The following is a 142,056-nucleotide window of genomic DNA, read 5'->3' on the forward strand; positions in this document are numbered from 1 at the left end:
CGGGTGCACCTGACTTCCAAATGACAGAGACAGAGAAAGTATGGGGCAGGAATTGGGACCTAAATCCTTTTCAATGATGCCGATCATTTGTCATAGAGGGCAGGACTTCCTGGCAGGAAAAAGAAGGGCTTGAAGCCCTTGGTATAGTGGAAGTTTGTTCAGAAAGTGTTAGATCAGGGGCCATTGCCATTTGAAAAAAAAAAAAAAAAAAATTGGCAAGGTGAGTCATCTGTTTGCCCTCCTTCAGCGGGACCCCTGACAATTTCGGTCCCTAGGCACGTACCTACTGGGCCTATCCATTAATCCGGTCCTACCCCTAATTCTGTAATCTTGGTTTCACCAGCCAGACTCTGAATTGATTGAACATTTTGTTTAATAATGAAGCAAAAACCAATTTATAGTCAAATGAATTCAATGCAGTTCAAGCCTGTCACGTGTTTTCATTCTCTAGCAGCACATCAGAGTTAAGCTCTTGTGGAGGTGACACCGTTTTCTAGACTTGGATAAAAACCTAAGTTATTACCAATGACAAGAGCAGAACCCATTCATTATTGATTATGATACATGAATTGTAGCTCATTCACAAATAGTTATCCTCTTCCTCCTCATGAGCTAGTGCCTCAATGTCATGTGTAATGTCGGTAATTATCTTGCTGAAGGATTCTGATTCAGAGTGGAGAGACCAACTGTCATAGCTGCGCACAGCAGAGGCAGATGTATTGCTCATGCTTCTTTTTATCCTCCCAAAACTATCCGTCAGGATTCCACATTCCCGGATGCCAATGCTTTCCAGAAAGCTCTCAAAGTAGCCAATGTCCTGATCAGGAATGAAAGGTCTCATACCTAAAGGAACATAAATGTATAGCTATAAAACAGTCAAATTAATAGAACAATGTGACAATTATGACAATATATAGTAATTATTTAAAGGGCTGTCAATTACATGACTCAGAGATAAACCAAAATATGACTTGGGTGCATGAGAGCAGGGTATTTAGGGCCATGATAAGGACCATACAGAACCCTCGCTTGCGGCAATAATAGCTATGTAACCTGAGTGAAAGGTTGCAAATAAAAATATCAGTAAACTAAATAATGTTTATGTTTATTAGTACTCATAGACCGCCCTTCACAATAACAGCAGAGTGATTTATAAATTTAAAAACAAACTGAAAAGGAAAAAAACTCCATTGTCAAAAGGAAAGATAAATTAAATATAACATTATAAAAATAAAATCACAATTAGATAAAATGCTTAGAGGATTTCTTTGGCAAGGAAAACAATCTCATGTTCCCTTATGTAAGATGACTCTACCAATTGATAGGGGTGGTCTTGGCTTGTTGTCTTTGAGAAGATTTGTAGAATCATGTCATATGAGACATATTCATGATTGATTCCTCTCTGACTCAAGTAGAGCTTCAATTATGGAAACCTTATCATTTTAGCTACCTTTTTCATATTCATGGAGTGGAGGCTGCTGTTCTGGGAAATCCTTATTATTTTCTACTTGCACCTCTGAGATCCACTTGGTGACAGGTTTGCATTTAGATGAAATTAAAATCTCAAATTACACCTTTGTTGCCTGTTAATGGTAATGGCTCTTTTCTACCTGGTATGATTGTGGCAGTTTTTTTGAAAAAAATAAGAGAGAATCTTATTTTTTTTATATCAAATTCTAACTGATGAAGGTACATTACCTATGATCAATCAGTTACATACTGATTATGGTTGGTGTAGTTTAGATATTTTTTCTTATTTGCAACTCAGACATTGAGGCCCGGATTCTGTAAACTGTGTCCCGATTGTAGGCAGCTATAGATATCCTACAGCTGTCTAATCAGCCAATTGGGATGCACGTTTTTTTAAAAAAATGCTTCCCAGGCAGGCCGCCTATATTGAATGGCCCACAATCCCGCATAAGCTTGCCTAAGGCCTTAGGTGAACCTAGGCAGCCCTATGTATCTCCCTAGTAGAGCGGGAGATGCTTACAATGTAGGCCAACAAAATGCTGGCCTACATTGTAAATAGACGCGGCCGCTACACTTATTGCAGCAAGGGATCTCCCTGCTGTGATTAATATAGCAGCCATGACTGTGGCCACCAGTCTCCCCCACCCTGAATGAACTAGGCAGACCCCCCCACCCACCACTGATGATTGCTGGCAGGAGGGTGTCCAATCCCTCCTGCCGGAAGGCCCCCCACCCCAACAATTGCCGGCAGGAGGGAGATGGTGAGAAGACCCATCTGGCCAACTTTTTAAGGTTAGTGGGGGGTCCGGGGGGCTGTTAGTGGGGGTGGGGGGCCTACAGGCAGGAGGGGTTGGGCACCCTCCTGCCAGTGATTGTTGGGAGGTGGGGTTGGGAGGCCTATCGGCTGGAGGGGTTGCAGGTAAGTCATATACAATGCTTTCTGAAATTATTACATGGTCTCATACTGTAGCATTAAATGATTTTATAATTCTGCTTGGAATTAAAATATGTAGCAAGATATATTTAGTTTTATTGGAGGTAAATTATTTAAGTTTGCTGGAATTATTGCCTGACCCAAGAAATTATTAATTCTGAGGGACATAAAATAAACATGATTTTGCTCTATAATTCTGCTTGGAGTTAAAATATTTTTATAATTCTGCTTGGAGTTAAAATATATTAATTTGATGGATTTAAAAGTGAATATCTGATGTGGTCTCTGTTAAATGCCTCATTCAGTAGAGCACAAAAGAAAGGACTGAGCCATCAACCTTCAGAAAGTGTTAAATGCACCTATTCAATGGAGAACAAAAGATGTATCAGTAGAACAGGATGTAGGCCAGCATCTCTTTATACCAAACTACCCTGTTTCCCCGATGATAAGGCAGGGCCATCAAATAAGACAGCCCCCCCTTTTTAGAAAAAAATGTAAAATAAGGCACCCCCCCGCAAATAAGCCACCCACCGATACCTGCGCTTACCCGAATCGGGTGGTACGGTGGGTGACTCCGTGTGGTCCCTCCGTCTACCGTATTTGCCTCCATGGCTGCGTGCCGCGCCTCGTCATGAAGTGAAGAGGAGGAAGCGACAGGACTGCAGCGCGCGCACGTGACTCCGCGCCAGGAAACACAGGCAGCTTCCCTCATCCCTCCCTAACGGAGACTGCAGGAGTTTGTTCACGGCCAGAACATCCAAAAGTGAGACACACAGACAGGTTTCTTTTGCTGTGAGCAATACCACTTACTGTATATAAAGCCTGTTTAAAATGCATACGGTATATAAACAATGGTTTCACATTGTCAAGTCCCCTCTGATGCTGCACTACAGAATAATCTCTTTACTGTGTTTCCCTGATGGAGAACATTGGGGACATTAAATGGTACAATATATGGTAGGATGGATAAAGCTGGCCATACACGGTACGATTTTTCGGCCGACCGATTCTTCAGCCGTCAAATAAGACAGCCCCCCCCTTTTTAGAAAAAAATGTAAATAAGGCATCCCCCCGAAAATAAGCCCTAGAGCATATTTTGGCCTTCCAAAAAAAATAAGACAGTGTCTTACCATCGGGGAAACAGGGTAGCTGATGCCCCGGCGTTGCATGGGTATTTAATTATAGCAATAACACTGTAAATGGATTCAAATAAAGATACTTTATAGTGGTGAATGAAAGTATTTTTTTACAGCTTAATAAAAAGTACAATATTCAAATAATAATGTGAAATATTTGACAAAATGAATACAATACAACTAACGCAAAACGTGATTATAAACAACAATTTTAGTTTCACCTCCTGGAGCAAGAACATATAAATTCTTGGGTGAACCCACCCTTGAGCAAGCAACATAGAGTTGTGGGCCGCGAGACCCCCAGAACATAACCCAGGTAGTGAGGGATCAGCATACCAAGTTTCGTTCAAATCGGTGAAGCCGTTTTTGAATTACAGTGAGAATGGCAGCTTTTTACATATTTTCCATTGACATGAATGGGTGAAATCAGATTTTCTGTTTGTAGCTCCGCCCACGTGTGCAGGTGGGCCGCGAGACCCGCAGAACATATCACCCCAGGTAGTGAGGGATCTGCATACCAAGTTTCGTCCAAATCGGTCAAGCTGTTTTTGAATTACAGTGAGAATGGCAGCTTTTTACATTTTTTCCATTCACATGAATGGGTGAAATCTGATTTTCTGTTTGTAGCTCCGCCTTATTGCAGCTGGAGTTGCCTAGGTCCAATCTATCCCCGGATAATTGAAATCACCCATGATAATTGTGTTGCCTCCCTTGCATTCATGTTTAATCTCGCCCGTCATTTCTCCATCAGTCTCTTCGGACTGCCCTGGAGGTCAGTAGTTCCATTTGTTCCCGGTAATGTGGCCCTTGTTGTTTGTTTTCAGCGTATGCTCCTTGGTAGATTCAGTACCCCTGGCATACGTGACGACAACAGGAAGTTTCAAGTCAGTATGCCCAGTATGCGAGATCGCGTACAGACCACAGGCTGCATAAGACCTGGAGGGCCGCATGCAGCCCTTGGACCGCAAGTTTGAGACCGCTGGTATCAACACAGCTAAAGAATGAAGACAATTCACGGGCAAGAACAAAAATTAAAATGTAGTGTCTCAATACAAAAACAGATAATTTACCTATAAAAAGGAATTTTCTCTTGTCACCATAGAGCTGCAATAGATCCTTGCAATATTCTTGAACTGATACTCCTAGCCGGTACTCTCGAAGCAGCAGGGCAAACTGTTGAATCTCCTGAGCATTCAGCTTGCTTCTTAGCTGTAGAAATATTGATTGCAGGCAAAGAAAGATCAAGTATTATAGCAGCTACACACCAGAGATAAATATTAAACAGTTCATAGCCACATAGCTGGAGATCATACAATCAAATTTCACCCAAACACGCTTTGGATCCCTCAGTTAAGAAACATTTCCAGACTCCTTCTACAAACCTATCCAGATTCACAATGGGTTCTATTACATATTTCACTTACTGCTTGCAGTTTTTCTAGGAAACTAGTAGATGGCAATTCAGTTTATGATTGGCTGGGGAGGGGGGGACTTTGATGGGAACTCCAGTAATTTAGAACATGAGGAGCTGGTTTGGACTCTTACCGTCTGTATTACCACAAATGATGTAATGGTTTGGATAGGCTGGAGTAAGCTTTGATGGCAACTCCAGCAGATGGAATCCAAGATATTGAGCTTTGACAGTAACTCCGGTAGTTCCGGGCAGACTTCTATGGTCTAGCACCCAGTAACAGCAAAGAAGAAAGATGATTCAATTTAAGCATGAATTTTTAATCAGTGGAATTTTTGGGCAGACTGGATGCACTATTCAGGTCTTTATCTGCCATCATCTACTATTAAATTAAATACTTTGCTAATCATCTATTACTACTATCAAATACTACTGCATACTACATACTACTATTAAATACTCTGCCATCATCTACTATTAAATGAAATACTCTGCTAATTTTCAATGTAGATAGATATCTCAAAATGCCTCAAAAATGTCCATCTGCCAAAAATGTCTGAATTGCTGTTTGGAACACCCAAACAGAAAACATCAAAGTGTGCTTGGCATCTCAAACAGGACATTTTCTGAATGGGCATCAGTGGTATAGCAAGGATAGGAGGCACCTGAAGCAGTGGTGCCCCCCGCTCCTTCCATTCCAACCTCCACACTTCTTCCATGCCCTCCCTTCCCATCCCTGTACCTCTTTAAATTTGTGCCAGGACAAGCAGCTTCTTTGGCCAGCTGCTCCGAGACCCAGAAGTGATTTCAGAGGGAGCCAAGCAGGCACAAGCAGCAGGCTAGAGTCGTTGCTTGCGCTGGTGAAGATTTTAACGAGATACAGGGGAAGGAAGGGTGCTGGAACTCCTAACAAGATGGCGGCAGCATTCCAGAGGGTGGACATTCCAGAGGACATGTCTGAGGTGTGCCTTGCTCTTTCCTCATGTCCAGTCCTTAAATCTTCTTGTAACCCTTTGATTCCCCCAATTCTACATCCAATGTACATGTCCTGATCTTAAATCTGTTGTAAACTGCAGTGAATCATAGTGGAAAACTGCGGTATAGAAGAAAATGTATGGTATGGTACATCTTCATGTACTGATAGCTAGGCGATGTCTAGGGCAGGAAATAAAAATATCTAGCAGTAGTCAAGCCATGACTTGTTTGTTTTGATCCATTTGTGTTGTTGCTGAGTTGGAAAGTGGGGAGGTGGATTTTTGTTGTGTGAAAGAGAGTGGATAGTTGAATAGTTGGTTGGTTTGCTGTTTTTGTGTGCCCTAGTATGAAAAGTACAGTTATTTACCATAACAAGTGTTATCCATGGACAGCAGGCAGATATTCTCACATGTGGTTGACATCATCCACGGAGCCCTAGTATGGACTTCTCTCTCAATGCAAAGCCTCTGTTCCCCATTAAGGGGAAACGGCGGAACATAGGAGAAATGGACAGGGTGTGGAGAAAACTCATGCGCCTGTTCAATGCCAGTGCCTTGACACCGTGCTCAGTAAGTACTTATTAAATACATGCGTGGTTTATATATATTTATAATATGCATGTTTGTTGCGCAGAAGCCTATTTCGTCTGCGTTCCATGAAATCGCGCACTGTATCATCCATCCGCTGGAAAATTGCGCAGTTCATAATTATTTATAATATGCATGTTTGTTGCGCGGAAGCCAATAATATGTATGCATATTTCATCCGCATTCCATGAAATCGCGCACTGCATCATCATCCATCCGCTGGAAAATTGCACAATTCATAATTGTGTCCCTACATGTTTTAGTTCTTTGAGTTAATTACAGGGATAGGCAACTCCGGTCCGCAAGAGCCATATTCCAGTCGGGTTTTCAGCATTTCCCAAATGAATATGCGCGAGATCGATTTGCATACACTACTTTCAATGCATATTCATTGGGGAAATCCTGACAACCCGACTGGAATACGGCTCTCGCGGACCGGAGTTACCTACCCTTGCCTTAATATAATGTTTAATATAACCCATATATATCATGCCTCACTCATTTTTGTCCATTATATAATAGGTGGAGGATTTGAAAAAAAAAAAAAGCGCGAGAACTCAGGCTCTACCATCCTGCCTGGGTTTGTTCAGTGCGCCAGAATTTGGATAATACTCCAGGTATGTTACCGTAACCTAAAGGTGGGGTGTAAGGTGTGAAGTCATAATATCTCTGTTGACTAATAATTTGTTGTAAGCATTAACCGTTCTTCATATACTTCTGATACTACATTCATTTATGTCTTCAGATGACAGTGAGGAGGAGGAAGATGCTGCCACTGCCCCTATCCCTGACCGCCCCTTCATTATCCCCCGCAGACGCCCCACTTCCCAACACCCTTCCACCTCCGCCCAGTCCCGTCCCACTTCCCAACCCCCTTCCACCTCCGCCCAATCCCGTCCCACTTCCCCCCACCGATGCCCTAGACCACCCTCATCCATGATCCCCCCTAAGAAAATGCCCCAAACATAGCCCTGCTCCTTCATTCCCAATGCCAGTTCCCCCTCCTTCTCACGCCCTACCCCCCGGTTCACCATCGAAATTTTCCCCCGCAATCATCCTTCCATCCTCAGTTCTCCCTCAGCCCTCCCACATCCCTCCCGCAGCCCTCCCTCATCCACCCTCAATACTCCCTCAGCCCTCCCTCATCCCCCATTCTCGAAAGATTCAGCAACCTCTCTGTCGAGACTGGTAAGTGTTCTGATATTTTGATTATGTAATTGTCTTCAATTTCCAACTGCTTATAATGCTCTTTTTCAATGCAGATATATTGGCATCCCCCTCTTCTCGCACCCTATCCCATGTTTCAACACCCCCTCCCCATTCAAAGCCCCACCCGTTGTCCCACCTGTTCTACCCTCCGCCGCTCCACCCGAGATTGTGGGACCAACCCCTCACCACCAACTACCCTTGTTGCAGCGACCACTATTGTGGCTCACGTTGCCACCAACACTGATCCTCCGCCCAGTTCAGTAATAGTGGAGGACATTCATACAGTGGTGGGAATCCTGAATGTGGGTGTGGAAACCATTCAGGACCTCTCCCAGGAGGCGGTCACAACGGTCCGTAACATCACAGGGGCACTACGGACCTTCATGGACACACTTGATGGTGCCCCTCCCACCCTGTGAATGTCTCCTGATGTTACCGAGGGAGCTGCACCCTCTTCTCACCCCTCCTCCCTCCCCCTTCCATACTCCCTCCCCCTCCTGCCCTTACCCCTCCTTGAAAAAAAACAAAAAATTTAAATAAACAAGTCCCACCCCTTCTTCCTTCCCCTTCAGCAAAAGCTCTCGCAGAATTTTTCATTAACAAAGTTTAAAAAAAAAGAGAAAAAATTCCAAACAATGCGATTTCACGTTCTTCCGATGACTGTGCAGACTCTACTATATCATCCATTTTGTCTTTCTCTAGATGTTCACTCTTCCTAGTTTGGAGGAAATACAAAAATGCATTAACACACTTAATATAAAAGGAACTAGCTTAGAAGTAATTCCTCCTTTCTTATTAAAACGATTTTATTCTATTTTTGGTCCATATATCAAAGAGTTAGTCAATTCAAGGCTATCCTCCAGATCCCTACCCAAAATCTGGAAACAATCAATTATCCACCCGATTATTAAAGATAAATCTGTTAGTATGCTAGATCTTTCCAATTATCGCCCCATAGCAAATATACCATTTATGGCCAAACTCACAGAAAAAATCGTTTTCCAACTTTCGGATTTCGTTGAGAAAACCAACGTTCTACACCCTAATCAAGACCGGCTTTCGTCACTGTCATTCAACAGAATACTCCCTGTTAGGACTTACCACCAAAATACTCTACCATCTCGACCATCATAAATCTGTTCTACTCTTCTCTTTGGACCTTTCCTCAGCATTCGACACCATCGACCACTGCTTACTTTTAACAAGGCTTCGGGAAATCGGTATCTCAGACCAGGTCTTGAAATGGTTCACATCCTACTTTAAAGATAGATCTTCTAAAGTAGTCCTCAATAATACCTCATCTGAATCCTTCCCATGTAAATATGGAATCCCACAAGGCTCTATACTTTCTCCTTTACTTTTTAACATTTTTTTAGCACCTCTCCTGGCGGTTTCACAATCTATCGGTTTCACTACATTCGCATACGCGGACGACGTTCAACTTCTTCATCCTATTGATTTAAATAATAAGGAAGAATCAGCTCTCATTAATCACAAATTAGAAAAAATTAAATCTTGGTTGGATGTTAACAAACTTTCACTGAACATTAATAAATCTAAATTAATGATTTTTCCGTTAAAAGAAGGTACAACACTTCAGGCTCCATTGAAATTTGAATCTTTCCCTATTAAAATTGTTCCAACTTTAAAGCTTTTGGGCGTTACCCTTTATAGTAAATTTTCGTATCATTCTCATATCAGCGCAGTCATCCAGAAGTGTTTCTATCGATTGAGAATGATTCGTTCCCTTTCTAAGTTACTGGAACCTGCCGCACTGAAAACTTTAATCCACTCATTGGTAATTGCGTGTCTAGATTATTGTAATGCCCTTTATAAGGGTATTACAAAAAAGGAGATAAGACGACTACAGATCATCCAAAATACCGCTATTAAGATCATTAGCGGGGCAAAGAAATATGATCACGTCTCCCCTCTCTTAATCAACGCTCATTGGATGCCAATCGAACACAGGATTAATTATAAAATTTTACTTTTAACATTTACAACCAGAATGAATAACCAACCTGATTTTATTAATAGCCTTTTAATCCCGTATGTTACGTCAAAATCCCTCCGCTCAACTTCTCAAAATCTTTTAGTTATACTATCATTAAAATCAATAAATACTTTACGCACCAATAACTTTGCAGTTACTGCCCCTTCTCTCTGGAATGTATTGCCTATATATCTTCGTAACGAATCGGATATAAAACAATTTAAAATAGAACTAAAGACATTTTTATTCCGAGACGCTTTTTGCTAAAATGCCCTTTTAAGGGCTAAGCTTATAATCAAATTTTAATCTTTCTTGACAATTTATTACCTATCCTATACTGTTTTGCCTATCCTATACTTATTGTAGTTCTTCCCCATCTGCCCTCTTGTAGTTGTATGTCAGTGTAAGTCACTCATTTTCCTTTTTTTATTATAAGTTTCAACGTAATTGTTTAACTTGTTTTTATGTAATTTTACTATGTAAACTGCTTAGAAATTAGATTAAGCGGTCAAACAAAAATTTTAATAAACTTGAAACTTCCACACTCTCTCCCCCTCCTGTCCTTACCCCTCCTTGAAAAAAAACAAAAAATTTAAATAAACAAGTCCCACCCCTTCTTCCTTCCCCTTCCACACTCCCTCCTCTCTTCATCCACCCCCCTCCACACTTCCACCCCCTCCATATCCGTTCCCCACTTACCGACCCCTTCTCACATAAAGTCATCAAGTCTCCAGCATCAGGACTCCCCTGCCTCCTACCGTCTCAACGGATCTGCTATCCTCCTGTGAGTGGCTCTCTCTCTCTCGCTATCTCTCTGTCCCGGGCCCAGACTGTTGCTTCCTATCCCTCACAACTGTGTTTTCTTTCCCCTCCAGCCTCCTGTGTTGCTGCTGCAATGACTACTACCTGAAGAATCAAGTCTCCAGCATCAGGACTCGCCTGCCTCCTACCGTATCATCAGATCTGCAATCCTCCTGTGAGTGTGTGTGTGTCTCTCTCTCTCTCTGTCCCGGGCCCAGACTGTTGCTTCCTATCCCTCACAACTGTGTTTTCTTTCCCTTCCAGTCTCCTGTGTTGCTACTGCAATGACTATTACTTCAAGAATCAAGTCTCCAGCATCAGGACTCGCCTGCTAGAGAATGACACGGGGAGCGATCCCCGCAGCGAACCGCTGCGTGGCTGCGGTTTGGCTGCGGGTTATGGTGACCTCATTAGCAAATCGCCGCAGACGCGGGGACAAATCCTTTCACCGACCGCAAAAACGGTGAATAGATTTGTCCCCGCAGGCCAATGTCCCCCCCTCTAGGAACCGCAATTTACCTGTGTTTTCACCGTGCTCCTCATTTGTCAGATCAACCCTTCCTGCCAATAGAACCCCCCCCCCCACCCCGACGATCGCCCTCACTGGTAGGAGGGTGCCCAACCCCTCCTGCCGGCACCCCCAACGGCCCCCTATATCACCAATAGGAGGGTGCCCAACCCCTCCTGCCGGTCCCTCCCCCAACAAACCCCGCCATCCCGAAACACCACCCTTAGTCTTACTTTCCAAGTTGGACCGGACAGCTCCTCGCTCGTCTGGCCAGCAGGCCTGCCTCCGTCCAAATGAGTCGGGCCCGCCCCTCCCCTCCCCTGCCTAACCCACAGGATCCTAGGGCCTGATTGGCCCAAGCACCTAAGGCCCCTCCTATAGCGGGAGTGGCTTTAGGTGCCTAGATCAATCAGGCCCTAGGATCCTGTGGGTTGGGCAGGGTAGGGGCGGGCCCGCCTCATTTGGACGGAGGCAAGCCTGCTGGCCATACGTGTGAGGAGCTGTCCGGTCCAACTTGGAAAGTAAGACTAAGGGGGTTCCGGGGTGGGAGGGTTCGTTGGGGGGGGTGTCCAGCAGGAGGGGTTGGGTACCCTTCTGCTGCGATTGTCGGGAGGGCCGTTGGGGGGGTCTACAGGAGGGGTTGGGTGCCCTCCTGCCGTGATCGCTGGGGGGAGGGGAGACTTGCAGCCGTAGCCGCGGTCACTATGCTAATCACGGCAGCATTTAAAGTACATGTCGTGTTTGTTTTTGCATTGCTAGCCCCAGGGGTGGTGGAAGATTAGTGATTGAAAAACTGTATGAAAAATAACTATTTTAAATTTAGTGATCAAAATGTGTCAGTTTTGAGAATTTATATTAATTAATTTTTTCTCTGCGTGTTTTGTTTTTGTATAGTTATTAACTAATATTTAACTAAGTTTTAAAGTTTTAAAGAATGTTTCCTTTATACGTAAATAAAGAAAAGTGAATGGGATTGCAGTGGCGGTGACGGGGCGGTGAAGAGGATGGTGAGACGGGGACGGGGCGGTGACGGGGATGGTGAGACGGGGACGGGGCGGTGACGGGGATGGTGAGACGGGGACGGGGCGGTGACGGGGACCAATTTTTTCACCGTGTCATTCTCTATCGCCTGCCTCCTACCGTCTCATCTGATCTGCAATCCTCCTGTGAGTGTCTCTCTCTCTCTCTCTCTCTGTCCCGGGCCCAGACTGTTGCTTCCTATCCCTCACAATTGTGTTTTCTTTCCCCTCCAGCCTCCTGTGTTGCAGTATCACTCAAGCCGCCACTAACTAGTACCTCGGCCATCTGGTCTCTAGCAACAGGACTCGCCTGCATACCACCATCTCAGCTCCCATGTCTGGACTTGGCTTGCCAGCTCTTCTTCGATTATTAGAAAAATATGGTATCATGTCTATGATACTTTTAAAAAGACATTTTAATATACTTTATTGAAAATGAGCCACAACTGCGTACAGGATAAATGCAAAACCTTATCAAACATAAGTGTTCAGTTTACATGGCTGTCATGCCCAGAGACAGCAGCACAGCACAGAACTAGGTAGAATTTGTAAAGCTACAAGTTAGACGGCTTATCTTGTTTAGAGAGCTTTTGAATAGAGTAGAACACTTATCATTCCTAATCATTTAAGTATAAATTAGATGAAATGTATAGAGGTGATATGTTAACATCTTTCCTTTCGTGCCCACACAATGTGATTGCTGTATGTAATGTAATGTAATGTAATGTAATGTAATTTATTTCTTATATACCGCTACATCCGTTAGGTTCTAAGCGGTTTACAGAAAATATACATTAAGATTAGAAATAAGAAAGGTACTTGAAAATTCCCTTACTGTCCCGAAGGCTCACAATCTAACTAAAGTACCTGGAGGGTAATAGAGAAGTGAAAAGTAGAGTTAGAGGAAAAATAAAAATAAAATAAACATTTTAACAAGACAGCATTGATCTAAATACTTTGGAAGGTAGAAGAGAGGAGAGAAAGGAATAGAAGCAGAAGGGGGAGCCGTTGAACAGTAGAATTCTGGAGAAATTTAAATGATAGAAATAGAACAAAACAAAGACAAAAGGCAAAACAATAGATAAGATTAAAGATAAATCATAAGCTGGAAAGAAAAATAAAATAAAACTTTGTCTTCAATCCACGGTTTCAGCGTCAGTGATGAAGTGGAGCAAGTAAGTTTAGGAGGAGCGATATATAAGAACATAAGAACTGCCATTGCTGGATCAGACCTTCGGTCCATCAAGTCTGGCGATCCGCACACGAGGAGGCCCAGCCAGGTGTACACCTGGCGTAATTTTAGTCACCCATATCCCTCTATGCCTCTTGTAAGGAGTTGTGCATCTAGTTTGCTTTTAAATCCTAGAACTACTTACCATTAATAAAACAGGGAAACAGGTCTCCTGAAGTAATAGTATGAGAATAATCTTTTTTAGGAGGTATAAAATCCCTCTCCACAAATGCCCTCCTTCATCCCCTCATGCTGCTATGCTCACTGATCCTCTTCCCAGGTCTGTAACAGCAGAGGATATTCAGACAGTGGTGCAAATATTGAATATGGTTGTGGGCAACATACTACACCTGTTCCAGGAGGTGGCTGGGATTCTTATGTACATGACAGGATAGTTGTTATGTGATCATCTTTCCTTTCATAACCTAACAATGTGATTGCTGTATTACCATTAATAAAACAGATAAACAGGTCTCCTGAAGTAATAGCATGAGAATAATCTTTTTCAGGAGGTATAAAATCCCACTCCCCAAATGCACTGCATTATCACCAATATTGAAGGGGTTCAAAGACCTCACAGTGGAGCGTGATATGTGTTCCCACTCCTATATTTTTTACTATGTAAATGTAATAGGTACTTACTGAGCGAGGGGTCAAAGCACTGGCGGTGAACAGACACTGGAGTTTGCTCCACGCGCTGTCCATTTTAAGTATATTACGACATTTCCCCTTAATGGGGAAAAGTAACTTTGCATTTAGAGAGAAGTACTCCATCATGACTGATTGAGAGCGAGAGGTCAAAGCACTGGCTTTTCGAGGGGTCAAAGCACTGGAGTTTCCTCCACTCCCTGTCCATTTTAAGCACAATGTTCCTGTGCTTGCCCTTGCAGTCATAATATCTCTGTTGACTAATAATTTTTTTAGCATTAACAGTTCTTCATTCAATAAATATATTTCAGACACTACATGCATTTATCTTTTTCTTTCTTCAGATGACAGTGAGGATGGGGAACAATACTTTCTCATTGAACGAGAAGTACTCTGTTAAAATACTTCTTTTTCAGCAGCCTATATTTTGACTATGTAATTGTCTTTTCAATTTCCAACTGCTTATAATGCTCTTTATCATTGCAGATATATTAGCATCCACCTCCTCTCGCACCCTATCTTCTGTTTCAACCCCACCTCCCCATTCAGAGCCCCACCCTGTGTCCCACCTGTTCTACTCCCCTCCGCCGCTCCACCCGTGATTTTGGGACCAACCCCTCACCACCAACCACCCCTATTGCAGCGACCACTATTGTAGCTCACGCTGTGGCTCACCCTGCACACACAGACTGAGAGCGAAAGAGTCAAAGCACTGGCGTTGAAAAGGCACTGGAGTTTCGTCCACTCCCTGTCTATTTCTACAATTTTCCTGTGCTTGATGGGGAACAATACTTTCTCATTGAACGAGAAGTACTCTATATGTAAATATGTACAGTGGAACCTCGGTTTGCGAGTAACCCGGTTTGTGAGTGTTTTAGAAGACAAGCAAAACACTCAGTAAACTTTTAACTCACAAACCGAGCACTGCCCCAATAAGCGAACACTTACAGTCCAGGAAGTGCTGCTTCGGGGGATTCCTCTTTCGTCTTCCGGCCAGCCTTCCACGTCGGGTGCCTTCCGCAGGTTGGAGGACCTCTGTCTGGGTCTGCGCGGCCGGGTGCCATCCCTCCTGCGCGTTGCTTGTGATGCGCACAGCGTCAATCATCGGCGTTGTGCGTGTCGTGCGCGGCATGCGGGTGGGGCAGCGCTCGGCTGCGTGGGCTCGGGTGGGGTTCTTGCACTAGGGGCATCCTTTTTCCTACGTTATTCTTGTAAATGTGCGATTCACAATTCCTCACAAAAGTATGTATTTTTTGAACCTTTCCAATTAACTGATTTCCTTTCAATGTTGCGATTGGAGAAGGATAAAGTCATTACTTAAATGCCCTAATTAAGTTTATTGAGGTGTTATGTCAACTAGATATCACCATGATTAGTCATGTAATTTTCAGTTATATTTCTTTTTTTGCCATTCCGCTATCTACCTTTTGGATCTCATTTATTGAGGACTAGAGTGATTAAGGGGAACATGTTTCTTCTTATTTTTGTCATGTATTGATCTGCGCCTATATTGCTATCTGTACAAGTTTATACTTGAAATGTAAATATGAAAATGATAAAAAATAAATAACACCCACTATTACTAATCTTATCTTCTTCCAACCTGTAGATTTAAAACCTTAGTATAGTATTTAATCAGCTCACCCGTTGGTGGGACTCCCACCCGAGCAAACTGGCAGCTGCAGCTACTCAGCCAATTTTTGCCTTCACTTTCCAGCAACAGCAGTATACTTGGTGTAGAATGGAGTTCCACCTTACACTGAGGCAGGAAATACTGTAATGTGGAATGAATTGCAAACAGAGCTCAATAGCTGTTTTAAGTCTAGGACCTCCCTTTCTACTGCAGTAGCTTGTAAACAGAAACCCAGTGAAACTGTTGTGGATTTCTGGAAGAAGTTTAACGAAACCTGGACCCAAGAGGCAGGTCTCAGTGCACATGCAAATATGGATTCACTACTCATTCAAACCTTTCTTTCTAACCTCCGCCCTTCCTTACAAATTCCCGTTCTGATTTTCAGAATAAATTAATGGAAAAAGAAGCCACGGGTTGCTTTGAGATCTCTAAACCCTGGGGAACCCTGCATTACTAGGGTCAGTCGCCTCACCCGCCACCCGCCTGGGGGCCACAACTGTCAGCTCCTTGCTTCCCCATCTCTTTGCACACACCCCACTTTCCCAATGAAGGGGCCTGGAGGTTTACACCCCCATATTCACTTTGGTCTCTGCCTCCGCCAAGGATTCCCCCCTGATATCTCTTCTTGTCCAGGGGAGTCCAGTGCCTTTCCTTGTAGACTCCGGTGCCACCTGTAGCACCATCAGTGAGGACTACTATCGGGGTCCGCGCATGAATGCTGAACCTTCTATGGGAATTAATGGGGTTTTGACTAAATCTTATCGTATGATACCCCTGTCTGTAGCTCACCCAGCCCCACTCTATTTCAGCACTCTTCTCATAATTCCTCACTGCCCTGTTAGCCTTCTTGGTTGAGATCTTTTCTTCCCTCTCCTCATTCAACTCACTACAGATGATGCGGGAGGCTTGCATGTCCTTTCTCCCGTCATTCCCATTCGTCCTCCGTCTACATTCTATTTCTCCACTTGTCTGGATATTCCTTTGCCCCTCCCCTCAGTCTCCCCAGTTTGGGCTTCTGATGACACTGATGTAGGCTCTATTTCATGTACTCCTTATCGTGCTTCCATGAAATCCCTCCTCCCCGTGTTTATCAAGCAATACCCACTCTCTCGGGAAGAGGAGAGGGCCATGACCCCGTTGATTGCTTCCTTCCTTTCCTCCGGCATCATTAAATCTACCATCTCGTCCTACAATATGCCCATCAACCCTGTCATCAAAGCCAATGGCACCCCCCATTTTGTCCAGGACCTTAGGGCTGTCAATACTTTAGTAGTCCCCATTGCACCCATTGTCCCTGATGTTTCATCCCTGCTCTCTTCCATTCCACCTGCAGCCACCACTTTTTCTGTCATTGACCTTAAGAATGCCTTCTTTTCCATCCCTGTTGATGCAGCTACTCAGGCAATTTTTGCCTTCACTTTCCAGCAACAGCAGTATACTTGGTGTAGAATGCCCCAGGGCTATGTTGACTCCCCTGTGGTGTTCTCCATTGTCCTTCAGGCTACTCTTCAGCCATGGGAAGCCCCTCATGGTTCTGTCCTCATCCAGTATGTGGACGACCTCCTTCTATATTCCATAACTCAGGAGACCAGTCAGGCCGATAGTTTGGACCTTTTACAATGGTTGTCTGTGTGTGGTCACAAGGTGTCACGAAAGAAACTGCAATGGTGTAAATCTGAGGTGGAATACCTGGGTTTTGTCCTGTCTCACGGTCAGAGGAAAATTAGTACTTCTTGCATTGCTGCTGTTCTGGGTCTGCCCCACCCAGCTACCAAGAAGGACATGCTCACTTTTCTTGGTATGATTGGTTATTGCCACCAATGGATTCTGATTGTTCCTTCTATGACCAGATTTTGAGACAGGCCCTGGATCCTGAAATGACTGATCTTATCAGATGGACTAAAGAGATGTTGGATGCTTTAGGCCATTTGAAATGTGCTTTGGTTTCTAGCCCGGGCCTGGGTCTTCCTGCTTATGACCAAATGTTTCATCTCTTTGCTCGAGACAATTGTAAAACCATGGCGGGAGTCCTGGCACAAGATCAGGGCGGTAAAATATACCCTGTTGCTTTCTTTTCTAAGGTCACTCCTGTCCAAGTACAAGGCATGCCTGCCTGTTTGAGAGCCCTGGCTACATATGCTATGGTGGTAGAAATGGCCACTCCTCTGACCCTTGGTCATCCCACTACCTCCATACCTCACGATGTCCAAACCCTCCTTTGCAACATCCACACCCAGCACATGTCCACCCAGCACCTTAGTGGTTATGAGGTCATCCTCCTTTCTAATCCCAATCTCTCCATCAGATATTCTGCCCCAACTTCGGCCCCGCCCTTCTTTTAAATGGTCTCTTGGGCCTCAAAGGTGAACAAGATTCCCTCCCCCTGACCATTCCTGTGTCTCTCTTATCCAGCAGGACACTTCCCCTCGTCCTGACTTGTCCTCCACCCCTTTCCCTGATGTCTCCTCCATCTTTGTCGATGGTTCCTGCTCCCGCCCCAATGACAACACCTTTCACACGGGATATGCTGTGTTTGAACTCCCTTACATCATCCATGAGGCCCTTCCCCTTCCATATCCCTCAGCACAGACTGCTGATTTTATTGCCCTCACTCATGCCTGCCAACTTTTCTCTGGTAAATGCGTTAACATCTACACTGACTCCAAATATGCCTTTGGGGTTGTGCACGACCATGGTGTTATCTGGCGGCGGCGTGGCCTTGTGGCGGCCAATGGTAAGCCCATATCCCATTCTTCCCTTGTTTCAGACCTTCTCTCTGCCTTACTCCTGCCCGCTGCAGTCGCTATCATTCATTGTCGCGCCCACACCAACCGGTTGCCCGAGGTAATGCTCTGGCTGATCATGCTGCTAAACAAGCTGCCTTATCCCCCCTTCTACCCCGTTCTCCTTCCTCTTCTTTCCCCTCCCTCTTTCCCCCTTCCTCTCTTTTTTTCCAACTTCGATCCTTTGCTCTCTCCTCCGAACTTGATGCCTGGCACCTGGCCAGTGCCCACAGCCATCCTTTGGACGGACTTTGGTGCAAAGAGGGGAAACCCTGTATACCAGCCGCTAGCTCCCCTTTATTCATTGCCCAATATCATGGCATTGGTCATTGTAGTGCTCGCTCAACATTTCAACTTCTTGCCAGCGACTTTTTCATTCTTGATCTTCATTCCCCGATACAGACATATATAGCTCGATGTCTAACCTGTCTCTGTGCTAACCCCAACATACCCCATAAAGCACCACACCAACACCTTACTTACCCCACCTCTTTTACACACTTACACATTGACTTTACTCATATTCCTCATGCCACCGGGACCCGACAGGACTATGCCCTTGTTATTGTTGACATGTTCTCCCGATGGCCTGAAGTTTTTCCCACCACCAATGATACAGCCCAGACCATGGTGAACATTTTACTTCGCAAGATCATCCCTAGGTGGGGATGCCCCACCCACATTAACTCAGACAATGGTCCTGCTTTCACTGCCAGAGTATGCAAAGACTTAGCTACTGCACTCCGCATTGAGTGGAAATTTCATCTCCCATATCACCCACAGAGTTCCGGTATTATCGAATGCATGAATAGGACTATCAAGGAAAAAATCAGGAAAGCCACAGCTGGCACATTTGTAAATTGGAAGAAATTCCTTCCTATTGTTTTAGCTGAAATTAGGATGCAGCCTCACTCCACAACTGGCTACCCTCCCTTTAAGATCCTCATGGGATGACCTTTCCCTGACCCATGGGTCAATAAACCCTCAATAGTTGAGAGTAGTGATCTCCCCTTGATACAGGAAGAGTATGTCCGAAAGCTCATAGAAACGTTAGGGCATGTTGAAAGAAATGTTGCTTGCACTTCTTCTTTCTCTCCACAGACTCCCACCCATTCCTTTCAACCTGGTGACACCGTCGTCGTCCAGAAGCTCTCCAAGGACTGGAAGCAGTCGGACTTTCCCTTTGGAACTCCTACTACTGTGATCGCTGCAACCAGGACCGCTGTACTCACGGAGCAGTCTCCTATTTGGATACATACCTAAAACCCCAGAAGCAAGCCTTCCCTGTGCAGATCTCCTCCTCTCCAGTGGAGCAGCACGATGATTTTGCCGTATCATTCCAGCAACTTTATCATTCTTCTCCTAACAGGAGCCCTGCTAGTCTTTCTTCCTGTATGGATCATCACCAACTGTGTCTATCAGGATGATGAGTCTTGGGTCTACGTGACTTTCTGCCCATACCCATCCGTAAATGGCACCCCTTCGCGACCACAGCATCAAGCTGGAATACCTCCTCCCACTGGCTGCCCCCCAGTTGGAATCCAAAAGGATAAACAGCATATCACCTTCTGGTACAACTCCAGCAGTGTGCATGTAGCTACCTTCTCCTTTGATTATTGTGACATTATGGACTGTTCACAAATTGATGCCATGTGGCAGTGCCACTAGTTCCGCGATATCCCTAAAACTAAAGATAAATATATCTGTGTTACTGACTCATATTGGGGGGATATGTGTGCATCCTGGGGCGCGGTAGGGTAATTTTGATCCGCATGTCTACATAGATGCAATTGGGGTCCCAAGAGGGGTCCCCGACGACTTCAAGGCTCGAGATTAGGTTAAAGCTGGTTTTGAGTCCTTTATTCCCTTCATCACTATCAATAAGAATGTTGATTGGATTAATTACATTTATTATAATCAGCAACGCTTTGTGAACTATACCAGAACGTGAACTCGCAGGCCTTGAGCATGCGCAGATGCTCAAGGCCCAGCAGAAGAGGATGCCGATCTTCGGGCACCGGCACCAAGCACAGGACATGCCAGTCCCAGATGATGGTAAGAAGCGGCGGTGGTGTGCCGTATCGTGGCGGGTGGGTGCCCAATCGCGTCGGGGGTTGCCATACCACGGCGGGGGGGGGGGTGGTGGTAAGAAGCGGCGGTGGTGTGCCGTATCGTGGCGGGTGGGTGCCCAATCGCGTCGGGGGTTGCCATACCGCGGCGGGGGGGGTGCCAAATCACGGGGAGGGGCGGATTGCGGAGCAAGGAAGGGTGCTGGATCACAAGGGGGCCTTCGGGGGAGCAATGCCGGTTCTCGGGGGGGGGGGGGAACCTATCAAAGCGAGTTTCCATTATTTCCTATAGGGAAACTCGCTTTGATAAACTAGCATTTTGGATTATGAGCATGCTCCTGGAAGGGATTATGCTTGTAATCCAAGGTACCACTGTATTTATTTGAGATGAGATAATCCTTACCATCACCATGTAGTCCTGCAATTGATCCAGCCCGACACTGCTTTGGTCACTGTCACTATAAGTGGTCACCACAGTATGGCATGACTCTTGGAATGAGGGTGAAGACTTTCCACTATAATAAGCTTCAAATGTATCATGGGACTCCATACTAAACAACAAAAAAAGGAAGTGCATTAGATGCTATGGGCTCATAATAATAAAAAAAACATGTCCAAAAAGTGGCCTAAATCGGTACTTGGACAATCAAAAAGACAGATCGTCCAAGTACCGATAAACAAAGCTGGTTTTAGATGTATCTAAAACCAGCTTAGGCCTTTCCCCTGCCACTGAACGCCTAGAGTGAAAAGAGGAATTTTTGGAGGAGGGGAAAGGGCGGGAGGTAGGCCGACCTAGACTTAGTCGTTCAGCAAGTATAACCAAAAGTTTAACGAGGTTGCTCAGTCAGAACTTATATGTTTTGACTTAGACCAAGTCAAAACAGGTATAAGTTCTGAATAGGGGCCACTGAGCTGATTGTGGCGGGGGTGGGTGGTTCGGGGGTGCTATCTTCAGTGGGAGGGCTTAGGATCCCACTTGCCAGTTTGGGCTTTTATCTGAGGGGGTTTGCAATCGCGGCTGTGATCGTTGAGGTGGGCCAGTTATAGGATTCTGTAACCTGCGTTATTTTTTGACAGACGCCGGTTACAGAATTCTGCTCTTAGGTGAAGGACTGGCCCCTCCTTCGCCTATAAGATCTAGGTTTGGGCGTTTGGGACTTGGGCAATTTTTTGGTTGGGAATGTGGTGTAGGGATAGACATAGTGGTAGTCTGGGCCAGTAGTTTGCTGAACGTGCAGGTAGGCTAGTCTATTTGGAGGCTTAAGGCTTGCCCCATCTGTCTTCAACTTGCCAGTATTAAGGAGGAGCTCTGCAAACTTAAACAGGAATTGAATATAATTAAAGCAGCTTCCATCACTCCACAAAATCATACCAACTTACCACCTCTACCTCAAAGAATAAAACAGCCCAGGAATAAATGGGTCACAGTAGGCTCAGGAAGACTGCGACATATAACACAGAAACATCCACCTTCACTAATATTACCTCTACAGAATTCCTTCGCTCCACTAGTGCACTGCGATACTCAGGAAAACAGAAGGGAGGTGGGACTTGAACCAATGAAGGAAACTCAAGAGAACAAGAGCACCCTAAGTACAAATAAAAAAGCCAAAAACAGAAAACTATTACTGTTGGGGGATTCCATTATCAGAGGCATTAACCTTGGAACACAGGGCGAGGAGACCAAAATAGTGAAATGTCTTCCAGGATCCTCAGCTACCAGGAGTTCCAGGCAAATACTGACTATAATTAAGGAAGAAACTAAGGATTTTAACACTGATGTTGTTATCCATCTGGGAACAAATGACCTGGCCAACAACTCCACACTTGTAGCACAGAAAGCTTTTCGGGAGCTTGGTGAGGGCGTGAAACCTTTTGTAAAGACTTTAGCTTTTTCAGAAATACTGCCTGCATATGGAAAAGGAGAGCAAAGAGTGAAAAACACAGAGGACTTTAATAGATGGCTCAGAGCCTGGTGTCATCAAGAAGGCTTCAGGTATATAGGAGGATGGGGAAATACATGGAAGGACAAGAAGCTATATTGCACTGATGGGCTACATATTACTACAGCAGGAAAAAGAAACCTTGCAGAGAAATTTAGACAATATTTTTCTAGGCATTTAAACTAGAAGGTGGGGGTGGTGTATGTACGAAGGACAATTATAGAGACCACAATAAATCTTTTCCACTTAAAATTTCCAGCATTCAACAATATAAAGTCTACAAGGCAAATTATCTTATCCATCAAATATCAATTAGCAAAATGCTGGAACCAAATACCACTCACACTACAAACTTGTGACCAATATCTCAGATTCAGAAATCTTTTAAAAGCATTTCTGTACCAAGAGTGGAAGCCAATCCGGAAGTAACTAAAATGGTAATTATAAAAGCCCATTTCTAATCAGTCCAATGCAACTTCTAGGACATAATGATGAGCAAAAGATGACTTACTTAAACTTGTTACTATGTATTTGTAACTATCACCTAATTGTATTAATAAATGTACTGATCTACTTATGCAGAGGAAAGGCTAGCTGCGTGCAGGAGCACTGCTCGCAGCTTTGCGAAGAGAAGTATGTCTAGGAGGAGGCAGCTGGACAGCGGAGGTAAACACCCGTAGGAGGGAAGCATGAATTTGGGACGCAGAAGAGAGGGAAGGATGATGAGGGGCATGTTGGGACATGGAAGAAAGAAGGAGGGTCGCATGTAGACAGGAAGGGAGGAAAAGGGGGCACATTAGCACAGGAAGGACCCCGGTTCGTAAGTATGAGTCTGACGTAAGTCAGACATTCTTAACCCGGGGACTGCCTGTATCAGCAACTCTATTGAATATCTGTGCCAAACTGTCCATTGTAAATTCCCAGGTAACTGATCTCTTATAATGTAATCTGACCTTGAACTGAATAGGTAAAGAAGGAATAGAAAACCTGATTAACATAACATAACTTAACATAACATCTTTTTCTTGGATACTGACGCCTAAGGTGGACTCTAGCATCAGTAACTATGATTTGGATTATTCTTCCTCATGTTCATCACTTTGCATTTATCCACATTAAATTTCATCTGCCATTTGGATGCCCAGTCTTCTAGTTTCCTAAGGTCTTCCTGTAATTTTTCACAGTCTACGTGTGCTTTGACAACTAAATAATTTTGTATCATCTGCAAATTTAATTACTTTACTTGTTCTGATTTCCAAATCATTTATAAAACTGTATGTTAAATAGCACTGGTCCCACTATTTACCCTCCTCCATTGATAAAAATGGCCATTTAACCCTACAATCTGTTTTCTGTCCAGTAATCAGTTCCTAATTTATAATAGAATATTGCCTCCTATCCTATGACTTTTTAATTTTCTCAGGAGTGTCTCATGAGAAATTTTGTCAAAAGCTTGGTCTTTTTTTGACAAATTAGAAAACACATAACATTGACCCAAACTCTTTTTGACCTCTTGTGTCACCAATCTTTGCAAAACATCCATCACTGGATCAAAAGATCCTGGGGGAACCCATTGTGAAGAATCTCTTAACTCTCGAGGTATCTGATGCTATGTCCACCCTGTGATGAGTAAAAAAGTTTTTTAAATGCAAAGTCCAGAAGAATTTTTGTAATAATTCAACACTTGAAACTTAAATGGTTTTACAGTTGGTATAAAGATAGATGGTATAAAATAGATGGAATGATTAAATATTGATTACTACATCTGCCATTGTTGCTGAGACTGGGTGAGGGGACAAGAGGGCCACAGAGGAAAATTGCTATTCAGTGAATCTTGATGCATAAGTTGATGTCTTCCTTTTGATTGTTGCTCCAAAAAAAAAAAAAAAAGAAAAGAAAACAGAGGTTCCCAGACTGAAAATCTGTGGGAAACACTGCTCCTGGGTTATGGAAATTATCCTCTTCTTCAGAACTTCTGGAGCTATCATCAAAGGTAACCCATTTAGGCTTCAGTACAGTGGGATGTGTACAAAACCAAGAGTAAACTTGATCTTTTTGATAAACATGCTCATCACTCAAAAAATTTTGTCAATTTAACCTTTAACAGAAACTCCATCAACTGTAAATTCAGTGCTTCAGTTTTAGTAGAAGATTCATTTGGAGGACTAGAGGAGGAAATGGTGGATAATACTTGATCAGTTTCCCTTTTAATCACATCTGACATCTTCTGAGCCTATTCTACAATAAGATTCATTAGATCCATTGAATATTGAGAATCCTATACCGGTTCTGCACAAATGTCGGGTCTTCGGCGTCTTCTCTTTACTGCGGTCCTCCATTTCTGACAACTTCCTGTTTCTGCTAGGGCTGGCCGCAGTAGAGAGAAGACGCTGAGGACATCGGCAGGGTGGCGCAGCACTTTCTAAAGAAGTTAAACGCGGCGGGTGGATGAATGGGTGAGAGGGAAGAGGGGGGAGAAGTAGATGCCGGCAGGGTTGCGGCAGAACGCCGACCAGCAGGCATGCTGGCCGATAGCTAGGCATAGAAGTGAGGAGCACATGGGAAGGGAGAGATATTGGACCCAGGTGAGGGAAGGAGGTAGAGATGTGAGGAATGGAGTAAGGGAGGGAATGATGTCAGATGTGTGAGGGACAGGGAGAGATGGATTTGGGGATGGCAGAGGGTGTAGGAGGAGGACAGGGAGAGGTGGCAGAGGGGGGCAGAAGAGGGACAATAAGATGGATTTGGAAGACAGAGGGAGTAAAGAAGGACATGGACATGAGGGAAGGCGGGGAGGTAGGAAGGGAGAAAGGGATATGGAGGGGACAGAAGGGGAGGGAGAGATGGACAACTCGGGGAAAGCAAAGAAGGAAGAGAAGACATGGCTAGGGAAAGGTGGAGGCAATAAGGACCAGGGACTGCATAAGTCTGAAAATCTGTTGGAAACACTGCTCTTGGGTTATGGAAATTATCCTTTTCTCCAGAACTAATGGAGCTATCATCAAAGGTAACTCATTTAGGCTTCACCAAAACAAGAGAGAGATGTCATACTTGGGAGCAAAGCAGGACCTCTGGCCATACTCTGCTGCTGCTGCCTGTGGCTTTGTGAAAGAAGAAGTGCAGCTGGAAAGAAGGAGGATAAGATCTACTTGGATGTTTTAGAGCAAGGCAGAACACAGATACACACTCTTGGGAGGAGGCATGAACTTGGGACACAGAAGGGAGGGAGGAAGAGAGGCACATTTTATCTGCCATCATTTACTATGTTACATTGGGTCACAGGAGGGAGGGAGAGGGACATGGGACACAGGAAGGAGAGGCACATTGAGACAAGGAAGGAAGGGAGCATGAACTTGGGACAAATGAGGGAGGGGGCATGAATTTGGGACACAAAATGGAGAGAGGAGACATGTTAGGACACAGAAGTGAGAGAGAGGGCACAAACTTGGGACAGACTGAAAAGGAGGGCGCACTAACTTGGGACACAGAAGGGAGAGAGGGGGCATGAACTTGGGACATAGGATGGAAGGATGGCGGAAAGAGATGCTGAGGTAGGGGAGGGAACAGAAAGGGAGAATTGGTAAGCATGGGTGTCAATCTAAAGTCATTTTTAATAATACCTCATCTGATCTCTTTGCTGGTTTAAGTGGAGTACCACAAGGTTCTATTCTTTCCCCATTACTGTTTAATATGTTCCTCTCTCCTCTACTTACCTTATGTCAATCAATTGGGTTTTCAGCATTTGCTTATGCAGATGATATCCAAATATTACATCCACTAAACCCGGAAAATACCAATGAAATTACTGAAATTAACAATAAACTCAATCAGATTAGATTATGGCTGAAAGAAAATATGCTAGCCTTAAACGCTTCAAAAACAAAAGTAATGTTCTTCCCCTGAAAAGAGGGAATAGCGCTAAACTTTCCAATTCTTCTTGATACCTCTATGTTGACTCTATTAAAATCTTAGGGGTTGTATTTGATAAAAAAAATTAACCTTCCATAACCATATAAATTCTGTAATTAAATCATGTTTATTCAAACTGTGACTGATTCACTCAATCTCTAAATTCTTAGAACCAAAATCCATTAACATTCTGGTACATTCATTAATCATTGCGAAAGAATTAAAACGTTTAATTCAAAATGCCGCAATAAAATTAATAACAAAATCTAAAAAATATAATCATGTTACCCCCTACTTTGAAATGCCCATTGGCTGCCAATTAATCAAATAATTTCTTAAAAAATCTCTCTCATAACATTTAAAACAATTCATTATAAACTGCCCCAATTTATTGATAAATATCTTATCCCATATCCCAGTCTTAGATCATCTAATCATAAATTACTGACGGTCCCCTCCCAAAAAGGGAATTACGAAGGGATGAGACTCATGGTGGGGAAGAAAATTAAGAAAAGGATAAGCACTGTAAAAACACTAGAGCAAGCTTGGTCCCTTTTTAAGGACAGTCACCGAGGCACAAAATCTATATATATAATGTATGAACAAAGGATCCAAGAGGAAAAAGAACAAAGAACTAGCATGGCTCACTGTAGAGGTGAAGGAAGCGATCAGAGACAAGAAAACTTTGTTTAAGGAATGGAAAAGGTCAAAAACGGATGAAAATTGGAATAAGCACAAACAACATCAATGCAGGTGCCATAAGGCGGTAAAAGGGGCCAAAAGAGACTACGAGGAAAAAATAGCCAAGGAGGCGAAAAACTTCAGGCTGTTCTTTCGATATATTAAGGGGAAACAACCTGCAAGGGAAGCAGTGGGGCTGTTGGATGACCGTGGAATGAAGGGAGTGCTAAAGGAGGACAAAACAATCGCTGACAAACTGAACACATTTTTTGCGTCTGTATTTACCGAAGAGGATATACACAGCATACCGGAACCCATCAGGCTATATGCTGGAAACAAAGATGGGAACTGACAGGGTTGACAGTCAGTCTAGAAGAGGTATGCAGGCAGAATGATAGGCTTAACAGCAATAAATCCCCGGAACCGGATGGCATCCATCCGAGAGTCATTAAGGAACTGAAAGGGACTATAGTTGAACTGCTTCAACTAATAGCCAATCTGTCGATCAAATCGGGATAGATTCTGTAAGACTGGAAGGTGGCGAATGTTACGCCGATCATCAAAAAAGGTTTTAGGGGAGATCCGGGAAACTACAGACCGGTGAGTCTGACCTCGGTACTGGGAAAGATGGTAGAGGCGCTGATAAAGGACCGCATCATTGATCACCTTGACGGACACAGTCTGATGAGGACCAGCCACCATGGTTTCAGCAAAGGCAGATCTTGTTTGACAAACTTGCTGCACTTCTTCGAGGGAGTAAACAGGCAGATAGACAAGAGCGACATTGTATATCTGGATTTTCAGAAGGAATTCGATAAGGTTCCACATGAACGACTACTTTGTAAAATTGCAAGCCATGGAATTGAGGGTGAAATACTCATGTGGATTAAAAAATGGCTGAAGCATAGGAAACAGAGAGTGGGGGTAAATGGACAATATTCGGACTGGAAGAGCGTCACCAGAGGGGTGCTGCAGGGCTCGGTACTTGGACCCGTGCTCTTCAACATCTTTATAAATGACCTGGACATTGTTACGACGAGTGAGGTGATTAAATTTGCGGATGATACAAAGTTATTCAGAGTAGTGAAGACACAGGGGGATTGCAAAGATCTGCAACGTGACATAATCAAGGTCGAGAAATGGGCATCAACATGGCAAATGAGGTTCAACATGGATAAGTGTAAAGTGATGCATTTCAGTAAGAAAAATCTCATGCACGAATACAGGAAAAGACTTGGGAGTTCTGATCAACAAGTCGATGAAGCCATCCACTTAATGTGTGGCGGCGGCGAAAAGGGCGAACAAAATGCTAGGAATGATAAAGAAGGGGATCACAAACAGATCAGAGAAGTTTATCATGCTGCTGTACCGGGCCATGATGCGCCCTCACCTGGAGTACTGCGTCCAGCACTGGTCGCCGTACATGAAGAAGGACACGGTACTACTCGAAAGGGTCCAGAGAAGAGTGACTAAAATGGTTAAGGGGCTGGAGGAGTTGCCATACAATGAGAGATTAGAGAAACTGGGCCTCTTCTCCCTTGAAAAGAGGAGACTGAGAGGGGACATGATTGAATCATTAAAGATACTGAAGGGAATAGACTTAGTAGATAAAGACAGGTTGTTCACCCTCTCCAAGGTAGGAAGAACGAGAGGGAACTCTCTAAAGTTGAAAGGGGATAGATTCCATACAAACGTAAGGAAGTTCTTCTTCACCTAGAGAGTGGTAGAAAACTGGAACGCTCTTGTGGAGTCTATTATAGGGGAAAACATCCTCCAGGGATTCAAGATAAAGTTGGACAAGTTCCTGCTAAACTGGAATGTATGCAGGTGAGGCTGGACTCATTTAGAGCATTGGTCTTTGACCTAAGGGCTGCCGCGTGAGCGGACTGCTGGGCATAATGGACCACTGGTCTGACCCAGCAGCAGCAAGTCTTATGTTCTTATTTGAAGATGTTGTAACTCACCAACTCAGCCAAGTTATTTTTTCACACTTTTGAAACTGTTTATTTGTTTTGAATGAAAGTTTTGACACTATTTGTATGCACTGATGATTATATTTTAGAATCTTCTCCTGAAATGATAAGAGGAAGTCTGTTATATGATGGTTCAAAATTATTTTATGAAAGTTTATATTATGTTTTGATTTTTGGGTGCTTTATTTGGTTGTCAAGATATATAATTTACACCTGAGTTTGTTTTGGGTCTTTATAAGAGACATATAACAAGAGCCTTTTTTAGAATTTCACCCAGATCTTATCTTATGAAATTAATACCTTACCCCCTCCTTTACAAAGCCGTGCTAGTGTTTTTAGCGCCGGCCGCCGCAGTAACAGCTCCAACACTCATAGAATTCCTTTGAGTGTCCGAGCAGTTACCGCGCTAAAAATGCTAGCACAGCTTTGTAAAGGAGGGGATTAGTCAGATCGCTTCTTATTCTGTTCTAGTCCCAGATCTCAAATGTATGGCTTCTGCAATGTTGCAATATCTGCCATCCCAATAAACTGGAGACCCGAATTCAGTTCAGTGCTTTGGTTATTCTACAAAGTCAGCCAGCCAAAGCCGTCTACAAGTTCTTTTCTGAAATAAGCTGGAAGTGTTAGAAGTCAGAAAAATTATTTGAAATGGAAGGGAGCATGCTTACAATGAACTACAACAGCTGAAATCAGCATCATAGCCTAATGTCAAGACAGTATGATTCAAGTTTCAAGTTTATTTGAATTTGATGGTTCGCTTATTAAATCCTAAGCGAATTACATAATAAAAAAGTTAAAACATGAGGCAATGAGACAAGTTATTTAACTTTAAAAATTTCAAGGGGCTATGACAAACTAACAATACAGACATACTAATATACACATAGGAAAGAACATTAGGAAATAAAAGTTACATTTTGCTGTTTCCCAGAGGGAAGAAAGGGGATATGTGATAGGTAGGGTAGAACATTAGGTGAGGGGAAGAAGTAGAAGATATTTAGTCAGTTTAGTACTTCACGGAAAGATTCATTCTAAAGATTAAATGAGACTTTAAAAAGAAATGTTTTTAAATTAATTTTAAATGAGTTAAGGTCTTTTATTTCTCTAATATATAGCGGGAGATTATTCCATATAAGAGGAGCCATGACTGAAAAGATGTCGTGGCGTCTCGTTCCTATTATTTTCAGTGAGGGGACCATTAATTGCTGTCACCTGAAAAAAAATATTAATGAGGTCAGTTTTCAGAGCAAATAAAAAGCGTTTTATAGTTGCTCCCTCCAAATTGTATAGCTAGAATTTTGTACCTTTTTCTTCAATGTATGATTCTGAGCTGTACTGAGAGCAGATACTGCCATAGGCGAGTTTAGGTTTAGGTATTTTTCCAGCAAAATTTTACTTGCATAAAAATCAGGTGCAGACACCTATGGAAAATCTTAAAAGAAATATTTGTACTTACTTTCATGCTCAGAAATGATTGAAAGTCATTGTACTTGTCTCAATATAGGCCATTTGAAAATTATCACATATAAATTAATTCACTCTCCCTTTTCAGTTGGCTCTGGATCAACCCCGTGTCTTGGAAAACAAAATATATAATGGTAATGAAACTCACTCCTGTAGCCAGGGCCGTTCTGGAGTGGAAGTATAATGATAACCTGCTCGATCCACACACTCAATGGTTTGGTCACCATAGATGATCTGAAAAACTTGACATATGAGAGCACAAGTTTCCTCAGCTGCATCCTGAATTTGGAAAAAGGAAAATTAGCTTAAGAATTTCTTAGTACTCTATGTAGCTGGTCTCTCACTAAGAGGGTGAGTATAGTCATATATATATATACAAGAAAAAAAGGGAGAGCATTGGCAATCAGAAAACATGGGGGGAGAAACGTCAGTAACTCTACAGTGCAAGACAGATCCTGGTGGACTAGGAATGGTAAAACCTAAGGACTTAAACTGAAGTGAACAAAGGGGAAAAAAAAGAACATGAGGGCAGCAAAGGTATTCAGCTGGAGGAAGTCAGTGTTTCTTTGAATGCTGGCTGCTGGTGGTTAAATTAGACCCACAAATTCAGTGCTGGCCCACCAATATTCAGCAGCAGAACCTGGTTAACATTTTGCTGTCCTAAGTTAAGCAGATAGTTATATTGGTACTAATGAATATTGGTAAGTCCTGGCTTTGCCTTAGCATTAACCAAGTAGTGCCTTGGCAGTTTGCCCAAATATTCAGCAGCACTATCTGGGCATATGCTCCTGAATATTCAGATTTGGTCCAGTCAGCACATTTTAATCAGGCAGGAGTCTCTCCTAAACTAAACTAAACTAAGCCTTAGGTTTATATACCGCATCTTCTCCACTGAAGTGGAGCTCGACACAGTTTACAGAGTTTAAAAAATATGGGAAGAGAGAAGAGAAAGAGTTTACAAAGCATAAAAAGAGGGGATGTAATCAGGAGAAGAGATTATTATATGCTAGAGAAAAGCCAGGTTTTCAGTTGTTTTCGGAATAGTTGGAGGGAGTCCAGGTTCCGCAGCGGGACAGTGAGGTCGTTCCAGAGGCCAGTGATTTTGGAGAGGAGGGATCTACCCAGTTTACCTGCGTGGAGGATGCCGTGTAGAGAGAGGAAGGATAGTTTAAGTCTGTGGGCAGAAATAAAAAAAACTAATAATTTGTTCTCCTTTCCAAAAGAGTGAAATGGGGACAGATTCTAGTACTACAAAACCAAAACCAAAACAAACCCCTTGACCTGGAAATTGGAATGCATCAAAGTTCCCAGTCTCTTTCACCTTAGTTCTGGGTCTCTCAGGTATGGAGATGGGATAGCTTTGTTGGTCCAATTCATTTCACTTCTGTCTGCTCCTTAAGTCTTCAGACTCCTCTGAGCCTCATCCACTTCCTCTCTCTCCAACTGCTCTACTTTAGCAATATCATTTGGTTCAAGCCAAGCCCACTTAGGAATAGCACCAGTCCCTGTAGTTTTAAGATCTAGAACAGGGGTGTCCAATGTCGGTCCTCGAGGGCCGCAATCCAGTCGGGTTTTCAGGATTTCCCCAATGAATATGCATGAGATCTATTTGCATGCACTGCTTTCATTGTATGCTAATAGATCTCATACATATTCATTGGGGAAATCCTGAAAACCCGACTGGATTGCGGCCCTCGAGGACCGACATTGGACACCCCTGACCTAGAAGATTGTGGGCTTCTGCAGCCTCTCATCTTTTTGAAACCAACAAACCACAAAAAAAAAAAGGGAACAAGATCCCCATGGTTAAAACACAAGATCAAAACAAGTGAGGATAAATTTTGGGAAACACAACTAATGTGTACTGGATGCAATGCTCTAGACCAGGGGTAGGGAACTCCGGTCCTCGAGAGCCGTATTCCAGTCGGGTTTTCAGGATTTCCCCAATGAATATGCATGAGATCTATTTGCATGCACTGCTTTCAATGCATATTCATTGGAGAAATCCTGAAAACCCGACTGGAATACGGCTCTCGAGGACCGGAGTTCCCTACCCCTGCTCTAGACCAGTGGTTCCCAACCCTGTCCTGGAGGAACACCAGGCCAATTGGGTTTTCAGGCTAGCCCTAATGAATATGCATGAAGCAAATTTGCATGCCTATCACTTCCATCATATGCAAATCTCTCTCATGCATATTCATTAGGGCTAGCCTGAAAACCCAATTGGCCTGGTGTTCCTCCAGGACAGGGTTGGGAATCACTGCTCTAGACAACTCTTTTGTTCTTAAAAAATAAATTATTGCAATGCATCAGTAGAATCTGACAAGGTCCTTCTTTTGGCTCACAAAAGCCCATCTCAGGGGTCAAAAAGTACATATCTACAAAAAAAATATATATATATATAAAAGAAAGTCAACATATGAAATAAATAATATAACATAAATAATAAGAACAAATTAAAAATGAGTCAATTAATTAGGAGGACAAATAGCAATACTAAAGATATAAATATGCAATAAATATATAACATTAATGAAACATAGAAACATGATGGCAGATAAAGGCCAAATGGCCCATCTAGTTTGCCCATCCGCAGTAACCATTATCTCTTTCTCTCTCCGAGAGATCCCATGTGCTTATCCCAGGTCCTTTTGAATTCAGGCACAGTCTCTGTTTCCACCACCTTCTCTGGGAGACTGTTCCAAGCATCTATCACTCTTTCTGTAAAAAAGTATTTCCTTAGATTACTCCAGAATCAATCACCTCTTAACTTCATCCTCATTCTCATTGCAGAGTTTCCATTCAAATGAAAGAGACTCGCCTCATGCACATTTACATTACGTAGTATTTAAACATCTCTATCATATCTCCCCTCTTCCACCTTTCCTCCAAAGTATACAGATTGAGATCTTTAAGTCTGTCCCCATTCGCCTTATGATGAAGACCACATACGATTTTAGTAGCCTTCCTCTGGACTAACTCCATCCTTTTTATATCTTTTTGAAGGTGCGGCCTCCAGAATTATACACAATATTTTAAATGATGTCTCACCAAAGTCTTATACAGGGGCATCAATACCTCCTTTTTCCTACTAGCCATACCTCTCCCTATGCAAACTAGCATCCTTCTAGCTTTCGCCATTACCTTTTCAACCTGTTTGGCCACCTTAAGATCAAAACATATAATAACACCCAATTCCCACTCTTCTGTCGTGCACATAAGCTCTTCACTCCCTAATCTGTACAGTTCCCTTGGGTTTTTGCAGCCCAAATGCATGACCTTGCATTTCTTAGCATTAAATTTTAGCTGCCAAATTTCATCCATTTGCAAGCTTCGCCAGGTCTTTCTTCATGTCTTTGCTGATGTATTTTTAATCATCTATGGATATGTTTGTATGTTTATTGTTCAAATGGTTTTATTTATTTCCCAAAATTTATTTTTGTTATACGCATTGAAAATATTTGATATTGCGTTTAAATCAAAATCTCAATAAACTTGAAACGAGTGCCCGTGAGATTGTGGGAGGGTTAAATACTCAAAACTTAGAAGAATAACAATTTACTTAAAGTTTTTGCTTCGCCAGCTTTCTGGTATCTTTACATACAGTGGCGTACCTAGCATATGTAATACCCAGGGCCCATCATTTTTTGGCACCCCCCCCCCCCCCATCTGTATGAAAAACATGATTTTTAGTAACAAGCCACACATCACACATGAGTACCTAGGAAAAGGCAGCATCTTACATATTGCAGTGAGCAGTACATCAATACACCCATTGTAAAACTAAACAAGCCAGACCAGCACAGATCAATCCTACACTGTCAATCCTAACAGAAAACCATGTCTTTCGAACACACAGAACACAGAAAACACCTTCGCCTAGTATGGAATATGTCATCACAAACTAACCCCTCCCCCTTTTACAAAAATGTAGTGTGGATTTTAGCCACGGTGGTAACAGCCCTGACGCTCATAGAATTCTGAGCATCAGAGCTGCTACCACCACGGCTGGCACTAAAAAACACTCCACAGTTTTGTAAAAGGGGGGATAAAATAGAAATACACAGCTTCAACGCTCTAGCTCAGGGGTGCCCAAACTTTTTGGGCTTGCGAGCTACTTTAAAATGACCAAGTCAAAATGATCTACCAACAATAAAATTAAAAAACACAAAGCACACTATACGCTGAGAAAATGTTAATTATCATTCCTATTCTGGGTTTTTTTCAAAGAGGTCAAAGCAGATGACTCTATGCATTGTCACCTCAGTAACAACCATACAAAAATAGACAAATATACCCCCCTTCCTTTTTATTAAACCACAATAGCAGTTTTTAGCGCAGGGAACTGCGCTAAATGCCCAGCGCTGCTCTCGACAGAGGGATTTCTCTCGGGGACGGGTAGAGACAGAGGGATTCCTCGCGGGGATGGGTGGAGACGGGTGGGATTTTGGCGGGGATGGGTGGGGCTCCCTGCGCTACTGAGAGGCATCCTTACTGGCTCCCGCAAGTTCATTTCTCCCTCCCCAAGTCCATCTCCCCTCTCCATGATCTCCCCCAAGTCCATCTCCCCCCTCCACCATTCATATTCCCCCTCCACCAAGTTCATCTCTCCCATCCATGTTCTCCAGTCCACCAACTCCCCCAAGTCCATCTCCCCCTCCATCATCCATCTTCCCCCCTCCACCAAGTTCATCTCTTCCATCCATCTTCTCCCCATCTTTCCTTCTCCAGTCCACCATCTCCCCCAAGTCCATCTCCCCTCTGCCCCTATCTACCTTTATTTTGATGTTACAATATGTTGTCAGTGGCTTGGGCTCCCTCTTGCCCCGATCTTCATCGGGGGTGCCGCAGGGCAGGAGAGCTTGGGCTCCCTCCTGCCCTGATCATTGTGGGGGTGAAGGGTGGATCACGGCAGGGGAGATGAGCCATCTCTCCTGCCGCGATCATTGCTGTAGGGGGTAGGCAGGTTGCTGGGGCCGCAGAGCTGATCGCAGCAGCCACAATCAGCTCAATGGCCCCTTTGCGGGGCAACCTGCCTAAAGTTTTGGTTATACCTGCTGCACGCCTAGGTCTAGGTCGGCCCACCTCCCGCCCGCCCTTTCCCCTCCTCTAAAAACGCCTCTTTTCTCTCTGTGCGTTTAGAGGCAGGGGAATGGCCTATGCTGGTTTTAGATACGTCTAAAACCAGCTTTGATTATGGGTACTTGGATGATCAGGCTTTTTGATTGTCCAAGTACCCATTTTGGCCACTTTTTAGACTTTTTTTTTATTATGAGACCCTTATCTTTTTTATTTGGACTATTTATACACTTATTTATGAATTTATTTAATCAACTCACCAACTGTATACTATTATATTCATATATTATCAAATCATAGCAGTCTTATAATGTTTATTAGATATTTATATTTTTAGTATTGCTGCTTGTCCTCCTAATTAAATGACTATTTAAATTTATTCCTTTTATTGATTTTATATTATTTATTTCATATGTGATTGTTTCTTCTAGATATGTTTTTTGTAGCTATATTGTATACTTTTTGATCCCCGAGGCAGGTTCTTGTGAGCTGAAACACAAACCACGTCAGGTCTTGCTGATGTGTTGCAATAAAAATTTTGTTGTTTTTTTTAAGAACAAAAGAGTTGTCCAGAGCATTTCATCCAGTACACATTGGTTGTGTATCTCAAAATCTATCCCCTTTTTCTGGTCTTGCCTCTTCTCTTTTCCCAGACTACAAGAAGATGCCTAGCCCCTAGCTACAAAGCCTTTTATCCTTCTCTCCAAAAGTAAAGAAAGAGACACCCATTACTCTGTGACTTTCAGGCTGGTCCAACCTCCAAGACTTTGCATTACAGATGGGTCAGAAGTTTCAAGTTTATTTAGGCTTGATATACCGCTTAAAAGCCATCCAAAGCGGTTTACATGATGCATTGCAAAGTTAAAAGTAATTTTAAAAACACGGAGGTCAGACATATACCATTACAAGCTGTGCTTGCATTTTTAGTGCGCGCAGCGCACGCTGAAGATTAGCATGCGCTAACCCCCGCGCTACACGGAAAATACTAACGCCAGCTCTATGGAGGCGTTAGTGTGTAGCGCGCATGTAGTGTGCGCTAAAACCGTTAGTGCAGTTTAGTTAAAGGAACCCTATATATGATACAAAAGGAAGACAATTCTTAAAATAAAAAATTGATGGGGGAAGGAAATAACAAAAGGAGATGTGGTATAACTGAAATCAAGCTTCCAGGTCTATACTCCAAAAGCATTTTTGAAAAGAGAGGTTTTAAGGTTTGCTTTGAATTTAGCAGCATTAGTTTCTTGTCTTATATGCGATGGGAGTGAGTTCCATAATGTAGGAGCTACCACCGAAAAGATTGCTTTACAGGTCGTATCGTAAACTAACTAACGTATAGAGAGAACTGCCAGGAGATTTTGTTGCGATGATCGAAGATGATTCTCCATGTAGACATAGAAAGCACATAGTGGTGTTCCTCCTATATTAGCGGAGCAAGTAGCAATTTCTTTGATTACATTGACATGAGGATTAACCATTAGGATTTAGAATATAGATTATGAAACACCAGTTCACACCATGAGAGAGGTCACTAGCATGAGGACAGAGGTGCTAAGAGAATATTCTAAAATATGGAAAAACATTGTAGAGCTTTGGATGCATATAACATGATAGAATGAACAGATACATATAGCATGGTAAGAATAAGTGTTTTCCAAGTTTACTCACGCTGTTCTCCACAGCCAGAATGATCAAGTTGCAATAGGCTTCTGGACTTGGCTCTTGAGGATCCAGTGGGTTGCTGCTTGTGTGTCTTCTCTCCCAGCTCCCATAAGTCTTTCCTCTCTCCCAGCTTCCACTGAAAACCTGTCTCCTTTCCCAACTTCCTCCAATTTTTATTGTCTGCCTTCTTTCCCAGCTACCACTGTATGTTTGCCTACGTTCCCAACTGCCAAAAGCACTCCCTCCTTTCTTTTCCCAGCTGCCATCAGTCTGCTTCCTTTCTAAGCTTCCTCCTCCCTTCTGCCTGGAATCCAATCCAGCCCGAGCCATTTTCCAATCTAAACTGCAAATTGTGTGACGTCGTTCCATAGTGCCCCCTTGCTGCTTTGGTTCCATGTTGTTACCTATCTGAGCCTTCTCAGCTATCACTTCTGTGGACTTCTGCTCTAGGTTTCCCCTCAGATTAATATCTAAATTGCTACCTGCAGGAACTGGGTCTACTCCAAGACCTGAAATGAAAAATATCAATCAGCAGGACAATGCCATAAGAAAGATATAGGAAAGATACAACAATAGATACCTTCATTAAAAATTATTGCTGTTACTTTGCTGAAAATGTTCTTATCACTATAATAAATGACTTGTCTAGATGTTCTGGACACATTTTTCCCCGTTCCTGCAGGAACGCAATTTTTTTTTTTACCATTTTTGAAAATCTAAACATCCAAATGCAAAACACCCAAAACAAGCTCATTTGGACATGGGAGGGACCAGAATTTTAATGGACTGTCCATACAGACATGCTAACAAAGGAGTGGGGCACTGCTGTGAACTTCACATAAAGAGTGCCAGTTACACAATTTCACCATAATATAGTGTACTGTATAGTGCCCTCCAAAACTCCTCCCAAAATCTACTATACCTGCCTACCACTTATGACTATAGGTGTCACCTCTATTTATTATTTATTTATTTAAAAATTTATACATCGCATACAACTATGAGGTTTCCATATGATATACATAGAATCTTGTTTTTCCTCTAATTATCACGTATAACATAGACATATCAAGACAACATCGTTAATCATCCCTGTTATAATAGGGATAGAGCACAAATTTGATCAATTCAGAAGTACAAACAGGAGGTTTTGGTGGCTTCACACATTCCACCATAAATGTAGTGGATAGGGTGGGATAGGCCTGAGCCATGTGGGCCTGTGGCTCACTACACTGCCCACCAGGTTACTCCAGACACTTGCTTGCTGATCTACTGGGATTTCCCATAATATCGGCAGCTGTCATAGAGGCTGGTATGTACTGTTTATTTCACATCTTTAGGGTGTGTGAAGTGATCAGTGATCAGAAGGGGAATGTATGTGTGAGGGGGGGGGTCATGCTTTCATACATTTGGTGGTCATCTGGGCAGTTTGGGTACCTTTTTGGCCCTTATGAGCTTTTAAAACAGGTCTAAGTTTGAACATCTACATCAGGGGTGCCCACACTTTTTTGGTTTGCGAGCTCCATTTAAAATGACCAAGTCAAAATGATCTACCAACAATAAAATTTATAAAAATATAAAGCACATTGTACGCAGAGAAAATATTAATTATCATTTGTATTCGGGGTTTTTTTCAGAGGTCAAGGTAGATGACTTTAAAATATGCAATGTCACCTCAGTAACAACTATATAAAAATAGACAAATATACCCCTCCTCTTTTACTAAACCGCGATAGCAATTTTTTGTGCAGAGAGCTGTGCTGAATGCCCCTCGCAGTTCCTGACACTCATAGGCTCCCTGCGCTATAAACCACTATCGCGGTTTAGTAAAAGGGGGCCATAGTGCAAAATATAGACAGTAGATATAAATTCTCAAAACGGACACATTTTGACCACTAAATTGAAAATAAAATCATTCATTCTACCTTTTTGTCTGGTGATTTCATGAGTCTCTGGTTGCACTTCCTTCTTCTGTAAATCCAATATTTTTTTCTTTCTGCCCCTCCCCTTTTCTTTCTATCTTTCTCTCTCCCCCCTGCCCTCTCTTTATTTCTGTCTTTCTCTCTCCCCCCTGCCTGCCTGTCTTTCTTTCTCCTCCTGCCCCCTCTTTATTTCTGTCTTTCTTTCTCTCTCCTCCTGCTTGTCTGTCTTTCTTTCTCTCTCCCCTTGGCCCCCCAAGGCATCGCGCCGATTTCTCCACTTCCTCGATTCTTTCTTTCTCTTTCCCTGCATTCCTAGCCACCACGCCGATTTCTCCCTGCTTCCCCGAGCCAGGCTTGGAGCGTACAAGCGCTGGGCCCACAAGCTTTACCCCCCCTCCCCCCCAACGTCAATTCTGACGTCGGAGAGAAAGTTCCAGGCAGTGATTGGCTGGCCTAGAACTTCCTCTCCGACGTCAGAATTGACATCGGAGGTGAAGGCTTGTGAGTTTGGTGCTTGTATGCACCTGGCCTAGCTCGGGGAGGCAGGAAGAACAAGATCGCAAAGGCAACGCAATCGATTCACGTTGCCTTTGCATTCTACTGGTCGATCGCGATCGACTATTTGGCCACTCCTGATCTACATGATGCTCTGGACATCTTCAAAAAAGTTCCATTATCCCTGTAAGATGTCCAAGTCTTAAGGCATCTCCAATTCTGCCCAAAACATGCTTCTAATATGCCCCCTTAAGATTTACAAATCAATTATATCAGGCTCCTATATTTGAAACCTCTCAAAAAGATTCAGCAAATACAATATCACCTAGAGAGGTTCTAAAGTATCTTGACCCACAGACCTCAGAAATGCCTAGGGGTATGTTCAATTATCTTTAGAGAACATACAGACCAAAAACGGCACCCATAGTCGTCATAGGTCACTATAATATTATTTAAGTTTTAAAGTTTTTTTTAATATAACTTATATAAATATTTTAGATATCAAAAGTACTCATCTTTAACTTTCATCTACGCGGGTGGGGGTAGGCACTCCGACATAGACTATGTTTCGCCCCAACGGGCTGTATCAAGGAATCCCCCTTATATCCAGCGACTCATGCTTCCCGCTATAGGTTTTCCTGATTAAAATTCTATAGCGGGAAGCATGAGTCGCTGGATATAAGGGGGATTCCTTGATACAGCCCGTTGGGGCGAAACATAGTCTATGTCGGAGTGCCTACCCCCACCCGCGTAGATGAAAGTTAAAGATGAGTACTTTTGATATCTAAAATATTTATATAAGTTATATTAAAAAAAACTTTAAAACTTAAATAATATTATAGTGACCTATGACGACTATGGGTGCCGTTTTTGGTCTGTATGTTCTCTAAAGATAATTGAACATACCCCTAGGCATTTCTGAGGTCTGTGGGTCAAGATACTTTAGAACCCCTTAAGATTTAGACATACTAGAGGAAAAATGACTTGCACGATACCTAAAAAGTCTGTTTTGAAAATCGGCACTTGACATTTTGGTGATTAAAACATCCAAGTGCCACTTTGTGCCATTTTTGAATGTCTTTCTGTTTTGAAAATGAGCCCAATAGTTCATAAATCATATTATGCTTTTTGTAAAGACAATCCAAAGTCTAAATAAAAGTTATTATTGAGAGTTATTTTTTTAAATCTTTTTGTAAACTGTTTAGTTATATATGCTGACTTGGAACCCACCTAAACTTGAAGAAAGAGAAAATACTACTACTAATCATTTCTATAGCACTACGGGATATATGCAGCGCTGTATACACAGTGGGGTAACTAGCATATGTGACACCTGGGTCCCATCATTTTATGACCCCCCATCTGTATGAAAACATGATTTTTAGTAACAATTCACACATCACACAAGCTGCCTTTTCCTAGGTACACGCATCTTACATACTGCGGTGAGCAGTACAACACCAATACACCCATTGTAAAACTAAACAAGCCAGACTAGTACAGATCAATTCTGCACAGTCAGTCCTAACAGAAAACCATGTCTTTTGAACACAGAGAACATAAAAAACACCTTTGCCTAGTATGGAATATGTCATCACAAACTAACCTCTCCCCCTTTTACAAAATTGTAGTGTGGTTTTTAGCCCGGTGGTAACAGCTCAGACACTCACAGAATTCTGAGCATCAGAGCTGCTACCACCATGGCTGGTGCTAAAAAATGCTCTACAGTTTTATAAAAGGGGGGATAAAATAGAAATACGTAGACAAAGGTTAAATTGAACCACCAAGAAGCTGGACTCTGCATACAATGCAACACCACAGAAACAGTGACACATGTCTCCTATAGCAAGAAATAAATAAATAGAATTTTTTTTTTCTATCTTATGTCTTCTCTGGTGTCTGCTTTCCTCATCTTCTTGTTACTCTCTTCCTTCCATCCACTGTCTGCCCTCTCTCTGCTCCTTCTATATGGCTGCTTCTCTGCCCCTTCCAGAAACTGTATACCTCCCCCCTTCCATCTCTCCCTTCACTCTCATTGGTCTGGCATTTCTCTCCTCTGCTCTCCTTCCCTTCCCTCTCCCACACCTCTCCTATGCAATCCCTTTCCCTTTTTTTCTCTCATTTTCCTTTTCAATTTATTTTCTGCATCTGTCTAGATCACGTTCTTATTACCCTGTCATCAATTTTCTTTTTCACTGTCTATCTACAGCTTTCCACCTCTTTCCCTCACCCCCTCCAGTATTTCATTAACTCAATCCTTATCCCCCATCATGTGCCCTCATTTTTTTATTTAGAGTACTGGTCTTTGACCTGAGGGCCACCGCGTGAGTGGACTACTGGGCAGGATGGACCACGTCTGACCCAGCAGAGGCAATTCTTATATTCTTATGTTCTTATTTATAATTTATAATAGAAGAAAGAAAACCAAAGAAATAGGTTAATGCCTTGATGAGACAGGAGCTGAAAGAAATACCCTATTAATGAGAGAAACAGATAAAATTATAGAAAACAATGTACAAGCGATAGAAAAAATATGAAAATACTTCAGTGAAATGGCTTCAAGGAGAAAGTGTACCACAATAGATCAGGAAAGCGATCGGTAAGGAAACACAGGCGCAGAGGTACTAATCTAGTGTGGTCCCACACATCATCCCTCGTGGAGGGACAAAAAGTTCCATCAAGTTGTAGAAAAGACAAGACAAAAGCTGAACAGGTGGATGCGCAAGTTTATGTGCTCGTTAAGGGGTAGCAGCATCGGACACGAATTGATTACAGAAAATTGTCCTGGCCTATATCATCCAGAGGGGTACACCTTTCAAAAATAGGATTAGATATATTTATCAGCGACATACATGATGCTTTTGACAGTCTGTTAATGCTAAGGTCCGCGGCATGAGGTCATTCAGTGTTAGGGAACTCGTGGCTAGTGAGGTGTCACTATCGTGAGTTGTGGCAGGTGTAGTGCTCAATAAATGGGGGATACCAAGCCAAATGGGGGAGGGGGAGCATCTGGTAGGGGAATAGAATTGTGTCGCTTTAAAATGAGGGCTCCTATTCCTCAATGGCTGAGAGATCCCTCTTAGACAGAAGGGCAAGAGGTGGACCATCGAAACCCCCAATTACTTGAATGGCGATTGGGGGGCAGCTAACGGGGCCCGGGATGCTTGGACGGCGGCTCAGGCCAAGTGGGAGTAGAGCATTCACTTGAACGGCGATACCTACTCATTTGCAGTGGTAAATGTATCCCAACTTGGCCCCCGCTTGGTAGGATGGTGTGCCCCTACCCCAGAGGGTTGTTAAAAAGTTAGGATACGTTGTTAATTGACAGGTTATTGTTAGTTGAACATTGTTATTCATAGTCAGAATGATTGTATATGTTGATGATTTGGATTGTGTTGTAACCATGCTGCGGCCATAATAAAACTTCCTTAGCGAAATTCAGCCTTGATGTCGGACTCTATTTATAGGCTGTGGTGGGGGGAAGGGGAGATATCAGGGACTCCAGTGAGGCCTCACCATTCTTGAGTATACCACAATAGATCATGAAAGCGATAATTGCTAGAAAGAGAACGTGAACAATACAAGCATCAAACAAAGAATTATGAGAGAAAAAGGAAATAGCTTACCAAGTATGAGGAGTGAGTGTTTATGAAAAAAAATTACAGAGGTAAAATATTTCGATAAACGGCAAACAATTGAATAAGAAAACTGACAAGTTGCTAACGCAATACCACAAATAGATCAAAATTAGACATAAACCATCATATGAAGGATATACTATTCAGCCCATTTTGATCTGATGAAGCCAAGTCTTGAGGAGCACGGGGTCTGTATATGAGGCTGTGGAGTTTCAGTGAGTGATCTTCATTCGGGCAGGATAGAACAAGCTGTACTGTGCTCTGATCACCTTCAAGTCCTGTTGAAGGCTCAAAAACTCCTTTCATCCGGAAGCCATAGAAGGTGCCAGGTCAGGAACAATTATCATTTTCTTTCCCTGGAAAATGGTAGTTGCTTTACCATGAGCCACCATGAGAATTTGTAAGGTATGCAGGTATTGCATAAGTTTAGCCACAATAGGGTGCGGGAATTTGGCACCATTCGCAGGCTTTGAGGGAGTGCGGTGAGCCCTCTCAAATTCAAGCGGTGGAGAGAATTCTATACCCATACATTTTGGGACCCAGGTATGTAGAAAGACAGTTAGATCATTTCTCTCAGCGCACTCAGGAATCCCCAAAATCTGAATATTATTGCACCTACTGTGGTTTGACAAGTCTTCAAACGCATCTTGTAACTTCGTGATGGCTGCATGATTTTCACTCATTTTTGGTAATTGATCTTCAATCTTAGTGGTTTTTTCAGACAGCTGAATAATCGTTTGCTCTGAGGAAGACAATTGAATATGAATGCCCTCGAATTCTTCTCTCATGTCCCTTGATAAAACCATATGATTTTTAAGGATTTCTTTGATGTTATTCAGGTCAGCCATGATATTGTCTTCAGAAAGCAGGAAAGAGTCCATTTTTCAGGATTTTTCAGGCGAAGGTGGAATAGATTTCAAACGTTTAGAAGTTGAGGGAGTTGCAAAAGCAGATTCTGATTTACTTTTTTCATAATGGAAGTTGATATATGTCAGCCAGTAACAAATATAATAGTACTAGTCTTTAAGCCCGTTACATTAACGGGTGCTAGAATAGATGTGTGTGTCTGTTTTCTTTTTTTCTCTATCTCCCCTTGGCCGCTGTTTGTCTGTCTATGTTTATTTGTTTCTCTCTCCTTGGACACTGGCTGTCTCTCCTTAGACGCTGGCTGTCTCTCCTTGGACGTCGGCTGTCTGTCTTCCTTTCTGTCTGTCTCTCTGGCCCCCTGTGTGTCATTCTTCGTGTCTGTGTCCTTGTGTCATTCCCCCCCCCCCCCAGAGCAAAGCTGTCTGCCCCCAGGATACCCCTTCCCCCAAAGCAGCCCCCTTTCCCTCTCCCTATCTCTCCATGGCCTTGTCTTCCCCCCCCCCCCAGCAAAGCTGTCAGCCCCCCAGCACACCTCTCCAACAAAAGCAGCCCCCTGTACCTGCAACACCGGCATGACAACCTTAAGCCAATCGTGAGTGCTCAGAGCGCGAGAGGGAACGGGGCCTGGGTGTATTGTGCAGCTTCTTCGACGTCGGTGAGAAAGGAGAGGTTGGCCCGACTCTCCATGGGGGCTTTGGGGAAAGTCTTCTGCGGCTCAAAGCCCTCCTCCCGGCAGCCACTTCCAGCAGCGCTGCCTTCCTCCCACCGCCCAGAGTAGATGTCTATATGTCTGGGTTTTTTTAAAATTTGTCTCTCTCTCCTTGGACACTGTCTGTCTGTCATTCTTTGTGTCTGTGTCTCTCCCTGGTCCCCTGTCTGTCCGTCTTTCTTTCTGTCTTTCTGTCTCCCTAGCCCCCCTGCTTGCCAAAGCAGCCCCCTTTCCCTCTCCCCCCTGTTCTGCAATGCCTACCTGCTCCAAGGCCCCTTTCTATCCCTCCCTCACCTGATTGCTGTCTGCCCCCAGCATACCCCTCCCCCCAAAGCAGCCCCTTTTCCCTCTCCCCCTGTTCTGTAATGCCTACCTGCTCCGTGGCCCCTTTCTGTTCCCCCCCATGATTGCTGTCTGCACTCAGCACAACTCTCCCACCAAAACAGCCCCCTATCATGCCTGCTCCATGGCCCTTCTTTTTCCTCTTCCCCTCCCATTTTTCCCCTCCCTCCATCCATGGTTCCTGCCGCTGCCGCTGCTCCTGTTTAAAGCGGCCTGCTGAGGTTCGCAGCCGGCTGTAGTGAACCTCGCAAGCCGCTGTCCACCTCAGTAGCATGTTCCCTCTGACGCAACCCAAATGTGGCTCTGAGCTCGAGATGTTTGGGGTGGGGTTGGGGCAGAACAGGGCATGGCTTAGGTGGGGCAGGGCTGTGGGTGGGGCCACATGTCCAGATTTTATTATAAAATCTGGTAACCCTACCATACAGCACCTCTGGGAGTAGTTCAAATCCCTCTTCCAGTTCTGCACCTAGAGGAACAATCCCATCCCCATGCACCTCAAGGTCACCACCTCCCTTGCATTCCTGAATGCTTGTATCTTTCAGTCTTTCCTACCAGCCAACACAGTCCTTATCTAGCCCGCCATCTCCAACTGCCTCACCTCAGCTCTTCCAAACCTTCCTCACCCATACTCTGGACAAGGGACTAACATGAGGACAAATTTGTCACCATCCCCATGGGATCTATCTCCTTCCTTGTTCCGTCCCCATGAGTTCTGTCCCTGACCCTGCCATATTTTCCATGATACCAGATTGTTTTGTATTTTGATTCTAGGGTTGTTCTAGAGAGGGGCCAAGGAAGAAGACTCCAATGTAACATCAGAAAAGGTCTCCACCTCTCGTAGACCATGTAAAGTAGAGGACATGATAGGGTTTGATTGAAGAGAAGCATGAGGTGTCATCGTCAACACATGTCTCAACGGTACAGAGCTAAGTGTTGATTCCAATATCAACCAAGGTGGAAGATGGTCATGAGTAAAGACATAATTCCATTTGGCTCCCTGATGCATCAGGAAAGCAATGTGATATTCGTATAGGCTAGGGAAGGACACTCCTTCCTGTTCTCTGGATCCTTTAAGTTTTTGAAGACTAATGTGAGGTGTTTTATATTTCCATAGGAATTCAGTCAATAGGGATTCGATTTTCCTATAGAAGCTTTTGGAAAGAGACAAGGGTTCAATCCCATCACATAGGTAATCACCGGAACCACCATCATTTTTATGGTATCAAGGCCAGCCGAAGGGAGACTGTAGGAGCTGTGCCTAGTCCTGAGCACATGGTAGAACAATCCTGAGCACATGGCAGAACAGTAAGCGAAGCAGAGAGTGTGCTAGCAGGAAGGAGCGGAGAGAGGAGCAGAGAAGGCGGTGCTAGCAGGGGAAGAGGCGAGAGCTAACTCCGCCCACCCCCGACGTCACCAGCCAAACTCCACCCATAAAAGGGGACGAGCCAACGGCAGAGAGTCCACAGTGCAAGGCCAGCCGAAGGGAGACTGTAGAAGCTGTGCCTAGTCCTGAGCACATGGTAGAACAGTCCTGAGCACATGGCAGAACAGTGAGTGAAGCAGAGAGTGTGCTAGTAGGAAGGAGCGGAGAGAGGAGCAGAGAAGGCGGTGCTAGCAGGGGAAGAGGCGAGAGCTAACTCCGCCCATCCCCGACGTCACCAGCCAAACTCCACCCATAAAAGGGGACGAGCCAACGGCAGAGAGTCCACAGTGCAAGGCCAGCCGAAGGGAGACTGTAGGAGCTGTGCCTAGTCCTGAGCACATGGTAGAACAGTCCTGAGCACATGGCAGAACAGTGAGCGAAGCAGAGAGTGTGCTAGCAGGAAGGAGCGGAGAGAGGAGCAGAGAAGGCGATGCTATCAGGGGAAGAGGCGAGAGCTAACTCCGCCCACCCCCGACGTCACCAGCCAAACTCCCCCCATAAAAGCGGACGAGCCAACGGCGTGCAGCCTTTCGGCGTGCGGCAAAGGCAAGCGGCAAAGGCGCTCGCCTTAGCGAGAGCGCCTTTGCGAAGAGCCTTAAGAAGAGCCTAATCTTTTCCCTATTCTTTAAACTTTATTCTAAACTTTCACCCTAACCCACAGGCAGACACCCTCTCAAATACCCTAATCTTTCAAACTCTCTCTCTGATCTTTCAATCTCTCACTCTGACTCACAGACAGATATTTCTCCTAACTCTCTAACTTACTCACTATCAGACCTCAGCTACAACTTGGTTATGGCAGGTAGAACAAGAAGCGCCATGTCTGCAATCAAGACCAACTGTCCGGTAACTGGGGGGACCCAGGGGGCGACCACGGTATGCGTGCAGAAGGAGGAGGACCCAGAACTGTGGACAGAGGTCTCCGTGCAGACCGAGATCATCCCCCTCCCCCTCCTGTTCTCCACAGTCTCTACACAGACAGAGGAGGTCGACCAGCTAGACGGAGAAATCATGCAGGAACTTAGGAGTCTCAGGGAGGAGGTGAAACGCCTGAGAAGCATCTGAGAGGATGAGGCCTATATTGACGGAGTCGTCCAGGAGCTGTCCCAAATCACCGAGCTGGCCCAAGACATGTCCTCCCTCGAGACACCCAAATCACCAGCTTTGAAACCAACAATTGGGGTACAGGAGATGGCTGGAGACGCTGACTCCTGGCAGCTGGTGACCTCCTCCACGGGCAAACACCGGAGATCCCACCACCCTCTTTCAATCTCTTCACCCTCTTCTTCTTTTTCTCACCAACAGGGCAGCTTTACATCCACACCACAACTCACCCTGAGGAACAGATTCCAGATCCTACAGGTAGAAGATGTCGACAAGGAGCAGGAGGATGCCGACAAGAAGTAGGAGGTAGTCCAGCGCACGGCTCCAACTCTGGGGACAACTGATCGGCTCCCCCCCAAAAAGCACAGAGTAATAGTCATTGGAAACTCTATGCTGAGGAGCACCGAGGGACCAATCTGCAGACCGGATATGCAGTCAAGGGAAGTTTGCTGTCTGCCTGGAGCCAGGGTCCAAGACGTCACCGCCTGTCTTGATAGGCTTCTCAAGCCCCAAGATCACTTCCCCATGGTCCTCATCCACATCGGCACAAACGACACTGCTAAGAACACCCCGGAGAACATAACTAGAGACTTTGGAGCGCAGGTGGTCGTCTCCTTGATCCTCCCAGTTAGAGGCAAAGGAAGTGCCAGGGATGAGAGTATACTGAGGACTAACGAGTGGCTTCAAGGATGGTGCCGGGAAATGAACTTCGGATTCCTGAACCATGGAGAGGCGTTGCAAGGACTTCAGGGACCGGACGGACTCCATCTGACCAGCAGGGGTAAACACGTCTTTGGACACCGACTAGCCCGCCTGCTTCGTAGGGCTTTAAACTAGGTAAGTCGGGGGAAGGGTACCCACTCAGATACAAGTGCAGTAAGGAACGATCCTGACGAGGTGAGTCGAAACTCCGATTCTAAGTCCAAAATAAGTGCCCCCATTGCAAACAATTCTCTAGGAGTCACACTACCCAAGGTGGGAAACTCCCCACAGGGACTTAGCAATCACGGGGTATGGAGGGCTATGTATGTTAATGCACACAGTTTAGGCAATAAGATTCTAGAATTAGAGACCGAAATAATGAATGCCGACCTTGACGTGGTGGCAATATCCGAAACTTGGTTCACAGACTCTCATGGGTGGGATATGGCTATACCGGGATGCAACTTATTTCGTCAGGACAGAGACGGAAAATCAAGGGGGGGTGGCACTATACATTAAAGAAGACATCAAAACTACCAGAATCACAGATGTCAAGTACACCGGGGAATCCCTTCTGGGTGAACCTGGCCAGAGGCAGGGAAAAATGCCTGTATCTTGGTGTAGTATATAGACCTCCAAGACAACTGGAAGACAAAGACTCCAAATTAATTGAAGACATAGAGAATATCACTCTACAGGGAGACGCTGTTCTGCTAGGGGACTTCAACATGCCTGACGCAGATTGGAACTCATACTCTGCAACAACCAGCGGCAGCAGGAGACTGTTAACATCCATAAAAGGAGCACGACTCAAACAAATGGTATTGGAACCCACTAGGGCCCAGGCGATCCTGGACCTGGTACTCACCAACGGGGATAGCGTCTCGAAGGTCTCGGTAGGAGATACGCTAGCCTCCAGCGACCACAACATGGTGTGGTTCTACCTCAGGAAAGTTTTCCCTAGATCAAACACGAAAACAAAAGTACTCAACTTACCAGGCACTGACTTTGAATGCATGGGAGATTTTGTCCACCGGACACTGCAGAACCAAGCTACGACCGATGATGTGGAAGCTATGTGGTCATCCCTGAAATCTAGAAACAAACTAGCATACCACTACAGCCAAGAAGTGCATCACACTACCACGGCCTCAGAACTGGAGCCTACGCAAGGTAATTTTATCACAAACTCGAGTGATCAGCGTAGCTACTTAGCTCCCTGCTCCAATCATTGACCGCCTAGACCTAATTCTATCCTCATATAAACTTTAATAACTTAATTCTTTAATATTTCATATAGAAAATTTTTTTTTGTAGTTTTATATTTTTAACTCATTTCTTAAAAGCACCTCAATATCTCTGCAGTTTTCTCTACGTTATATTGATATGCATATATGCACTACTCAGAAGTATGAAAAAAATGACAAGCTACTTATCTTTAAACAGCGCTTGTCTTTGAGTGTATATTTCAGGAAGTGCTCACATATTGCACAAGCCGTATATTTTTTTCAGGTAGTGCTCAAATATCTCACGAGCCGACACGGCCTTTCGCGGACTTACTGCTTGTCCGCTGCTTCAGGGCCAGCACTGCGGCATCCAATTCTACAAATTAAAAAGTTGCATTAGCTACTTCTATACTTAAAAGCAAATAAATCACATACAGTGTTACTTACAACACTCAGTTCCACCGTCAAATTTTTCAAACCAAACTAAAATGGCGACAGTGACTAGTATTTCTACAAATCTATCACATGATGTAACATCAGAGCTTCGTAGCCTAGCTCCTCCCACCATATCATTCAAAGAAGTTCTAAAGGGAACAAACAATCTCTATCAGTAAAAATGTTGCCACTCTATGTTTTTATTTAAACCCCTAGGGCTCAACGTATCCAACCTGTGAATCCATCTCTGCTCATGTTGAGCCAGGAAACGCCTGAAATCGCCCCCGGTATCAGAACCTCAACAACCACCACCTTCAAAGATACAAATTGGTGGTTGAAATCCACACAATGCTTTGCTAAGGGAGTCCCTATATTCAAATTTTTGATGTTACTTTTATGTTCAGTGAGGCGGATATTCAGTTTCCTAGAGGTCTGTCCAACATAGAGTTTACCGCAGGGGCATTGTATAATGTAAACTACCCCAGACGTTTTGCAATCAGGGTCATGGTTAAGAATATACTGCTTCCCATCACGAGGGTTACAAAACGTCCCAGTGCACAGCATAACAGTGCACATTTGACATGACCCACATTTTTGATGTCCCAGATACACTACCTCCTCTATCGGGTTAGCAGTGGGCAGAATTAAGGGGCATAAGATCTCCCTAAGGTTACGGTTCCTCCGGTATGCTATCCTAAGATGATGATCCTTAAAGGTCCCTGAAATCTTAAGAATATCCCAATGTTTTCTAAGGGATTTAACTAGCTGATGACTATTACTGGAATATGTAACCACACATGTAGTACACTGTTCACCCAATCGTTGATCTGCCGAACGTTTGGGGGCAAACAGAGCATCCCGCTGACTATATAGTGCTCGCTTGTACGCTGTAGAAACAATTTTAGGGGGATACCCCCTTTGCAAAAATTTATATTTCAAATCATTAGCCTGCATCTTGAAATCGGTAATAGAAGAACATATTCTCCTAATCCGCAGAAACTGAGAGTAAGGAAGGCTTTTTTTAAGGGAGGTAGGGTGAGCACTGGAAAAATGCAAGACCGAATTACAGTCGGTCGGTTTACTATATACTTCAGTGCAGAAAATTCCATTTTTCACTAGAATGTTAACATCCAAAAATGAAATTTGAACAGGGCTATGTACATAGGTGAACTTAACTTTAGGATGACATAGGTTTAGATAAGAAAAAAATCCCAACAGGGTGTCCAACCCTCCATTCCAAAGAAGAAAAATATCATCTATGTAAGTTTATATGAGGATAGAATTAGGTCTAGGCGGTCAATGATTGGAGCAGGGAGTTAAGTAGCTACGCTGATCACTCGAGTTTGTGATAAAATTACCTTGCGTAGGCTCCAGTTCTGAAGCCGTGGTAGTGTGATGCACTTCTTGGCTGTAGTGGTATGCTAGTTTGTTTCTATTTTTCAATTACTACCACTTGGCATCCCTGAAATCTACCATACATGAAGCGACAAGCCTCTACATTAAATCAGTACACAAACGGCGGAGAAACAACAAACCCCAATGGTACTCCGCAGAAATCTCGCATCTCGTCAAAGAGAAGAAAAAGGCATTTATTTCCTACATACGAACGGAGACTAAGGAAGCTAAACTAGAACATAGGGCGAGGTCTGCAGCGGTCAAAACGGCAGTCAGGGAGGCCAAACTTCGAGTGGAAGAGACTCTGGCAAAGAACATGAAGAAAGGGGACAAATCCTTCTTCAGGTATATTAGTGATAGGAAAAAGAACACAGACGGGATAATACACCTTAGAAAACCAGATGGGAACTGCGCAGAATCAGATTCCGATAAAGCAGAACTACTGAATGAATACTTCTGCTCGGTCTTCACCTGCGAGGCACCGGGGCACGGTCCGCAGTTGCAGGCAAGGCCCAGCGTGGAAGACCCGTTTCAGAATTTCGAATTCACACCTGGCAACGTCTACTACGAACTGGCAAGACTCAAGGTGAACAGAGCCATGGGACCAGACAATCTACACCCCAGGGTGCTCAGTGAGCTGCATGATGTCCTGGCAGAACCGCTATCAGGACTCTTCAATCTCTCCCTAAGTTCGGGGAGAGTCCCCATAGACTGGAAAACAGCTAACGTCGTTCCACTGCACAAAAAGGGTTGCAGGGCAGAGGCTGCAAACTACAGACTGGTGAGTCTCACATCAATAGTATGCAAACTCATGGAAACACTAATCAAACGTAAATTAGACACAATCTTGGATGAGGAGAATCTACGGGATCCCAGTCAACACGGATTCACCAAGGGTAGGTCCTGCCAATCCAATCTCATCAGCTTCTTTGACTGGGTAACAAAACAGCTAGACTTGGGAGAATCCATGGACATCGTATACCTAGACTTCAGCAAAGCTTTCGATAGTGTCCCACATCGTAGGCTGTTGAGCAAGATGAAATCAATGGGGCTGGGAGAAACACTAACTACATGGGTCAATGACTGGCTGAGTGGCAGACTTCAGAGGGTGGTAGTTAACGGTACCCTCTCTAAAACATCGGAGGTGACCAGTGGAGTACCGCAGGGTTCAGTCTTGGGCCTGCTCCTTTTCAACATATTCTTAGGGGACCTAACTTAGGGGCTTCAAGGTAAAATAACGTTATTTGCTGACGACGTCAAACTATGCAATATAGTGAGAGACGGCAATTCACCCGATAGTAGGACACAGGACCTACATTTGTTGGAGCTTTGGTCCTTGACCTGGCAGCTGGGCTTCAATGCTAAGAAATGCAAGATCTTGCACCTCGGCAGCAGAAATCCGTGCAGAACTTACACCTTGAATGGTGAGACCTTAGCTAGAACTTCAACAAAACGAGACTTGGGAGTGATCATCAGCGCAGACATGAAAACTGCTGATCATGTGGAGAAGGCTTCATCTAAGGCAAGACAGTTGTTAGGTTGCATCCGCAGGAGTTTCGTCAGCCGGAAGCCTGAAGTCATAATGCCATTATACAGAACCATGGTGAGACCTCATTTGGAATACTGTGTGCAATTCTGGAGGCCACACTACCAAAAAGATGTGCTGAGAGTAGAGTCAGTGCAACGGATGGCCACCAGGATGGTCTCGGGGCTCAAGGATCTATCGTACGAGGAAAGGCTGAAAAATTTGCGGCTGTACTCACTCGAGGAACGTAGGGAGAGAGGAGACATGATCGAGACGTTTAAGTATATTACCAGCTGTATCGAGATGGAAGAAGAGATTCTCTTTCTCAAAGGACCCTCAGCCACAAGAGGGCATCAGCTCAAACTCAGGGGAGGGAAATTTCATGGCGACACCAGGAAATATTTCTTCACCGAGAAAGTGGTTGATCCTTGGAACGAGCTCCCGGTGCAGGTGATCGAGGCAAACAGCGTGCAAGAATTTAAGAGCAAATGGGATGCCCATGTGGGATCCCTTAGAGGGTTAAGCCAAGGGAACCTGTCACCAGGAGTGGGATCCCTAGGATAGTAGACTTGGGGGTGGGTCAGTAGAGTGGGCAGACCTGATGGGCTATGGCCCTTTTCTGCTGTCATCTTCTATGTTTCTATGTTTCTAAGGCGACCCCACCAAGAGAGACGTAGTGGAGTCCACCGTGCAAGTGTGTGTTTAACTTTGTGGATGAGAAATTTAGCATTAGAGGAGATGGTATCCTCTATAGAGGGATTAAAAAAAATACCTAGATATTTGATCTTAAGAACATAAGAAGTTGCCTCCACTGGATCAGACCAGAGGTCCAGCGCGCCCAGCGGTCCGCTCCCGCGGCGGCCCATCAGATCTATGACCTGTGAAGTGGTTCCTGACCATTTCTATAACCTACCTCTGCTTCTATCTGTACCCCTCAATCCCCTTATCCTTTAGGAATCTATCTAAACCTTCCTTGAACCCCTGTACTGTGCTCTGGCCTATCACAACCTCTGGAAGTGCGTTCCATGTGGCCACCACCCTCTGGGTAAAAAAGAACTTCCTAGCATTTGTTCTAAACCTGTCCCCTTTCAATTTCTCCGAATGACCCCTAGTACTTGTGGTTCCCCACAGTCTGAAGAATCTGTCCCTGTCTACTTTCTCTATGCCCTTCAGGATTTTGAAGGTTTCTATCATGTCTCCTCTAAGTCTCCTCTTCTCTAGGGAGAACAGCCCCAGCATTTTCAACCTGTCAGCGTATGAAAAGTTTTCCATACCTTTTATCAGTTTAGTTGCTCTTCTCTGGACCCCCTCAAGTACTGCCATGTCCTTCTTGAGGTATGGACACCGTCCAGGTGCGGGCGCACCATTGCACGATACAGTGGCATGATGACTTCCTTCGTCCTGGTTGTGATACCCTTTTTAATGATACCCAACATTCTGTTTGCTTTCTTTGAGGCTATCGCACACTGTGCCGATGCTTTCAATGTTGTGTCCACCATCACCCCCAGGTCTCTTTCAAGGTTGCTCACCCCTAGCAATGATCCCCTCATTTTGTAGCTGAACATTGGGTTCTTTTTCCCTACATGCATGACCTTGCATTTCTCTATGTTAAAACTCATTTGCCACTTTTTTGCCCACTCTTCCAGTCTTGTTAGGTCCCTTTGTAGGTCTTCACAGTCTTCCGTGGTTCTAACCCTGCCGCAGAGTTTGGTGTCATCAGCAAATTTAATAACCTCAAATTTCGTCCCCGTCTCCAGGTCCTTAATAAATATATTGAACAGGAGCGGTCCCAGCACCGATCCCTGTGGAACTCCGCTCATGACCCATTGCCAGTCTGAGTAATGGCCCTTTACTCCAACCCTCTGTTTCCTGCCTGCCAGCCAGTGTTTGATCCATCGGTGGACATCCCCTTGCACCCCATGGTTCCACAGCTTCTTGAGTAGTCATTCGTGAGGTACCTTGTCAAAGGCTTTTTGGAAGCCAAGGTAAATGATGTCTATGGATTCCCCTTTATCCATCTGGCTGTTTATTCCCTCAAAGAAGTACAGTAGGTTCGTGAGGCACGACCTTCCCTTGCAGAAGCCGTGCTGGCTCGCCTTCAGTTGACCATTGTTTTCTATGTGTTCGCAGATTGTGTCCTTAACCAGTGCTTCCATCATCTTTCCCGGGACCGAGGTCAAGCTCACCGGCCTGTAGTTTCCCGGGTCACCCTTTGATCCCTTCTTAAAGATGGGCGTGACGTTTGCTATTTTCCAGTCCTCTGGGATCTCCCCAGTTTTTAAGGATAGGTTACATATTTGGCGAAGTGTTTCCGCTATTTTGTTTCTCAGTTCTTTTAGTACCCTTGGGTGGATGCCGTCTGGACCAGGTGATTTGTCGCTCTTCAGTCTGTCTACCTGTCGGAGGACATCCTCTCGGCTTACCTCTAGTTGGACCAGCTTTTCATCATGGTCTCCGTTTATGATCTCCTCGGGTTCTGGGATATTGGATGTGTCCTCTCTCGTGAAGACCGATGAGAAGAACTTGTTTAACCTGTCAGCTATCTCTTTTTCCTCCTTTACCACTCCCTTCCTGTCTCCATCGTCCAATGGTCCCACTTCCTCCTTGGCTGGTTGTTCCCCTTCACATACCTGAAGAATGGTTTAAAGTTTCTTGCTTCCCCCGCTAGTCTCTCCTCATATTCTCTTTTTGCTTTTCTAACCACTCAGTGACAGTCTTTTTGTTCCCTTTTGTGCTCCTTCTGGTTGTCCTCTGTTGGGTCTTTTTTCCATTTTCTGAAAGATGTTTTCTTGTCCCTTATCGCCTTTTTCACTGCATTTGTTATCCACGCCGGGTTTTTTGTTCGATTCTTTTTGCACCCTTTCCTAAACTTGGGGATGTACAGGTTTTGTGCTTCATGCACCATGCTCTTGAGTAGGGCCCAGGCTTCCTTTATGGTCTCCATCTTCCCTGAGCTGTTGCTGAGCTTCTTTCCCACCATTTTCCTCATGGCCTCGTAATTTCCTTTTCTGAAATTGAGTGCTGTCGTTGTGGTTCTTTTCACCTTTGATGTTCTTATTTTTAGCTTGCACTGGATAATGTTGTGATTGCTGTTTCCTAGTGGCGCTAGTACTACTACCTCCTTTGCGGGTCCCCCTAGCCCATTGAGGATTAGGTCAAGAGTGGCATCTCCTCGTGTTGGTTCCGTGACCAGCTGTTCCATGAAACAGTCCCTCACCGCCTCCAGGAATTTTGTTTCTCTCGTGCAATTTGAGTGTCCAATGTTCCAGTCTATTCCAGGGTAGTTGAAATCCCCCATTACCACCACACTTCCGCTTTTGCATACCTGCCTCAGTTCAGCCTCCAGGTTCTGGTTGTTTGCTTCCAGTTGTCCTGGTGGGCAATAGTACAGTCTCAATTTTACGTCCATTTGAATCCCAGTTTTTTGACATCCTCACCTACTCCCGGACAATTCAATGGCATAAGTTCGGATTTGAAGAGGTTGAGCTTATATCCAGAGATGTCAGAGTATCGTTGTATCACATCCAAGATATGAGGTAAAGAGGATGGAGAGGCATAAATTAAGACATCATCCGCGTATGCAGAGAGCTTAACTTCAAATGAGCCCAATTTAAATCCGGTGATAGTCGGGTCAGTACGGATAGCAGTGAGCAAGGGTTCAAGAGCGAGGTTAAATAATAAGGGAGACAATGGACAACCTTGTCTTGTACCTCTGGCTGGTCTGAAAGCAGTGGAGTAAGTGTCGTTGATACATAATTTAGTAGAGGGGTTGGTATATAATATTTGAATTAAAGAGGTATAGTAAGGAGGAAATCCACACCAATGGAGAACATGGAACATATATGACCATTCAATCCTATCAAACGCCTTTTCCGCATCCAATCCAAGTGCAACAATAGGCGAAGAGGAATTTTGAGAGAGCTGGATGATATTTGCAAATAATCTGGTATTATCACAGGAGAGACGGCCAGCCATAAACCCGGTCTGATCAGGAGCGATGATGGTATCAAGTACCGGTTGAAGTCGTTGGGTGATGGTTTTAGCATAGATCTTAGCATCAGAGTTAATCAATGACAGCGGTCTGTAATTCCTAACGTCTGTGGTGTCCTTACCCTCCTTAGGGAGAACAATTATCGCCGCTTCCGTGAACGTACCAATACCACATTCTGATTCTATCAAGGCCTTAAAAGGAATAGAGATGAGGTAGAAGACGATGCAGGAAGACTTGATAAAATTCTGATGGTATGCCATCTGGACCAGGCAATTTGTTGTGCACAAGAGCTCTAATAGCCAAAGAGACCTCATCCATCAAAAAAGGTTGTGAGAGACAGTCGATTTGTGTATCAGATAAGGAAATTCGGGGAAGAGCCTTCAAAAATTCTGGCAAGTCTGTCGATGTGTTGATCTCTGATGAGTACAAAGATTGGTAAAATAGATGGGATGTATTCACAATCTCAGTAGAATCTGTTGTAGTTCTTCCGGATGAATCTGTTAATGCCGCTACATGAGTCTTGGCATGTTTGCCCTTGAGATATTGGGCTAGCGAGCGACCACATTTGTTATTTTCTAGATAGTAAGTAGCATTTTTCAAAAGTAAATGAGTACTCGCCGGTGACTCAAAAGCAAACCATATTGTAGGCGGAGAGATCGGAGCTTAGTTAGAATAGAAAAATCATGAGAGGTCTGTATGTGATCTTGTTCTAATTTCTTGATGGTGTTTTCCAGGTCAGACAACCTCAATAATTTCTTCTTTTTCAAGTGAGTGGAAAAGGAAATTATCTGACCACGAATAAAAGCTTTAAAGGTGTCCCATAATATGGGCCAGCAAGTATCCTCAGGTTTGTTTATTGAGAAGAATTCATCGATAGCAGAGTTAATATATGGAATAAATTCTGGTTCCTGAAAGAGGGAGCCATTAAGTCTCCAGGATTTGTGTGAGGGTGTAGTAGTTAGTCCATAAAATTCAGTACCACCGCCCCGGGTACCTCACATTCGCTACACCACTGCCCCCAACCTCAGGATGCTGAAGCTATAGCTCTAGCCACTATGCCACACTCCTCACTGCTATACTGGGACAGACCAAAGGTCCACGACATGAATCTGGAGATCCTTCCTTCAGGACTTAAACACTCAAACCATCTCTTCTCTATCAGTGAAGGTGGGAATATGACCTCATACCTTCTGAGCCTCTCCCCCACTGAAACCCATTCTGCGTGGCATAGGCCCTACCTGCCTTGCGATCAATGCTCCATTGTGAGATACACCTTGCTGAGCTCTTACTGTGCATCTGTAGCCTACAATATGGAGCTCCACAGTGGCAATGCACTGAGAAGCAGAGTGCCTTTCTGTGCCTCCATAGCAACATCGGGACCTCCAGATACCTAAAGCCAAAGATTGCTGGGTTCTTCCCTGCAAAAGCCCTCAGAGGAACTACAGAGTGCAGACGGTGCTGAGAGGAGTTTCTTAGTGTTGAGGACATGCCTCAGAAAGTACCTGTGGGAGATCTCTAAAATGTGGCATGGAAAGTCTCAAAGACCTAGTTTCAAGTTTAATAGATTCTTTGATTTGATCGCAAAATCTTATTTCAATGCAATTTACAATAAATAACAAATCAGATAAAATAATAAAATCCACATACATCACATAGAATACTATTAGTCATTAATAAATTAGACATTAATAAATTAGGGAAAAGGGCAGTATAAAATACAATATTAAAAAAATAAAGCTGCAAAAATATCGGGCATAGGTTTAATACACAAAGGAAGGGAAACATATTTCAGTGAACCTCCACGTCCTACCCTAAAGTATAATAGTACCAGTTTATTGAAAAGCATCTTTAAAAAGCCAGCTCTTTAGAAGACTTTTAAATTTATTCAATAATTTTTCCTCTCTTAGGTTAATTGGAAGTAAGTTCCAGATTTGGGACATGCCTCAGAAAGTACCTGTAGGAGATCTCTAAAATGTGGCATGGAAAGTCCCAAAGACCTGGGAACAGGAGTGATGCTAATCAGGCTGACATCATCTGAGCTGAGCATAGCACAGACAGCCTCTATGGATTATATACTGCCATTTATGAAAAAGAGAAAGAAATAGCAAAAGAGTATTTTTATACTAATAGGTAATGGATAAAGGCATGCACCTGTTTTTAGAACAAGAATATGAAGAGCATCATCTTGCAGATAGGAAGCAGCAGCAATTTCATGAGTGGGAATTCGAAGGATAAGCTCCTCATTGTCTCTCCAAGTAAGGAGAAGGCAGCGGGCTGAGAGGCTCAAAATGCTTTCCTGTTCTAGTGTAGTCTTCAATGGCAGCTCCTTCAGCTGCTGCAGAGAAACATTAAAACAAAATGACAAATGGTAGGCATCTGGGCAACTCTGAAGATTTGGAGTTTTATTTATTGTGAAAAGGTATACATGTGATAAAGCTTACACTACAAGAATCACACTGCTTTCAATTATACCTTGGGAATAACACAAAAAAACTTTGCTACTTCATTTACATTGTGCTTTCTCTGTTGGAAATGTTGACAGTTAAAGTGTATTGAGTCAGATGCCGTAATTATCTGTGCTGTAAGATTTCCATTCTTACCCTGGCAGTATCCAGCAACTGTAACATCTCATCCCGACTAGAGGGGTTCAGCGAAGATATCACCCAGGTCAAGTGCCCTAGAAACTAAAAAGAAAATAACTTTTCAAAACTTGGGCTACTGCCTCTCATAGGATAGTCAAAGTTTGCATTTTGTGAATTCAGGAAGATATTGGGTAGAAAATGAGCAGAGGGCAGGCTGAAAATATAGCACATATCTGTCCCTTTTTGAAAGATCTTACAGCATTAGTGAATGTTAGTGGTAACAATAATAAGCAACTTCCACTTGTTAAATACAAAATACATGTGGGATCATTTTATGCCATAGTGCCTATTATACATTTGAACAGTGCAATGATTTTGTAGAAGTAATACCTGCATATTCAATGGCGTACCTAGTGTGTATGTTTAGGGGGGGGGGAGGGAAGCAGGGGGCCAGGAATATTTTCGGTAGGGGAGACTCGGCTGCATTAAATTTTATTCTATTTGAAAGCATTGCTTGTTCTAGCTCTTGCTGCTTACCTCTGCAGTCCAGAGGCGGTTCGCTAGTGCTGATGTCATGGGGAGGAGGGGAGGGAAAATAAGTAGTCAGAACCATTGCCCAGGAAATGGAAGCAGTTTATCTTGATTAGCATTTCCTCATTGTTCCAGTTCCTTGCAGTTAGGGTTCTCACTGTGCATCTCTAGCCTACAACATGGAGCTCCACAGTGACAGTGCACTGAGAGGCAGAGTGCCTCGCTGTGCCTCCACAGCAACATCGGGACCTCCAGGCCTACACAGACCCACCATAGCTACACTACTGGGAGGGGGAAATGGTCCTACAGCTTGCTATTGGCAGGAGGATCCTGGGAGAGGAGTTTGTACAATGGTGCTGGAAAAAGGTAGAAACTGATATTGGTCAATGAGGTGAAGGGAGAAAGTAGTTTAGAGGGTAAATTGATGCTGGCTAGTAAGGGAGAAATGAGTTCGGGGAGAACTAGTGTTTGATGTCAAGGGAGTTGTTCTCAAACCAGTCCTCAGGGCACACCCAGCCAGTCAGGTTTTCATGATATCAACAACCATTATGCATGAGATACATAGATCAGTGTTTCTCAACATGTGGTACGCGTAGACTTAGGGGTACGCAGGCCACTTGTTGGGGATATGCAGCCATTCCAACCATAAACAATCAGGAAGATTTTCCATGAGCTCGGGGAGGATCCAATACATACCTTGATGCATTATATAGGCTTGATGGTACCTATAAAAGTTTGGGAAATTTATCCCTCCCTCCTCAATTGGTTTTTGTAAAGATACTAAAGCAATTCTCTCAGCTTTCCCCAGCCAAATAAATTTAGTAAGAATACTATTTAATTTCTTGTAAAAAGACCCTTGAAAAAACACTGGTAACATACCGACTTGGTAGCAAACCACAGGCAAAATCATCATCTTAACCGTTTGAACTCTCCCCCACCAAGACAGATGTAAAGGGTTCCATTGTTCACACATTTCTGTAACCTTCAGCAATAAAGATTTTTCATTTACTTTCATTGTTTCATCCAGTGTACTTTTTATCCAAATACCTAAGTATTTTATACCCTCTTCCTTCCAAAGAAAGGGGAATGAATCAAATAATCCTTTTGGACAATGTACATTCAGTGGAAGAACCTCCGTTTTACTCCAATTTATTTTATATCCAGAAAATTTACCAAATCTATCAATCAAATCTAGTAAATGTGGAATGGTAGTTTCAGGAATCCTCAAATGAAGCAAAATATCATCTGCATAAGCAGAAACTTTTTATTCCCGACCTGCATAAGAAATACCCTGTATCTCCTCTGCTTGCTGAATAGGGTTCCAATAAATGTTAAAAAGCAAAAGAGATAACGGACACCCTTGTCTAACTCCCCTCTTCAGACGAAAACATTCTGAAAAAATATTATTTATATATAATCTGGCAGAAGGAGAACTATGCAAGGTTTGAATTATTTGTATAAATCCGGAACTAATACCAAACCAATCCATTCCTTGATACATGAAGGTCCACTATACACGATCAAAGGCCTTCTTTGCATCCAAGGATACAGAGAAGGCTGGATCATCCATGGCTTTTGTTAAATTTAACATGCGAAAAGCCAGCCTGGTGTTATTTGAAGAATGTCTTTGAGCAACAAAACCCGTTTGGTGTATACCAATGATATAAGGGAGAGCCATGGCCAAGCGTAAAGCCAATAGCTTAGCCAAAAGTTTGCCATCTACATTAATCAAAGAAATAGGCCTGTAATTTGAAACCAACATAGGATCTTTATTTGGTTTTGGCAAAACTACCTGTAATGCAACCTCTAGTCAGTTGAGCCTGATATAAATTTAATAGATAAGGTAAGAGGGTAATTTGGAATGATTTATAAAACTCTACAGTGAACCCATCACCACCTGGAGCGGATAAAACTCTAAGGGACTTCAATGCTGTTTGTAGTTCTTTCAGTGAAATAGGCAATTCAAGAGATCCCTTTATATGTTCAGGAATTTTAGGTCCCTTAATTAATTTTAAAAAAACTCTAATCCATCAAGTTCTTTATTTGAATAGAGCTCAGAAGAATATAAAGCTTTATAATACTTTAAAAATTGTTTTAAAATACTTCTAATTTGAGAGTGGTTTCCCCATTCTCATCTTTGATAGCCTTTTTTAGCTTTAAGATAGTTAGCTAATACTCTTCCCACTTTATTCGAGTTTCCATAATTCAGAGCCTGTTGAGAAAACAACTCTTTCCTAGCCATTTTAGAAGAAATCTCATTATATTTGTATTTAGCTTTTAAGAGGGCCTGTAAAGTATTTTGTTCCCATTTCAAGGCCAACTGTGACTCTACGGGGATAGAGGGGTATAGATAGAGGATTACTGCACAGGTCCTGGACCTGCTGGGCACGACGGACCTCAGGTTTGACCCAGCAGAGGCATTGCTTATGTTCTTAAGTCCTTAATATTTTGTTCCTAATTAGAGAATTCTAGCTTAAGTTGTTTCCTGACATGAGATGAGATGACATGACATGAGATAATTTGCCCTCTCATGGTAGCTTTAAAAGTATCCCAAAGTATTTCTAAAGAGATCTCCTCTGAGGCATTAAGTTGAAAATATTCCTTCATTTTTATTTGGAATTCCTCAATAAATTTTGCATCTACAAGCAATGTATTATTAAATCTCCAAACAGGTCTATTATATTCTTGCTCCTCAACTTTAAATTCAATCCAAACTCCACCATGATCTGACAAAATGATTGGATCAATAGTGGCTTTTGTAATCTGTTGTACAAATGTGTCTGATACAAATACATAATCTATACGTGAAAATGATTTATGAACATGGGAGTAAAAGGAAAACTCCTGAGCATTATAATGAAGAATCCACCATATATCCTTCAATCCACAAGATTGAACCAAATTATCCAATCCTAATGATTTTAACATCCTACTAGGTTTTTTATCCAGCAATGGATCCATTACAGCATTGAAGTCTCCCGCCACCACTAAATCAGAGGCAGCCAACTGTTGCAGAGCCTTGAAAAATTCAATTTGATTTGAATTAGGGACATATATGTTAATGAGCTTCAGTGTATGTTTCCCCATGCTCATGTTTACTTGAACCCATCTACCTAAAGGATTAGAAGAAAGGAATTTAAATGTAGCCAAACATTTTTTATTAATTAAAATAGCCACTCCCACCTTCTTACCCACTGCAGGAACGTAAAAACAATGTTTAACCCACCCCTTTTCCAACCTACTCAATTCTAAGGCATTTAAATGTGTTTCCAGAATGTAATATATATCTACATTTTGTTGTTTCAAGAAATTAAGAGTGTTTTTCCTCTTAACTGGATGATTAAGGCCATAGACATTTAGGGCCTGATTCTCTAAAAGTGCGTCCTGATTTTAGGCAGCTGTAGGCGTCCTACAGCTGTCTAATCAGCCAATCGGGATGCACGTTTTTAAAAAAAAATGCTCCCCAGGCAGGCCACCTATATTGAAGGCGAGGCCCGCAAGACACCTAGGCCCTGATTCTGAATAGGACGCCCGGGAGAGGCGTCCTATTCAGAATCGGCCTAAACTAAACCCCGATTCTGTAACCGGCGTCCATGTTACAGACGTGGGTTAGAGAAACGGGTTAGATTAGACACGGCCCGCTACACTTATCGCGGCAAGGGATCTCTCTGCCGCTATAAGTATAGCGGGCCGCGGCCCCCTGACCAGGAGGGTGCCCAAACCCTCTGCCCGAAGACGCACCCCCCCCCCCGACACTAACGACCGCCCCCCCGACACTACCGATCCCCCCCCCCCGACAATATCGATAGCTGGCAGGAGGGTGCCCAATCCCTCCTGCCTGAAGACGCACCCCCCCCGGCGCTAACCCCCCCCAAACCTCCACTCCACCAAACCTGTTCTTAGATGGGTCTTGCACGTCTTGAGCCGGCAGGCACGCCTCGTCGAAATGAAGCGGGCTCGCCCCTTCCCGGCCCATCCCGCCGAAGCCCAAGGCCTGATTGGCCCAGGCTCTAGAAGCCTGGACCAATCAGGCCTTAGGCATAGCGGGTCCGCCCATCCCCACTAAGTCTAAGGTCTGATTGGCCAATGACTATTAATTGGCCAATGACTATTATGACTATTAATAAATATCATTCGCCCGCAGAGGATCAGCAGAGCAAGCGAGGCCACGGTGATTCCTCCGGGACTGGAAACAACTTTGAGTCCCGACGTCAGGGCGCCGCCCCCACAGCCTCAGACAAGCAGCTCTCCAAGGGGTTTGGAAACCCTGGAAGTCGGGGCCTCACCTTCCCCGGAGGCAGGTAGTCCATCGCAGAGCCTGCTGTTAGGAGCTCATATTGTTATGAGCTCCTTTAAAGAACCTGAGAGTAATTCAACTAAAGAGGGGCGTGCAGGACTTCAGGGACAGTGTCAAGATATTCAGCTGGATGGTGAGCACCATGACACTATTATTTCTTCAATTTCTTTGGAAAACCCTTCAGAGGTAACCCTGGATTCACTATGGGATCTTATGGCCGGCTTAGTGAAGACCATAAGTCCAAAACTCCAACAAATAGATGGGAAACTGTTTCAACAGGCTGCTGAACTTAAAGAATTAAAAAAAGAAATGACTGCCTCTAATTCCACTGTTCATGAATTTGAACAGGAAATAAATCATCTAGACAACTACAGGAAGTTTTGATGAAAGATAATATCGGTCTTAGGAGAAAGATGGAAAACCTGGAAAATAACTCTAGATACAATAATTTAAGGTTAATTAACTTTCCTAGGTTAATATTGGTACCACCTAGAGAAATATTTAAAAGATATTTTCTTGAAGTTTTGGGGGCCCCGGAAGATTCGATACCTCCTTTATCATGAGTTTATTACTTGCCTAATAAGAATCAATCGTTAAAAAGGTCTTTGGACCAAGGCTTGCTGAATGTACCAGAGTTATTGGAGAAATCAGATAAAGAGACAGCAGAACCAAACACTTTGATTATAACAGTAGCTCTTTCTATTGATAAAGTTTGGTTGTTAAAACTATTCTTTAAAAACAGACATAAAGAATTTATGGGCTTTAAAATACAGATATTTCCTGATTTGTCACGGGAGACCCAGAAGCGTCTCGCAAATTTCTTATGTTGAAACCAGGTGTTATATCTTTAGGTGCTACTTTTTACTTGCTTTTTACTTTTTACTTGCTTTTTACTTTTTACTTTTTACTTCCAGAGGGCTTATAAAAGGGCTAAGTATGCCCAGAGAGAATTGTTGTTGAAACCCAAATCTGTGAAGTCTACTGATGAATCAGAAGTGATAGCTTTTGTACAAAACTTCTCTACCCATGCCCCTGATATTGCTCGCCTGGTATGTAGCCACTGGCATATTGTCCAGTTGGCTATTCCCACTCTATCTGAGTATCCTATATGTTCTTATCGCCGGGGAAAGAATCTAGGTGAATGTTTAGGACACTATATCATTAGGGAGAGTCCAGCTATAAGTCAGGGGAGCCATGAACCCTGTGGCCAATGTCAATGGTGCCCATATGTGATGGCAGGTGATAGTTGGACCCACCCTATCTTAGGTACTAAATATGGAGCTAGATACAATACTAACTGTAATTCTGACTATGTTATCTATTTAATTCAATGCCCATGCCCAAAATTGTATGTGGGCCGTACCACCAGGGCTATAAAGACTCGCCTAACTGAGCATAAATCGAGAGTTAATACGAATAGTGAAGCATCTCCTCTAGTTAGACATTGGAAGCTTTGCAAGCATAGTTTGAAGGACCTTAGATGGAGGGTACTGGACAAGATTATTGTCGGGTGGGAGGGAGGTAACATTGAGCGCACTCTAAATTTGAGGGAGTTGCGCTGGATGTTTCAGCTACAAACCATGGCCCCATCTGGGTTGAATGAAGCCTCGGATTGGATGGCCCAAGTTGATTACTAGTCCCCCTTGGTTTCTTTTTCTTGAATGCTTCTATTTGATTTACGAGCATGGTTGCTAGGATACGTTCTGATGACGATGTGGGAGGGCTGTATATAACGCTTTGAATAAACGCCGCGGCCATCTTTTTTGGATAACCAGTGGCGGTATTAGTATGGTTTAGGATAACCCTTATCTTTTGGTGAGTGAATGAATAAGTATATTTTGCTGATTGAATGAGATTGTATGTAATTATGGTAAGCGAATAGACTAATTTATGGTATGTGTGTTGCTTTTCAGTTCCCCCGACCTTGAAAAAGAGTTCCGAAACGCGTCGGGAAGGGGAACCGATAAGGACTTAAGATAAGTGATGCACTTCTTAATCCACATATAAGCTATATTTAAGCTATAAATTATTAAGTTATTTATACTAAAAGAAAAGAAAAGAAAAAGTTTAAAACTATAAACTCAATATTATCCAAGTGTGGGGAATAATGAAGAACTCCTAATCCACTAACTCGTTTTGAGGAAGTGGAATCAGAATTCCCTGTTTACTATGTTCTGAGTGAAATTGTGTGTTCAGGAAAACTTTTTACTTGCGACATCCTTGTAAGTGTATAGTGCATCACTGCTCAGTTAAATATGTTTTCTTTGAACCTAGTCAGTTGACTTCTTTTTTAGCACTCTCCCAAATGGAGACAGAAAAACCATAAGCCCTAAGATTATAGATTAATCCCTACAATCAGCCTTATTGTCATTTCTATGTATAAGAATATACAATTTGTTTAATTCTATTTCTTTTATTCTCGCTAAGAAAATCTTGGATCCTATAACTTGAGGACTTGAGCATATTAGTTATAAATTATTCCAATGTTAATTGAATTATTTTCTTGTTTTATATGGAATCACTAATCTTGCTTTCTGTACAAGTTATTCTTGGTTGTTTTGATTTGAAAATCAATAAATATCATTCTTTATCTTTTATCCAATGAACCACCATCATCCAAAATAAATCACTAAGCAATATTAGCTAATATACTCCAATCCAACTTAAAATAAAGATCAATAAATATATATATATTTCCATACTAAAATACACATATGCGTGTATTTCAAATGTCATCCAAGGCTTAAATGTAGTCCCAAAAGCAGATAGCATGTAAGAGACTGTGTCCTTCATATACTGAAACATTTCATAGCATCAAAACAGTTCCTTTGTTTGTGAATAAGGCTGGTTTTGTCTTTGATGAGTTCTTCATGAGATATGGACTTAGGACTTTGACATACTATTTTGTTTTTGCTACAACATCTCATCCCTCAGTTAACTTCTTCCCTTAATGTTTTACTTACCTGGGAGCTCAGATGATTCTACATTAAAGGCCTGTTCAGAAGGCACATTGCCATCAGTTCCTAACTTGCCATCAACCCTGACGCCCAACATTTTTAAATACTCAGACTCCTTTTACTTTCTCCTCCATCCCTACTTTTACCTTAACCTCCTTTTCCACATAGTCATGCAGAAGAACTTGAGGGTCAAGGAGATAATCTGGTGGATATACAGGAACAGAGTGCAAGAGTCTTCGGGAGGTACCACTTCTTGATGCTTGCTTCCGGCTAGATTTAGCAAAAACCAGCCGCCTAATTGGAGAAACAAAGCCCTAGAAAGAAATTGTAAACAGAAAAATAAGACAGCAACAGAGTTAAAAAAGAAAGAAAGAAGATAATCAAAAACAAAATATTTGGGAGTTTGTGGGGGAGGAAGCAGACATTTCAAACCGCTCCTTTTGGATCCCCAGTTCAGGCTGGAATCTGGTACCATGCCCTTTCATTCACAACTACCCAAGGAATTTTGTCTTCTCTTTTATTTCTCTCGATTTACTTTTAGTCCACTCATTACAGCAACAGTCCTCTGCTGGGAGCCGTGTACCATGACTCCTGCAGCACTCCAATCATAGGAACTATATCATTCAGTGTTTCTAGAAGTGCAAATCGAGACACAGATCTTGGAATCCATTGCTTCTTTTCTCTAGGAAGAGCCAGGGTTAGGCAGTCAGGGTATCAGAATTTGGGGGGGGGGGGGGCGGGCAGGGGGGGGCAAAGGACAAGAAAGGGCCAACTGGGTGGAGCAGCATGGCTAGCAAGAATCTCCTAACCTCCACCAACTAAAGAGAGAATTGAGTCAGGTGGTGTGGTGGGAATGTGTTTATTTTTATTTTATTGGGATTTATTAACCACATTTATGAAGAGATTCACCCAAGGTCACCACCTGTACTCTGGCACTGTATGGTAATACATGAGGTAGTTTAACATAAAACTTACAATTTTGTTAACAGCACAACAATAATAAAATGACCAAATATAAACAAATACATTCAATGAAGTAAACTTGAAATCAGCAAATTGAAACCTAATAATAGGACTATCATGAAACAGTATCAAAAAATATATACATTTAACAGCAATGAAATTCAAATAATAGAGATACAATACAATGTCACATAATACATATAAAGCACCTAATAAGCACACTTCAAAACATTCAGATAACATATGAAGGTCATTTCATAAATAATGCACACTATTTTTTAAAATTTACATGTTTTATTCTTTTTCAAGTACAGTGGTACCTCGGTTTACGAGTGCACCAGTTTGCGAGTGTTTTGCAAGATGAGCAAAACATTTGCAAAATCGGCACCTCAGAAACCGAGCGTGCCTCGATTTACGAGCACCCCCCCCCCCCCCGTGATCCGGCACCCTCCGCTCGCATCGCACCCCCTCCCCGCCGCAATCTGGCATCAAAAAGGCACCCACCCACCCACCTGATCAAATTTCTTACCCCCCATTTGGCACCAGCACCGGCACCAACGCACAAGACATGCCGGTGCTGGTGCCGGTGCCCGAGATCTGCCTCTTTCACGCTGGGCCTTGAGCATCTGCGCATACTCAAAACCTTTGTGTTCCCGTTCTCTCCGAGATTCTCGGAGATCCCAGACATTGGGACTCGGTCAATGCAAAGCAGGGAGACTATATTGAAGGATTGTAAAGAAATACTTGGAAAAAAAATAAAAATGTAAATAAAAAAAAAATAGTGTGCATTATTTATGAAATGACCCTCTTAGATAAGCTGTATTATAGATAAACATTAGCATCATACCATATAGTTCAGAAGCCAAGTGCAGGTATAAAGATGGTACAGTACAAGATAGATGGTACAGTATCCACTGGGACAAATGGGTGGCTAAACTCAAGGCAAATTCATTGCACAGTTAAAAAGATTTAAGGAACTGATCTAAGTTGGTGTGTGTAACAAGCTAGTCTAGGTACAGAATGAGTATTAAGGGCTTGGGAGAAAAGTCAGATTTCACCTGCTTCCTGAAGTAGAGGTATCCTCGAGTTAGATGTAGACCTTCTGGGAGTAAATTCCAGAGTGTTGAGGCTACACCTGAGAAGGCTCACTGGTGAGTATTACATCATACAATATCTTTTGATGATGGTACAGATAGTGATGCTCCTTGACAGGACCTTAAAGATCTCAAAGGTGTTATTCTTTAAGTATTCTGGCTCATTTTATCTAAGGCAAAATATCCCACCAGGGTAATAGGGAAAATAGCCACCAAAACACACTGATCCAAACACTGGGCAGCATCTACTAACTAAATAGAATAATGTACAGCACTTCAACACATATTCATTCATACTCAATTGCCATCCATGGAAATTAAATGAGCCCAATCAGAGGGAAGGAAAAGTCTCCGATTTTCAACTGGAGTCATATAGAGAAATTCTCTGAACTCCCTAGCTCAGTCGCTGGCATAAAAACCTACCCTCAAAAGACTTTAAATAGTTGCAAAAATATTTTTAAAGCAGTGTAAAAACTTTTTCATTTAAACAGTCACACTGAAAATTTCAGAACAGTTTTTTAACAGCCATCGTGTAAAATTTCAAAACACGATATGAGGATCAAGATGGCGTCGGGAGCGGACGCCTGAGCGAGCTCCGTGCTCGTTAGTACCTGTTTTCGCGTTGGGTGTCTCTTCCCCGGTGGTGATATGGGGAAGAGGAAGGGAATTTCCCGCTTGGCCCCTCCGGCGGTTGAACCTCCTCAACGGTTTATACAGGCTACTTTAACGAGCGTCTTTGCTCGCACGGGTGAGGTGTCCCGAATCACTTCGGGAGGGAACCCAGATTCTTCGGGGAACCTCAGCACAGAGAGTCGGACTACTTTGAGTCCTGACCAGAGGCTGGTACCTCCCCAGCTCGGAAGTGCACAAGTGCAGGGAATGTCTGGAAGCCGACGGCCCCAAGAGGCAGAGTGTGATTCCAGCATAGGAGGGACATCCCTAACAAGCCTTTCAGCAGAAGGAGGAGATGGGAACTATCAAGAATCTCCCTGCATTTTGGAAGCAGAGGTGAGAGGTGCTTTGGGAGGGAATACTATCAGTTTTGGGGAGATGAAGAAACCAGACAAGATAGATATGGAGGCGCTATGGCAGGCCATATCAGTCATGGATTCCAATCTCAAATTGACTTTATCTACAATTAAAACAGATTATGGAACTGTTTTTTCCAAGGTGGAACAATAAGGGCTAATTCTTACTAATGTGAATGAAAGGTTGGAGAAACAGGAAAATAATTTTAATGAAGTAAAGAAGGTACAAGTGGAATTGGTTAAAGAGAGATCTTATGTTTCCCGCAAGATGGAAAATTTCGAAAATCAACTGAGGAAAAATAATTTAAGATTTTTGAATTTTCCAAAGTGTTCTATTATTTCACCAATTGAGATGGCTAGGAAATATTTCCGTGAGACCTTAGCCATTCCACCAGAAAATCTACCTCCAATTGTTAGAGCTTACTACTTGAATATAAAGACAACACAAGGGGAATCCACACCTATAGAAACCCCAGTGGATAAAGTAGTGGATATGAATTTGTCTTCATTTCTGGAAAACTCCCTTGAGGTTGTCACTCAAAGAACTACCATATTGTTGACCCTAGCCTTGGAGAGCAATAGGGAATTTATTCTTCGTATGTATTTTCGTCATATAAATGATAAGTTTTTGGGTTCTAATGTTCGAGATTTCCAGATTTAGCTCAGAGGACCCAGAGACGTAGGAAGGAGTTCTTGTCTTTGAAGCCAAGAACCCTGGCTCTGGGGGCTACATTTCTTGTTAAATTTCCTGCAAAGTGTTATGTATCTTTTCAAAATAAGAATTTTCTTTTCTTTGAGCCTAAACAACTTTTGGAATTTATTGGATCAAAAGAAAGATTGGTAACCATGTCTAGTGATGTATGACCAGCCAGCTGGCTGTAATTCGGGAATCTAATGCCGTGACCTTAATTAGTTAATCTGTTACTATTATTTAGAAGTTTATTTCTTTTCTCGATCTTTAAAAATTGTGGACTAAATAAGATATTATTATTTTCTTTATAAGTTTCATTGAATATTATTACTGGATCTGTTGCATTGTATAAAAGTAATGCTTGTATTTAAAATGGAAAATCTTATAAATAAAAAATAAAAATAAATAAATTTCAAAACACTCTTTTGGTCATCAGGCATGCCTCAAACAATATATTGCCCCCCCCCCTAGAAAGGGTCTTAAGCACCTGGGCCAATCAGGAAGGGGCAGATCCGCCATTTTATAAAAGGCAGGCCTGCCAGTTGGAGCATGTATGCGTCCCTCCGGCTAGACTTTTGTCAATAAGGTATGGAGGGATGGGGGGAGTTGGGGGCATGGGGGGGTTGGGGGGCTGGGTGACAGAAGGAGGGGGTAGGCATCTCTCTTGCTGTGGGAGGGGTGGGGGTAGTAGTGTTGGGGGATTGTGTGACATGGTGGAACAGAGTGGGCATATCGTCTGCTGTGTGTGTGTGTGTGGGGGGTAGTAGTGTTGGGGGATTGTAAATGGTGCAGGAGGGAGTGGGTATCTCTCCCGCTGCCAGGGGTGGATGTCCAGAGGTTGTGCACGCATAGTGGGAGAGTGTGGACACCTCTCCTGCCGATCTTTGATATGTTTTGTTTTTAATATGTAGGTGTATTCTGCGCATGTGCTAATCGCTACCACCAGTGACTCATCTCAAGTATATTTAGTGAGCCTATGTGAACATCCGGAAACCTCATTTGCATGCAGTCTTTTGAGAATGACTCACCTTTTTGAAATTGTTACAATAGCAATCTCGGTAGCAGTCCATCAGATTTTACTGTTAAGTTTTGAGAATCTTTTCCCCAGAGTTTAAATTTAGCATTGTAAGGTTTGCAGGAAGGGTGTGCTTGCAGATTTCTATCAGTCATGCTGCAGTATTCTGAAATACTTGGAGCTGATGCAAACTCTCCACAGTGTACAGGGCATTACAGTGGTCTAGTCATGGCATAGACCACTGTGGTCAGACTTTTCAATATATAAAGAGATATTTTGTAGCTGCTGTAGATGAAAGAGTTTTTAAAGTTTGTTTGAATTTGTAGGATCAGAATGAGTGATGAGTCTAGCAGTATTCCAAGGTTCCTGATTTGTGATTTTAGGGGGAGTTCATACTTTCCAAAAGGTATTTTTGAAGTCAAGTATTTGTTCTCTTGTGTTAGTAACCCAAAGAAACTCTGACAGAGTTTGTTATTTGCTCATTACTGAATTGCAGTTGGACAGGCAGTCAGTTTACTCAAAGCTGTGGGTAGATCATATTATCGGCATAGATATAGAATTTTGTATCCATTGACTGAAGCAGCTCAGCCAGCCTGTCATGGTTTCTGTGAAGAAGGGACACAAGAACTGTCTCTGTTCCATACCCAGGTCTAAAGCCAGATTGACATGGGTCTATTCAATTACTTTCAGTTAGCCAGTCACTGAGCTGAATGCATAAGAACATAAGAATTGCCGCTGCTGGGTAAGACCAGTGGTCCATCGTGCCCAAAAGCTCGCTCCCGCGGTGGCCCTTACGTCAAAGACCAGTGCCCTAACTGAGTCTAGCCTTACCTGCGTATGTTCTGGTTCAGCAGGAACATGTCTAACTTTGTCTTGAATATCTGGAGGGTGTTTTCCCCTATGGCAGACTCCGGAAGAACGTTCCAGTTTTCCACCACTCTCTGGGTGAAGAAGAACTTCCTTACATTTGCACGGAATCTATCCCCTTTTAACTTTAGAGGGTGCCCTCTCATTCACCCTACCTTGGAGAGGGTGAACAATCTGTCTTTATCTGCTAAGTCTATTCCCTTCAGTATTTTGAATGTTTCGATCATGTCCTCTCTGTCTCCTCTTTTCAAGGGAGAAGAGGCCCAGTTTCTCCAATCTCTCACTGTACGGCAACTCCTCCAGTCCCTTAACCATTTTAGTCGCTCTTCTCTGGACCCTTTCGAGTAGTACCGTGTCCTTCTTCATGTATGGTTACCAGTGCTGGAAGTAGTACTCCAGGTGAGGGCACACCATGGCCCTGTTCAGTGGCATGATAACCTTCTCCGATCTGTTTGTGATCCCTTCTTAATTATTTCTAGCATTCTGTTCGCCCTTTTCGCCGTCACCACGCATTGCGCAAATGGCTTCATCGACTTGTCGATCAGAACTCCCAAGTCTCTTTTCTGGGAGGTCTCTCCAGGTACTGCCCCGGACATCCTATATTCATGCATGACATTTTTGTTATCGATATGCATCACTTTACACTTATTCACGTTGAACCTCATTTGCCATGTTGCTGCCCATTTCTCGAGCTTGATTATGTCACTTTGCAGATCTTCGCAATCCCCCTGTTTCATCACTACTCTGAATAACTTCGTATCACCCGCAAATTTAATCACCTCACTTGTCATACCAATGTACAGATCATTTATAAAGAGTTTTTAAAGTTTGTTTGAATTTGTAGGATCAGAATGAGTGATGAGTCTAGCAGTATTCCAAGGTTCCTGATTTGTGATTTTAGGGGGAGTTCATACTTTCCAAAAGGTATTTTTGAAGTCAAGTATTTGTTCTCTTGTGTTAGTAACCTCTTCAGAGCACAGGTCCAGGCACCGAGCCCTGCGGCACCCTACTGGTGATGCAACTCCAGTCCAAGTATTGTCCATTCACCCCCACTCTCTATTTCCTATGCTCCAGCCAATTTTTAATCCACGTGAGTATTTCGCCCTTGATTCCATGGCTCACAATTTTCCAAAGTAGTCGTTCATGTGGAACCTTGTCGAACACCTTCTGAAAATCCAGATATACAATGTCGACCGGATCGCCCTAGTCTATCTGCCAGTTTACTCCCTTGAAGAAGTGCAGCAAGTTTGTCAAACAAGATCTGCCTTTGCTGAAACCGTGCTGGCTGGTCCTCATCAGACCATGTCCATCAAGGTGGTCAATGATGCGGTCCTTTATCAGCACCTCTACCATCTTTCCCAGTACCGAGATCAGACTCACCCGTCTGTAGTTTCCCAGATATCCCCTCAAACCTTTTTTGAAGATCGGTGTAACTTTCACAACCTTCCGGTCTTCCAGAATCTTTCCCGATTTGATCGACAGATTGGCTATTAGTTGAAGCAGTTCCTCTTTGACCCTCGGATGGATGCCATCCAGTCCTAGGGATTTATCGCTCTTAAGACTGTCAATCTGCCTGCATACCTCTTCTAGACTGACCGTCAACCCTGTCAGTTTCCGGTCTTCATTTCCAGCATATAGCCTGATGTTTTCTGGTATACTGTGTATATCCTCTTCGGTAAATACAGACGCAAAAAATGTGTTCAGTTTGTCGGCGGTTGCTTTGTCCTTCTTTAGCACTCCCTTTATTCCATGGTCATCCAACGGTCCCACCACTTTCTTCGCGGGTCATTTCCTCTTAATATATCGAAAGAACGGCTTGAAGTTTTTTGCCTCCTTGGCTATTTTTTCCTCGTAGTATCTTTTGGCCCCTTATAGCACCTGCGTTGATGTTGTTTGTGCTTATTCCAGTTTTCGTCCATTCTTGATCTTTTCCATTCCTTAAATGAAGTTTTCTTGTCAAGTTTCAAGTTTCAAGTTTATTAGTTTTTAATATACCGACCATCAACAAATATCTGGCCGGTTAACAATAAAATTTAAAAGGTAAGAAGGATAAAAAAATAAAATAATTGGCATTTTAAAATAAATGGTGTGAACATAAATAATATCAACAAGACAAACTTGAAAGTGAGGGTAAAAGGGAAGGGAGGGGAAAAGTTACATATTTGAGAAGAAAAGGAGAAAGTAGGAATGGGATAAAACGTATAGGGTAGGGTCGCTTTGTTAAAGCGGTTGGTTGCTTGAAAAAGAAAAGGAAGTAAAAAAAAAAGGAAAAAAGAAAAAGACAGAAGGTAAGTCTAAGCACAGTCAAATGCGTCACGAAATAAAAAAGTCTTTAGGCTTATCTTAAATTTGTCTAAATGTTGTTCATCGCGGAGTTGCTGTGGCAGAGAATTCCATAAAGTTGGGGCAGCTACTGCAAAATTTATTTTCCGTGTGTAATAAAAGTCTTTTATGGAGGGAATAAAGAGAAGCTTTTGATCAGTTGACCTTAGAGTGCGTGGGGAACATTGGGGGATGAGAAGTTTATCAAGAAATGAGGGCTGGTGAGAGAGTTTTATTTTGAAAGAGAGTAAGATGATTTTATAAGTGATACGGTGAGTGATGGGGAGCCAATGTGCCTCTTTTAGAAGAGGAGTGACATGGTCAAATTTGCCTATTTTGTAAATGAGTTTTATTGCTTTGTTTTGTATTAATTGTAGGCGTCGGATTTCTTTTTGAGGGAGACCGTTGAGAAGCGAGTTGCAATAATCTAAATGGGAGATGACTAAGGAATGAATCAGGATATTGATTGAATCGGTCTCTAGAATTGGAATTAGCGACCGAATGATGCGGAGTTTGAAGAAACAGATTTTTGCGACCGAACTAATGTGGTCGTGGAAAGTAAGATCCCTGTCAATGATGACACCTAATAGTTTTATTTTTGTTTCCATTTGTATTGGAGTGGATTTGATAGAAATTTTTTCCAATAAGGATTCGCAGGTTTTGATTGGAAGTAGGAGGTCTCGGGATTTATCAATATTGAGGGAAAGTTTATTTAAATAGAGCCAATCATTTATGGTGTCCAATTTGTTATTTATGTCTTTTATGTCTGAAATGTTTGAAGTGTTGACTTGGTGAAGAAGTTGTATGTCGTCTGCATAGGCAAAGATTGTGAATCCGATAGATTGTGCCAATGTAAGAAGAGGAGAAAGAAAGATATTAAATAGTAATGGGGAGAGAATCGAACCTTGCGGGACACCATAGGATTGTGATATAGCTAAAGAGGTTTCATTCTTTACATGGACTTTAAAGCTGCGTTCGTTAAAGTAAGATGTGAACCATGAAAGAGCTGAACCTGTAATACCGCAATCTTTGAGTCTATTAATAAGAAGAGAGTGGTCGATAGTATCAAAGGCTGCTGACAGGTCAAGAGAGATAAGAATAACAGATTTTTGATGGTCATGGTAATAATGTATAGTTGAGATAAGGCCTAGCAGTGACAATTCTGTTGAATGTGAAGAACGGAAGCCGGTTTGGCATGGATGTAAAGCATGGGTTTTTTCGATGAACTCTGTAAGTTGGGTGTGAATGATTTTTTCAGTTAATTTGGAGATTAAGGGTAGATTAGCAATAGGGCGGTAATTTCTAGGTAGAGAGGGATCTGATCACTTCCTTCACCTCTACAGTGATCCACGCCAGTTCCTTGTTCTTTTTCCTCTTGGATCCCTTGTTGATAAGCAGTATATATAGACTTTGCGTCTCAGTGACTGTGTCCTTAAAGAAGGACCAAGCTTGCTCTAGCATTTTTACAGTGCTTATCCTCTTCATAATCTTCTTCTCCACCATGAGTCTCATCCCTTCATAATTCCCTTTTCAGAAGTTCAGTGCCATGGCCGTCGTTCTGGACCGATGTTTCGCCCCAGCATCCAAATCGAAGCGGATCATGTTGTGATCGCTGTTTCCCAGCGTCCATTCTACTTCTACACATTGTGCCGGTCCTTGCAGTCCATTTAAAATTAAGTCCAGAATTGCATTAAATCTTGTATTTTCTTTGACAAGTTGTTCCAGGAAGCAATCTCCTACAGCATTCAGGAACTTGGTCTCCCTACTGCAGCCAGAGGTGTCTAGGTTCCAGTCTATCACCGGATAGTTGATGTCACCCATGATAACTGTGTTGCCTCCCTTGCAGATGCGTTTAATCTCATCCGTCATTTCTCCATCAATTTCTTCGGACTTCCCTGGGTGTCAGTAGTAGATGCCGATCTTCATTTCCAATCCATTTGTTCCTGGAATTTTGACCCATAGAGACTCCAACTTATCCATCTGTTGTGGCGTGTTCTCGCCAGTAGATTCAATTCCCTCTTTGACGTATATGGCAATGCCCCCACCTTTTTGAGCCACTTTGTCTCTGTGGTATAGTTTGTATCCCAGTAGCACAGTGTCCCAGACGTTTTCCTCAGTCCACCAGTGATGGCAATGATGTCCACGTTATCTTTTTGTGCAATAGCTTCTAATTCACCCATCTTATTCCTTAGGCTTCTTACTTTCATGTACATACATTTGAGTTTGCGGCCTGTTCCTTTCTTGCATTTCCTTCCCTCTTGTGTCCCTTTTGATCTGTCTTACTTGTGATCCAGTGAGTCTTCCCCTCTATCTTCCAGCATGGTATCCTCCTGGTATACCAGTTCCTGAACTATCGACTCTCTGTTGGTCGACTGTCGGCTTTCCCCTTCTTCCTAGTTTAAAAACTTCTCGACTTCTCTCTTGATGTTGCTTGCAAGTAGCCTCGTTCTGTCTCCGCTAGGTGGAGTCCATCCTTCCTGAATAGCTTGCTCTTCCCCCAGAACGTTGTCCAGTTGTGCACGAAGTGAAATCCTTCTTCCTCACACCTTAGTTGGAAGGAACTGGGACCCCTCAAAATTAGGGGAAGTTCATTCCATAATTGGGGAAATTTAAATGCCAGAGAGCTGCTAAAATTCTTAACTCCTTGAATTCCTTTCCTAGAAGAAAGAGAAAATTTAAATCGATGAATACCTCTCGCATATGAAAATCTATAAAACATTCCATAGCAGAGGAAAAGGAGCAAAGATACCATGTAAAATCTTAAAAACAATACATAAACACTTAAACTGAATTCTAAAATAAACCGGGAGCCAATGGAGAGAGAAAAGCAAAGGAGTCGCATGGTCGAATCAACTTCGCGGCGGTATTCTGAATCAATTGTAGTCTTTGAAGGCAGTTCTTAGTGATGCCAAGATAAATGGCGTTACAATAATCTAACCAGGATACTATAATAGATTGGACCAAAACAGAAAAATTACGTTGATGGAAAAGAGATCTGACCTTCCTCAACATTTGTAAGCTGAAAATAGCGGGTAGTTAAAATCACTCATTATTATTATGTTATACAGTTTGTCTCTGTAATTTCAGCATCTGTTCATTTCAGATAGAAATTAAGACTGTATTGTTTGATAGATTCATTTCCTAAAGAGAAGTTATATTAATTACAATAATTTTACTCTGACTATTCTTAAGAAATATGTTGTACTTTTGTTATTTGTATTTTGTATTTTGCTGATTGTCCAGCTCTCTTCAGTGTAAACTATCTAGAAATCATCTGATTGTGGCAGTATAGAATAATAAAGTTATGATATGTTATTCATCCTGGGCAAGTGGATGGTACTACACTCCTATTACCATCCTTTCCCCACTTTACACAAGGAATTTCTACCCATAGGGATTCCAAGGTGTGTTTCTGCTCCTTTAGAATTTTTAGTCCATTTGATTCAAGGCCTTCAGTAACATATAACGCTATGCCTTCACCAATTTGATCCATCCTATCATGGTGATATAGTTTGTACCCCAGTTTCAGAGTTGCCTATTATATCTATCTTTTTATTTAGTGCAATATATTTTTAACTCATCTTGTTTCATAGGCTTCTGGCATTTGCAGACATTTCAATGTTTTGATATCTATTTACAATTTACAATTTGCTTAGCAGTTGGCATAGATAATTTGCAATCTTTAAAGTCACACAAAGAAAGGAGACAAGCAAGATAACAATAATAATAATAATTTTATTTCTTATATACTGCTATACCCTAAGTTCAAAGCGGTTTACAATGAGAGTCGTTCCGAAAGAGAGTGCAGTGTTTACAGCTGGAGACAAATGTTTACAACAAGATACATATGTTTAGAACAAGATATAAGATAACAAGTTTTGGAACCAGGAATCTGAGATACATTAGCATTGGAACAAGATATCAAAGTTACATAACGAAGGGTTCAGAACAAGGTACAAGAGATCAAAGCTGTTTACGGGAAGATGATTACAATGTGAATAAGATACAGGATATTACAATGTGAGTAAGATATTGGAGGATATTTACAATAAAATACAGGGTATTACAATGTGAACAAGATATAAGAGATCAGCGCTGTTTACAGGAAGATATTTACAATGAGAATAAGAGAGGATTACAGCAAAATACGTCGAAAGAGGAAGGGAAAAGGTAGAGGATGGGCTTTCGGGGGGTTACCATTGGTAGAAGAAAACTAGATGGCGTTGAAAAGACGGGTCTTCAATGATTTTCTGAAGTCAGTGTATGATGTGGCCTCGAGAATTGGTTTTGCTAGCCATGTGTTCAGTTTAGCTGCCTGGAATGATAGCATTCTGTCTAGGTACTTCTTGTAGTGACATGATTTCAGAGATGGGTAGATAAAGAGATTTGCTCTGCGAGAGGACTTATTCGGGCAGTTGGTGAAGAATTGGGAAGCTAGGTAGGTTGGTAGCATCCCGAAGATAGCTTTGAAGCTGATGCAGGCAAACTTGAAAAGTATTCTGGATTCTACTGGCAGCCAGTGAAGTATTTGGAGGTATGGGGTGATATGTTCCCATTTTTTTTAGTCCGAAGATGAGTCGGACTGCGGTGTTTTGGATTAATCTTAACTTGTGAAGTGACTTTTTGTAAGCTCCCAGAAATATGATGTTGCAGTAGTCCAGAGTATTCAGGATGGAGGCTTATACTAGTAGTCGAAAGGATGATTCGTCAAAGAATTTTTAGATGGTGCAGAGTTTCCATAGAGTAGAGATACATTTTTTGAACATTAGATCTCTATGTTTTTCTAGTGTTAGATGTCTGTCAAGGGTAACCCCTAGTATTTTTATAGATTGAGCAATTTCGTAATCTCTGCCGTTCACGTGAATCTTGTTGTCTTTTATCTGCTCGGGAGAGGCTAGGAAAAATTTAGTTTTTTCTGTGTTCAGTTTGAGTTTGAAGGCCTTCATCCAAAGTTCTATTTGGTTTAGGATATTGGATAGGAAAATAATGAAATTCGGCGAGATATCGGATAGTGGAAGTACGACGGTGATATCGTCAGCGTAAACGTGGAAGGTGAGATTTAGGCTCTGTAGTAGGTGTCCCAATGAGATGAGGTAGATGTTGAAAAGGGTCGGTGACAGCGGGGAGCCCTGGGGAAGTCCACAGTTGTTATTCCAGCTGAAGGAGAATTTGTCTTCCTTGAGTACTTGATAGGATCTGAGTTCGAGAAATCCCCGGAACCAAGTATGAGTGTTTCCTGAGATGCCTATTGATTCCAGACAGTTCAGTAAGATGGAGTGGTCAACTAGGTCAAAGGCACTGCTTAGATCCAGTTGAAGAATCAAGGCATTGGAGCCTTGACTGAGAAGGGAATGTAGATAGTTTAGGTGCTGAAGCCGGATCTGAAACCAGATTGGTTAGTATGCAGTAGGTTGAATTTGTCTAGGTAGTTGTCAAAAGCCAACAAAACTGTTACTTTATTATTGTGTAGAGTCTTTAAAAACAAAAGGTCCCAATTAGGATACTAGTTTCAGCATCTGTGGATGCCTTCTTCATATAGAAAAGTAACCAAATGCGCTTAGAAGAATTCTTAAAATGGCTAAACAGTTGTCATCCAAATACAGTATTCGGTTTGTAATGCAATGTGATACAGCCAAAATAACTTTTCTAGATATCACACTGATAAAGTTAGAAATGGAGATTTTTACAACAGTGCATAAGAAAGAAACAGATAAGAACACCTTCTATGATAGTTATCATCCACCGCACTTAAAGAACCTACCCATATATCAAATTTTTGAAATATCGAAGGTTATGTTCTACAGCTGAAGAGTACAAAAAGCAAAAAGTAACAGTGAAGAAAAAACTACCCCATTAAAGTTATTCACAACGCATACAAGAGCATTATATGAAAACCATGATTTAATGTTGTCATATAAATCTATACAAGCAACTGAGAAAATAATAAGAACATAAGAAATGCCTTCACCGGATAAGACCAAGGTCCATCTAGTCCGGCGATCCGCACACGCGGAGGCCCATTTAGGTGCTCCTTGTTGGAGACCCGGATTTCCCGTATCCCTCAATATGATCTGCAAGAAGGTGTGCATCCAACTTGCGTTTGAAACCCAGCACAGTATTTTCTGCCACCACCTCCTCCGGGAGAGCATTCCAAGCGCCCACCACTCTTTGTGTGAAACAGAACTTCCTGACATTTGTCCTGAACCTGCTGCCATTCAGTTTCAGGCTATGACCTCTTGTCCGCGTCACATCTGAAAATGTCAGTAATGCTGCTTCCTGGTCAATTTGATCAAATCCCTTTAATATTTTAAAAGTCTCTATCAGATCCCCACGCAGTCTTCTCTTTTCGAGGATGAACAGTCCCAGTTTTCTGAGGCGTTCCTTGTAGCTTAAATTCTCCATGCCTTTGACTAGTTTCGTGGCTCGCCTCTGCACCCTCTCCAACAGAATTTTATCCTTCTTAAGGTATGGAGACCAGTATTTCTTTTAAAATGGATTCTAGCCGGTCTGTGTAAATTGTGTGCGTTTTGACCGGTGACCCAGTCCACTACGTCTTTTCTCCGGACTGTAATATCGCTCTTTTTAGCCGCTTGAAGTAGAGGGTTAATGCCTCCATAGCTTCCTGCCGCGTATGGATCATAATAAATTTGCTTCAATAAAGATTCTTTCATGTTCCATTCAGCTCTGACAGCTTAGCTCTAAATAAAAAAAATAGGTCTTAAAACTGCCTTTTTAACAGACCCCTGTTAGGTGACAGTTGTTTTTGTTTCTTTCAGATTGTTAAGACAACAGTAAGGGGCCGGGACATGTTCAGACATGTTTAAACACACCTCCACCTCCCCCCCCCCCCCTTGGCTTTATCAGAGGGGCTGCAAGGGGCTTATCAGCTGTTACCATGACAATAGGGGAGCTGGCCCATTAACCATTAGCTCAGAATTCCTACTGAAAGTGTGTTAAAACCAGAAAAGAAAAAAAATACATAAATGCAGCCTTTTCTCAATTGTTTCTGTCCTGGTCTATTTTTATGAGAAAATGAATGCTAACATGCTGGGGCATAATAAGATATTCAAATTAGTTTGGGGTCCATTGACGTCTTTTGTAGATTTGCTATAGTTGTCCTTTATTTTTATTTTCTGTTGTTTTTCACCCACACATCCAGGGGGAATGGGAGCGGGAGGGGGGTATATCTTTTGTTTTGGTATTATTCCTGATGGTAATGATGGATGGGGGAGGGAATTTTTTTCTTTTGTATAGATACTGATTGATTATAAGTGCTTGGTTGATTATCATTATTTGTATATAAATTGTATTGCACTTTTTGTTGGCATTAAAAACTAAATAAAGTAAAAAAAAAAAGAAAAAAGACAAAGCTTATCTTTAGAACGTAAACTCCGTGATGGCAAGTAAAAGTGCACCAACAACCGCAGCAAATCAGGACCATCAACATTCAAAAGTTTAAAAATGAAGCACAGTGTCTTAAATGCAGGTTTTTCAAAACAGGCATAATGTACTCAAATTGTGAAACATGTACCACCAGACTGGCAGCGGCATTTTGAGCAAGTTGCATGGCTTTAACTAGTAGTATGCCTCTAACTTTAATTACTTTGTATATTACATATACAAAGGCATATAAACACAGCAAAAGAAGGGCCCTCCTAGACAACACCTATAGCTTACAAACATAAGTAGAAAAGTAGAAACACTCCCCAAGCAGAATGTGTTTTGATAAGGGCCCAATAAGATCAACATCACCAAGGAGAGGACAGAGAACACAAGAAAACACACATAGGAGAACCAGAAAACAAACACCAACCAGAAGACACAAAAACATAAACTCCATGGAAAGGAAGCTTACTAAATACTAGGAGATGGATTCTGTATAGGACGTACGGTCTCAGAAGCTGACGGGCGTCCTATATAGAATCGGGCCTAAGGCCACCTGAAATAAACCCGGTTCTGTAACCGACATCCATGTTAGAGATTTAGGTTATTGTAGACGGGGCCGCAAAGCTTATTGCGACAAGGGATCTTCCTGCAGCCGCTAGTCCCCCCCCTGGAACGAACGCGGCAGGAGGGATGCCCAATCCCTCCTGCCCTGAACACTCCCCACCCCTGATGATCGCCATTAGGAGGGTGCCCAGTCCCCCGGGCCAGATTAAAGGATAGGCCCAATAGGCACATGCCTAGGGCCCGAAATTGTGAGGGGGGCCCACTCACCATCATCTTTCCAATTTTTTTTAAAATGGCCATGACAGCAAGATCGGGCCCCATCCTGGCTTCGACAGCAAGATCAACCACAGCACTTGCAAGCGGTGCTCAGCCCAACGCTTCCCCTCTGACGCAGCTTCCTGTTTCCACCTGGGCAGTTCGCATCAGAGGGAAGCTATGGGCTGAGCACCGCTTGCAGGTGCTGTGGCTGATCTTGCTGCCTGCTGGCTGTACGAGCGTTCTTCGCCACGTCTATGGGATGGAAGCAGGAGCCTCCGCAGCAGTTGAGCGCTGTGGGAGGAGCGACTCTGAGATGCGTGAAGAGGGAGTTTCAGGGGGGAGGATGTTTGCTGCAGGTGTTGGACGCAGTGGGAAAGGAGGAAGAGGAGTAGCTGGTGGCATAAAGGGTACCACAAACTGCAGCCCCTCTGAGGAGTCTGTAGGGGGTGCAGGGCCTGGACTCAGTGGGGAAAGGAGCTGGAAAGGAGTGTGGGCTGCAAGCACCCCAAGGAGCTGAGGGGAAAAGTGGAGGAGTAGAGGTGGGAAACCTTCGGAGGAACAGGAGAAGGTGGTGGTGGGGAGGGTTACAAGCCGCAAACCCTCCAAAGAATAATGTGAGTAAGTGGTGACCCGTGCAAAGGTGAAGGGAAGGGAGGGATGTGGGCCTGGAGTAGAGGCTTGGAGTGGGGGAGAGAGAGAGAGAGAGAAAGGAGCAGTTGGGCAGATGATAGAAGTGGGGAGTAGGGAGAGAGAGAAGAGGGCAGATGGATATCTGTTGAGAGGGGAGAGCAAATGCTGAATGGAAGTGGAGAAAGAGAACACATACTGGATGGAAGGAGGGAATAAAGAAAAAGGGCATATGCTGGATGGGGGGAAGAAGAGAGTTAGTGAGATAGTGGAGGGGTGAAGGAAGGGGTGGCAATCTGGGTAGGTAAAGTGAAAAGAGAGAAACTGAGGACTGAATAGTTATAGAGAATTTAATTTAGACAGAAGCAGAAAATAGAGAAGAGAGAGATGCCAGAGCATGGGGGAACAGAGGGAAGAAGATGGATGCCAGACCAATGGGTCGGGGGGAAGGCAGGAGGAGAAATGGAAAGATGGAAGGGGATTGGCAGACAGTTTCTGGAAGGGGCAGATAGTGGATGGAAGGAAGAAAATGACAAGATGAGGAAAGCAGAAACTGGGAGACAAAGGTTGTTAGGTGCCATCAACTCGTGCTCGAGTCCTAGTCCAATGTTAGATGAATATTGGCGAAGAGCAAAGAACACCAAAACCTTTGCTTCATCGACTACAGCAAAACTTTTCACTGTGTGGATTACAATAAACTATGGAGAACTCTAGTGCAAATGGGAATACTCAAACATATAATTCAGCTGATGATATTGAGCCTAAATGAAAATCAAGAAGCAAAGGTAGAAAAAATATTTCTATTAAAAAATTTTTTTTGTTATAGGATAAAGTAGTATTGTAGCTGTGTTGATAAATGTTTATAAATAGAAAATGGAAATATGGTGATCATTTTATTGGACTAATTTTAATACATTTTTGACTAACTTTTAGAGGCCAAATTCTCCTTCCTCAGGTCAGGACAGGATATTGTAACTGCAGTATACTTTACTAACCTAAAGAAAGAGGGTTTGACCTCTGAAACCTAATTTAAAAAAATGTATTAGTCCAATAAAATGATGATATCTTACTTTCCATTTTTTTGTTTTATTTGTTAATTTGTAAAGTGATTTGTTATTTCCCTTTTTTTCAGATTTACAGCTGCTATCTTTATATTTTGTTCAGTACTGGGAGATATGCACCACTGTTTCTTCACCCCCTAAACTGTACCATTCCTTCGGTTTGTAGCACAAGCCAGCATGCTGAATGCTCTGCACTGCTCCGATGGTCATAGAATTCCTATGATCGTCAGAACAGTGCAGAACATTCAGCCCACCAGCCAGTGCTAAAAACCTCTTCCGTGCTTTTGTAAAAAAAGAGGGGGGGGGGTAGTTTGTGATTACTTATTCCATACTGGGTGAGGGTGGTTCTGTATCCTGTGTGTATGAAAGACATGGTTTTCTGTTAGTATTGACCAGCCACGTTTGGCAAAATGCATCAGGCATGGTTCCTGGGAGCACCTTGAATAAACCTGATTTGAATCTTCTTATTGTCTGCCGATCTTCTATGACTCCAATTATGTCTAGGCCCTTTTTGCTGGCTAGGATTTCCAGCTCTCCCATTTTAGCCCTTAGGCTCCTAGCATTAGTGTATAGGCAAAGTAAGTCCCGTTTGTTCTATGTTGGATTCTTTGGACCGCTTGCCTTCTTTTGTTACAAATTAGCATACATGGAGTGGAACATACCATAGGAGTTACAGATTTGGTTGTTTATACATACACTAGTCTTTAAGCCCATTACATTAACTGGTGCTAGAATATATATCTGTCTGTCTTTCTTTCTTTCTGTCTCTCTCTCTCTCTCTCCCGCTGTATCTGTCTCTCTCCTTGGCTCCCTTTTTCTGTCTGTCTTTCTGTCCCTCTCCCTGCCCCTGTGTCTTTCTTCATTTCTGTCTGTCTCCCTCCCTCCTGCTGTCTGTCAGTCATTCTTTGCCTCCATTTCCCTGTGCAGCAGCATTTCCATCCCACTTCCCTGTGGAGCAGCAACAGCAAAAGCATTTCCCTCCCTCCCCCCCTGACTTCCCTGTGCAGCAGCAGCGGTATTTGGCTTCCCCTCCAGGTCCTTGTGCAGCAGTTGCAGCATTTCCCCCACCCCTTCCCTTCTCTTACCGCGATCTGGCCTGCTCCGTTCGGCCCCTCCCCCACGTTGGGCCTGCTGCAATCTGGCTGCTCCGTTTGGCTCCTCTCCCTTCCCTTCCCGTGGTCTAGCCTGCTCCATGGCCCCCCCTTCCCTTATAGCGTTCCCCACAGGCAGGCAGGCCCAGCTTCTTCCTTGCGGCTCGAGTCCTCTTCTTTGTCGGCCCCCCCCTTCCCTTCATGTCTGTCTGTCTGGGTATTTTTTTTTTTATTTGTCTCTCTCTCCTTGCATGCTGCCTGTCTGTCATTTTTTCTGTCTGTGAATGTTCCTGTGCCTCCTTCCTATGTCCTTAGTGCCCCTTCCTATGTCCTTAGTGCCCCCAGTGCCTCCTTCCTCCCCCCCTCCGATGCCAGCCTGCCTTCCATTGAAACCCCCCCACCCCCCTCTGTTGCCTCCCATCCCCCTTCCATTGAAACCCCCCCATGCCAGCCTGCCTGCCTCCCATCCCCTGAGCAGCATATGTCCATGGAACCCCCCCCAATGCCATCCTGCATGCCTGCCTTCCATTGAACCCCCCCTCCAATGCCAGCCTGCCTGCCTACCATCCCCCTTCCAGCGAAACCCCCCCCCATGCGAGTCTGCCTGCCTGCCTCCCATCCCCCTGAGTAGCATATTTCCATGGAATCCCCCTGATGCCATCCTGGCTGTCTGCCTTCCATTGAAGCCCCCACCCCCCTTCCGATGCCAGCCTGCCTGCCTCCCATTCCCCTTCCACTGAACCCCCCCACCCCCATGCCTGCCTGCTTGCTTGCTTCCCATCCCCCTGAGCAGCATGTTTTTATGGAACCCCCCCATGCCATCCTGCCTGTCTGCCTTCCTTTGAATCCCCCCACCCCTCCTCCGATGCCAGCCTGCCTGCCATTCCCCTTCCACTGAACCTCCCCCACCCCTGCGATGCTTGCCTGACTCCCCCCACCCGACTCCTCCCCCCCTGCCAACCCTACCCAGCACAACTGAAACCCCCGTTGACCCTCCACCGCTACAGGGCTGACAAACCCGGCAGGAGCAGCAGCGTCTCAGGCACACTAAACGCTGCTTCGGGTCTTCTACTGGCCTAATTTCCTCTGCCGCGTCCCTACCTGTGGGTCGCTACAGCTCACGGAAAACCGGCGCACGCATAGGAAGTGCGCATGCGCGGCTTACCATTTTATTATATTAAATATGGGTTAAAGTTGGATGACAGAGTGAGGCAGTTGAGAGGAGTTGCAAACTTGGTTATTAATATACAGTGAGCACTCCGAGACCGCAGTTTCAGTATCCACAGATTCGGTTATTCGCGATTTAAAAAAAAAAATAAAGCTGCATTCTGGACTTTCCCCACCTCCTTCCCACCTTCCTCCCGGCATCCCACACCTTACCTGGTGGTCTAGCGGGCTTTCGGGGCAGGAACGATCTTCCTATGCTCCTGCACCATGCAGAGCACTCATAGCAAATGGCTGCCGTGAGTTCCCATTGTAGTCTCAAGAGACTACGGGAACTCACAGCATTCATTTGCTATGAGTGATCTGCATGGGGCAAGAGCGTAGGAAGATCGCTCCTGCCCCGAAAGCCCGCTAGACCACCAGGCAAAGTCTGGGATGCTCTGAGGGAGGCGGGAGTGGGTCAAAGCCAGCCCAAAAGTTATTTGCAAATATTCAATATTTGCGGGCCGGCTCTGCCCCTAACCCCCACGAATACGGAGGGGGAAGTGTAGACTTATGTTTTGGATAGTATTACTGCTTTACAATGCATTTGAACACTTTTATATACGTATGGAAAGGGTTCAGAGTTAAAGTCCTGGGAAGTAGATGGGAAGGAAAAGAAGGGGGGATTTGTTCAGAGATGTTTGGGGATTGCATAGAACTAAAACTGTACACTGTAATCTTTGTTGTTTGTTTTGAATTTTATAATAAAAGAAATGCAAGTGGAAATAAAGAAGTAAATAAAATAGGTAAATAAATGGGGGCGGGGCAAGGGCAGGGCTATGGGCCCCAGTGTACTTGTGTGCCTAGGGGCCCTCAAAGAATTAATCCTGCCCTGCCAGTCCCTCCTGCCAGAACACCCCCTCTCCAATGATCGCTGGCAGGAGGGTGTCCAAGCCCTCTTGCCGGAACCCACTCGATAATTGCCGGCAGGAGGGTGCCTAATCCCTCCTGCCGGAAACCGCTCCACCATAGAAATTGTGACACCACCACACACCCTCCACACACGGAGGTTTAGGAGGGGTGGGGGGGTCTGTGTCTGGGTTTTTTTGGCAGTGTTGCAATTTCTACGGTGGGGGGTTCTGGCAGGAAGGATTAGGTACCCTCCTGCCAGTTTCGTTCGGGGGTGGGGGGTGAGGGTGGGGGGGTGTTCCGGCAGATGGGATTGTGCACCCTCCTGCCAGAGATCAGCGGGGGAGGGGTGTGGGATGTTCCGGCATGAGGGAGTTGGACACCCTCCTGCCAGCGATCATCAGGGGGGGTGTTCTGGTAGGAGGGATTGGGCACCCTCCTGCTGGTGATCATCAGAGTGGGGGTGGGGGTGTTCTAGCAGGAGGAATTGGGCACCCTCCTGCCGCATTTGTTTGGGGGAATGGGAGTGTTCTGGGCAGGAGGGATTGGGCATCCCTCCTGCTGCATTCATTCGGTGGGGTGGAGGGACTGGTGGCCACAGTCGTGGCCGCTAAACTTATGCGACAGGTAGATCCCTTGCCGCAATAAGCTTAACAGCCGCGTCTACTTTCAATGTAGGCCACCTAGGTTCGCCTAAGGCTACTTCCGGGTGAAACCACGCTTGCGCCTAGCCTTAGGTAAGTTTAGGTGGGCTTGCGTGCCTCCTTATGCTCCCGGAGGTGCCTCAATTGTAGGCGGCCTACCTCAGAAGCTGTTTTTTAAAAAAAAACATGCGTCCCGATTGGCTGGTTAGAAAGCAGTAGGACGCCTACTGCTGCCTACAATCGGGATACCGTTTATAGAATCCAGGCCTAGATCTATGAAGAAGAAAGAAATCCAGAATTCAGACCTAATAGAGGAAAACACACTGGATTTCCTAGCGATAACATAATCCTGGCTCACAGAAAACAGTGGGATCATAATAAGTGAGGCAAGCCCATCAGACTATCACATCATGGTAGCAGTAATACACAAATCCAACCTGGGTTTCCAGCAAATGAAAATCACCCAACCTACAGGAGCAGAATGTCTAGTCCTTTGAATAGGAAACTCAAACACAATGGGCATAATGGTGTTATACACCATCCCTGATCTAGATATAGAAGAGTGGCAAAACATTGTAAGAAAGCAGAACAAAGCTTGCATTGTTTGCACATTCATGGATTATTTAAATTTTGGAAATTTTGTATAGACTGGTATTTTTATCTTCACTTTTTTGATTTTGGATTATATCATGAATTTTTGGATATAAGGGAACACATCACTAATTGTTTTTCCAGCTGATGAAGCTCATCATGGCACTTTAATATTTCAGCGCCTCCCTGATTGGAATATTACAGCATTGTCAAGACTGCTCGAGATAAGTAAATTGTTACCTTTTTGATGTTTTTGATGTTTTAGATATTCTCATGTTAGAGGTAGGGAGGGCTTGTGCTATGATGTAAAAAGTTGAACATTTTTTCAGCCTTCCAGCTGCATTTATGTATGTTCATGTCACTGAGCACATATTTATTTCTGTAATGTATTTAATTCATTTGAATTCTCTTGGGTGACTGAATTTTTTGAGAATTTAGTGAAATTTATTATTCTCTCGTTTTTCATTTTTTTTGGAAAAACATTGTGAACTTCATCACAGAAACTAACCTAAAATTCTCCTCATTCTGGGTATGCAGAGACTTCAATCTACATGTTGATGACTCAACATGCCAAAAAACCAACAGGTAGTCCAACAACTGGAGGGACTAGGATTACACCAAACAGTGAAAGGACAAACCCACACTAAAGGACACATCTTAGATGTACTGTTCTGCAAGAGGAGGATATAGGAGACTGCAAACCCTCCACTAGGAAAGTGCCATGGACAAACCACCACTTAGTTAGCTTTAACCAGAAAATAGAAAACAATCAAATACCAATGGAACAAGACCAAGAATGGGGAGAGGATTCATAGACAGCACCAAATTCAAGAACAGCCTGGAGACACACCTCAAGGAAATCAAAATAACCAAGATCACATATCTCACAGAACAGGTGAGATACTGGGATGAGGCTAGAGGATGTAGCCCCATTAAAATTACGAAAACCAAACAAAAGAAAGGATGGGTTCACCCCCTCAGAAGAAATCATGAAACTAAAAAGAGAGAAAACTCGGAAGATATCAGATAAAGACAAAGAAGCTAAGAAAACCTGGACTAGTCAACAGAATTTACATCAAGAAAAGAAAGGAAATATTTCCTCTCAAAAAGATTCTCAAAGCTGGAAACTCCACAAAAACCCAGGTAGTATATGGATTAATGGAGAAAAAACAGAAAGAAATAACAAATAAAAACTCGCTAACCAGCAAAGAATTCAGCAACTTCTTCACAGAGAAAATAAGGAATACCTTAAAATCTTACACTTTTTCATTTTTTTTGGAGGAAATTGTGTATACAAAATTACAGCAAGGCTTTTTGCTAGAATCGCCGTGCAGGCTCCCAGAGCCATTTTTCATGTTTTTAAAATATCGACTTAGAAGGATAGCGATCTTATCAACAATCTGATTCCAGACTCCTGAGGCAGGCCCATGTGGGCCGAAACATGATCGTGTCAAGTCTTGTCATATAATAAAAGGCATTGAACACCAAGAGTTTCCTTTGCTGTATGCTATCCGTTAACCCAAGTTTATCAAGTTTATTTAAAATATTTGATATGATCGCAATATCCAAATCCAATGCGATTTACAAAAATTAAAAGTGGAAAAAATAAAAAATCCAACAAACATCATTAAAAACAATTATGAGGTAAAAATGCAATTGAGAGGGAGGGCTAAAAAAAATTGGATTAAATACAATTCCAAAACAAATGAAAAAGGGTGGTAAGGAGACAAAAGGTTGGGGAATGTTACCCGCTTAATTTCTACTTAACAGTGTTCCTTGTCCAGATAAATTCCAGAATAAGATCATATGACATGACAATATAGATCCAGTACATCGTAAAAAACACATATGGCAAACTACTAGGTCAGAGGACTTAAACCCTATCTCACCCACCAAGCAACGTCCAACGTAATAATAACCCTGTTAGGCATTCCAAAGTACATGATTAAGCAGATTCAAATAGTACAAAACGTAGCGAGATTTCTGCTAGGAAAATTGAGGCTGCTGAGTGCCACCCTTGAAAGAACTACACTGGCTCCCGATTGAAAGCAGGGTGAAATTCAATATCTTGTTACTGACACACAAAATCATTCATCTCTCAGAACAATATCTAGCGGACAGACTACATCACCACACAGCAGCAAATGCACTAGCCCCGTGTCATAACATCCTGCTGGAAATACCCTCCTTCAAAGCAATCAAATACAAAACCATCAGGAAAATAATATTTTTAATGATGGCTGCAAGGTGGAGAATGCCCTTCCTAAGGAGCTAAAACTAGAAAAGGAAACCGGAAAGTTCAAGAACGGGATGAAGAACATCCTCTATAATACTATCCTCTATATTAAAATCCTAAGCACACATGCGCACTTAGGATGGCGTATTCCCTGACAGCATGATGTGTCCCTCCGTGCCAAATTCCATTTTCGAACACGGAGGCAGGGAACACGTCGGTGACTTCCTCCTCCCGCCCTTACTCACCAACCGCTGCCGCCACTGCTGCTCCTCTTCAAAGCAGCCTGCTGAGGTTCATGTCAGAGGGAACGTGCTACCGAGGTGTAGAGCAGCCTGCGAGGTTCGCTACAGCCGCCTGGAGAAACCTCAGCAGGCTGCTTTGAAGAGGAGGGCAGACGCAACGAGAAGGAACGGTGAAAGCAGCAACAGAAGGAAATACTGTTGAAAGAGAAGGAGATAGCAGAGGAAATTGCAGCGCGAGCTTTGCCCAGCAATACCTGGAAGAGCAGCAGCGGTGGCAGCAGTTTGTGCCGGTGGGCCAGAAGAGACCAGGAAGCCGTATGCTGGACAGGGGGAGCAGGAAGGGAGAAGGCCTACTGCTGGACAGGGCGAGCAGGGAAGAGGTGCTGCTGGACAGGGGAGGAGGTAACGGGAAAGGAGAAGGCCTACTGCTGGACAGGGGGAGCAGGAAAGAGGTGCTGCTGGACAGGGGGGAGGTAACAGGAAGGGAGAAGGCCTACTGCTGGACAGGGGGAGCAGGGAAGAGGTGCTCCTGGACAGGGGGGAGGTAACAGGAAGGGGAAGGCCTGCTGGACAGGGGGAACAGGGAAGAGGTGCTGCTGGACAGGGGGGAGGTAAAATGAAGGGAGAAGGGCTGCTGCTGGACAAGGGGAGCAGTGAAGGGGTTCTGCAGGACAGGGGAGACGTAAAACGAAGGGAGAAGGGCTGCTGCTGGACAGGGGGGGAGGGGTTGTGGTAGACAGCTGAGGAAAGAGAGAGAAAGAAAGAAGGAAAGAAAGAAAGACAGACAGACAGAAAACGGCCAAGGAGAGAGAGAGAGAAAGAAAGAAAGACAGACACACACATCTATTCTAGCACCAGTTAATGTAATGGGCTTAAAGTCTAGTAGTCAATAATACAACAAAGAGGAGATAATTGACTAGTCCCCGCTAAGAACATCTATAGAATAAACACAGTAGGAACAGGGGAAAAGATAATCATAGCACAGATAACCAGATTTATCAGGAAGTTAGTACTTCCAAGATGAACATAGATTATGGTCCCCTTTTACTAAACCGCAATAGTGGTTTTTAGCGCAGGGAGCCTATGAGCGTCAAGAGCAGCGCTAGGCATTCAGCGCAGCTCCCTGCGCTAAAAACTGCTATTGTGGTTTAGTAAAAAGGGAGGGGGTGGGTAGTTGTCTATTTTTGTATGGTTGTTACTGAGGTGATAGTGCAAAGCGTCATCTGCTTTGACCTCTTTGAAAAAACCCCGGAATAGGAATGATAATTAACAATTCTATGCGTACAGTGTGCGTTGTGTTTTTTTAAAATTTTATTCTTGGTAGATCATTTTGACTTGGTCATTTTAAAAGTAGCTCGCGAGTCAAAAAAGTGTGGGTACCCCTGATGTACTGTGTTCATTCTACTACTATTTCAATTTGCACTTGGTGTTTGTATCATATTGTAAAATATAGACAGCAGATATAAATTCAGACATATTTTGATCACTAAATTTAAAATAAAATCATTTTTCCTACCTTGTCTGGTGATTTAATGAGTCTCTGGTTGCATTTTCTTCTTCTGACTGTGCATCCAATCTTTCTTTCAGCCTGTATGCTTCCTCTCCTCCACATCTCATTCCCTCCCCCAACTTTTTCTTCCTCTCTCCCTGACTTTTCTTTCTTTCTCTCTTCATGTTCCCTTTCTTTTTTTCTGTTTCTCTTCTTTCCTTCTGTCTCCCTGCCTGCCCCCTTTCTTTCTTTCTCCCTGCCCTTCCCCAAGCCACTGCCACTGCCGCTACCATCGGGGAACAGGACCCAAACCGCCACCAATAGATAACAGGCCCCAAAGCCGCCGCCGCCCCATGCTCTCCCTGCTTAGGGCCGACCAGCATTCCTCTCCCTAACGTCAATTCTGCCTTCGGAGAGGAAGTTCCACCCAGCCAGGCAGCAATTGGCTGGCCCGAACTTCCTTTCCGACGGCAGAATTGACGTTGGGGAGAGGAAGACTGATCAGCTCGATAGGTCGCCAAGGCAAAGTGAGCCCTGGATGATTGACTCACTTTGCCTTGGCGAACTACCGGTCGATCGCGATCGACCTATTGGGCACCCCTCAGTACATGATACAAGGGCTCCTTTTACAAAGGTGCGCTAGCGTTTTTAGCGCACATACCGGATTAGCATGCGCTAGCCGAAAAATTACTGCCTGCTTAAAAGGAGGTGGTAGCAACTACTAAAACCGCTACCACATCTTTGTAAAATGAGCCCTAAATATGTATGTATATATTTATGTGTCTGTATAAGAAGGTATAATATGAATAAATATCCTATATAATAAAGAGCTAGCCGCGCATGCGCACTCCTATTTGCGTGTTCTGTGCGGTGTAGGTCTGTGGCCGCAGGAGTGCGCATGCGCGAGTCCCCAGCCTTGGCCATGGCTTGAGGCGTATGCGCCAGTTAGCTGCATCGGGCGACAGGAGCGGCTCTGGCAGCGGATGGCGGGAGGAGGGCTCATGTTCCTGCCGCCGCTGCCACTCCTGTTCACAGCGGCCTGCACATCGCCGACTCACCCCCTCCCGCAACAACCGCTACCACTCCTGTTCTTCCCCTCCCTCCAGTCACCGCTGCCATTCCTATTTAAAACGGCCTGCTGAGGTTCGCAGCCGGCTGTAGCGAACCTCGCAGGCCGCTCTCCACGTGGTAGCACGTTCCCTCTGACGCGATCGCGTCAGAGGGAACATGCTACTGAGGTGAACAGCGGCCTGCGAGGTTCACTACAGCCGGCCGCGAACCTCAGCAGGCCGTTTTAAATAGGAATGGCAGCGGTGACTGACGGGAGGGGAAGAGGAAAAAGAAGGGCCATGGAGCAGGCAGGAAAGGGGGCTGTTCTGGTGGGAGGGTTGTGCTGAGTACAGATAGTGGAGAGTTGGGCCAACCTCTCCTTCCTCACCGACGCCAAAGAAGCTGCAGGCCCCGCTCCCTGTCGCGCTCTGAGCACTCACGATTGGCTGAAGGGTGTCGTGCCAGTGCTGCAGGTACAGGGGGATGCTTTAGTTGGAGAGGTGTGCTGGGGGGTAGACAGCTTTGCTCGGGGGGGGGAGGGGGAAGACAAAGGGGTCAGGGAGAGGGAAAGGGGGCTGCTTTGGGGGAAGGGGTATGCTGGAAGCAGACAGCTTAGCTCTGGGGGGGGGGCGTGGGTATGACACAAGGACACAGACACAAAGAATGACACGCAGGGGGCCATTGAGACAGACAGAAAGGAAGACATTCAGGCAGCGTCCAAGGAGAGAAAAACAAATAAACATAGACAGACAGACAGCGGCCAAGGGGAGAGAGAGAAAGAAAGAAAGACAGACACACACATCTATTCTAGCACCCGTTAATGTAACAGGCTTAAAGACTAGTATGATATATTTTATATAGGTATGTATAAGCAGGTAGATTGATTATATATTATAGGCGGAAATAAGAAGATTGATTATGGTTTAAAAGGGCTGTATTGAGAACCAACTCAGAAAATGCTAACTCTGTTTTGTAACACCTTTACAAAAGCACAAGAATTGATTAAGGTTTAATGTCTGTATTGAAACCATCCCAGGAAACGCAAACTCTATATTGCAACACCATTACAGAAGCTCATATAAACTGCTCTGACAGTGGTGTAGTAAGGGGTGTGTGGGGGGGCAGTCTGCCCTGGGCGTAGTCTTTTTAAGAGTGCAGCACCCCTCTTCCTCTCCACTCCCCGCCCTTTGCCTTCCCCCATACCTTTTTTACTTCCCCGGTGCGAGGTTGCTTCCCGCGTTGGCATTGGCCCTTTCTCTCTGCCAACACTTCTGTGACCCAAAGCCTAGGAAGTGACTTCAAAGGGTGAGCCAACACTGATGTGGGCATGCTACTCAATGCCAGAAAATTTAAAACGGGAAGAGGGCATACGTGCAGCAGGAGGGTGGGGAAGAGCGCAAGGGAAAGGTGCCACTCACCCTTACTACTCCACTACTGCGCTCTGAATTGACTCCCCCAGTCATCATCAGCAGTATAGAAGCTTTCAATACACAATTATATTTATTTTAATGTCTGATCATTTTACTGTTGCTATGCTGTTAACAAAACTTAAATTTTATGTCAAGCTGTACCTCTTCATAAAGGCAGTTAATACATATAAATTGCCCGACTGTCTATGGCAGGGGTGTCAAAGTCCCTCCTGGAGGGCCGCAATCCAGTCGGGTTTTTAGGATTTCCCCAATGAATATGCATGAGATCTATTTGCATACAATGAAAGCAGTGCATACAAATAGATCTCCTGCATATTCATTGGGGAAATCCTGAAAACCCGACTGGATTGCGGCCCTCGAGGAGGGACTTTGACACCCCTGGTCTATGGGGAAAAAAGGATAAATGAATCAGGCCCTCCGGTTTCCCTTTTCCTGGCACACCACTGATCATTAAAGAGGACGGATTTCAATAAACATTAAAGGAGATACACTTTCCATACTTGCATTACATCAAAGGTCAGATTTACAAAAGAAGTCTTTGCTGATAAGAAAAACTGAAATGTTTTTATGATTCATTTATATAGTCTGATATTTTACATCTTTTGCTCATGTTGTTCTGACATGGACAAAGGATCTGGCCTTCAACAACTAATAATCAGATACCATTTTATTTCCCTTTTTGTTTTGTTTTATTTCTAGTTATTACTTTTAAAGTGGACTAAGATGGTACCACACTACAGAGAACCATAACAGTTCTTATCTAATAAAGGCTAGTTCCATGTAGCTCCACAAAACAGTTTTTCTCTTACTTACTTTCTTTCTTTTTTTAGATTCATACTCCATGTCTTGCTTCCTCCTGGTCTGTTCCTGTTCTGCTGCTCTCCCTCCTGATGCCTTCCTATTCACCACAGCCTTTTTTTTTTTTTTTTTTCCTGTATAGGAAACCCCACCAAAGGCCAACCCAGGACTGATGTAAAATAGCTGTTTTCTGTCTCTCTGGACTGGATAATAACTAGCTGAATGGTTAATAAAACAGGCTGTGTTTCCCAGTCAAGGTATAAGAATTAAAGCTGACTGAGCCATCCTACAGAGCTCAGTACAGTATTCAAAATGAGCTGAGTGCTTAAGCTAGGAATAAAACATGTTTCTTATATATGCCTTACAGTGAGAGATTAGAGAAACTGGGCTTCTTCTCCCTCGAAAAGAGGAGACTGAGAGGGGACATGATAGAAACATTCAAGATACTGAATGTAGATAAAGACAGGTTGTTCAAACTCTCCAAGGTAGGAAGAACGAGAGGACACTCTCTAAAGTTAAAAGGGGATAGATTCCGTACAAACGTAAGGAAGATATTCACCCAGAGAGTGGTGGAAAACTGGAACGCTCTTCCGGAGGTTGTTATAGGGGAAAATACCCTCCAGGGATTCAAGACAAGGTTGGACAAGTTCCTGCTAAACCAGAACGTTCGCAGGTAGAGTTGATCTCAGTTAGGGCTCTGGTATTTGACTTGGGGGCTGCCACGGGAGTGGACTGCTGGGCACGATGGACCACTGATCTGACCCAGCAGTGGCAATTCTTATGTTCTTATGCACTTAACTTTAACTTTAAGTGCTTTAATCAAAAGTTTTGAGCTCCCAACTTCATTCCTTATTCACTGATTTTCCTCTTTTACAGTGCTTACATTTTTACTGTATAAATTTTGTAATTTACAACACCTAAATTTAGGTGCACAAAATCAACAAATTTTTTAAATGGCCTAGCACCTTACACTTAAAGCTAAGTATGGTACATAAACCTTTGAAACTAATCTAATCCTTAGGTTTGTATACCGCATCATCTCCACGTTCGTAGAGCTCGGCGCGGTTTACAGTAGGAGAAATAGGAAGGAACTACAACAGAGGGTTAGAGGTAGAAGTGTGAAGAAAATTTAGAGGACTTGGGATGCCAAGGTATAAGAGTTTCCTTGATTCCTAAGTTGGAGGGAGACTTACATTTTTTGAGAAAAGCCAGGTTTTCAGATGTTTGTGGAAAACTTGGACAGAGCTCAAGTTCCGAAGAGGGGAGGTAAGGTTGTTCCAGAGCTCGGTGATTTGGAAGTGGAGGGAGGTCCCTAGCTTTCCTGTGTGGGAAATGCCTTTTAGCGAGGGGAAGGATAGTTTTAATTTGTGGGAGGGTCTGGTGGTATTAGGGTTTAAGGAATTCCAAGAAAGAGGGATAAAGGGAGGGAGGATACCGTGTAGGATTTGAAAGCTAAACAGGTGCATTTATAGTGGACCCTGGCGATTATCGGTGGATTATTATAGTGGAGCTTGGCCAGGAGCGGGGAGACATGGTCAAATTTACTTTTAGCGAAGATGAGCTTGGCCGCGGCATTCTGAATCCGTTGGAGTCTGTGGAGGTTTTTCTTAGTTAGGCTTAGGTAGATAGAGTTGCGATAGTCCAATCTGGAAAGGATGATGGATTGGACAAGGAGGGTAAAATGTTTTTGATGGAAGCAGGATCTAACTTTCCTCAGCATGTGAAGGCTGAAAAAGCATTTTTTTACCAAGGATTGGAGGTGGTCATTGAAGGACAATGTGGAATCAATGATGACGCCCAAGACTTTGCTCAAGAACTCAAGCTGCAGAGAGGAGCCAGAGGGTAGTGGGATGGAGGTGGGTAGGTGGTCTAGTTTTGGGCCAAGCCAAAGAAGTCTTGTTTTGGTCTCATTCAATTTCATTTGCACAATGTGGGCCCAGGATTGTAGGTTCATTATACAAGAGGATATGTTCTTAGACAGGTCGGTGAGGTTCGAATCAGCCTCGAGGAGGACAAGGATGTCGTCTGCATAAGTGTAAATTGTTTCAAGGGGGGATAGGTGGATGAGTTTTAGGGAGGACATATAGATATTGAAAAGGATAGGAGATAGTGGAGAGCCTTGCGGGACTCCATAATTCGGTTTCCAGGGGGAGGATGAGGTGTCATTCATGTTAACAATGTAAGAACGAGAGCGGAGGAATTTAGAGAACCATTATAGGACTGTGAAGTTGATGCATATCTCAGAGAGTTGGAAAACAAGAATATCATGGTGGACAACGTCGAAAGCAGCGGAAAGGTCAAATTGAAGGAAGACGGCGAACTTGTTTAGAGAGTGAAGTTGTTGAACCCTTGAAATCAGGGAAGACAGTAGGGATTCGGTGCTGAAGTTAGGACGGAAGCCATATTGATAGGGTAGAAGAATAGAGAATCTCTCTAAGTATGATGAGAGTTGGGTAGAAATGATGGACTCTAGCATCTTGGTTAGGAGAAGGATATTTGCTATTGGGCGATAGCTGGATGGTATGGAGGGTCAGATTTTTTCAATAGTGGGGTCAAGGCGATATGACCCATTTCTGGGGAGAAATAGCCCGACTGAAGGGCGGCGTTTATGAGATTAGTGATAGAAGAGATAGCCGGAGCGGGAATGTTTTCATATAGGTAGGAGGTCCAAGGAGCAATTACAGGATTTCAATTTGAGGCAGAGATTGAGGACCAGGGATTCAGATACGTGCTCAAAGGTGGTCCAGGATCTGTCAGCTGGGATAAAACAGATAAAATTAGAGGAACAGGAGAGATCAAGAAATCAGGTTGCAGTCGAAAAAGATACACCAAAAAATGAGGAAGAAAGGAACAGAAATGAGGGACTGGCAGCCCAAATAGGGGATGGCAAGAGGAGCAAAACACATGTAAAACCAGCAGAGAATAGAAAAGACCGGGACTTAAATTGCTTGTACGCAAATGCAAGGAGCCTAAAGTCCAAAATGGGAGAATTAGAAGCCATAGCCAAAAAAGAAGACCTAGACATCATTGGAATCACGGAAACATGGTGGAACGAGGATAACCAATGGGACGTAGTACTGCCAGGGTACAAACTCTATAGAAGAGACAGGACCCACAAGAAGGGTGGAGGAATAGCACTATACATAAAAGACACCATTCCCTCGTCCGGAGTGGATATAGAACCAAAGGTGGAAGGATTGGAGTCATTATGGGTTAAATTACCGGGAAAAAGTGGCCTTAACATAAGATTGGGTCTATACTATCGTCCACTTGGACAAACGGAAGCAAACGACAAAGATCTGGCAGCAGAATTGAGGTGGGAAGGCAACAACAGGAACGTGACAGTAATAGGAGATTTTAACTACCCCGGGATAAATTGGAATATTGGAAACTCAAACTGTGCGAGGGAAACAGAATTCTTAGAGGCTGTGAGGGACTGCTTTATGGATCAGCTTGTCAAGGAACCAACAAGAGGAAATGCCACTCTTGACCTAATCCTCAACGGAATAGGGGGACCTGCAAAAGAAGTGGAAGTAGTAGGACCACTAGGAAACAGCGATCACAACATGATCCAGTACAAATTAGGAGTAGGTACAGCAAAAGGAAAGAGAACCACAGTGATGACGTTCAACGTCAAGAAAGGGAACTATGATGCTATGAGAGCAATGGTAAGGAAAAAACTCAGAAACAGCTCAAGGAAAACAGAAACTGTAGAGCAAGCCTCAAGGGCACAGTGCAAGAAGCACAACATATGTACATCCCCAGATTTAGAAAAGGGTGCAAAAAAAACCAAACAGAAGACCCCGCATGGATAAACAATGAGGTGAAGAAAGCAATAGGAGACAAGAAAAAATCATTCCGGAAATGGAAAAAGGACCAAACTGGGGAAAACTGTAATGAACACAGGAAACGCCAAAGAGAATGTCATCAAGTGGTTAGGAGAGCGAAAAGAGAATACGAAGAGAAGCTGGCCAGGGAGGCGAAAAACTTCAAATCATTCTTCAGATATGTTAAGGGGAAGAAACCGGCGAGGGAGGAAGTAGGACCGTTGGATGATGGAGACAAAAAGGGAGTGATAAAGGAGCAAAAAGAGGTAGCCGACAGGTTAAACAAATTCTTCTCGTCAGTCTTTACAAGCGAGGACACATCCAGTGTACCAGAACCCGACGTGATCTTCCATGGTGATCAAGAAGAAAAACTGTCAACAATAGAGGTGAGCCATGAGGATGTCCTCCAACAGATAGATAGATTGAAAAGCAACAAATCACCAGGCCCGGACGGAATCCACCCTAGGGTACTAAAAGAACTAAGAAATGAGATAGTGGGAATACTCCAATGAATTTGCAACCTATCCTTGAAAACTGGAGAGATCCTAGAGGACTGGAAGATAGCAAATGTTACACCTATCTTTAAAAAAGGGTCAAGAGGAGACTCGGGAAACTATAGGCCGGTAAGTTTGACATTGGTTCCAGGCAAGATGGACAGCATCTGTGAGCACATCGAAAAAAATGGGCTGATGAAAGCGAGCCAACATGGCTTCTGCAAGGGAAGATAGTGCCAAACAAACTTACTGCACTTCTTTGAGGGGGTGAACAGCCAGTTGGACAAAGGGGAACCCGTAGACATCATTTACCTTGACTTCCAAAAGGCCTTTGACAAGGTACCCCATGAGCAGCTACTTAGGAAGCTGTGGAACCACGGGGTGGAAGGGGATGTACACAGATGGGTCAAACACTGGTTGGCAGGCAGAAGACAGAGGGTTGAAGTAAAGGGTCACTACTCGGGTTAGAGGAAGGTCACGAGTGGAGTTCCGCAGGGGTCTGTACTCGGACCGCTGCTGTTCAATGTATTTATTAATGACCTGGAAACGGTGATGAAATGTGAAGTTATAAAATTTGCGGATGACACTAAACTCTGTAGAAGGGTTAGAACTACGGAAGAGTGTGAGGACCTACAAAGGGACCTAAACAAACTGGAGGAGTGGGCGAATAAATGGCAGATGAACTTCAATGTAGGGAAATGCAAGGTCATGCATATAGGGAGAAAGAACCCAATGTTCAGCTACCAAATGGGGGGATTAGTATTAGAGGGAAGTAACCTTGAAAGAGATTTGGGTGTACTGGTGGATACAACAATGAAGTCAACGGCACAATGCGCAGAAGCCGCGAAGAAGGCAAACAGAATGTTGGGTATTATTAAGAAGGGTATTACGATCAGAACAAAAGAAGTCATCCTGCCGTTGTATCGGGCAATGGTGCGCCCGCACCTGGAGTACTGTGTTCAGTATTGGTCACCGTACCTTAAGAAGGATATGGCAATACTTGAGAGGGTCCAGAGGAGAGCGACACAAATGATTAAAACCTTTCATACACTGAAAGATTGGAGAGGCTGGGGCTCTTCTCCCTGGAAAAGCGGAGACTCAGAGGAGACATGATAGAGACCTACAAGATCATGAAGGGCATAGAGAAAGTAGATAGGGATAGATTCTTCAAACTTTCAAAACATATAAGAACAAGAGGGCATTCGGAAAAATTGAAAGGGGATAGATTCAAAACAAATGCTAGGAAGTTTTTCTTTACCCAGCGTGTGGTGGACACCTGGAATGCACTTCCAGAGGACGTAATAGGACAGAGTACGGTACTAGAGTTCAAGAAAGGATTGGGATTGGACAATTTCCTGCTGAAGAAAGGGATAGAGGGGTATAGATAGGGGGCTACTGCGCAGGTCCTGGACCTGTTGGGCCGCCGCGTGAGCGGACTGCTGGGCACGATGGACCTCGGGTCTGACCCAGTGGAGGCATTGCTTATGTCCTTATGTTAATAGATATTAGCACGAGACAGAGAGAGATTGAGGTGGAAGAAGATATCTTCCTTTTCAAGGGTCCTGCGGCAACAAGGGGGCATCCGTGGAAAATCAGGGGCGGGAAACTGCACGGGGACACCAGGAAATTCTTTTTCACTGAAAGGGTGGTTGATCACTGGAATAGTCTTCCACTTCAGGTGATTGAGGCCAGCAGCGTGCCTGATTTTAAGACCAAATGGGATAGACACATGGGATCTATTCACAGAGAAAGGTAGGGGAGGGTCATTGGGATGGGCAGACTAGATGGGCCGTGGCCCTTATCTGCCGTCTATTTCTATGTTTCTATGAAAGAGTCGGGAAAGGAGAGATATATGAGTGAGAGTATTCAGCTGGTATTGACAGATAAATAAGTAAAACATGTCGCATGTAAGTGGGAATAAAAGATAAGAAAGGTTACACAGCCAGTTCAGACGATCAGGAGATTTGAAATGCAGGGAGTAAACATATTCATGGTAGAAAGTGAGGTGAAAGAGAAAGCAGGGGAGATTGATGAAAACAAAAGAGTATAGTGAAAAATTTATATTAAAAGAGAAAAGTCAACATCAGTCAGTATTAATCTAGTAATATTAATCAAAGTACAATATACTGAAAAATCAAAAAGAGCTTAATGAGATGGATGATGGTATTAAGAAGTCTGCTCATACAACAAGGTGGTAGTGTGTGCAGAGCTGGGGATAATCATGCAGTTCCAATGCCAAAATATTGCAACTTGAGGCAGACAAACCATAGTAGACAGGCACGTTTCTATTCAGGTTACTATGCCATGGAATTTAAGCTGCAGAAGTTCCAGAGAGTCGAAGACTTTTGTCGAGTTGTTTAGAGTGATCTTCATTCTCGCAGGATATTGTAGGCCGAAACGTGCTCCCATGGACTTGAGACTAGGCCTCATAGGTAGAAACAATTTTCTTTTCCGTGCGGTCGTCTTAGCAAGGTCAGGCACAATTAGGACCTTTCTTCTGTCAATGAGAATGCCTGAGTGGTTTCTGGCTGTGGTGAGTAGCTGTAGTGCCTGAGGGAAATGAAGGAGTTTAGCAACCACTGGACGTAGAGTAAGTCGATCTTGTCTTATGTTCACTCAACACCGGTGCTTGCATCAACTCCCTCGGTACCAGCCCAGCCTAAGCATAGCATTTCAAGGCCTCAGGGTTCTGATTCCAGGTCTACACCGGCATGCTGCTCTGCTTCCTATCAGTGCTCCTCCAGTAGATAATGACGCTCTCCATCGAGGCACCATTCCTTCTCTTTGAGGCATCATTGATTTGCATCTAAATGTCAAAGATCACCATCAAAGCACTGAGGTTCTCCATCAAAACATCAAAGTTCTTCATTGAAGCATCGTTGCTCTCACTCCTATGCCTCCAGATATCAAAGATCTTCACATTGTTCCTCTTCATCTTCCTCATTGAATCTGTACTGACATCAAGGAAGTTCTTCTCGCCATTCCCATAGGTCACCTGAACCTTATGAGACTGATCTTTCTCATGGACACTCTGATTCTGAATGTGAGCCTACTTTATCAGCTCCAGAATCTTATGGACTTCCTTCAGATTCGTCTCAGGTTTCAGGTTTATTAAAAATTTGATATACCACCTTATCAAATATCAAAGCAGTTTTACATATAATAAAAATATAATAAAAGAAAAATTATAGTGTGTTACTGCTTGAAGGCCACAAGTATTGGCTGTACCGAGTGAAGGTGCCTTTTAGGATAAGGCCCTCCGTCAATAGTACAGAGACTTGAGCCAGAGACTGAGGAGATGTAAAAAAAAAGGCTTTTATTATAAGCATATATGCTAGACCTCTGAACAGAACTAGCTGTATAAAACAGAGGACCCCGAGAGTCTCGGACACAAAGGTTATATAGGGTCCTATCCGGTCCAAACTAATATAACCAGCTCTGGCCAAAAAGGTAAGAGCAGAGAGAAAAACAAAGCCATAAATCCATCCTATAGTCTATACATCAAAGCTAGCTAACAGCAGCATCCTGTTGCCCCCTGGTCATGACTGGTACAAGACAGATACAAAGAACAGGCCTGCATACAGTACTGTGATATCTCAGAGCAATAATATGGAGTCTCAGGTTGCTGTTTTTAGTTTTACTACCCACTGATCTAAAACGGAGTTTCTTCATATACACCGTGACCCAGCTATAGTAGCTGGCTAGGGATCCTTCACCGAGAAAATGTTAATGGTACTGTATCTTGGCGCTGCATTAAATGGGTAAATTATCTTTGCAAAGCATGAGTGACACAATGGAAAACAGAATTTTGAAAGTGTTGAATCCGCAACCCACACGAGAGAAACATAGCAGCGTCTCAAGCAAAGACTGCTGTGGCAGAAATGAAAGATAAGATGGCGGAAATTGGTGCAATAGCAAGTTCATCACGAGCTGCAGTAGTACAAACACTCAGTGATAAAGTTTTAAAGGCATTTCTGAAATGATCAGCCATTAATAGGAGTCTTCTTAGACATTGAAAGAAGTTGGTGGTTGCCGTACACTGTGACCAAGCAGGCTCCCTGCCTGACTGTGGGCCCTGTAATTTTCTTTAGGTCCACCGGGGGAGCTCAAGAGAGCCACAAGCTAGAGCAAGGCTGTACTCCTGAAAAGGCTGCAAATTTGACTAGGGATAGGAACAAGCCTCTCCCCAAGGAGCAGCTTCCCAGTCTAAGCCAGGGTAATCTGCCAGACTTTATGGAAGCAGAGGAGGCAAGTTCCTTTATTGAATTTGCAGCTCCAGCCCAAGAGGAGCAAATGGAGTTCCAGGAAATGGATGTAGACTTGGCTACCAGGCATTCCTGAATACAAGAGCTGTGAGTTTTGTTTTTAAAGCTTGCTGAATTTGGTTCATTATCTTTTTGAAATGACTGTGTTTCTTTTTTGGCTGCAAATGTGCTGTTTTCTTTTGAGGAATGTTTTGTGCTTTACAGTTGCTGACTGAATTGTTTGAACTTTGGTACCTGAGTTAAGTACCTGGCATTTAAAACCCTAGCTATTGGGGGTTTTGGGGGGCTTTATGTAGGGGTTGGGCACTAGTCAGTGCCTAGAAGAGAAATTGGGGGGGAGGGGGGGTTCTCTGGCTTTTCTCTTGTGAGCCCAAGCCAGTAGGAAGCTGAGGTTTGCCCATAACTTTGGGGAGAAGTTTGCTGTTATCCTTGGAGGGAATTTGAAAGCAATTTAAGTAGCTTTGAAGGCAAACTTGTGGCAAACTCCCTGTCCCTAGCTGTGCTTGCTAGCAGCTAAAGGCTTCTATACTTTTGGCTTGAATAAATGTTTAAAGTTTGAACTGCCACAACTTAAGGAGACTTACCTAAAACCTGCTTTAGGCAGGCTGGTGCAAAAGACTCTTGAGAATAAGAGGAACTCTTTAGGAAGAGAAAATGAAATTTTGTGTAGTGAAAATCCTGAAAATTACACAGGATTTTCCCCTGAAGTTTTCTTTCCTGGAATTGAATTTTGTGGGGTTTTTTTTAATTTTACCTTGGCACATTCTGACAATTAAAGTGGCATTGAAAAAAAAAAGGCATCCCCCGAAAATAAGCCCTAATGCGTTTTTTTTTAACCCAAAATTAATATGACACTGACTTATTTTTGGTGAAACACGGTATATTATTACCAAAATCCGACCTCGCTGAGCACACTACCAAAACCCTTATCCTCGCTCTCATCACCTCTGTTTTAGATTACTGAAATGTACTTCTCTTAGGTCTCCTGCTCATCTATCTCTCACCCCTTCAATCTGTTCAAAATGATGCTGCATGACTCAGTTGCCATGCTCATGTTACCCTTACCCCCCTCCTCAAATCACTTCATTGGCTCCTTATCTGCTTTTGAATACAGTTCAAATTCATCTTACTAGTGCATTAACTCTGTAGCCCCTGAATTTCTCTCTTCACTCATATCCCCCTATGCTTCCCTACCCCAACATCACCGTGAACTCCGTTCATCAGGTAAGTCCCTTTTATCTGTTTCATTTACCTCAACCATCAACTCCAGACTCCGTTCCTTCTCTCTTGCCATGCTATATGTTTGGAACAAGCTGCCAGAGTCAATATGTCATGCTTCATCTCTAGCATTATTCAAATCCAAACGAAATGGCCACTTCTTTGAAGCTGCTTTCAACTCTTAACTCCCACTCAATGCCAGATACTCAATACCCATTATATCATTCCTTCTGACAGAAACTCCTCAACCCTGGGAAGCCCTGTCTGTCTAAATTAGATTGTAAGCTCTTCTGAGCAGGGACCATCTATTGCAGGGGTACCTAGCATATGTGACACCCGGGGCCCATCATTTTTTGACACCCCCCCCCTCCCCATCTGTACAAAAAACATGGTTTTTAGTAACAAGACACACGTCACACATGAGCACCTAGGAAAAGGCAGCATCTTACATACTGCAGTGAGCAGTACATCAATACACCCATTGTAAAACTAAACAAGCCAGACTAGTACAGATCAATCCTACACCGTCAATCCTAACAGAAAACCATGTCTTTCAAACACACAGAAAACACCTTAGTATAGTATGGAATATGTAATCACAAACTAACCCCTCCCTCTTTTACAAAACTGTAGTGTGGATTTTAGCCACGGTGGTAACAGCTCTGACGCTCATAGAATTCTGAGCATCAGAGCTGCTACCACCACGGCTGGTGCTAAAAAATGCTCCACAGTTTTGTAAAAGGGGGGATAAAATAGAAATACATAGACAAAGGTTAAATTGAACCAGTAAGATGCTGGACACTACATAAACAGTGACACATGCCTCCTAAAGCAATAAATAAATAGAAAATTTTTTTCTACCTTTGTCTTCTGTGGTTTCTGCTTTCCTCATCTTCTTGTAACTCTCTTCCTTCCATCCACTGTCTGCCGTCTCTCTTCCCCTATATGGCATCTTCTCTCCTTCTATGACCCTTCCAGAAACTTTATGCCTCCCCCTTCCATCTCTCCTCTCACCCCCATTGGTCTGGCATCTCTCTCCTCTCCAATCCCTTTCCCTTTTTTCCCTCATTTTCCTTTTCTGCATCTGTCTCATCAATGTCCTTTTTTACTGTCTACCTAAAGCTTGACACCTCTTTCCCTCACCCCTCCAGTGTTTCCCTAACTCAGTCCTTTTCTCCCCATCATGTGCCTTCCTTTTATTTATCCCCTCCTTCCATCATGCACTTCCATCCAGCGTCTGCTCCCCTCTTTCTCTCCTCCCATTTCCTTCCTGCATTTGCTCCCTTATCTCTCCCATCTGCACTTCCATCCAGCATAGGCTCCCCACTACCATCCATTGTTTGCCCTTTCTCTCTCCATCCACCCCTCTTCAATTAGCATCTGCCCCCTTTCTTTCCCTCCAATATCCTTCCCCCTTATTTCTCTCCCCTTTCTCTGTACATCAATTCCATCAGCACCACCCTTCCATACCACCCTGCCCCCTTTCTTTCCCTCCACCACTCTTCCATTCCAGCAGTCCTGCTCCTTTCTCTCCCTTCATGCAGCAAGGTCACACGATGACTGTAGCTGCCGGCTGCCAGTCCACCCCACTCTGACGTACTTGCTCTGGAGTGGACTCAGCAGCCGCATGCTGGAAGGTCCCGCGATGACTCGTCTGCTGGCTCTGCTCCAGAAGAAGTAAGTTACGTTGGAGGGGGTGGACCGGCAGATGTAGGGAGTTGTGGCAAAGTCCCGCAATGACTGCGTCTGGCGGGTCCACCCCCTCTGAAGTAACTTACTTCTTCCAGAGCAGAGCCGGCAGACGAGTCATCGCGGGACCTTCCTGCACCTCAGCGTGGCTGCTGACTCTCTTGCAGAGAAAGTAAGTCAGAGGTAACGTGACCATTTATTTTTTTCATCAAAAGGGGACATCTATTAATTGACTGTGTATCCTTTCTTTCATTTCTTTCTCTCTGCACTCAGGCCCAACAATTGTCCCTTTCTATTCCCTTCCTCCCCATGTCCTTAGTGCCCCCAGTGCCTCCTTCCCGTGTCCTTAGTGCCCCCAGTGCCTCCGTCCTGAGTCCATGGTGCCCCCAGTGCCTCCTTCCTGTGTCCATGGTGCCCCCAGTGCCTCCTTCCCGTGTCCTTAGTGCCCCCAGTGTCTCCTTATGTCCCCCCACTGCCTTCCAGATTTTGTCCACCCCACAAAGCCAGCCTGCCTGCCTGCCTACCTATCTCCCTCCCTCCCAGCCGCGCTAAAGCCAGCCAGCTTGCCTGCCTACATCCTTCTCTCCCTGCCGCGGAAAAAAAAAAAGCATCTCTCTCCTTCCTTTCCCCCAGTCCGTGCCGCTGCAATCTTACCTCCCCATTGCTGCTGCTAATCGCTGCAGACAATACATCTTCTTTCAGACTTCAATTCTGACGTTGGAGAGGACGTTCTGGGCCAGCCAATCACTGCATGGCTGGCCTGGAATGTCCTCTCCGACATCAGAATTGACGTCAGAAAGAAGACGTATTGTTGGCGGCGATTAGCAGCAGCAACGGGGAGGTAAGATTGTAGTAGCGCAGACCGGGGGAAAGGAATGAGAGAGATGCGCTTTTTTTCTGCGGCAGGGAGAGAAGGATGTAGGCAGGCAAGCTGGCTGGCTTTAGCGCGGCAGGGAGAGAGATAGGTAGGTAGGCAGGCAGGCAGGCTGGCTTTGGGGGTGGACAAAATCTGGAAGGCAGTGGGGAGACATAAGAAGGAGACACTGGGGGCACTAAGAACATGGGAAGGAGGCACTGGGGACACCATGGACACAGGAAGGAGGCACTGGGGGGCATAAGATGCACCTGACCATAAGACGCACCCTAGAGTTAGAGGAGGAAAACAAGAAAAAAAACCATTTTGAACCAAATTCTCCCTGCCAGGCTCTCTACCCAACTCCATACGCCTTGTCAGCACCCTATCCCCCCTCCCTGCCAGGTTCTGTACCCTGTCCCCCCTCTGGTGGTCTAGTGGTAGGCAGGGGCAGGGCACAGGGCAGGCATGCCTAGTGGCAGGCAGGCAGGCCTAGTGACAGGCAGGCTGACCCCATACCCCTCACATAACCTAAATCATCCCCCCATACCCCCCAGTACCTTAAATCATCCCCCTATGTACCCCCCAGTACCTTTTTTAATCATACCCCTGTACTTTTTAAAATCCCTCCCTCCCTCCCTAGATGGCTATCCTGGTATTTTAAACATCCCCTCACCCCCCCCTCCCGGGTATCTTGATGCAATCCTGGTGGTCCAGCGCTGCATCGGCAGCCTCCCCTGCTGGACAGCCGCCCAAGTCCCCATCTGCCACGGCAGTAATAGGCAGGTGTGAGCCCCGAGTGCGCCTGCCTGGTCTCGTGCCGCCCAAATGGTGTCAGCTCGGTCCAGCGCTGCATCGGCAGGCTCCCCCATCTGCGACGGAAGTGAAAGCCAGACATGAGTCCCGAGTGCACCTGCCTGGTCCCGCGCCGCCGCTCGAATGGTGCCGTCAACTCCTGCGAGTCTTGCGAGAACCAACAGCACCATTTGGGCGGCGGCACAGGACCAGGCAGGTGCGAGCGCAGACCGGGGGAAAGGAAGGGCAGGAGGACCCGGCCGGCTGAGCACCTCCCCAAGCCGTGCACCCGGGGCGGGCCTCCCCCTTGATATGCCACTGCCCCAAAGTCCCTCCTTGAGGGCCGAATCCAGTCGGGTTTTCAGTATTTTCCCAATGAATATGCATTGAAAGCAATGCATGCACATATCTCACGCATATTCATTGGAGAAATCCAGAAAACCCGACTGGATTCTGCCCTCAAGGAGGGACTTTGGGGAAGTGGCATATCAAGGGGGAGGCCCGCCCCGGGTGCATGGCTTGGGGGGGTGCACAGCCGGCCGGGTCCTCCTGCCCTTCCTTTCCCCCGGTCTGCGCTCGCACCTGCCTGGGGACTTTGGGGTCCCCTGATCTATTGAATATTAGATTTACAGCACTGCATATGACTTTCAGTGCAATAGAAATGCTATATAATAGTAGTTCTATAGTTACACATTTTGTTTCTTCTTTTTGTTAATGACGTGAATCATGCCTGTAGTTATACAAATTCTATGGTATTATTCTTCTCACCCATAAAACAGTGGGAGAAGCCCCTGCTGTTTTGCAGTTCTTACTTAGCTTCTCCTTGATTTGTTCCTGATACTTTTGAATGAGGACCTTAAATTGATCTTGTCTTATGCAACCTGATAGATGCTACTGCAACTGAGTTTTTCTTTTTTCTATTTGCTTCCCTTGTATTGTACTGGCCTGGTCAGAGAGGAAACTGCAGGTCCTTCAAAGGTGAAAAGGACACTAGGGAAGCCTCACCCCTTCCCTCCATTGTCAGAAATCTGGCTATATTGTCCTTTCTCCACTCAGATGACTAAAAATACAGAGTGATTGTTAATGGTTCTGATATCCAGTGCTGCTTGTGAAGAAGGATAGCACTGCATGATCATGTTAGTGACACTTGTGATGGAGGGACAGAAGCTCACAGTGACCCCATTGACCTTTCTCCCACTTTTCACCCAGCTCTTAGTCACCATTTCTCATTTTAATTGACTTGACCTTTCTCTTTTGGTGACCCACCTGCTAGAAATGATGACGCCTTAACTTCCCCTCACCCCCTGCTCACCTTAACTTTTGTCCACTTTTAACTTTGCCCATGCTTCCTCTTCCATTGCTATCACCCCTTCCCCTCATACACACATTTTTTTTGAAAGGGTGCAGCAACTTCTGATTGTGAAGCTTAATGTATATTGCTGTTTTGAAGAAGGCATGCAGGTGGCCATTGGGAAAAGTGTTTAAGTAGCCCCAAGAGCTTCCATGGTACTGGAAGATATGATTCAATGGATGGTGCTAATTAGATGTTAGTAAATTTACTGATTTAAATCAACAGACTGCAATTTCCCTTTTGTGCAGCCTATTACGCAGACAGTCTGGCCTGACATTGTATCATTGTTTGCAGAGGGAAGCTTCAGAGGTAATTAACTTGAAGGCAGCAGCATACCCTGCCCCTGAATTAACCCACAGGGAGAACAGCTAGTGGCATCAATTCAAATTAAGCGCCCCTCACACGATAGTTTTGGAATAGGCCTGAAGAACAAGAGAGTCTATCATATCAGGCCTGTGAAGTCAGAATTGGAGTTGTGGAGTCAGAGTTGGTAAAAATATACCAACTCTAACTCCAGCTTCAAAATCAAAACTTACAACTGTGGCACAGTGGTTAAAAGCTACAGCCTCAGCACCCTGGGGTTGTGAGTTCAAACCCACGCGACTCCTTGTGACCCTGGGCAAGTCACTTAATCTCCCCCAGGTACATTAGATAGTTTGTGAGCCCACCGTGACAGACAGGGAAAAATGCTTTTGAGTACTTGAATAAATTCATGTAAACTGTTCTGAGCTCTTCTGGGAGAACATAGAAAATGAATGAATGAATAAATAAATGTATCATTTTATACATATAATTCTTTGTTCTGAATCTAAAGTACCGGTAAATATATCTTATATTTACCAGAACTTCAAAACCAGGACAAAAAAATGTAATGAGTTGGTGAGTAGAAAAATAAAAGTGTTGGAGTTGGAATTAAAAATTTGATAAACCAACTCCACAAACCCTGTATCTTACAGAATCCAACAGCAACACCTGCACTAGAATCCCTTCTTGTTTGGGCACTTAAGACTGAAGGGGAACTTAAGTGGTTGTACCACTGAGAACAGATGATGGGCAATGGAGAAAATCACAGAGGGAGATATTACATGGTGATAGCACAGGGAAAGGGTAGGAAGAGAGAGTATGGGGGGGGGGGGGGGTCATGTGATGGCAGCAATCTGACCGGACGTCTCCTGCTTGAGCTCCGCTCATCTTCTTAGAAAAAACCCCTAAACTGTGCTTGTCAGCAAAGGTAGTTCGGTACAGTGGTACAGACCTTCTCCGGATTTGCTCTCGCCTTGGAACGGGAGGTCTCTTTGTGCTCGCTAAGGTGCATTTCGGCAGTTATGCTGATAAAGTCAACGAGGCCTGGAAAAGAAAAAGCCCATAAAGATTACCAGCATGGCGGCTTCTAGTCCGGCGTCGAGCAGCCCTCTGATGCACGAGGACAGCACTTGTCCCAGCTGCTTGAAGAAAAACTTTCCAATCTTTATACAATCTTAGAAGAAGTCAAGGATAGCATAGCTGGGCAAGCGGTGCACATTCAACAAGCAGAGGAAAGAGTTTTGGCACAAGACGATCGGGCAGTGGTAGCGGAACAGCGTATTAGCTCTTTGGAGAGCCAGGTTAAACTACTGGAGCAGCGCGCAGAGGATGCTGAAAATCGAGGCAGATGGAACAACATCAGGCTCCGTGACTCGGAGTTGGTGGACTTGGTGGTGAGTTAGTTGCCGCAAACCCTGGGACTGGCATCATCCCTAGGTCCAATGCATGTGGAGCGGACCCATCGGATCTGGGTCCCGCACATGGAGGGAGCTAGACCAAGGCTGGTTACAGCCCGATTCTTGAACTATGCGGCCAAAGCTAAAATACTGGAAGTTTACCGCTAAAACCGTACCTTGGAATACAATCTTGCTTTTCCAAGACTTTTCAGCTAAGCTCTCCGAGTGCCACTGAGCCCTTGCTCCCTACTGTATCCAGTATCCTGCCAAGGTTTGCATCACACACAACAATGGGACTGTTACTTTGGACACTCCGGTGGAGCTTCAAGTGTTCATTGATAAATTGGCAGCACCCTGATACGGGTCCTTTGTGAGGCTTTTGTTTCCGGAGAATGGCTGGTCTCCTGTTTTAGGAAACTTTCGTATGGGCTTCATCAAGAGAGTGGTAGAAATCTGGAACGCTCTTCCGGAGGCTGTTATAGGGGAAAGCATCCTCCAGGGATTCAAGGAAAGGTTAGATAAGTTCCTGCTGAACCAGAACGTACGCAGGTAAGGCTAGAATCAAATAGGGCACTGGTCTTTGACCTAAGGGCCGCCTCATGAGCAGACTGCTGGGCACGATGGACCACTGTTCTGACCCAGCAGTGGCAATTCTTATGTATGCATGAGGACTGTCTGGTGTGTTTAGAGTGTTTTGGTTTCAAGGGTGTGGTATGTTGGGATGTTTGGGGGAATGTGTGTGGGATTAGTTTTAGAGTTCTTGAAAATGTTATTGCAGCTTTTGCTATTGTACCAAGAGGGTGTATTCTTCTTATTTCCTCTCTCAGCCCCATTCCTGGGGATCCTTTCTGGTCTTGGGAAGGAAACTCGGCATCTGTTCTTCAGCGGCACTTGTGTTTGCTGCTGTATTTTCTTTTACCCTTTTGGGAATTTTGTACTGCTGTTGGGTCACATTGTAGGATGACTTGTGTTCGCTGTTTTCTGTATTGGCTGCTTTACATTACATTAGTGATTTCTATTCCGCCAATACTTTGCGGTTTAAGGCGGATTACATAAGATTTATCAGGAGTTAACAAGAATTGTAACTTTACATAAGAATTGTCATAGGAATTACAAAGGAGTTATATAAGAATTGTCGGGAACTTGAGGCGATACATGTTGGATAATTGGAAACATTTTAGATTTGAAAGGGGTAGTGGGTGTGGTGGTGGAGATTGGGAAGGAACTGGTTGTGTTAAATAGGTTTTATGTATTTTTTGAAGAGTAGGGTTTTAGTTTCTTTTTTGAAGGTTTTGTAGTCTGTGGTCGAGGACAGTAGATTGGTGATTTGTCTTTCTAGTTTTGCTGCTTTAGAGGCCATTAGATTGTCATATAGTTTTCTTCGTTTGACATTTTTGGTTGGTGGGTGTGCGAATAGTGAATGGGTTCTCCTGTGTCTGGTTGAGGTGGATTGAGTTGTTCCAGTAGAATGGGCTTTCTCCATTAATAGCTTTGAAAAGTAGGCAGTAGAATTTGAAGTGTATTCTTGCTTGTATCGGGAGTAGAGGTCTGCACGGGAACAGGGATCGCGGGAATCCCAAGGGGCCCACGGGACTCCCACGGGGACCCCCGTCTAGCCAATGGGACTCCCACGGGGATGGAAGACTTTGGAAGCAGGGTTCGTCCATATAATATAATGGACACGTCAGCCTTAGTAAAAGAGGGGATTTATAAGTTAATTACCTGAACAAGAAACAAAAAAAGGGTTCCACCAAAGAGATTCCACAAGGAAAACAGCAGCGCAAACACAAAAGAAACTGTGGAATTGATGATCCTGTCAGAAGTAATTGCTGCTTTTTATGGGGACGGGCGGGGATGGAGGTAATTCCTTGCGGGAATGGGTGGGGACGGAGAGGATCCTGACGGGGATGGGTGGGGACGGAGAGGATCCTGACGGGGACAGACAGGGATGAGTAGGATTTCTGTCCCCGCGCAATTCTCTAATTGGGAGCCAGTGTGAGTCATGGTATGCTTCTGTGAGGTGGTCAAATTTTCAATGAGTAGATGAGTCTTAAGGCTGTATTTGTATTGTTTGTAATTGCTTTATCATGGTCGCTGGACAAGGGAGGTATAGTATGTTGCAGTAGTCAATTAGTCCAAAGATGAGAGATTGTACCAAAAGTTGAAATTGTTTCTTGTTGAAGAATTTTTGGATTTGTCTTAAGTTTCTCATAGTCGCGAATGATGCTTTTATTATTTTGATGATTTGAGGTTGCATGGTACAGCCTCTGTCAATCAGTACTCCAAGAAGTTTTAGTGTGGGTTGAATGGGGTATGAGATCAAGTTTATTGCTATGTTTGTTAAGGTTGGAGTTTTGCTGTTTTCTATAGGATGAAATTTGTTTTATCAGGGTTAAGTTTTAGTTTGTGTTCAGTCATCCATGTTGCTACTCTTTCGAGTGTTTTGTGTATTGTGCCTGTTATGATGGGTTCTGGGTGGTCTAAGGGGAGGAGAATGGTGATGTCATCTGCATCTACATCTGAGGTTATGTCATGTTTGTCTAGGCAGGAGCTGAGGGAGGCTATGTATAGGATGAATAGTGTGGGAGATAGAGGTGATCTCTGGGGAACTCCGCAAGGGTTGGACCATGGTTCTGATTTTTCTTTAATTGTTTTAACCCTGTATGTTCTGGATTGTAGGAAGCCTTTAAACCATGAGAGAACCTTGCCTGAGATTCCTATGGAGTCTAGCATTTGTAGGAGGATGTTATGGTCTACCAGATCGAAGGCTGCAGAGAGGTCTAGTTGTATGAGCATGATTTTCTTGCCTGTACTGAGATGTTGTCTAGCTGTGTCCATTAGTGTTCCTAGTAGGGTCTCAGTGCTGTAGTTGGTTCTGAAGCCAGATTGTGTGGGGTGGAGTAAGTTGTGGTTTTCTAGGTATGAGGTTAAGGTTTTGGCTACTATGCCTTTCATCAGCTTGACGTACAAAGGGATTGAGGCAATAGATCTGTAGTTGAATGGTTGGTCTGTTGGTCCTTTGGGGTCTTTTAGTATCAGTTATGATGATTTTGCTGAGGTCTAGCGGGAACTGTCCATCTATGAGTAGAGATTGTATCCATTGTAGGAGCAGGGAGTGGAATAGTGTGCTCGAGGTTTTCAATAAGTATGGGGGACAGTGGTTGAGGACGCAGGCTGCGTGACTGTATTTATTATATAGTTTGTTGAAGTCTGACCATTGTATGGGTGAGAAGTGGGCCCAGGTTCTGTCTGCTGCAATTGATTCTTTTTCTGTGGGGGGAAGTGAGGTCTCTTCTACCTGAGTGGGAATTCCATTGAACGTGGTTCTGATGTTTGCGATCTTGTTTTTGAAGTATGTGGCTAAGTGAGTGGCTGAGGGAGGGGGGAGTTGCTGTTGGCTAGGTAAGGTGTGGTGTCTGTGAGAACTTTTAGTAGCTGGAATAGCTTTTTTGTATCTTGGGGTCCTTCTCCTATTTGCTTTGAGTAGTAGGTCTTTCTTTTTTCTTTCAGTTTTTGTTTGTAATTTTGGTTCATTATTCTCCATGCTCCATTCTCCAAGCCATTGTGGATTCTTGGCTGCTTTTTCTCCATTTTCTTTCTAGTTGTCTGCATTGCCTTTTGAGTTGGAGTAGTTTGTTGTCGAACCACTTGTCTGATTTTCTATGGAATTTGGTTTTGGGTTTTTCTGGGGCTAGTTCATCCAGGGTTGCAGTACTTAGATGGTTCCATTGTGAGATGAAGTCATTGGGTGTGTAGTGTTGGATTATGTTGTCTGCTTTTGTCCAGAATATGGTGGGATCAATATGTTTGCGTGAGTTGTACATTCTTTTTGAGTAATTGGAGTGTTTTTGTTATTGATCCAATTGATTTCGAAGGAGTATGTGTAGTGATCAGACCAGAGGGAACGGTTCCATTTTCCGTTTGGATTTATGGTTGTGTGGGTTGTTGGGACATGTAGGCTGCGATGTCGAGTTGGTGTCCTTTTTCTTGTGTGGTTTGAGGGTCTAGTATTTTATATGTTAAGGCCTCGAGGTATAAGAACATAAGAATTTGCCTCCGTTGGGTCAGACCAAGGGTCCATCGAGCCCAGCGGTCCACTCCCGCGGCATCCCATCAGGTCCATGACCTGTAAGTGATCTTTTGTCTAACCCTTGGATTCCTTATATCCTGAAACCCTCTTCTTCCCTCTTATCTTTGCCCTTTTTTGCTCCTGTGTCCTCCTTTATCTGTAGCCCTCAATCCTCTTATCTTTCAGGAATTTATCTAGTCCCTCTTTGAAACCCCTTAATGTAGTCTGTCCTATTACATCTTCCGGGAGCACATTCCAGGTATCCACCACCCTCTGAGTGAAGAAGAATTTTCTGGCATTGGTTTTAAATCTGTCCCCTTTCAATTTCTCTGAGTGCCCTCTTGTTTTTGAAATTCCTAGTACGCTGAAGAACCTGTCCCTCTCCACCCTCTCTATACCTTTCATAATCTTGTAAGTCACTATCATGTCACCTCTGAGTCTCCGCTTCTCCAGGGTGAAGAGCCCCAGTCTCTCTAACCTCTCAGCGTATGAAAGGTTCTTCATACCCTTAATCATTTGTGTCGCTCTCCTCTGGACCCTCTCAAGTATCGCCATATCCTTCTTAAGGTATGGCGACCAATATTGGACACAGTACTCCAGGTGCGGGCGCACCATCGCCCGATACAGCGGTAGGATGACTTCCTTCATTCTTGTTGCAATACCCTTCTTGATAATACCCAACATTCTGTTTGCTTTCTTTGAGGTTACTTTCCCCCAGTACCAGCCCCCCCCCCCCATTTTGTAGCTGAACATCGGGTTCTTTTTCCCTATATGCATGACCTTGCATTTCTCTACATGTTTGCAGGATTGGTTTTCGAGGTGGAGGTTATAGGTTGTCGTTAAAGAGTTTCTTCAGATATTGGTTTTGCTGTGATCCAATTACTTGGGGTTATGTAGCAGAGTATGCATGTTAGTGTTCCTTTGAGTGATGTGCTTGAAAGTTGACAGGCTAGTAAATCCATGTATGGATTGGTTGTTTTGTCTTGTATTTTTAGGTTTATTGTGCTTCTGGCTATGAGGGCAATTCAACCTCCTCTTTTATTTTCTCTGCAGACCATTTTTAACTTGTGGCTCTTTGGACAAATTTCAGTTATTCTGGGATCTGAGTCTGAAGTAAGCCAGGTCTCTGTGAGGAAAAGGCAGTCTAGGTTATCTTCTTCTATCCAGTTTTTTATGCGTTCTATTTTGGGGCCTATGGCTCTGGAATGTTACATATGCACATTTGAGGGTGATGTAGTCTATTGGTGTGTTGAGAGTTGTTTTGGGGTATATGAGTAATCTTTGGAGGGGTTGTTTTTTGGTCTTATGTGGATTTGTTGGTTTTCTTGTTGATTGTGGGGTGGGTTGGTAAGTGTAAGTCTGATAGATTGAGTTTCTGTCTGTTGTAGGATGCCAGGTTGGTTGGGTGATTTCCTTGGAATTTGCTAAAGTTGGTATTGGAGAAATGTAATTTGCAGTTGCTTTCCAGTTGGTTAGGAGCAGGGTTATTAGTAGGATTGCTTGTGGGTATTTTGGTGGTGTGGTTCTCATGTTGGTGCTAAGTGTATAGAAACATAGAAACATAGAAGATGACGGCAGAAAAGGGCTACAGCCCATCAAGTCTGCCCACTCTGCTTACTCAGACTTGATGGGCTGTAGCCCTTTTCTGCCGTCATCTTCTATGTTTCTAAGTGTGGCGGCTATTGTAGTGGTGGATAGAGGCAGAGTGCTCTTCCGCGCCTGAGACCTGTCTTGGTCTGTCGATGGTGGAGGGTTGAGGGTTCGGAGAAGGCTTAGTGACTAGCAGCGGTGGGGAGGAAAGATTTGAATTTGAGTCACTGGACCTTCCAATTGGCTTGGCAGTTAGTGGTGGTGGGGAGGGGCGGAGTGCTCTCCCACGCCCTTGTCCCGTCTTGGTCCGTTGATGGAGGAGGGTTGTAGGGTCAGGAGAAGGCAGGAAGTGTTCAAATTTGAGCTGCTGGGAAGGGGCGGAGTACTCTCCCACGCCCGGGTTCCATCTCGGTCAGTCAATGGGAGAGGTGGCAGGGTCTGGAGAAGTAGGAAGGCTCAAGTTTGAGTCACTGTGCCTTCCAACTGGCTCAGTAACTAGTAGAGGGATCCTGCCGAAGTTTAGTATGAGGCCTGGGCCACACAGGAAATGGCCGATGAAGCTCACACTCCCATTGCAGCGAAATTAAAAAAAAACCTTTATGACAAAATCTAGTCTTTGGTCCTGGACATGCTTCAGGACAATCCCTCCATCCGAGGGCAAAGAGGTACGTTTAGTGACCTGAGCCACTGCCGAATCCACCCTTGGCAGGACTAGGCGCTTGGAAAATTCTGATGCCATGGTATACAATTTATCCATGGCCCTAGCACACTTCAGGGAACCCTCCAGGGCCTCCCAAACCTCCAAGAGCATTTCCGCCAGGTTTGCGTGATCCGGAAATGCAGCAGAAAGCGGAGGCTTAGAACTCATGACGGAACACTCCGCCTGAACCGTTGAATTTGAATCAAGTTTCAATGTCTTCAGGGATTCAGAGATAAGATCAGAAAGGTGACTGAACTTAAAATGTGCCTGTGCACCGTCTGATCCTCTCCCAGATCGTGGCAATCAGTGTTCTGAAAATCCCCGAAATCTGCTACGCTAGCCACATCAGCAGAGCCCGCCGAAGAGCTGTGCGATAGCAACAACATAGAAATTGATGCAGGCACCGAGGCAATAGCGGGAAGTTGTCGCTGGCTTTCAGGAGGACCAGCAAGGGAGCAGATTGACATACTGGAATCCAAAGGCTGAACAGACTGCCGCACCAGAGGCTGAGAGGGAGACAGGCATAGCCCGCTTTCTAATGAAAGCCCGATGCATCATATCAACAAATTCCAGCGGAAAATAGTCCCCGGCGGCCAGAGCCAATCTGGACAAAGATTTGGAATGTTTTGAAGACTTGAGACTTTTCCCTGGAACTGCACTTGCATTTTGCGAAAGCGCCCTCCTCACCCAATTGTGGCGTCCCGGATGCTGGAATCTCTGGACGAGAATATTGCGGAATCCATGCATGGTTCATGCCCCTCACGGGCCGCGGCACATGGAATACACGGGGCTGCGAATCCGAAAGCCATCTGTTGCTTTTACAGCATGAATCCATTCCATCCTGTTCTGAGGTGGCCATCTGTGAAGTTTGGAGCAAAGACGAAGCTTCTAAGTTCAAAAAATATAGTTTTTAAAATTTTAAAGAAAATCCAAGATGGCCACCGCGGGTGCCAATTTTGACTGAAAAACGCCCGTAAAAAACGCAGGAAAATGGCAATTTTAGGATTTTACAGGTGGAGGGGTCAGAGCATGCAATTTGAGCACCCCCAAAATCAGCAAACTCTGTGACTCACAGACACCACAGAGACGTGCTGCAATGAAAGTCTATGGCAGCCTGCAATACACAGTACAAGCAAGGAGATCAGTACCTTAGGAGCTGATTAAACTAGATTTTTCAGGTCTTCTGACCACCTCACCTTCCCTGTCACCACAGATCATGACCACCAGGACCCTTAAGGAAAATTAGGGAAGACACGCAGTCTGGTTCCGTTCCTGGCATACTGCAGCAGCCTGCGCTCTACCCCTTTGTGGACGAACCGGGGGAGAGATGGATCCCAATCCCGGAGACCCAATCCAATCTGCAGGCTGCCCAGAGGGCTTACTGCAGGTTAAGCTTACAGAGCACCCTCCAGAAGCAGACAAAATTTAAGATGTCTGCAATTTCCCACCGAAGGATCACTCGCACAGAGTTGATCTGCAGCATGTGGGCAAACCCGCAAAATAAACATAAGAACATAAGAATTGCCGCTGCTGGGTCAGACCAGTGGTCCATCGTGCCCATAAGTCCGCTCCTGCAGTGGCCCCCAGGTCAAAGACCAGCGCCCTAACTGAGACCAGCCCTACCTGCATACGTTCTAGATCCACAGGAACTTGTCTAACTTTGTCTTGAATCCCTGAAGGGTGTTTTCCCCTATGACAGCCTCCGGAAGAGCATTCCAGTTTTCCACCACTCTCTCGGTGAAAAAGAACTTCCTTACGTTTGTATGGAATCTATCCCCTTTTAACTTTAGAGAGTGCCCTCTCATTCTCCCTACCTTAGAGAGGGTGAACAACCTGTCTTTATATACTAATTCTATTCCCTTCATTATCTTGAATGTTTCAATCATGCCCCCTCTCAGTCTCCTCTTTTCAAGGGAGAAGAGGCCCAGTTTCTCTAATCTCTCACTGTATGACAACTCCTCCAGCCCCTTAACCATTTAGTCACTCTTCTCTGGACCCTTTCGCGTAGTACTGTGTCCTCCTTCAAGTACGGTGACCAGTACTGACCGCAGTATTCCAGATGAGGGCGTACCATGGTCTGGTACAGCGACATGATAACCTTCTCCGATCTGTTTCATGATCCCCTTCATAATCATTCCAAGCATTCTGTTTGCCCTTTTCGCCACTACCATGCATTGTGCGGACGGCTTCATCGACTTGTCAGCCAGTACTCCCAAGCCTCTTTCCTGGGGTGCCTCTCCGAGTACTGCACCAGACATCCTGTATTCGTGTACAAGTTTTTTGTTATGTTATGTTATGTTTGTTATGTTATGTTATTCGTGTACAAGTTTTGTTGTTTTTTGTATCACCTTACACTTGTCCACATTAAACTTCATTTGCCATGTCGCAGCCCTTTTCTCAAGCGTGTTTGTGTCCTGTTGCAGGTCTTTGCAATCCTGCATCTTTACTACTCTGGATAACTTCGTATCATTTGCAAATTTAATCACCTCGCTCGTCGTTCCAATTTCCATGTCGTTTATAAATATGTTGAAGAGCACAGGCTCAAGCACCGAACCCTGCGGCACTCCACTGGTGAAGCTTTTCCAGTCCGAGTATTGTCCATTTACCCCCACTCTGCTTTCTATCTGCCAACCAGTTTTTGATCCACGTGTGTATTTCACCCTCAATCCCATGGCTCGCAATTTTTTGAAGTAGTCGTTCATGCGGGACCTTGTCAAACGCCTTCTGAAAATCCAGATTTACAATGTCGACCGGGTCACCTTTGTCTATCTGCCTGTTAACTACCTCGAAAAAGTGCAGCAAGTTCGTCAAGCAAGATCTTCCTTTTCTGAAGCTGTGCTGGCTGGTTATCATCAGATTGTGTCCATCAAGGTGGTCAACGATGCGATCCTTTATCATCTTTCCCGGTACCGAGGTCAGACTCACCGGCCTGTAGTTTCTTGGATCTCTCCTTTCTTGAAGATCGGCGTAACATTCGCCACTTTCCAGTGTTCCGGAATCCTGCCCGATTTGATCGACAGATTGGCTGTTAGTTGAAGCAGTTCAGCTATAACACCTTTCAGTTCCTTGATTACCCTCAGATGGATGTCATCTGGTCACGGGGATTTATCGCTCTTGAGCCTATCAATCTGCCTGTATACCTCTTCTAGACTGATGGTCAACCCAATCAATTTCCCGTCTTCGTTTCCTCCAGTATTTTGCGAATATCCTCTTCTGTAAATACAGATGCAAAAAAAGTGTTCAGTTTGTCGGCTATGGCTTTGTCCTCCTTTAGTACTCCCTTTATTCCATGGTCATCCAACGGCCCCACCGCTTCCTTCGCAGGTCGTTTCCCCTTATATATCGAAAGACTAGGAATTGAAAACAAATCACGAGCAGAATATACTGATTTTAACCATGCAGGGAAGCTGCAGGATCAAAACTGAGCATGACAGGAAGCTCCCGGGCAGGTAGCCCAAAGGGAAGGGAACAACTTTTAGTAACCCTGCAGCAGAAGCTATCAGACATACAAGAACCACGAGTTCAGCCTCCAGAGGAGATTTACAAGAAGGAAGATTAGCAGAGGTAAGAAACCTAATCTTTCATTAGTAAAGCAGCCAATACAGAAAACAGCAAACACAAGTCATCCTACAATTTGACCCAACAGCAGTATGGGGAGGGGGGCAGGGCGAAAGAGAATTTGAGATTACACAGTGCTACACAGGGGAGGTTTGGGGAGAGAAGGAGAGATTATATAGTGCTACCACCAGGGGGATGTGGAGGGAGGGGGGTTGAGGTCAGTGAAAAAAAAAGAGGGGGTGTGTTATTTCTTTAGTGTCTTTTGTGACAAACCTACTGCAGTTCCAACGTTTATCACAGGAAAATTCAGGAAATCATACAAACCCTGTGCAGAAGGGCAGTCTAGGTCAGAGCCCATGACAGTAATATAGCTGACTACCCTATGAGCCCCTCCCCAATGCTACAATCTGCTGAGCCAGTTGGAAGGCTCAGCGGGACAATTTGAATTTTGCCTGCCTCCATGTTTACTACCCTCCGGTAGCAGTCGGGCAGACTTCCTCGGGTGTAGGAGCACACTCCGCCCCTTCCCGACGCTACAACCCACTGAGCCAGTTGGAAGACTCAGCAGAAAAGTTTGAATTCTACCTGCTTCCAAGTTTACTATCCTCCGGTAGCAGTCAGGAGGAACTCCTCGGGCGTGGGAGCACACTTCGCCCCTCCCCAACACTACAATCCACTGAGCCATTTGGAAGGCTCAGCGGGATAGTTTGAATTCTGCCTGTCTCCAAGTTTACTGCCCTCTGATAGCAGTCGGGAGGACTTCCTCAGGCATGGGAGCACACTCCGCCCCTTCCCAATGCTACAACCCGCTGAGCCAGTTGGAAGGCTCAGCGGGACAGTTTGAATTCTGCTTGCCTCCAAGTTTACTACCCTCCGGTAGCAGTCGGGAGGACTTCCTCGGGCGAGGGAGCACACTCCGCCCCTCCCTGACACTACAACCTGCCAAACCCATTAAAAAGCACAACTCCAGCGGCACACAGCCTTTCAGCGCACCATCTAAGGCACACGTCAAAGGCGCCTTAGCGAGTGCCTTTGCGAAGTGACCAAGAAGCGGCCGAACCACCACAATTTCAAACCCACCTAACCAACCTACAACCTACAGTTTGGTTTTATACAATTACTCTACCTGACACGCCTTTTCCAAAAATGTTAACTATACCACAAAAACACACAGAAGCTATCTTACTGATTGCCCTGTTCCTAGCCAACTGGAAGGCAACAGCAAACATCTTCCCAATACCAACTATATCAAATACTAATGGAATTCTTCACCCATCCAGACGAATCACAACAAACAGAAATACAAACTACCAGACCTACACCCACCACCCCAACACACAAATAACAAGAAGAAGACCGACTAACCCTTACAAGACCAAAACGCATCCTCAACAAAGATCGCTCATCTACCCGATAACAACTCATAGCGCTCCAACAAACTACACCAATCTCACATGTGCATATTTAAACATAAGACAAAGCACATAAAAAACTGGATAGAAAGGGAAAATCTAGACTGCCTCTTCCTCACAGAAACCTGGCTTACTTCTGAATCAGACCCCAGAATAATGGAAGTCTGCCCAGAGGGATACAAAATGATAGTGGTCTGCAGAGAAAATAAAAGAGGAGGAGGAATTGCCATCATAGCCAGAAACACCATAGACCTAAAAACACAAGACAAAATTACTACCCCATACATGAATTTACTAGCCTGTCAACTCTCAGGCACCTCACTCAAAGGAACCCTAAACTGCATGCTTTGCTACATAACACCAGGAAACTGGAACACAGCAAAACCAAAATTTGAAGATTTTATATACCAAAACTCAATAACGACTACCTACAACTTAATCCTAGGAGACTTAAACCTCCACCTCGAAAACCAAGCCTTCAAACAAATTTTACTATCTTACCTTGAGGCCTTAACATACAAGATATTAGACCCTCGATCCACACATGAAAAAGGTCACCAAGTTGACATTGCAGCATACATGTCCCAACAACCCACACAACTAGAAATTCATGCATCAAATGGAAACTGTTACCATTCCCTATGGTCAGATCACTATGCATACTCCTTCAATATCAACTGGATCAACAACAAAAGCAAACCAATCACACAAAAAATAACTTACATCTCACGTAAGCACATTGACCCCACCAAATTCTGGATGAAAACAGACGCCATAATCTAAGACTATAACCCCAAAACTTCATCTCACAATGGAGCCATCTAAGTACAGCAACTCTAGATGAGCTAGCCCCAGAACAAACCAAAACCAGAATCTATAGAAAATCTGACAAATGGTTTGACAATGAACTACTCCTACTAAAAAGACAATGCAGACTACTAGAAAGAAAATGGAGGAAAAGCAGTCAAGATTCCACAAAAGCAGCATGGTGAAAACTGAACCAAAAATACAAACAAAAATTAAAAGAAAAATGAAAACATACTACACAAAGCAAATAGGAAAAGAATCCCTAGACACAAAAAACTATTCCAACTACTAAAATTACTCACAGACACCAAACCATACCTGACAAGCAACAACGCCTCCACACCCACAGCCACCCTCTTAGTGACATTCTTCAAAGACAAAATTGCAACTGTCAGATCCACTTTCAATGGAATAGCTACGCACCTAGAAGAGATCACACCACCCACAGAAAACGAAGCAGTTGCATCAGACAGAACATGGTCCCACTTCTTACCAATACAATGGTCAGCCTTCAACAAACTACAGTAAATACAGTCACGCAGCCTGCAACCTCAACTACTGCCCCCCATACCTATTGAAAACCTCCAGTACACTATTTTGTACCCTGTTCTTGCAATGGATACAAGCTCTACTCACTGATAGCCTTTTCCCACAAGACCTCAGCAAAATCATCATCACTCCAATCCTGAAAGACCCCAAAGGTGCAATAGACCCACAGGTTTAGCGGCAATCGCTGCTAACTGATTCGATTCACTAAACAGCCACCATGTGTTTTTCCCCTCAATCACCCATTTTCTGATCCGATCCAACCCATGCAAATTAGTAAAACACCATTCAAAATAGCCAAGCGATTGATTCACTTACATTGCTTGGCTATTTAGCATGGGGTTTTACCATTCCTAAAAGCCGATTGCTATAGACCTGTTGGTAACTGTGTGTTACTGATAGGTCTGCCTGGTTTTGGTTTTGGGTTTTTTTCAATGGCACAGACATTTTGCTTACACACATAAAATATCTGTCCCATAAAAGAAAAAAAATCCTCCACCGCCACCGCCAGCCCTTCCCCAATGACCATCAACAATCGCACACCCCCCCCCCCCCCGACAAATGCGGAAACCCGCCTGAACCTAAGATGTCCACTCCCTCCTGCCACTGGAGGCCCCCTCCTCCTCTAGGCCCCTGTGCTCTGTACCTTAAAAGTTGGGAGCAGGAGGTACTGAAAATACCTCCTGCTCCTCCTCTCTCGCTAAAGATACAGGGCCTTAGGCCCCATCCCTCACATGATGCACCTGGGAGGGGCCTACGACCCTGATTGGCTCAGATGCCTCAGGCTCCTCCCTTGGGAGGTACTTGAGGCATCTGAGCCAATCAGGGACTTCCTTAGAAAGGAGCCTAAGAAAGTCTCTGGCCAATCAGGCCCCAATCAGGAACTTCCTTAGGCTCCTTCCCAAGAAGTCCCTGATTGGCTCAGATGCCTCAAGAACAGATGATTTCTGGTTTCCATTGTGTAAAAGTACCACTTTAAGGCTTGCACTGCTTGAATCGATGAATAGTATCCATTTGTCAGAAACATGTACATATCCCAGTTCATGCATGAGACCATTAATATCAGTACAGAAACAAATGTTTCCTTCCATTTGGTAAAAGGAAGCCAGGATGGTGTGATGATCACAGAAAAATAAATATTTTAGTGTCCTGCCTTCAAAGATTCCATTGCTTCAGCCTTGAATCCAACAATTCTGCTTTCTCCTTTGACAGTGACAAGTCTCTAACCAGATCATTAAGATCTTCTTGAGTTAGCAGGGGAGCTTGTTTTTCATCCATTTCAGGTTCATACAACTCCTCCACAGCAGCAGAAGCACATTCTTCACCTGAACTTTCAGCACATTGTGCTGCAGATGTAGAAGGAGGAATTGGAACTGGATTCTCCGAGTCATGAGGAACTGGTTTAATTGCTAACGGGCAATCAGGATACACAATTTTTTATTTATTCCTCTTTGTGAATCCAGCAATTTTTGTCATGCAAAAATAACAGTCTGAGTGATAACATAACATAACTTTATTCTTCTATACCGCCACAATCAGACGACTTCTAGGCGGTTCACACTGAAGAGAGCTGGACAATCAGCGAATTACAATATGCAAATTATAAAAGTACAACATATACTCAAGAATAGACATAATAAAATTGTTAGATTTAGTGTAGCTTCTGTTTAGGGTTTTAATTTCTTTCCTAAAGGCGCCGTATGTCAGCTCCATTAATGTAGTTACCTAACCAAGACTGCTGTTTACTTGCTTGATACATGAGAGTCCTATCCAAAAAGGATTTTTATTTACAGCCAGTAATACTTGGTTATGCAAATAGATTACAATTTCTGGTTATCCTTATAGGACTATATGACACGAAATGAGATAAAAGATAGGTAGGAGCTAGTCCCCAAACCAGCTTGAAGCAAACACAAGAAAACTTAATGATGATTTCTTGGTTCACGCCACACCATGGGTACAACAAAAGGCATCTTATTCCTTTTCTATTCAGCCATTGTGTTAATCTGGAATAGCAGACAGTGCAGCACACATGAGGTGCCCACGCTTGATCTTGGTCGCCAACTTTACAGCCTAAATAATGCTTGTATACACTTTGAAGTCTGCAGTAAATTGTCCGCAAACATAACGGAAATTATCAGGATGGTTAACAACAACCTTGTCTGTTCATAATAATTATAATATCTTAGACAAAAACAAAAAATATAAAAATTCACAGGTAGAAAAAGCAGCACAATAACTTTTTAGTATAAACTTTCAAACAGAAACGGTTACAGAAACAGTAAAATACTGACGTTTCACGGGTAGCGTTATTGACGAAAGTGATATAAACACAAACTGATGCATAACTTAAACACAGGATGTGATAGATGCAAACTGTTTTCAGATTTAGAATCAGCATGTGACCCTTGTTAAGGTACACGTGACAGAACTCCAGTAGCAAAATGCTTGTTGACCAATGTTATTAGGCCCATAATATTCATAAACTTTTGATTGTACCACAGAAAGGTGGAATATCAAATCCATGCTCTTTATCTCTTGACCCTTTATATATAGAGAGGGGCATAATCAAAAGAAATGTCTAAGTCCGATTTGGATGTAGGGTGTTAGTTGCCCAAAGTCTGCAGCACCAAAATGTCCATTTTCGAAACCTCTGTGCAGGAAATAATTGCACTAAATGCTTGCAGGTTCATGCCACGCTGGGCCACATGTTTTGGTGTTGCCCTTACATATCTCAATTCTGGACACTCCTTATTGCTTATGTGGCAGACCTTGGGGATTGCACATGGCGATTACATCCAAGTTTTCTTTTTACTTTGACTGCTCGCTTGCATCCTATACGACCTGGCTGCAAGGCGTTCCTCCAACAGGCCATTATGCTGGGTAGAAAGAGTATTTTGACTTGTTGGCTCTCCCCGCAACCGCCTACGGTTTCTCAGTGGAGATCTTCCATGATACAACAAGTATTATTGGAGCGTAGAGCTATTCTAGACTTGGACACTTGAACAGGTCGTCTCTTTGAACAATGCTGGACACCTTTCTATATAACGTTGACACCTTTTATCAGAAACAAAATTTGGTACTGATATTTGTTTGCCTTTATGTATACTATGAGCGCTGCATACTTAGCTTGCCTTTATTGTTACCTGTTCCCTGTGTGGGTGGGTGTGGGGTTGGTGGGGGGTTCGAGGTGACTAGATGGGTTGGTTGATGCTTTCTTAGTTGAAGTGGCTTGATTTATATCTATACACGTTTAACTTGTGTTTAATCAAAATTCTAATAAAAATGATTTAAATATAATGTCCATTCTCGAAAAGTACGTCCAAATATATATATATATATATATATATATATATATATAAATAGTTTTCCAAAAATCATCTGTCTGTACGTCTAGGCATTTGATCGTCTAGACTGCCAGTACGTCTATCTTTATACCATATTTTCATCCAACTATTTGTCCAGTCCCAAACGCCCAGAACAAGACCTTTTGGATGTGGGAGGGGCTAGCAATGTTTCAAGTTTCCAGTATATTTAAAATTTGATTTAATTGCAATATCATATTTCAAAGCAATTTACAAGTATAAAACGAAGCATCAGTAAAAGTGACATATTTTAGACTTTGACAATACAAGAATAAAAAGCACGCAGGGTGAACTACAATGTATAAAAGAAAAGAAAAACATATAGAGTTAGAACATTAGGATAAGGAATTGTTGTTACCCATTAATTTTCTTTTATAGGGATAATAGCTCTCTAAAGAAAGTTAAATACAGAGGAATCCAAGAAACTCAATTTTAGGATTCAAAAGCGTCTTTGTAGCGTTAGCTTTTTAAGTCATTGGAACCTGTTAAGCGATATAGCAAGAGAGCAGTAGAGCACCTTACAGGACACTGCTGTAAACATCACAAAAAAGGTTCCATATAAACATCTCACCAGAACTCCCTTATAGATCATGGTGAGCCCCCACAAACACTCCTAAAACCTACTATACACACCTGTCTACAACTGCAATTGCCCTTATGGCTTGCATGTGGCACCTATATGGCAGTACAGTAGGGTTGGGGGGGAGGGTTTGGTGGACTCAAATTTTTCACCATGAATGCAATGGTTAGAGTGGCTCAAGCCACCTCTGTGCAGCTCTACTAGGCTTTCCTATGCCAGGTGCAGATGTTCTGGAGGCAAGTATGTACGTTTTGATTTTGATTTTTACAGCGGGGGGTTGTGGGTGAGGTCAGTGACCACTAGGAGAGTGTGTTGGGGTCTGTACTTTGTGTCTGCTATGGTTATCTGGTCACTTTGGATACCTTCTGGGCACTTAGACCTTTTTACACCCGTGGACCGGCAGAAATAAAAGAATTATTTTGTGGACCGGCAAATTATTAAGACTGAAATTTTATAAAACCATTTCCACCCCATCTCCGCGAGCTCGGTCCCCGCAAACCATCTGATCCCATCTGCACAAGCCGTAGTTATGATTTTATATTGAAAGTATTTTATTAAAGTATAAAAAGAAACAATATTCTGAACAATTGTGATTTTATAAATACAAATATACAGAGCACGGACCAACAAAACCCCTGTCTCCCCTCCCCTTCACATATAAGCCCTCTACTATCAAGAAAACTGAACAAACCAAGTTATTATAGAATGCTACACAGAAATATTATGCTAAGAGACATAACAGTCCCCAGTTATGTCTCTAGCAGAATATATATTTCAAATCTGATATAGGAATAAAATGATTTTTTTTCTACCTTTTGTTGTCTCTTGTTTCTCTTTCATCTTCTTTGCACTCTTTTCCTTCCAGCGTCTGCCCTGTCTCTTCAATCCAGCATCTGCGCGTTCCATCCACTGTCTGCCCTCTCCCCCTTCCATATGTATCTGACTTATTTCTTTGCCCCTCCCCCCTGTCCATCCAGCCTGTACTTCCTCTCTCCTTTTTACATAATTCATTCCAGCTTCACTGCTTTCATTTTTATCTCTCCACCAGATCTAGCTTCTTTATCCCTCTCTCAGTTCTCTGCTGACCCGCTTTCCAGCATCAATCTCTCTCTACTTTCTCATTCCTCTCTCTCCCCTTTCCCTCATCTGATCTCTCCATTCCACCCTGACCCCCTTCCCCTCCCCTTTCTTCCTCCCTGCCAGCGGTTTCCTTCCTTTTTTCCTTCTCCCTTCCCTCCTCCTCCTATCCAAAATTAACTCTCTTCCCATCCCTTTCCCTCCTCCCCTCCCAGCAGCATCTCTCCTACCTCCATCCAGGTCCAGTAGCAGCTCTCCCTTTATCCAGCAGCTTCCCAGCCTCCTACAGTGGCTTCCTCCCCTTCCAACAGTTCTCAGTACTTGCCTGCAGCAGTGATTTACTTAGGCAGCCTTGGGTCCGTTGCCGCCTCTGAGGAAAGAGGAAGTTGCCGGTGAATCACTGCCCTGGCAAGTAGGAGAGCTGCTTGGAGGGGAGACAGCCACTGTCGAAGGCTCCCCAGGATCTTGCTCGCACACGCTAATCATCTTCCTTCCACTTGCACCTTCCCCGTGGCCCTCTTCAGCAACTCGGCAGGGGCGGCGATCAAGACAGGATGCCGACGTCGGGACCTTCACTCTCTGAGTCCTGCCTATTTTGTTTCAACTTCCTGTTTCCGAGCAGGCGAGACTCACAGAGGGAAGGCCCCAACGTCGGCAGCCTGTCTTGATCGCCTAAGGCTGGGAGGAACAGCAGTCGGCAGGAACTGCAGTCGGCAGGAAATTTAACTGCTGACTCAATCTCGCCGGCCCTGCATGGACCGGCAAAAATTTTCTGCGGACCGGCGGTTGAAGAACAGTGACTTAGACCTCTTTTTAGATTGCCTAAGTCACAACATATAAGTTCCATCTAGGCCAGTGGTCTCAAACTCAAACCCTTTGCAGGGCCACATTTTGGATTTGTCGGTACTTGGAGGGCCGCAGAAAAAAAATAGTTAATGTCTTATTAAAGAAATGACAATTTTGCATGAGGTAAAACTCTTTATAGTTTATAAATCTTTCCTTTTGGCTAAGTCTTAATAATAATATTGTAATTTATAGCTAAAGAGACATATGATCAAGAAACTGTTTTATTTTACTTTTGTGATTATGATAAACAAACAGAGGGCCTCAAAATAGTACCTGGTGGGCCGCTTGTGGCCCCCGGGCCGCGAGTTTGATACCACTGATCTAGGCAGTCTTTTTAAACTTTCGATTATCCCTGCAGTACGACTAAGTCCAGGTTGACCCACATCTCGCCCACATCCCACCCTAACCACTCCTTCAAAAATGCCCCTTTCAGCTCTGGGCACAGCGGGATTCAGAGGCCTAAAACTCTCTGGATATGTCTAAAAACCTGTTTCGATTAGCAGCACTTTTAGGTCGTCCAAGTTCTGACTTGGGCGGGTTTTTAGACGTATTTTGCTTTCGATTATGAGCCCCATAAGCATGTAAGTTACGCATAAAGTGCTGGAACTAGGGCACCTACTTTCCTTTATAGAATATGTAGCAATGTCTACTTCTGCCACCCACTATTGCCCTACTATTACTACTAATCATTTTTATAGCGCTACTAGACATACACAGCACTGTACATAAAAAATATAGAAGAGTCAGTCCCTGCTCATAAGAGCTTAAAATCTAGTCAAGACAGACAAACTGGACAAGAAGGTGCATCAATATATCCTTCCTATTATTCTGCCTTGCCCACTCTGTTTCTTGCATCCCTAACTCTCTTTTCCCTCCCCATCTTCTCCATCTCTGCTTCTCATCTCATTGTTTTGCCTCTCCTTCATCCCTCCCATCTCTTTGTTTCTCTCCCCATTGTTCTGCCTCTTCCTCCCATCTCTTTGAATACTCTGCCTTTCTCACTCCCTCCTTTAATGGTTCTGTTTCTGTATTGTCTGTTCTTCTTTTGTCTCTTGTCTTATTTTTTCTCCCTCCTCCATCTCTTAATTTCTCTACTACATTCATAGTCTCTCTCTTACCTTCTCCACACTCTCATTTCTTGAAATCTTTCCCATGACTGAACACTTTTTTTTTTCTGAATCAGGAAGATGTCCCAGAGTTCAGGAAGGAAAATCACAGTAATCTGGACCTAGCAAGACTCTGAGGAGCTAGATCTGGAGTCTTGCCACTGTCTGACGTCACCTGGGAACAGACGCTAATCACAGCTGCACCAGCATCTTTTTATACTCATGATTTTTTATGTTCTTTTTTATTTTATTTTTGTTCTTCTGCTCACAGCTCCCATCCTAAATATTTCAGCTATTGGAGCATTAACCCTGACAGTGCAAGACATCTGGCAGGCTTTCTTCCTGGTAGTGAGCATTCACTGAGCAAGGAGGTTTGAATGCATACTACCAGTTAGCTTAGTCAGAGTATGGAGGCACCTAAAAGTAGAAGCTTGCTGGTACAATAAGATGAACCATCCAGCTGGAATCTTATTCAGGTCCATAGAACATTCACAGAAATTGAGGCACAGTACAAAGCAGGAATGGGATGCATTGGGAAAACTGTACGAGGCAGAGCGAATAGCAAGTACTGCAGTAAGGGGTGTGGTGCATTGAAAGGGCTTGTGATGGAGGGTGGGATTTAATTATCAGCAGGGAGTGTGGCAGGGCAAGGTGTGTAGCCAGTGTTGTGCTGGAGGGGCAAGTAGGCAGCACCCCTCCCCCCCCAACAGCGATTGATTCACTATCAAGTTTGCATGCAGACATTTTCCTCATTCCATCATGTTTCCGTGATGCCGATGTCAAGATTATCTTTTTGTGCCATAGCTGCCAATTCCCCCATCTTATACCTTAGGCTTCTTGTGTTCGTGTACATACACTTACGTTTGCGGCCTGCTACTTTCTTGCATTTCCTTCCCTCTTGAGTCCCTTTCGATCCATCAGGATTTCTGTCTTCCTGCACGGTATCCTTTGGGTATACCGTTTCCTGAACCATCGACTCTTGGTCACCTGTCGGCTTTCTCCGTCTTCCTAGTTTAAAAACTTCTCAATTTTTCTCTTGGTGTTGCTTGCAAGTAGCCTCGTTCTGTCTCCGCTAGGTGGAGTCCATCCTTCATGTATAGCTTGCTCTTCCCCCAGAACGTCGTCCAGTTGCGCACGAAGTGGAATCCTTCTTCCTCACACCAGTGCCACATCCACGCGTTGACTGCTTGCAGCTCTGTCTGCCTCTTCTCGTCGACCCTGGGTACAGTCAGGATCTCTGAGAACGCTACCCTCAGCGTTATGGTCTTCAGCTTCCCTCCTAGAATCTGGAACTGATCCTTTAGTCCTTTTCTGCTGTGGTTCCTGTTGCTCACGTTTGTCCACACGTGGATCACCACTGCCGTATCTTCCTCTTCCATGCTGTCGATGATCCTGTTGATGCAGCTCACTATATCTTCTATGTTGGCTCCAGGTAGGCAGGTCACCAGCCGATCCTGTCTTCCTCCCACTATGTGGCTGTCTGATGATGGAGTCCCCCACGATGATCGCTGTCCTCTCTATCTTCTCTTGTCTCTTCAGCCACAGGCCCGTGTACTTGGTGTATGTCCATCTCTCCAGTCAAAGGTCCGTGTCCTCTGCGCACTTCCATCTTCCCTCATCCTGGCGTTGGCTTGCACAAGACTCGTACTCCTGTGGGTTCCCTCCGCTGCTTCCAGGTCTCGCTGCTGTGTCACCCATTTCTTCCTTGTGGTTGTCCTCCAGGTGGTCCTTTGTTTAAGCCCTCCCTCCCCTCCGACGTCAGCGCTGATGTCGGGAAGACTTCTGTTCGGCTCTGTGCTGCAAGCAGAGCAGGTAGGGAGAAGAAGAGCAGCGCGACTGAGTACATCCAGCCCTGCAGGAACCCCACGACCCTCGGAGTCGTCCCCACGGGATCCCCACAACCCTAGGGGGCGTCCCCACGGGATCCCCGTGACCCGAAGGGGGAACCCGCGGGATTCCCGTCGTCCCCGTTCCCATGCAGCTCTCTAGTCTGAAGTGGCTTCTCATGTAGCGTCCTTGGTGTTACTGTGAGGTTCCTCTCCTGATTTTAAACCTGCTAGCGTTGCTTGCTTTATGCTTGTGTGTCCTCTGTGTCTGCTTTGGTTGTCTTGTGTCTGCTGTGATTGCCCTCTGCTCTTTTTTGCAGTGACTCGTCCCTTCTTAAGGTCCTTTGCAAAGGTGCTCTCACTAAGGCGAGCGCCTTTAACGTTCGTCTTCGACGCACGCCAAACAGCTGAGCTCTGTTGGTCCCTCCCCTTTTAAGGAGGAGCTCCGGTGGATGACGTCAGGGGGTGGGCGGAGTTACCTCTTGCTCTCTCCTGCCTTTTCTTCCCCTCTCCTGTTCTCTCATGTGCTTTTCTCTCCTTCTGCTTCTCCTTTCCTGCTTGCCTGCCTAAGCCTGATTAACTCGTCTCCGTTGGCCTCTCCCCTTTTAAGGAGGAGCTCCGGTGGATGACGTTGGGGGTGGGCGGAGCTACCTCTCGCCGATGCCCCTTGCTATCTCCTACCTCTTTTTCCCCTCTCCTGTTCTCTACTGCGCTTTTCTCTCCTTCTGCTTCTCTTTCCTTCTGCTTCTCCTTTCCTGCTTGCCTGCTTTAAAGAGACCTCAGAAGCATCCCAGTGCTCCGTGACTAAAACACTTATATCAGGATGCCAGGAAAACAAGTGGGCTATGCTTTCACTCTGCTCAGAATAGAACACTGAGTGGAAGGGGCCTGCTGGGAGTCTAACTCTAGCAGGGAGTCAGTAATGGCATCGAAGGCTTAAACAACCGGTCCTCACTTGCTCTTATGCTTAGGTACACCACTGTTCCGGGGCTCTGGGAGGGATTTTATCTTGGTAGACAGGCCCTCCAGAGGTTCCTCAACCCTAGAGACCAAAGGAGAGGCTAAGCCTGATGCTCTTGACTTCTCTTCACATGCTGTGTAGTATGTGGCACAAGGGTGCTTCTTCCAGCATCCATCCAGTGCAAAACTGGCATGAATTAGGGATAAAAGAACATGAGAACTCAATCCCTGCCAGTTTTGAGGCAAAATGAGGTGATCTGAAGGATCTGGAGTACTGTGAAAAAAAAAATCCAAGATGACTGCTGTGGGAGCATTTTAGCACCAAATAAAACCTAAAAAATGCCTTAACTCAGTGTATCGCAAACTGTGTGCCATGGCACACTGACGCGGTTTTCATCAACAGTCTCGGAGCCTTTGCTGGGCCAGCCCATTTCAATTATGCAACTTCGAAAAAGGAAAGGTAGGAGTACTGCTGGACATGGGGAGAGGAAGAGGTGCTCTGTTGGGCAGGGAAAGGGAAGGGAGAAGAGGTGCTGCACCTGGCAGAAGGGGATGGAAAGGAAAGATGCTACACACTGGAGGGGAGGGGGAGATGGTGGATGGGGAGAGAGCATATTAGTTGTGAGTGGGGTTGGTGGGAGGGAAGGAAGGAAAGAAAATTGTTACAGGAGGGGTGAGTGATAAGAGAGTGAGAAATGGACATTGGGTGGAGGAGGAGAAATGGTGCATGGGGAGAGAACATGGGTTGGGAAATGGGAAGGAAATATGTCACTCGAGGGAAGAGGCAAGGAGAGAGAAAGTATGGAGGAGACAGAAAGAATTAGAGATGGATGGGGAGGATAGAAAGGAGGGAAGTAAAAATGTCACACTTGGGGGGAAGGGGAAGAAGGCAGAGTGAAAAGTTGGACTCATGGGGGGAAAGAGAGAGAGGATAGAGAGATATAGATATTGGTTAGGGGAGGGAAGGAGGACCAGAGGAGAAGCATGCAGGAGGAAGAGAGAAAAAAATGTTAGACTGGTGGAAAGGATGGAGAAATGTTGGACTGGGAGGGGAGCCAGAAAGGAGGAAGGGAAGGGAGATGGACTGCAGGGGGCAGAAAGGAGAAAGGGAAAAAGAAATGTTACACTGGAGGGGAGATGACTAAAGGAAGGGAGAGATATCAGACCAGGGAATGGAAGGGAAGGAGGGGAGTCTGGTAGTGGTACAGAAAATAATATTAGTAGTAGTAGAGAGAGATGCCAGACTGGGAAGGGGGGAAAGGAAGGAGAGATGTCAGACCACTGGGCAGGGGGGAAGGAGAGAGATGTTAGACCATGGAATTAGGGAGGAAAGGAGAGAGAGATAAGAAGGGAATGTAAGACATGGAAAAGTAGATTTTGAGAAGAAAGCAGACAAATTGAAAAAACGAATGTTAAGTTAATGGCAGAAAGTAAAGACGGAGAGAAAATCAGTCAATGGATAAGAAGGCACTGGAAACATAGTTAAAAGTACAGAAAAATAAAGTGACCAGACAACAAAGGTAGGGAAAATGATTTTATTTTCAATTGAAATATATCAGTTTTGAGACTATATCTGCTGTGTATATTGTATGTATATGAAAAATGAATGGGAAAAATTGCATTACAATTAGTAAAGGGGGCAGGATTTGGGGAAGAGCTTGGGTGGGTCTAGGGTGGAGCTTGGGAAGTCTGTGGTTGGGGGTACTTAGTTGATATTTGTTAGACTTCCCTGCTGGCATGCTCTACTGGCATTTCAGGGCATATCTGGAGGGCCTCTGCGCATGTTTAGATGTCACCGTGATGATGTCACACATGTGCGTGATGTCATCACGGTGACGTCTGTGCACTTCTGGGTGCCTCAAGCGATGGCCAAAACCTTTAGTGTGCCCTGGCTCGAGAATGTTTGAGAGACACTGCCTTAACTAAAAGTGAAAATCACCGAAAACAGGATTTTAGAGGTGGGGGAAACCTAGAGAATGTGGCAGAAACTTTCAAAAATAGGTTTTTCCAACCCCCCTCCAATTTTGCTCATAGTCTATAATAGCTTTACTCACTGTGACATGTTCTGAAGGTACTGCAGCCTGCCTCAGCTCTAAGCAGTAGTTGGATCTTGTAGAAGAATCACTGAATATCATTAAAACCCACATCACATCCAGCTGTGCCCAGATTCTGTCCCTGGATAGAGGGATATTCAGCAGCAATGTCCAGTTAAGTGCTGCTAAATATCTCCTCCTGACCCACTCAGGTGTAAATCATTTTGAATATCAGAACCCTGTATGTTTAATGGCAAAATATCACCGCAGAAATGTATAAAGTTATGTGACTAAGGAACACCACTCCAGAATGTGCCAAATCCCATCCTTTCTAAAACAGTCTGTTCAACATCTTGATTTTAAAAAATGTATAGCACAGTGCCTTTGAATATTAAATCTCCCAAAGTTTGACTGAGATCATGTTGAGTACGCACAGCAAGATCACAGCTTACAATAGCTTCTTCTGGTGGCCAAACTAAGCTTGGTCCTGCGTATCTGTTGAGGGTCCTGAAGAAATGTGGAGAATCAATCTACTGAAGGCCAGAGACAGATAATAGAACAGAAGCAGGATCCCTGGGTATCTGCCATGCCTGCAGTTCTGGACCCTGGGAGCTGTCAGACTGAGAACCTGAGCATTAGCACAGACTAAAGGACTCAGAAAATAGCACCAATCCTGCAATTCTGGTTCTTAGCTGCTACAGAGAAACCCAGGATCCCAGAGCACTAGCACAGAGAGAAAACCTGGGTAATAACAGACTGTATTATTCTAGTTTCACCTACTGAGCTTGGAAAAAAAAATAATTTTGTTCAAAAAATAATTTTATTTTCACATTCTGCAAAATCTGAAGAATAAATGCAATATAATTAGCAGCACTCTACAATAGTTTTAATTCTCTTTACAGTCTGTATATTTACAAAACTTTGCAACCTTCCAAATATGCTTGTGTCTCTCAGGGATGACCATACATGTCCCACTCACTCTGTTACATCCTCTGCAGATGGGACAGGACTCTTCTCCTAGACCTGGACTGGCAGCCTCTAGAAATGGGGGTGACAGGATCATCTTGGTGATAGATGCAAAGTTGCAGGCCCCGTACCCTCAGACACTGACTCCTGTGCTCCATCCGAGTGCTCTGGACCTGGACTGGCAGCCTCTAGCAATGGGTGTGATAGGATCATCTTGGTGATAGATGGAAGGTGTGCAGGCCCCGTACCCTCAGACACTGACTCCTGTGTTCCATCTGCGTGCTCTGAAAGAGAAATGGATAGAGTTAAGGAGAGACGTTTAAATCTTTCTAATGACCAGACTGACTGTGCTTCAGTCTTTCAGCAGTGCCAGGGCCATCTTTGTCTCCATCTCTCTTAAAAGTGAAGCATTTTTTTTCTAAACATTTTTATTGTAAAGGTATCATGACAATACAATAAAGTAAAGAGCAAGACAGAAAAGAACATTGCCATGTTCAAGGTACAACATAGCTGAATAACAAGAATTTTCCACAATTTTCACCCCTCCCCTCCCTCCCCTTCCCAAGCGAGCAGCAATCAAGTCCCTAAAGAAAGGGTAAGACAGAACAAAACAGGGAATCATAAGTTTAACAATCAGCTCTTAGCCACCAGGGTCAAGGAATTCCAAAAGGGCTCCCAAGTGGCTTCAAATGCCTTTCTCTAGGAATGTCCAGATCCAAGACCCCCTGGTGTTCCAGTTGTAGATGATGTATGAGCAGAGCTCTCCACTGAGCTACCGACAGAGAAGTAGAAAACATCCAGTGAAGTAATATTGATTTAACACTCAAGAGGAGAGCAACCTTCAAAAAATCATGCAGTCCCTTAGGCACTGGCGCCACTACTGGACAACAGGAAAATAACACCAGCGGGGTTAATATGCACCTTGCCCTCTATAACACATGGATATGATGTAAAATCCTCTTTCAAAATAACTGAATTGTTGTACAGGAATAAAACATGTGACTGAGAGTGACATATTGATGATTACACTTCGGGCAGATAGAATCTTGTCGAAGGGCCATTCGCTGTGCTCGACAAGGGAAGATATAAAGGCGCATAGCCAGCTTATAACTGATTTCTAAGAGAAACTGGTAAACGCAGATGAAACATCATCTGGATATAATGTTTAAATCTGGCTGACAAGAGGTCCACCCCCCAAATCTCCTGTCCAATGGGTACTCAGCCAGATGTAATCATAATCAGGCTGCAACTCCTGTAAGCCCCAACGGTGGTAATGCAAGGGAACATTAGCTTGAACGTCTAGACCAGGGGTGGGCAACTCCGGTCCTCGAGGGCCGGAATCCAGTCGGGGTTTCAGGATTTCCCCAATGAATATGCATGAGATCTATTTGCATGCACTGCTTTCAATACATATTCTTTGGGGAAAACCTGAAAACCCGACTGAATTCCAGCTCTCAAGGACTGAAGTGGCCCACACCTGGTCTGTTCAAAATGATCCAAGGGCCAGGTAAAGTGTAGCAGTGAGCCAACATAGTGACGTAATTTCCAGTAAGCATATTCGTCAGATGCCGGCAGGAGAAATTTAGACTGGAGTGAAGAGAAAGCAGTTACTTACCGTAACAGTTGTTATCCAGGGACAGCAGGCAGCTATTCTCACAAGTGGGTGACGTCATCCGACGGAGCCTCAATGCGGATGCCTCACAAGCAGACTTGCTTGAAGAAACTCGAAGTTTCGAGTCACCCGCACCGCGCATGCACGAGTGCCTTCCCGCCCAGCGCAGGGCACGTCTCCTCAGTTCAGATAGCTAGCAGAGAAGTCAACCTGGGGAGGTGGGTGGGATGTGAGAATAGCTGCCTGCTGTTTATCCCAGGACAAGCAGGCAGGTATTCTCACAAGTGGGTGACCTCCAAGCTAACCAAAGTGGGATGGTGGGAGAGTTGGCAACTTAGGAGAATAAATTTTGCAATACTGTTTGGCCAAACTGTCCATCCCGTCTGGAGAAAGTATCCAGACAATAGTGAGAAGTGAAGGTATGAACCGAGGACCAAGTAGCAGCTCTACAAATTTCCTCAATAAGCTTTAGATCTGAGGAAAGCTACAGAAGCTGCCATTGCTCTGACCTTATGGGCTGTGACTTTACTGCGAAGGGGTAATCCAGCCTGGGCATAGCAGAAAGAGATACAAGCCGCCATCCAATTGGAGATGGTACGCTTAGAAATAGGATGTCCCAACTTGTTCGGATCAAAGGAGACAAAAAGTTGAGCAGTTCTGTGTGGTTTGGTGCTTTCCAAATAGAAAGCCAAAGCACATTTGCAGTCCAGAGTATGAAGAGCTGATTCTCCAGGATGAGAATGAAGCTTTGGAAAAAACACTGGAAGAACAATAGATTGGTTGAGATGAAATTCAGAGACCACTTTAGGAAGGAATTTCGGATGAGTGCGAAGAACCACCTTGCCATGATGGAACACTGTAAAAGGTGGATCCGCAACTAATGCTTGGAGTTCACTAACTCGTCTAGCGGAAGTGAGGCCAATGAGAAATACCACTTTCCAAGTGAGATACTTCAGATGAGCTTTGTCCATTGGTTCAAATGGAGGATTCATCAGCTGAGTAAAAACAAGATTGAGGTCCCAAACCACAGGAGGCAGTTTGTGAGGAGGTTTGACATTGAAAAGTCCTTTCATGAATCTGGAAACCACAGGATGAGCAGAGAGAGGTTTCCCTTCAATAGGCTGATGGAAAGCAGCAATCGCACTCAGATGGACTCGTATCGATGTAGACTTGAGGCCAGAATGAGAAAGGTGCAACAGATAGTCCAAAACTGAAGATAAGGCGGAATGTTGAGGCTCCTTATGATGAGAAAAACACCATGTAGAAAATCTAGTCCATTTTTGGTGATAGCATTGTCTAGTAGTAGGCTTTCGTGAAGCTTCCAAAACATCTCTCACAGATTGAGAAAACTGGAGAGGAGTTGCGTTGAGGAACCAAGCTGTCAGGTGTAGAGACTGCAGGTTGGGATGAAGCAGAGATCCCTGATGCTGTGTAAGCAGAGAGGAAAAAACTGGTAGAAGGTATGGCTCTCTGCTGCTGATTGAAGGAGAAGGGAGTACCAGGGTTGTCTGGGCCACTGAGGAGCAACCAGAATCATGGTGGCATGGTCGGTGTTCAGCTTGGAGGGGAGGGGGATTTGGATTTCTATTCTGATTGAGTTCATTGTTGAAGTGTATTTTATTTGCATTGTATGGTTAAAAATGCAATAAAAAAAGGAAGATGTAACCCATCAGGCCCCAGACATTTGCTAGCACATCACTAACTAAGCCAATTCAGTAAAGTGCACAAAATTGGCTTGGCTTTCATACCATTTTATGTGCCTTATGTAGAAACAAGTTTTGAGCATGAATTAACGGTGCCCAAGGGCTTTCGGAGACATTTGATATGATTGAGGTCTGCAAAAAATCCTGAGTGATGTAGAAGAGGCAAAAATTAATCAATATTTCTCTCTTTCAAAAAATACAAATATCAGGGGACACTCAAATTATAGTCATGTGAAAAAATTAGGACACCCCATGAAATATTCAGTTCTTTCTTAAGAAATGTTTACATATCGATGTCTAATCTTTTTTTTTATATATCTGGAAAAGAAAGTGATGTAATTGTAGGA

General features: G+C 44.1%; 1 protein-coding gene across 1 annotated transcript; it reads right to left on the reverse strand.

Annotated features, from left to right (window-relative positions):
- Nucleotides 1-355: 355 nt before the first annotated feature.
- CCM2L (CCM2 like scaffold protein) lies at nucleotides 356-96,825 on the reverse strand. Its single transcript, XM_033914603.1, has 9 exons — nucleotides 96,777-96,825; nucleotides 67,406-67,573; nucleotides 59,493-59,576; nucleotides 59,044-59,227; nucleotides 37,125-37,627; nucleotides 30,529-30,659; nucleotides 20,814-20,961; nucleotides 4,611-4,749; nucleotides 356-843 (listed from the first exon to the last, which is right to left on the reverse strand). Exons 1-9 carry the CDS (start codon nucleotides 96,804-96,806, stop codon nucleotides 581-583), a joined length of 1,650 nt encoding a protein of 549 aa, XP_033770494.1. The 5' UTR covers nucleotides 96,807-96,825; the 3' UTR covers nucleotides 356-580.
- Between the last annotated feature and the right edge of the window lie 45,231 nt (nucleotides 96,826-142,056).

The sequence above is a fragment of the Geotrypetes seraphini genome, chromosome 11 (assembly GCF_902459505.1).
Source record: "Geotrypetes seraphini chromosome 11, aGeoSer1.1, whole genome shotgun sequence".
Taxonomy (NCBI): Eukaryota; Metazoa; Chordata; class Amphibia; order Gymnophiona; family Dermophiidae; genus Geotrypetes; species Geotrypetes seraphini.

Excerpts from the sequence above, each read along its gene's own strand:
- CCM2L (XM_033914603.1), bottom strand. The coding sequence starts at position 96,806 with ATGGAGTATGAATCTAAAAAAAGAAAGAAA. Across the intron at positions 67,574-96,776 it reads AATCTAAAAAAAGAAAGAAA|GGCTTTGTTTCTCCAATTAG; the intron begins GTAAGTAAGAGA and ends ATTTCTTTCTAG. Across the intron at positions 59,577-67,405 it reads ATGTGGAAAAGGAGGTTAAG|TTTCTAGGGCACTTGACCTG; the intron begins GTAAAAGTAGGG and ends TTTTCTTTTTAG.